This window comes from Alosa pseudoharengus, unplaced genomic scaffold (assembly GCF_046254945.1).
Source record: "Alosa pseudoharengus isolate Yale_2024_CS ecotype anadromous, Long Island Sound unplaced genomic scaffold, YU_APseudo_1.1 YU_APseudo_1.1_scf_17, whole genome shotgun sequence".
In the NCBI taxonomy this organism is placed as follows: Eukaryota; Metazoa; Chordata; class Actinopteri; order Clupeiformes; family Clupeidae; genus Alosa; species Alosa pseudoharengus.
In genome coordinates, this window is record NW_027468640.1 from 22,922,247 (window position 1) to 23,066,425 (window position 144,179).

General features: G+C 42.0%; 6 protein-coding genes and 1 long non-coding RNA gene across 10 annotated transcripts; 2 read left to right on the plus strand and 5 right to left on the minus strand.

Moving 5' to 3' along the window:
- Positions 1 to 12,960: 12,960 nt before the first annotated feature.
- On the plus strand, positions 12,961 to 22,702 carry ntn5 (netrin 5). The gene is made up of 7 exons (XM_076288362.1): positions 12,961 to 13,070; positions 15,460 to 16,964; positions 17,486 to 17,674; positions 18,895 to 19,044; positions 21,407 to 21,460; positions 21,724 to 21,804; positions 21,921 to 22,702. Exons 1-7 carry the CDS (start codon positions 12,961 to 12,963, stop codon positions 22,700 to 22,702), a joined length of 2,871 nt encoding a protein of 956 aa, XP_076144477.1.
- A 4,910-nt stretch (positions 22,703 to 27,612) lies between these two features.
- On the minus strand, positions 27,613 to 51,006 carry LOC143127460 (breakpoint cluster region protein). Of its 2 annotated transcripts, none has more exons than XM_076288984.1 (22): positions 50,899 to 51,006; positions 49,052 to 49,149; positions 48,704 to 48,808; positions 46,788 to 47,015; positions 46,459 to 46,566; positions 46,279 to 46,333; positions 45,925 to 45,977; positions 45,585 to 45,722; positions 43,776 to 43,897; positions 41,363 to 41,519; positions 40,416 to 40,535; positions 38,048 to 38,123; positions 37,768 to 37,863; positions 37,230 to 37,304; positions 36,643 to 36,740; positions 36,020 to 36,124; positions 35,683 to 35,846; positions 33,219 to 33,358; positions 29,972 to 30,106; positions 29,561 to 29,666; positions 28,594 to 28,714; positions 27,613 to 27,888 (listed from the first exon to the last, which is right to left on the minus strand). In XM_076288984.1, coding segments are annotated over exons 1-22 (2,400 nt in total). In that variant the 5' UTR covers positions 50,900 to 51,006; the 3' UTR covers positions 27,613 to 27,789. The 2 variants fall into 2 exon arrangements, with proteins under 2 accessions (XP_076145099.1, XP_076145098.1); XM_076288983.1 differs by lacking the exon at positions 50,899 to 51,006 and adding an exon at positions 49,323 to 49,477.
- LOC143127461 (uncharacterized) lies at positions 50,390 to 88,191 on the plus strand. 2 transcript variants are annotated; one of them, XM_076288985.1, is made up of 9 exons: positions 50,390 to 50,653; positions 50,926 to 51,071; positions 61,320 to 61,639; positions 62,120 to 62,185; positions 62,969 to 63,052; positions 63,416 to 63,795; positions 66,048 to 66,245; positions 75,237 to 75,332; positions 88,063 to 88,191. In XM_076288985.1, exons 1-8 carry the CDS (start codon positions 50,520 to 50,522, stop codon positions 75,328 to 75,330), a joined length of 1,422 nt encoding a protein of 473 aa, XP_076145100.1. In that variant the 5' UTR covers positions 50,390 to 50,519; the 3' UTR covers positions 75,331 to 75,332; positions 88,063 to 88,191. The 2 variants fall into 2 exon arrangements, with proteins under 2 accessions (XP_076145100.1, XP_076145101.1); XM_076288986.1 differs by lacking the exons at positions 62,969 to 63,052; positions 88,063 to 88,191 and having other exon boundaries at positions 75,237 to 75,918.
- Positions 83,880 to 91,795, minus strand: LOC143127463 (cornifelin homolog B-like). The gene is made up of 4 exons (XM_076288987.1): positions 91,586 to 91,795; positions 90,457 to 90,557; positions 88,091 to 88,242; positions 83,880 to 85,193 (listed from the first exon to the last, which is right to left on the minus strand). The coding sequence occupies exons 2-4, from the start codon at positions 90,551 to 90,553 to the stop codon at positions 85,104 to 85,106; spliced, it is 339 nt and encodes a 112-aa protein (XP_076145102.1). The 5' UTR covers positions 90,554 to 90,557; positions 91,586 to 91,795; the 3' UTR covers positions 83,880 to 85,103.
- A 2,467-nt stretch (positions 91,796 to 94,262) lies between these two features.
- On the minus strand, positions 94,263 to 99,061 carry LOC143127464 (uncharacterized). Of its 2 annotated transcripts, XR_012987637.1 has the most exons (6): positions 98,732 to 99,061; positions 95,922 to 96,018; positions 95,653 to 95,811; positions 95,133 to 95,347; positions 94,646 to 94,739; positions 94,263 to 94,532 (listed from the first exon to the last, which is right to left on the minus strand). It is a non-coding gene; the product is annotated as an uncharacterized LOC143127464 (long non-coding RNA). The 2 variants fall into 2 exon arrangements; XR_012987638.1 differs by lacking the exons at positions 94,263 to 94,532; positions 94,646 to 94,739 and adding an exon at positions 94,886 to 94,957.
- Positions 99,062 to 109,970: 10,909 nt separating this feature from the next.
- On the minus strand, positions 109,971 to 125,132 carry ponzr1 (plac8 onzin related protein 1). Its single transcript, XM_076289714.1, has 5 exons — positions 124,994 to 125,132; positions 123,972 to 124,076; positions 123,566 to 123,663; positions 112,708 to 112,859; positions 109,971 to 110,484 (listed from the first exon to the last, which is right to left on the minus strand). Exons 3-5 carry the CDS (start codon positions 123,657 to 123,659, stop codon positions 110,347 to 110,349), a joined length of 384 nt encoding a protein of 127 aa, XP_076145829.1. The 5' UTR covers positions 123,660 to 123,663; positions 123,972 to 124,076; positions 124,994 to 125,132; the 3' UTR covers positions 109,971 to 110,346.
- On the minus strand, positions 114,026 to 116,210 carry LOC143128033 (uncharacterized). Its single transcript, XM_076289713.1, has 3 exons — positions 115,195 to 116,210; positions 114,974 to 115,066; positions 114,026 to 114,566 (listed from the first exon to the last, which is right to left on the minus strand). Exons 1-3 carry the CDS (start codon positions 115,429 to 115,431, stop codon positions 114,243 to 114,245), a joined length of 654 nt encoding a protein of 217 aa, XP_076145828.1. The 5' UTR covers positions 115,432 to 116,210; the 3' UTR covers positions 114,026 to 114,242.
- Positions 125,133 to 144,179: the final 19,047 nt, after the last annotated feature.

A 144,179-nucleotide genomic window follows, 5' to 3' on the forward strand; every position in this document is an offset into this window, starting at 1 on the left:
ATCGCACCTGTTAAACTCTTGCGGGGATGAAAAAGTCTGAAATGCAGACGTTTTCCTGAACACACTTTTGTCCTCTGCCTTTGAGTGGATACTGTGATCTCCGGTACGTGAAGGCGGCACACTTAGATTTTTGCTACTCCAGAGCTAACTTGCAATGCAACTTGCAATAGGTAGTTAGCTTCAATTAACAACCGGATCTCCTTATATGGGCAAAGATGGCCGTTTTGGTTCTTTTTTGTAGGCGAACTTCAGAGGTCTATTAGGGTAGATTGAGTTCAGATGAGACACTTTTTGATTTTTCACACAAAAATATACGGAAAAGAAGTGCTTTTCCACACGACTTTTCCTTAGCTTATAAGACATTTAAAGTGTTTCAATTCTAGGCCTACACATATCCCAACTGTAGGCCTACTCAGTCCACCCTAATAATCAAATAATTACTTTAATCATACATTCTGAACGCCTGTAGGCCTACCACCTTGATTTTTGTTAGCATAGTTGTAATGACGGTTCAATTAGCACTGACGACAATGAGGTAATCAGCCAATTATTGGAGACCAATCAGGGACATGCTATTGGTCGTCCGCTGGTGCCATCTCTTTAGCAGGCCAATGACAAGTTGTTGGTAACTCAGCAGCCTTGTCGTCAAACATGTATCTTTTGATAATGAAAAAAAATAACTTCACTCTGAAAATGATCATTAGCCTTACATTAGTTGTTATAGCTGATTGTCATTCGTCTAAAGCCAATGTATTATTTGTCCCACTGTCTGAGCTTGTGAAGAGAGGTGAAAGATACCTTGAACCAATTGACAAGGTGAACATTGATGGGAATGAGGAGGCCAAGCCCATATCAGTTCGCTGTACAGAATCGGCCATGGACATAAACATAAAAGCAGACTTCTTTGCCACTGGTGTGCCCGTTGACGTGGAACACCTTGCTCTTTTGGGGAAGATGCCTGTTGACAAAACATGCAGGGCCTTTGCGTTTGACGGATATTACAAGATCGTCGCCCCGCTGACTGAATGTGGCACTAGATTATTGGTAGGCTAGTTTAATTCATTGGTCAGTTTGACTTCTAGCTATCACATAATCACAAATTCTTTACATGTAACCTGGCAAGCGTGCTACACATGTCTGGGCAGAGCTACAGAGAAATATCTATGTATCTCTGGGCTTACAAGGTGAATGCTGCCATCTTGTGGTCCAATGTCTTTGTACGTTTTGTCAGTGCTTTTTCCATATCGCAGGCCACAGAAGATGCTTTGGTCTACAGTAACGTTCTCGTGCATTTCCCATTACCTTCTCCTGAGGACCCGTGGAGGATCGCGCCTACAACTGTTTCTGTCACGTGCTATTACCGCAGGTCCTTCGTTGAGTGCCGCATTAAACTTAGGCCCTAAAGCTTAAAGCCTAAAATACTAGTTATATTTAAAACCAAAATTAACCTTAATTATGTTTGTTTGCCATTGGTAGGAGATACAGTGCTAGCAGTAAGATCTTGAAACCCACATGGGCACCTTTCTCGTACACACAGGCCATGGAGGATTCCTTGGAATTTTCTCTGAAAATCTTGACTGGTAGGTATGTCTACTAGACACATCACAGATTGAAATAATACAGCATTAAATTGTATCTGTTTTTCTGTTTTTTTATCCTTGCAGTTATTAGGCCCACTGGTTTGTGCTTAGTGGCTGTAGCATCAAGTGTGTATGCCACCTCAAACTTTCATTCCACACCTCATATTTTCCAGTAGGCCTATTCATGACTGCAAAATTTGTATCATAAACTAAAAAGATGGCTGTGCCCAAATGGCTGATGTCAATACTGTGTATTGGCAAGTATTGTGTTGTGTTAGTGTTGGTATTACTATTGGTCTATACAGTTTGACATATAAAAAAATGTTGTTTGATGTTGATAATGCTATAATAGTATATAATTCAGTTTATTGGTCTTTTAGACTAAACGTACAGTATGTGTGCACTGACAGAATGGTCTGCATACAGGTAGCAAGTTATTTTTTTGTTGATCCCATTCTGTAGATGACTGGCTCCATGAGAGGACCTCAGGAATCTTTTATTTGGGTGATGCCATAAACGTAGAGGCAGCCGTTGATGTGACCAATCATCCGCCACTCCGGCTTTATGTAAACGCCTGTGTGGCCACCCTCAAGCCTGATGTGAACTCTGTTCCCAAATACACCTTCATAGACAACCAGGGGTAAGAATTACTGACATATTCACGTGAATGTTTTCAACTCTTTGCATTCCCTTGTTTTACAAAAAGGATGGAGATCAAATCAGTGTATGTTTATCAATATGCATTCAAACCAAAATTCACTCAAAAAATTAAAGATGTTGCACATGTACACTGTATACATTTCATCACAATTTCTCATTTACTGTCTTATAGCATAACATATAGATAGCCTGTTAGTCTGGTCTGGTTGGCCATGGGGACATTTTATTAGGTGATAGGAAAGGCCTGTAGCGCCCTCTAGTGGCGGGTTTGTTAGTCTCTCTCACGTGGCTCACCTCCTGCTCAGGTGTCTGACTGACGCCCTGCAGACTGGCTCGAGCTCCCGATTCCTACCACGCAAGCATGCCAACCGACTGCACTTCCAGCTGGACTCTTTCGTGTTCTTTCAAAGGGATCCCCATCCGGTCAGTGGCCTTATAGCTTGAGCCCTTGACATTAGAGATGTTTTTTGACATGTCGTATTCGTTGCTGCAAAATAACAGCACATTTAGTTTCTGTGGGTGGGAGATGAGGTGTTATTTTGCTTCTGTTTAGGTAACTGTTATTTAGGGAATGGATGATTCATAATTTCAGTAGTATACATTTTGCTACATTTTCATTTTTCTTATATTCATGTCTTTGTTTTGATACTTTTAGGAGATATGATCTTTATTATAAACCACCTGTGTGTGGACTGTACTGTGTCACAGCTTGGACTATGTGTTTCTTCAGCTGTATATCACCTGTTACCTGGAGGCTGTTCCCACTGAGCAATGGGCCCCCGTGGACCTCAAGAAGAAGGCTTGTTCCTTTATTGATGGCCAGTAAATGCTTTTCACAATATTCTCATCACATTTTGGCCCTTCGTCATCTGATACAGCAATCCAGTCTTGTGGGTTCTAACTCATAAGCACTCTCTCAGCTCGGCTCTGTCTTGTTTCCACATCGTCCTCTAGATGGCGCTCTGCTGAGGGCTTTGATGATGTGTGTGGCAGCTGTGGCCATGCCAAGATGTCTGGTGAAGGACAGGGCAAGATGAAACAGGGCAAGGAAAACCAACACCCCGGGAGGTATTATTAACGTTATTTTTCTTCTTCAGTAATATGTATCTATCCAGGCAGTCAACTCTGATGTTTGTTAGCCTTCAGTTGAGCTGTAGAAAAAGTAAAGTAAAAGTAGGCCTAATGGTTTAGCTCTTGTAATTTTGGATAACTGTGTTTAATTAGAGGATGATCATAGACAGGTTGTGTTTGTTTTTTTTAGACTGGAAGAAAAGGCTGCTCTAGGACCATTTCTTGTGCTCTCCAAAAGTGACGTCAAATAGTATCCAATAAAATCAGTCTAAATAATGTTGTTTTACTTTCTGGTTCACACAGGCCATTTTCTGCCTGCCTACTGCTTCCAGAACAGTTTTCACCAGTGTTACACAAAGTCTCTGTCTGTTTTTATACCAGGCGAGTATTGTACAATGTTGTGCAAAGCCCGTTCAGTGTCAGGTTTAAGTTGTGCTGCCGTGCAACTGCATCAGTGTTGTGGAAAGGGCTTTTATGACTTCTTTTTAGGCACCAGGGTAAGCATTTATTCATTCAGTAAAACAAAGGATCAATTTTGGACGCTGAACTAAGGTTTTCTGATTCACTGCATTGTGTCCAAACATGTGCCTTGACTTAGTCCAATGATCAAACAAATCAACTCAAATCAAAACCACCTGTATTTTAAGCCATGCTGTTTTGAAAGTTTCTTGGAATTACCCCAAAGAGGCTTCATGGAGACATGATCATAATAAAAACATTGTGGGTAAAAGTTCCTCAATATTTCTAAACGTGAGATGGAGATACTCTTTAATTGTCTTGGCAACACGCCAATTAATATCACTTCAATCATAATCATAAACATATCTTTCACTCAAACTATTCACTTGCTCTTTGATTCAATAAACAATTTTGCCGTCCAAACCACTGATTATGTTGCATAATACATCTTTATATCTAACTGGAATCTGAGGTTGAAATATTTAATTATAGTTTTTCTCAGCTACAATGGAATTTATTTTTTGAAAAAAGGGACGGGGGGGTGGCTCCAAATGTGTGCGTAGACAATATGCTCTAAGCAAAAATAACTGGTTCTCTGAGGACCAGCGGCCTTTGCATGCTCTCATTTTGGACCATCCCTAGCTATGCAATCCGGTGAACAGACCAGTGTGTGCATGGTCCCCTGAATTATGGCATACAAATGTGAAGTAAGGTGAAACAGCAGACCCACTTGTGTTCTAAAGGAATGAAGCCTAAAGGGACTGTACTAAACTAAACTGAACTAAAGGAAATGTATCACCATCATAAGATTTTGGTTTTTTTTTATCTGTTTTTCTTATGTACTGTAGTCTGTCTATGACATGGATGCTTTCGCTTTTCAAGATACCTTAGATGTATCTTTCTGTTTGTAACGTCGTCATGGAATGTTTTTTTTTGTCAGTAACGGTTGGAATTTATATCATAAAATAATAATAAATTATAGCTGTTGTCAGTTTTAGTGAAGTGTTGTAATGTTAATTGAGATGTCTACAGCTGCCGATGGAATAAACGCCCTATTGTATTTGTTTATTTTCACTCCACGCCTCGGGATATTTCGCAGGGCGCATTCTTCATACCAAATGTTTCGATGGAAACTATTATTTACTGAAGCAGTGTAATTTGATACAGTTCAGTCACATTTTATTTGCACTCGAAGGGCCGATACTTTTATAAACATACCCGAACAAAATACTGGCATGTTGAAAATAAAGCGTTTGTTGTAAATGAAGACACTGAAGCTTACCCCGCAGAGCAGAAAGAAGAATGGTAACCGCATCTTTCCAACACAAACATAGGTTGAGCTTTTCTGGACCAGATGCTGCTCTGGATAGTTTGAGATGCCGCGCAGGGGCCGTGGGGGTGGCGGCGGTGGAGAAGGTTACATTCTGTGAGGAGCCACAGTAGTCTTCTCCTTCGCACCTCTGTAGTTTATAAAACCGCGGTGCGTTTTCACTTTTTCTTGGACCGATTTCAGACATCCCCAAACGTCTGTGAATTCTCCTCTCCGCCTATCGACCCATCTGTTTGCCTCGAGGTAACTGATCCAGCATTTGCAAAAACTTAGGTTTTCCACCTACCGTGGCCCCAAGCTGTGGTGTGTGTGAAAACTGCGCTACACAAAGGTGACGTGTCAGAATTTGATATGATGCACAATAAGGCCGAAGGAGTTTGTTTTATGGCACTTGTCAACTTTCCAACAAAATCAATTCTAAACGTTTCTTTGGCACGTCCACACACACATATACTGACAGTCTCACTCAGACACACACACACCTGGGACGCATTCCTCGAGGGAAGTCATCAATCAGCTTTACGGGGTTCTCTGGGAAAGTGACTTCGTCTCTCCACCCTCAAATTCACTTGTTCTTTTCCTCTTTACGTGACATTTACTTTTCCCTCTCTTTCCACCCCCCTTTCCTTTCGCATCGTTCCTCCATCTGACTCCGCTTTAGCTCATCTGCAGAGCCGCTGCATGTGAGAACACATCTGTGGGGGTTTCCTGGGATGTTTGCGCAAGTGTTATTTCAAGTGTGTGTTTTTATAAATCCAAACAAGCGTAACGTCGGTGATTAAATGCGGTCTAATGACCCGCGTCCTTTCAACATTAAGCCCCCCTCGCATCTTTAAAATACCCGCCAGCGCTGAGTTCGCCCTCTGCTCCAGCCCATGTGCAGATGTTAGTCGAGTGTGCCAATGCCTGTGCGTTGACGTCAGGGCAAGACGCCCCCTGCCGTGGCGGGCGAGCACGACCCCCGCGCTCCGGAGCGCTCGGCTCAGCTCAGCTGGATAGCTGTCCATTTGCCGTCGGCGCGAATTGATCAAGTCCGCATGAGAAGGTGATCACGCATTGAGACGCACATGGTGAGTGCACCAGGCATTTGCTCTTTAGTGTTTAATCGCCCTTTTTAGACAGCGGTTTCCCCCATGTCGCGTTAAGTCTCTCTGCTCTGTAGGTTAGAGTTTTAAATTTAGAATCTAAGGCACCCAGGCATTGACAAGTTGATTAGTTAGACCCGGTGATGGTGGTGCTAAAGTTCGCGCATTACGCTCCAGCACTGGACAAATAGCCGAGAATAGGTAGGCTACACAGGGGTGTATTCTAACAAAATCGGATGACTTTGAAACCCTTCACTGAAGTTTTGAGGATGTTTAGGCTAAAGCAAATTTGTGACGTAAGATTAATGATGCACTCTCCTTCTCAGAAATGTTACTAATATTACAGGCATCCTCTTCGTTCGGCATTTCTCAAGAAAGGCTTAGGCTACTGCGATTTCCGACTGGACAGTAGGCTATAGCCTAAAGAAGATTACTGAAAACATTCAGCACTGTAATTTGTTAGGCCTATTTGTCAGATAAAAAGGGAGTTATTTGTCACTCGAGGGGAGGCATTGCTATCAAACATAATTTATTTAGTAAGACCACCAGGGTTCTCTCCATACCACAACAAGAAAAAAGCAAAATAATCCAGTACATTATGTTATTCGCACTGACGCAATATTGTAATAGTATTGATTATTTAAACTATGTTATGTCTTGTGCCAGATTAGTACCTCTTATTCTGTTTCGTCAGGGTGTAATTATGCGAATATTTTAAGTGATTTCTTGACAAACGCCACGTTTTATTGACCAGCAGTTAGACATTTTATGAAAAATTAACACTTCACGTCGGCCCATTTTCCCTCTCCAGGTCAGTGTAAGAGAAGTTCTAAATATTTGTCAGTCTTTTAGGCTATAGGACATGGACGCAATAAATAATCTGTGCAGACACAGAAATTACAGTGAGCAATTACCTGAAATTACGATAAATGGGCTGGACAAGGAAATGATAACAGTTTGAATGCTGGGAAATCTCTTTTGAATTGGCCATAATTATTTTAAGGTATGTGCCTTCACCGAAGCAGTCCCACTGCCTTGCGAACGTTGCCAGATCTGTCAAGACAAATATGATTTCGGTTAAATGAAGCGTATGTGCCATAATTTCTCCTGTAGCCTATACGCTATGATACTGTGCATTTGTCATTTGGGCAATCTGCAAATGAAATCCAGGCGTATACTCCACAAGGCCCTAGTTGACCAGCTCCAAAATAAGTTTTAAGATTTAAAACTAAGCGAAATTATAAGCTCTCTGATTATTATTATTATTATTATTATTATTATTATTATTATTATTATTAGGCCTATAAAAAGGCTGAAAACAGACAGATGGCCTAGCCTATATCAGCGGGCCAACGAGGTTGCATTGTGGCGTATTTTCAAAGGTATTATGTAGCCTATTAAATCTAGTAGGTACATTTATTTTAGGTCATATTTTTTTTTTATCATAGGTCATATTTAATTTGTATTGTTTGTAAATGAAAACACATTTTGCACAGGTGCAGTGTGAGCAAATATTTTCATTGTTTCCTCGGCGGTGTGTCCCTATGAGCTGCATGTTGTTTTATTGGAGAAATTTCATTTCCGTTGTTTCCAACTAAAGCCAGCTGTTTTTTCCCTCGCACTTAGGTCAGTTATTACCTGTCAAGTTTCCTCAGATGTGATGTTTTGTTATTTACTGTGTTTTATGACCGTGTTCCCAAACACCTTACCCCTTGCCGGTTTCATTGGCCGATCATTTTCTAAACCGATCATGTGAAAATAAAAATATCACTGTTTTTACATTCAGCTAATATAATAGATTAAAATGTATAGTGGAAGTACAAGAAACTACAATTCACAACATTGGTTTATAGGCCTTCTCTTTGCTAATAATCACATTATGAAAATTGTCCAAAAGTCAAAGCCATTGCATGTTGATGGTTATTCTGGAGGGCAAACATTGTAACAATTTCTCAATTATAGTCTACATAGGTCAACTCCAACTAAGAGTCACACAATCTGTGTGCTTAATCACTGGAGTTCACCCTGGGGAAAAAAAGTGTCCACCTTTCCTTCCTGTTCATTTGGTTGTGTTGTACTTGGCATGGGTGGGACATGGGAAATCTCGGACCTCCATTTCATCTGCATCTGTTTTTCAATATTGCAGCCCAGAGCAGCAAGCTCTCTCAGGGAACCCCACTGCCAACTAGCATTAAAGTAGCGTGGGAGAGTGTATGGATGTGTGTCCACTTTCCCCTTGCAACTGCACTCAATGGTGCTCCTTTTCCCTCCCTTATGCACCATGCATGCTTTTTATTTATCTCACCTAATTAATGCTTAATGACATTTTGCTCCAATAAATGTAGAAGTGTATGATACAGTATGGTTAGTCCTAATAAATGTAAAGAGAGGCGAAGACACATATTTCATAAATCAGGTCGTCCTTGGACCTTTAGTACTCTTTTAAAATCTATGGTTATTTATGATTCACAGTTCGCTGAAATTTCTTTTAGTGCAGTTTTATTTTTTTTATCTAAACTAAATATTTTATTCATTCAAACAGAACCACAAACAATGACCACAAACATTTTCTAAGCCGTGATTGAGCGCAAACCGCATACAACAAGCCACTCAAGGTTAAAGGGTCTCTTTAACAATAAGTATGTACAATCAAGTTCAAATGACTGGGGCTAGGGGACAAATTTGATCCATATCTATCTGTATTCCTATGCATGTAATCAAACCACAGGCTGTGTACATCAGTCGTGTGAACAAAAAAGGTGTGCAGTAGAAGCCAAGCGGTCTTCCTGGTTAAAGATATGAACGTGGTGATAATCCACTTTCTGCGCCTCCCGCACCAGCCCCACTAAAATTAGATTATTACACCTAAAACCGGGTGGCAGGAATCTCTTCAGAGTGGAATAACATCCTGGGAGCAGAATAGGAATGCTGTATGGGAATCAGGGGAACATACATGGGGTTTCCTCTCTCTCACTCTCTCTCTCTCTCTCTCTCTCCCCTTGTCCTTTGTTTGCATGACCTCAGTGGTCAGTGTTGTGTTTCGGACAGGCTAAGGACAATTGGAAATTAAAATTAAGGTGTTGCTTTGAGTTGCTGACAAGAGTTAACAGGTGCTCAGTCTCTCTTTCTGTCCGTGTGTGTGTGGTAGAGAAAGTGTGTGTGTGTGTGTGTGTGTATGTGAGAGAGAGAGCGCTTATGTTTTTGTTTTGGTAAAACACCATCTGTGTCAGTGACAGATGAGATTTAATTTATTTTAAAGCCAACATGAGCTCGTAAAACAAGATGGATTGTGCCAATTTAGTGGCATGCATGTATGCTTTGGGAAAACCCAAATATTCATGCTGACATAAGGATGCTGTGTAATTGCATTTTTAATGCAACACCATTATCCCATGGCAAGATGAATGTGGATATCATATATGGGAGTGTGCGCGCTAGAGGAAAATAGAGAAAATTGCACTGAGAAATATGTACATGTGTGTGTGTGTGTGTGTGTGTGCATGTGTGTGTGTACAAATGAACCGTGCCTGGGCTGTGTTTCGTGGTCTCTGGCTGGGTGTGTTCTCCATGACGAGGAATGTTAACGCATTAAAACGTGTGAGACAGCCCAAATCCTGCTCATCTGCTCGACAATGCTGAACAACCCCGAACAAGCCCCTGTCACAGTGCGGGGATTTGGACCACTGAGAGGGGCAACAGCAGAGATGCAGTGTGTGTGTGTGTGTGTGTGTGTGTGAGAGAGAGAGAGAGAGAAAGAGAGTAAAAAGGTGTGCTTTTGATACAGTGGAAAAGACATGTATCACCCCCCCCCACACACACACACACACACACACACACACCCTGACTTTTTAAACGCTCCCCAACTGAGCTGTTTGCTGTTGGTGCCGTGTTTGCAGCCATGTACAAGTTTTACTGCTCATGTTTATTGTGGGATTAAATGGGACCGATGGCTGCCCAGTGGCGGTTTGACTGTGACCGCAGTCTCCGGTGCTGTAGGATGATCTTTATGCTAAGATGCTCCAGCTCCTGTGTAGCTTTTAAAAGATGTATAATTATACCACTGCTAATAAATCTTCTCCCCCCACCTCTCTAGTCTGCTTGCTCAAAGAGTATTCACTACTTTAAAATATGTGCATGTATCATATATGTAATTGTACAGTATATGATGCATATTTGCTTACGATATACTTTAATAAAGAGTAGTTTGCTAAAACAGATTAGTCCATGTGGACTGCACAGAATGTATAGTAGAATAATACATTGCTCATACCATGGCACTCTATTTAGTCTTCTTGTTATTTGATGGCATTAATAAGAATGTGGAAAATATATATAATGTCCGCTACACTGCTTTAGACTCCCATATATTTAATGTACAAAGGCAACGTTTCGACCCTGCTGGGTCTTCTTCAGGCAAAATGGATAGTAAGAATGTAAGAATAGTAAGACTGTGCCCTAGTCTCTTTGTACTCTAGATTGTGTGCGGTTTGTCTTCCCGGCAGATCTGAATTAGTCTTCATCTTCTGTGTCTTGATGGCTTGGCATTTATTTATTGTTTATGAACATCTTTTAGATTAGTAATTTACAGTTTATTTTACGATTCCTTTCAGTTCAGTTTTTTTGAGTAACAAAATTATGAGGGGAAAAAAGAAGATTTATAGAAGAAGACCTCGGTCACTGTATGAGCAAAACTTTTCTTGTCTTCTTAATTACAGTTAGGAAAGTGTTTCGAAGAATTCTGTAGTGTATTAAATAGTTTGATCCCTTACATATTCTGGTGTATGGTGGATGTCATAGTGTAATGTTTGTGCTTGCAGAGCTGTTGGCACGCTCAGCTGCCCCCAACTGCCCAGGCTTGCCCGGGCTAATACTCCACCACAGGCTCTTAGGCCCTGGGCAGCATCACTCCCAAGGGCCCCTGAGAGGAGAGCGAGACGTCCAGTGAAAGGTCTTGCTAACAAGAGCTGCTGGTTCCTTGTGTGAAACACACACACACACACACACACACACACACACACACACACACACACACACCATCCCCAGCCAGGGCCATGTCTCAGCAGGCTGTAAACATGCCGACGGCTGTCATCAGGTGTTTTTCTAGAGCTCAGACGCCCCAGCCCACCCTCTCAGGCCTCTGCCATGGAGAGCCCTGGACCTTAAAGGTTCTCGGACGGAGATAGTGTTGAGCTCACCTTTTGACATCATGATTTTAAAAATAAACCTGCTGCTGTTTGGGGGGCCTACTGCATCTCTTGGAATGTGTTGTTTTTTTTAATTTGCTTTACATTTTTATTTATTTGCTGTTCTGACATGTCTTGCCAGTAATATTTGTTTCATATTTTGTTATACAGCAGATGCAATTTTTTGGAATACAAGTATTGCAAGAAATATTTGAAGTAGTTATCACTATATTTACTGGCCCTCTTGAGACAGCAGTTGTGAAACTTGAAGACCGGTCACAGTCGACTAGGCCATATATGTGTGTTGCGGCTCGCGCGCACTGCTCTATATGTTTTGTGGCCATCCCGTGCGTGCGCATGCATGCACACAAAAAAGCCGCCCTAATTACTCCTCACACCTTCGCATGCAAACAAAGTAATTTTGCTCATTTCTCCCTGACTCGCCGATGACTTATCGTGGGAACGCACGGATGCGTCCGTATCGTCTTTAAAGACCTCGAGGGCCCGACCTCCAGCCGTCGCCTTCCGACCTGCTCTGAGTGTGAATTTATGGAAAGCATAGGACAAATCACAGACACCCTATCCAGCCAGGCCTCCTGCCCCTTTCCCGTCCCCCCCATACCCCCTCCCCCCACCTCAGACTAGGAGACGATCTGCCCGGAGTCTAAACGAGGCTCAATTTAGCCCTACTAGTGCGCCCTCTAGGGACCATCAATCCTTCGTGCACTTGTAATGAGCTATGTTTAATTAGCAATGTCATGTACCCTAGAACAAGTGCAGATCATGCTTCAGGAATGCCCCCCACCCCCCTCCACCCGGCCACTATATAGACCTACAGCCCCTCTGAATAACATCCAACGTCCCCTTACTGTCACCCGGCTGGACCATAGACCATGTCACACTGCCCCCATAGCCACCCCTCTTACGCATGCCCTGGACACCTGCACCTCTCTCTCACTCTCTTTCTCTGTGTCCTTCTCCAGGGGGGCCTCAGTGACAAGCTTGGCTCAGTCTTTAAAGCTGCAGTGTCACATCACTCATCCATACCCCCCCCCCCCCCAGTCTAACATTGGTAATAATATATCCTTCAATTATTTATATTGAATAACTTGGACGCCCTTGCTTCAGAGACTCGCAGCACCTGTGGTACTGTAAATAACGTAGCTTGATTGCTACTGATTGGTGCTGTAAATAACATGGCTTGATTGCTACTGATTGATACTCTAAATAATAAAGCTTGATTACTACTTCTGTATCAGTGTAGCCTTTCCCTGGCTGGTGACCTTTGACCTCTCTTGCTGCAAATGGATTTTAACAATCCCACTCTTACCTCAGTCCTGCTGTGGAAATATAGCCTTCGGATCAGATGTTATGTCTCATTATTGGCTGACTCCAACACTCCTACCGGCTCATGACTGTCCCGATATGTTTTCACCGTCCTGGCCGGTCCCGACTTCACCGCTGCCTTGAGCTTACACCACGAGTCATGAGCCGATGCACTGACGCCTTCTCGTCCGCCTGAGACTCGATCTATCAGTCGATTAATTAATCCGGATAGCGTTTTCGCAGGTTGATCCGGTTTCCCCAGGGGCATGTCGCAACACGTGTGGAATGCCCAGGGGGGCTGCACACCGGACCCCCGGAATGTGCCGGGGCGAGACGGGAGTCACAGTTGTGCCGCTCAACACCTGCCCCACCCTCTGTACCCCCCCCCCCCCCCCACTCCACTCACACAGACACCAGCGCTGTTGCTACAGTCGTGTCAGGATGCGTGATGTTTCCAAGGGCAACACTCAAAATAGATGTTCAGTTGTTTTTCTTTTAATTGAGATTAGAAACAAAGGGGTATTTAGACAGGCTACTGTTTTTTACACACCTTCTTCTTTCTTTCTCTCTCTCCCTCTCTCTCCCTCCATATATCAGTATCTCTATCTCTCTATTTATCTTTCTCTTGTCCAGGCTCAAAGGGTTGCCTCATGTTTCAGCCACTGATCTAATTGAGAGTGGTGACTCGTCCTCTACTTCCACCCTCTTGCCAACTCTCTCACTCTCTCTCTTCCCTCTCTCTCTCTCTCTTTCTCTCTCCTACGGGGTTGGTTTATGCATCCCTGCTGACTCTGCTGTCAGTGTCAAACGCTTGTTAGGGCACCATCAATCTTCAGCACTTAGGAATATTCCCAGAACGAAAGGAGGCAGGTGATATAGGGAATGTGTGTGTGCGTGCGTGTGTGTGTGTGGGTGTGTGAGTGGGTGGGGTGGAGATGGAGGGTGTGTATGTATGTGTGAGATGGAGTGAGAGAAAAAGACAGAGAGCTTGGGAGAAGGGAGAAAGAGTGAGGGAGGACGTGAGGGAGACAGAAGGTGAGGAAGCAAGACAGCTCGAGGGGAATCTGTGAGAAACGAGGAGCAAGTGTAAGACTGTCTGCATGAGGGTGGGAAGCAACAGTGAGGGAGATGGTATGGAGAAAAGCAGAGGGAAAAGAGATCACTATAGGAGCAGATTTGTGAGAAACAGGGAGCCACTGAAAGGCTGTGAGAAAGGAGCCAGCACATAGAGATATGGCGCTACGAAGAAAACGGCAGGAGGGAAAAATACCATGATTGGGACAGAATGTAATGAAGTGTCCCTGAAATATATTTAGTGAGAATCGCGGGTGCAGCTTGGTCCCTCTGGCCCTCTCAGGCCTTAAAACCCAACAGGTTGTCACAGCTGTAGATCACCCTGGCTGGAAAAGTAGTCCCATTGTTCGGTAGGTCCCTAACCCGAGATCGCCCGCTAACTTTGCCGGTATCGGATCGCACGTCGACAGATAAATAAATTCCTTGTGTCAGCGTCTCGTAAAGGGAGAGAAAAAGTGATTCTTTCGAGTGGTGGGACTTACACACACACTCGCACTTACACACACAGTCACACACTCTCTCATACCAATACACACAGACAAACACACACACACACACACACACACACACACACACACACACACACACACACACACACACACACACACACACACGTCTGTGCTGTTGGAGGAAGCGGCCGGATGAGGGCTCAAGCCCAACGTGCATGGCTCGCATTTGCGCTATAAATCTTCTCGCTCGATCTTTCCCTCTAATCTCTGTCCATCCGCCTGTCTTCCTCCGCTCTCGCTCTCTTTCTCTCTCTATCCATCTATCGGTCTTCCTCCTGCCGTCCCCCTGGCTCTCGCTCTCTTTCTCTCTGTCCATCTATTGGTTCGTCTTCATTCGCTCCACTCGTGTGGACGTCTTACTCAATGCCTTCTTTGTCATTTGTGTGTCCACTGAGAGCTCCTCTGACCCACTGACTTGCTTTCTTTTCCCACTGACTTTGACTTGCTCTCCTAAATTTTTCCTCACTCGCATGATAAACACACATTACCACTGGTAGATTGTTTTTGACATAAGGGTAAATAAAAGAAAAAGTTGAATCTGCTTCTTCCTTCCTGCTTCCTCCTTTCCTCTCTCTCTCTCTATCCCTCTCTCTATCTCTCTCTTTCTCTCTCTCTGTCTCTGTCTTTCTTTACTTCTTTCTTTCTCTCTGTCTATTCAGACACTTCCTAACGTAGTACAAGTGGAGGGTCGTAAATATGATTCATGTGACTGCTGCTGTGTCAGGGCCAGCTGTTCCTCCAGCTTTTTGTCATCCACCCGGATCCTTCTGTGATCCTTCACTCCCTTCACTCATCCAAAACTCATCCTGTTTTTTTTTCTTTCTTTTTTCCCCCTTGCCCCTTCCAAAATGTTAAGATGAATACTTTTGAAAAGGCCTTGTTCCTGATCCGTTGCCTCAGAGATCCTGTTGATAGCTGTTTGGGATTATGGCAGTAAAACGGTGGTGCTTTGACTTTTGGACCTGGTTGCATCTGAGCTGAGATGTTTTCAATAGACCCCCAGGTGGTCAGTCAAAAGGGAAATGGATACATTGTCCACTCGTGACACTGGATGCATATTGTATAAATCCTTAAAAAGGTTTCCTTTCCTTTTATTTCTTTATTGTTTTACCTTGAATTCCCTTGAACCTTTTAAAAGTATTTTTGAAAAGCAAATTTTTTTCCATTCTTTTTTTTTTCCAGGCTGGATGACATCATGCTCTCTGCTCACTCCCCTCCCTCCCTTCTCCTCCTTTTCCTCCTCCTCCTCTTTTCTGTCTTGCTCCCCCCGTCCCTCCTCTCCCCCACCCCTCTCTCTCACTCCCCGCTCCGCTGGACCTCCCCCCATGACCCCTGCTACCACCTGGACGGGCGTCCGCGCCACTGCCTGTCCGAGTTCATCAACGCGGCCTACGGGGTCCCGGTGGTGGCCAGCCACCCGAGCCGGGCAGGGTCCTCCCCGGAGAGGAACGTGAGCTCCCTCACCGACCTCCACAACCCGCATAACCTCACCTGCCTGAGCGGGGAGCCCTGGGAGGGCGACTGGGCCGTAACGGTGCCCCTGGGCCGCCGCTTCGAGATCACCTACATCAGCCTGCAGTTCTGCCAGCAGGGGGAGCTCTCCGAGGGCCTCTCCATCTCCATCCTCAAGTCCATGGACCACGGCCAGAGCTGGCGCCCGCTGCAGTACTACTCCAGCGACTGCCCGGCCGCCTTCGGTCAGCCGGCGCAGTCAGTGGCGCTCACGCGGCACCAGGAGACCGAGCCCCTCTGCTCGGACCCGAGGCCGCTGCAGAAGCACCGCGGCGGCACCGTGCTGGCCTTCTCCACTTTGGACGGACGGCCGTCGGCCGCCGACCTGGACTTCAGCCCCGTGCTCCAGGACTGGGTGACGGCCACAGACATCAGGGTGGTGTTCCACAAGCCGCAGGCGCGGGCCGGCCAACAGGGTGTGGCCGGCGGGAAGTCCAGCGAGGGCGGGAGCACGGGAGGGGTCCTGAGGTGGCGGGCAGGGACAAAGGGTGACAGCGTCGCTCAGGGCGAACGGGACAGAGGAGGAGGAGGAGGAGGAGGAGACAGACTGTTGTGGGGCACGGAGGGGAAAACACTGATGAAAATCGAGGTGGAGAACCCCAAGGAGAACCGGAGAGGGGAGAGGGAAGAGAAAGCTGCTCGGAGGAACGGGAGCAACAAGTCCGTCTCCCAGGAGGAGACGCAAAACACAACCAGGAAGGAGCACGACGGGGACGCCACGGCGACCGGCAGCCTTTCTTCGCCCAGGAAGGGGAAGGGGCGCCGGCGGAAGAAGGAGAGCCAGCACTGGAAGCCCTGCCAGGGCGGAGCCTGCGATTGGTCAGTGGAGACGCAGGACAAGAGCTCGAGGAGCCAGGAGCTGCGGAGGAGGCGAAACCACGGAGACGGGAGAGGCTCGCGACCGAGGAGCGGAGGAGGAGCCGTCGCCCTTCCACTCGGCCCGTCCGCTCTCCAGGCGCCCCCGATCCGTCCCCCCGTCTCGCTGTCCGACCTGCAGGTCGGGGGCAGGTGCAAGTGCAACGGGCACGCCTCGCGCTGTCGCCGCGACAACCAGGGCCAAGCCGTGTGCCAGTGCGAGCATCACACGGCGGGGCCCGACTGTGACGTGTGCAAGCCCTTTTACTACGACCGCCCCTGGCATCGGGCCACGCCGACGCAACCCCACCCGTGCGTCCGTGAGTCATGGCCCTATGTCTGTCCGTCAGTCTTGCGGTTTTCCCTTTTGACCTAAAACCAAAACTAAGACAGTTATTTCATTGTTAGTAAATGTTATTCCAGTGGATTAGTTCACCATATGACATAAAAGCTTGTAACTGATTTTGCCAGTGGTCTTTCCAGTGGTTTTTTCTCTGTAATATGGACATCCTCTATCTTATTTTTTGTCTTAATGTTGAAGTTTATGTTCCAGGAATTAAGAATATGTATTTCAACATGCAGGCCAACATTACTTTTGTGCATTTGTGTGTGTGTGTGTGTGTGTGTGTGTGCGTGTGCGTTTGCGTTTGCGTTTGCGTTTGCGTGTGCGTGTGCGTGTGCGTGTGCGTGTGTGTGTGTGTGTGTGTCTGTGTGTGTGTGAGTGTGTGAGTAAGTGTGTGAGAGAGTGACACCCACATACAGTAAATAGAATACAATATATAAGTTCATTACCACACCAACTAAATGCACTAACCCAAAGCTCTCCGTCCCTCTCTCTCAGCCTGTGAGTGCAATGGTCACTCCACCAAGTGCCGGTTCAGTATGGAGATCTACCAGCAGTCCGGCCGGCAGAGTGGCGGTGTGTGCCTCAAGTGCCGACACCACACGGCCGGCCGCCACTGCCAGTTCTGCCAGAACGGCTACACCAGAGACCAGAGCAAGCCCCTGACCCACCGCAAGGCCTGCCAACGTCAGTCACTGTGTGTGTGTGTTTGTGTGTATGTGTGTGTGTGTGTGTATCATCTTGAATTTTATTGCTTTAATTATATCTTATCATACAGGTTAGATTGTTGTGCATTTGCTTATAAGTGTAGATGTCTAGCATTCATTATGAGTTTGTTTGTTTACATTTATTTTATACCCAGAGGTCTATTTTGATAGTTTATTGTATGTACAGTATGTGTGTGTGTGTGTGTGTGTGTGTGTGTGTGTGTGTGTATGTGCGTATGTGCATGTGTGCGCACGCGCGTATGTGTGCGTGCTTGTGTGTGCGTGCGCGCGCGTGTGTGTGTGTGTGTGCACAATGTACATGCAAACCCGTGTACAGGAGAGAGTGTGTGTCTATGTTATGGCTATGGTGGGAGAACTGGAATCCACACTGACATTTGGCCTTTGACTGGTCACATGTCTTAGGCGTGCTTCTGTGGAGGCCCAACTAAAGCCCAAATATAACTCTCCTTTCTGCTGTTTGGGGATGATGTGCATGTGTCCAAGGAATCCGCCTATGTGTGTATGTATGTGTGTGTGTATGTATGTATGTGTGTGTGTGTGTGTGTGTGTGTGTGTGTGTGTGTATATGTGTCATGTTTTGTGTCTCACACTTATAATTTAATACCTGAGTTTCAAGTACTTTCCTCGCCTGCTCTGACATTCCAAACTGTTAGACAGCAAGTTATGTTTAAATATTTGCGTTCACATTTGGCATGGCATACCAGCTACTTAGGACCGGCGGAGATTTATCCTAGTGAGAGATGACTGCCTGTTTGTCATACTTGGGGGGGTTGTGTTAGGTTTGTTTAAATGAGCGCAGCTGATCTTAAACAGAGATTGGTCACTGTCTCTCTGGCTGCCACAAGCTGTACATTCCGCGTCTTTTGTAATGCTCCCTCCCTCTCCTGTCTTTAGCACGCCACCTTAACTGTAACCTCCTACACCAATGCCAATAGTCAATGATACACTCTTTATAAACTACCTTGGTGTATATATATATGGTTTATATATGTTCTATTTTTATAGGTCTACCCTGAAATCTTATTCTGTACTACAGTATGTCTCAGTTTAATTTATGTGCCCCAATTTACATCTCAGTATCTCTCCTCACTAATATGTCATCCTGTTTGCCCCCTCTTCTCTCTCTTTCTCTCTCTTTCTTTCTCTTCCCCCCCCCCTCTCTTTTTCTCTGGTATGCAGCATGTCAATGCCATCCTCTTGGTGCCGTGGGTCGCTGGTGTAACCAGTCTACCGGGCAGTGCTTGTGTCGGGAAGGGGTGATGGGACAGAGGTGCAACCGTTGCGCCCCCGGGTACAAACAGGGCAGATCGCCTCTGCGCCCCTGCCTAAGTAAGTGCCCCAGTTCAGTCTCAACTGACATGTACTTTCTGTGTCATGTCATTCAAGGTCAAGCAAGCAGTATAATAAGTATCTGAATAAGAACCACATTTCAGTGCCTGAGCTGTTTGCCCAAAGAGCTTGTGTGGTTTATTTGTGGTGAGGGTTAACTATCAGTCAACATGTCTACATAGAGAAATATTTAAATTTACTTAGCAGATTTTGTATGTGAATGTGTTTCATTTATCTTAAACTTTTAGGAAATACAGATGACTGACTGCACTTAGACATGTCAAGTCGAACTGTCTGTATGTAATCCTGCCCTTGTCATATCTCTCCAATGACCTCAATTGCTCTTGTCCTAATTCAGTCCAATTAATTAATCTAATTCATAAGATGAGTCCAGGCTTTTTAACTACGCTCCTCTACGAGGTTCAGCGGGGTGAGGTGGATTTGCTGGATGTCTGGATTAATTCACTCAGCGCCTCATCTCTCATTCCTGCGAATGGCTGCAATGGCAAAACAGCGTTCCACACTGCGCCAGGCCTTTAACGGCTTTCCTGGACAGGCTGGTTGGCTTCCTTCGGCTTTGAATGCGGCTCCGGTGGATTTTCAGGCACTTTATTCCCTCAGAGCAGGCTCAGCGACACCGAGTTGAGCGATAATCCACGTGTGTCACTGTTATGTCAGGGTTCCGAGGGAGTCGCGCGAGGCGGCTGCGTGTCTTAAGCCTGCGTCAGGTGATTTTCCGCGGGGCGACCGCCCGCACCTGTTGCGCTTCTCAAACGGGCTCGTCAGTGGCGGGCAGATGCATAATTCTTCGGGCGAAAGGACTCACTGAAAGAAAAGCTTGTTTGTTTTTTTTACAGGGCCACCCGCGGTTATTTATAGAGCCCCTCTGTGCCACCAAAGGAGAGTCGCGGTTAAAAACAAAACCCACGCACCTCGCACGACTCGGGAAAAGGAAACACACTGGCTATTCATCACTGGAAAATGAGACGAGAGCTTATTATTAGCACCAGCGAGGTGTTTGAGTTTGTCTCCCTCCTGGTGTGTGTGTGTGTGTGTGTGTGTGTGTGTGTCTGAGAGAGAGAGAGAGAGAGAGAGAGAGAGAGAGAGAGATGAGACCAAAACCTTGGGCCTCTGTAAGAGACGAGTTTGAACGCTTGTCTAAAATTTGAATTATTTTCGGGCAAAAACGAATGCTATACACAACTGATACAATTTTAACGGTGAAGTTATTTTCACTCACCACCTTTCTACTATTTTTCTCCAGCACTCCCACTCTTCCACTGAAGAGCTGTGGAGCCCTGTTTGAGCGTTCAGGGGTGGGGGGGTGGGGGGGTGTAGGGTGTCAGGTCTGTCCCAGTTGTGTCAGAGTGCAAGGCAGAAGCACAGCATTAGGTTAGATGTCTGGGTAATATATGGTTAGTCCAACGCCGCAGTCCATTCTTGGCCAGAGCCGTGAGTTTGGGGCGGCATGATTGAGTGTATTTGTACGTGTGTGTGTTAACTTTAACAGACAGTTGTTACCATGGTGTCTTGCTCAGTGTAACATAAGACAGACATTTAAAAGCACACTTTCACAGCTGTGTGTGTGTGTGTGTGTGTGAGAGAGGAAGAGAGCAGGGAGTCTGGGTTTGTGCAGGTCTACTAATCAGAGGACAGGCTGGCTGGGGAAGTGGAGGGTGGTCACTTTGACCCCCCAGAGGACCACACACATGCACACACTCGCACGGATGGACACCACACACACACACACACACACACATATACACGCCCTGCACACAGGCATTCCACGCGCACCTAAAGCCATAAAGGCAGACACTGCAAGCATAGCACACATATTCACATTTTCTCCCATTACAAGAGCACACACACATACCCATGCAAAGACACACACACCTACAGGAACACACAGAGGGGCTTACACACACAGTATGCACTAATGAGCTGCTACCGGGATTACTGCTCCAAAGCAGCGGAGGTGTAGGCATGAGGAAGGGCAAAGTCAAAGGCACACCAATTACACACTCATCTCTCATTGCAGTAATCTTACACCATCTCTTTCCCTCTCTCTATCTCCATCTCTCTATATCTCTCCTTCTCTCTCTCTCTCTCCATCTCTCCCTATCTCTATTTCTCTCACTCTCTATCTCTTGATTCTGTCTTTGTTTTTGAATATTTCTTTCTGTTTCCTCTATCTTGGTTTTTACTATCTATCTGTCTATCTATCTATCTATCTATCTATCTATCTATCTATCTATCTATCTGTGTCTATCTATCTATCTATCTGTCCGTCTGTCTGTCCATCTGTCTATCTATCTATCTATCAATCTATCTATCTATCTATCTATCTTACCTGACTATCTAGAGATCCAGGAAGTTGTTGCCCCAACTCCAGTCTACCAGCCTCAGTACAGCAGGGGTAAGTGCAGCCTACGTTGACCTTACATCTGAACTATCCTATTTGACCTGATAATTTGTTTCTTAGAGTTTGGATCCTTCAAAACATTGTCAATGAATTGCTGTATGTTGCCCCCTAGTGGCAAACTTTTGAAATACATGTGATGTATTGTTTACTTGGGCAGAACTATAGGTGAGTTTAGAGTGACAGACCTTCACTCACTCATAAATATTCTTTGTATTTCCTTTGCCCTCTCTCTCACACTTTTTATATCACTCTATTAGCTGAGGAGTGTCAGTCTTACTGTCACCCCTCATCAGTGAAAGTGAGAATGAACCTGGAGACATTTTGTCTGAAGGACTATGGTACGTTCAACACCATGAAACTAACAATAACAATTTTGCGTCTCCGTAATGTGAATTCTCAAATGCCAACGTGCCACAGCTCTGATGATTAAACTGGCTCTGGTCTCTTCTCGCAGTTCTAAAGGTGCAGGTGAAAGGAATGGAACGTTCCGGGCCCTGGTGGCAGTTCTCGATATGGGTGCAGTCCGTGTTCCGTGTGGGCTCATCCCGCGTGCGTCGGGGCCAGCAGGCTCTCTGGGTGCCGGACCGCGACCTCGGCTGCGGCTGCCCCACCCTCCAGGTGGGCCGGACCTTCCTCCTGATTGGCGCGGAGGAAGGGGGGCGTAACTGGGCGCCCGGGGAGCACCGGCTAGTGGCGGACCGCTCCACCATTGCCCTCCATTGGAGGGAGCACTGGAGCCCCAAGCTGCGGGGGTTCCGGGGGCAGGACAAGAAGGGCAAGTGCCTGGAGGTGGCCCAGGAGAACTCCACCTCCCGCAGCAGACACACACACACCTCCACGGAGGAATACACGCCTCCCCACCTGGAGGAAGGACCACGGGAGGACACACACACCCCACGCACCAGCCGGCAGAGGGCCGACGCGCACACCGTGAGACAGGACACACCTCACGATGCACACACACGCACGCACACGCACAAGCACAAGTCCCAGCACTCACACCACAATGGTGGACGCCAGAAGCACACGCACCACACGCATCGAGACGGACATGATGATGAGGGACATCCAACAGCAGACGGTCCTCATGAGACCACCTCGCCTCAGTTTATCCAGAATGCTTTGCAGCTTGCCCCCAACCCCTCATTCACACCCACTGCAGTGTCATTAGACACTAAGAAACACCTTTTCTCCACAGTCTGCCCCACACTTCCACCTCATGACAGCCCAGTTTGACAAACAGGGCACGCAGGAGGCGTCGCCGACCAGAACAAAATGGACAATAAGAGATATCTTTAGGTGATGCACTGAAGTCATTCAACCTCATTTAACCTTTTGAGGGGAGATCTTCTGACGTCTAAACCTCTAGTGCTCAGGCTTTGGCACTGAAAGCTACCGTTGCTCACTCAAAGACTGAGGATGACTAGCCAATGTTTCTTTTACTCGCCTAGAAGCTGGTAAGGACACTGCGGTTCCTCTACATTCAGGTCTCTGTGGAGAGAGAGAGAGAGAGAGAGAGAGAGAGAGAGAGAGAGCTCATGTATGAGGTGTGTCCACATTGATGGCTAAAGCCTCTGGTCAGGCTGCATACGAACGGTCAGCTCAGTAGAACAGGACATCACATGACCAGATCAGGAGCTTAGAAGCTGCGGTGTTCATTATGTCAGAATTGAGATTGAGAGAGAACATCCAGAGTTTGCTTTTGTTTGGGGGGTATGTTCAGATTTCAGAGGTAGAGGCCAGGATCAATCAGTTCATGATTCTTTTTCCAAGCAATGGATAGGTGTCGGCAGAGGCTTCGAGTGACTATTATTGTTCTCTCTAGTCGTGTGGATCCAGACATGAATTGCATCAGGTGACAACCAACAAAGATGATTGGTGCTTTTAGGAAGTTGTGGGCTGTTCTTTGGCTCTTGACACTATTCAGTACCACTGTTTCAATAAGTTGCCTTTAGACATTATGATCTCATCACAAAATGCTCAAAGAAGTTCAGCCCTTTGTTAAAAATCTGTTTAGTGTGTGTGAGTGATGAGAACAGCCGATTCTGGCCAAAATAAATTATTTTATGGCGCTATTTTATTACGGGGAAACTTGTGGCTGCAGATCCATTTCTACTGAAACCCCATCCACTGGTCTCTTAAATCATTAGCAGCCAGCTGAAATGCAACACTGGTCACAGTATACTTTTGCAAGTCTTATAAATTATATGGTGTTCTTTGAAAATGTGTATTTATATTTACCTGAAATTATATTCTTGTAACTTGCTTGGCAAAGAAATGTAAGGGGCTCTCATTAGCACATTAAGGGTGCTTCTTCTATATAGAAACACTACCTCACCTATTTCTGAAGATGCAAGATGGTGCTTCTGCTATATTTCAGGGTCATGGGAGTGCCTGCAAATGTTTGACATACGGATTCCCAATTCCCATATCTCACGTACTGTAAAACACACAATGTTCGGTATTTCGTGCGTGAATGATGTTCTGTGTTCTGTTGTTGATTCTGTCAAGTTTAAATGGATTATAACAATGCAGTGTCGAGAATAAACAGACATCACGCCCCGAGCTTTGCACATGCTCACAGCGGTTTATGAACGCAGAGGGGAAAGGTCACGGAGAGGCATCTGTCAGTCACTGGGTTGTTTTTGCTGGCCGTTCGCACCTGCTGCAACCAGTGAATAGAAATAACAAGAAGCACACCTGTGTGTGTGTGTGTGTGTGTGTGTGTGTGTGTGTGTGTGTGTTATTATAAATAGTTGAGAGAAGATAAAGGAAATAAGATTAGTCATGAGTGGAAGAGTATTTTGAGTGAATCTACTGTACAAAGGGCATAAAAATAGAAAAAATGACCGTGTGAATGAAAGAGAAACAAGGGGAAGAAAAGCCATGTGTGTGAGAGTGAGTGAGTGTGTATGTGTGTCTGTGAGTGTGAGAGAGATAGTGAGTGTGTGTGTATGTGAGAGTGAGTGTGAGAGAGAGAGAGAGAGAGAGTGTGTGTGTGTGTGTGTGTGTGTGTGTGTGTGTGTGTCTGCGTGTGTGTGTGTGTGAGAGAGAGAGATAGAGAGTGAGTGTGTGTGTGTGTGTGTGAAAAAGAGAGAGAAACAAGGGAAACAAGGATGTGTGTGTGTGTATATGTGTGTATGTGCGTATGTGTGTGTGTGTGTGTTTGTATGTCGAGTAGAGAGGGTGTGTGGGGGGTAGTGGTAGGACAGAGATGCACCTGCTCTGTGTTTGTCCAGGAAGCACCTGTTGTCAGGCCTCCAGTGAGTGTGGCGTGTGACGACAGTGAGCCCCCGAGCGGCCCAGACAGACAGGCCAGCCAAACGAGCAGCTCAACAGGAGCACACAGCCACACACACCACTGTTACAGACACCTCAACAGGGTTTCCTGTTAACATGGTCTAAGACACAGCACAGCACAACACACACACACACCCACACACACGCACGCACACACACACAGACATACACACACAGATAGACATGCATACAAACAAATAGGTAGTATGCATATAGCTGACATTGACACATATAATGAAGAACAATAAATTACCGGTACATGAGGTGCAGTTTGTAGAAGGGGACACATGCAACCGCCCCTACCCCCCACTCCACACAAACACACACACTCACAGGGACAACCCCAAAAGAAATGTACACAATGTCAAAAATGTGAAATCAGTGTGAAAAAAATTTACACCACGGAATAGTTGTGAAGTACTGGTGGTAGATTCCATGGCTTGCACACACACTTCTGGGTATGTGGATGAGGGGGATTAGTTGTTGTGTGTAAACGCCTGGTTCTGGCTAACGCCATGTTTACAGCCTGACAGGAAGAATTTTTACGAGACGAAAGCCCTGCACAGCCTCCAGAGCCAAAGTTCAACAAGCAGAGCACCAACTAACTCTCTTACTCTTTCTCACACACACACACTTATTTTCACAGACCTTTCTCACAATATTCCATCTTACTGTGACACAGGTTCACACTCTGTCACGCTCCGAGTGTCTGAGAAGTGCGTTTTCAGACACACACACACACTTCTTCATGCAAGCTGCACCCGGCTTCTGTTAACCTGAGAGAGACGAGGTCAGTCCTGCTTATCCTCTTGCGTGCAACTCAATGCGTCCATGGCAACATGACCCCATGCACCCTGCACCCACACCTACATGCTTCTCAACACAAACACACACACACAAACACACACACACACACACACATCAGATTATCTCCAGTCAACTGTGTCTGTCCACACTGGACACTGGAGCTATGGTGTTGAACCCACACGCTGCTACTTTGCACTCAGACTCCCAGCTCCACTCTGGGAGCACACGAGCCAGGATGGGCCACAGTGCCAGTCAATACCAGCCTACTGCCAATGTGCACTCACTTCAGGAAGTCCTCAGAGAATCTCAGGCCCCCGTCCACACGGAGACGCTTTTTGGGTTAAACGCACAGGTTTTGCATCGTCTTGGCCGATCGTCCAAACGAATCCTGTAAACGCACTGCCGGAAAGCACACTTTTTTGAAACCTGGTCCCAGGGTGGAAAAATCTGAGCGAAGTATGAATCACAGTACAGCATTTCATCAACATAGGGTCGTATGCGTCCAATGAGACAAATGGAAGGATCAGTATAGATCCTAGTCTTGAATTTCCCCTGGGGATCAATAAAGTATATCTATCTATCTATCTATCTATCTATCTATCTATCTAGATGGTTGTGTCAGTAGGGTCATCTAAGAGTTCCTACATTTTAGGAAACTTTCTAGAATTCCTCACCTATACCAGTTGGTCGACTTTTTCCATTCAAGTCCTGTTTTGGAAAAGTTTCAGAGATTTGAACAGATGGTATTGAATCCCAATCTGCTTTTGGGGGAAACAGATGAAAGGCCTGTACAGCTCACACAAAGATTAAGGGACAATTGACTTTCCTCCCTCCATATAGACCAAGGTCTGTCTCCAGCTTAAATCCCCTTTTTAAAATTCCATTGTCTGGAGAAAAGCCAGTGCTGTGATGAAGTCTTTGGTCATGGCTATCACTGATGTGTGCTTTTTCCATTCTCTCTTACTCCCTCTCTCTTTCTCTCCTTTCTTTACATCCCTCTTACTCCCTCTCTCTCTCTCTCTTGCGGGGACTTGTAGGGTCCCTCAGCCCTTGTTTCCTCTCCCTCCTCCTTTCGCTCCCTTAACTGTTTTTACATTTGTAGTCTGCAACAGGAACCTTCATTTTGCCAGCCCGGCGTGGAGTGTAGGACAGGTGATTTACGACACTCCCTCCCCCAGAGTTGAGTCGCAGGGGAGGCCCCTGATTCGGGTCGCCGACATCCCTTTCTTTGTGGCCTTCGGTAAAGTCTGGATGTTGTTACAGCACACACCTGACACCGCCGGACCATAACCCCCTGCCCCCCCCCACCCCTCTCTTTTCTTTCTTTCTTTCATTCATTCATTCCTCCCTTTCTCTCCATCCATCCCTCATCTGGATTGTCTGAGCCCGGTGATTTCAGTGGGAGCGGTGGTGCGGGGAGGAACGGGGTCTCGGATAAGGGATCAAAGAGGAGTCGGCGCTGGGTAACTGGAGAAAGAGCCCAGGCCTGATGTGGCGTGGCCCAGGTGGCTAGCAGAGCAGACAGGGGAGGAAGGCTACGGCTATACGGCTACACCCAGCTGTGGCCCAGGGACTGGACTGGACCTGCCTGAAGCTTTGATGTCGGCGGTGGAGGTTTGGGGGGGGCGGCATGTCACGGTGAACTCCCGTCTTGTTGGGTTTGACCCAGAACCGATCGATTTTAAGGGGGCAAGATCCACCCTCCTCTGCTGACAACAAAACCCTCTTTACCACACACACACAAAAACAATTAGACATGTGTTTACGAAATATTAGAGAATAGTACAGTCATCTCTCCTCTCACCCCTGCCCCTGTCAGTCTCACTCTAAGAGGTTCACATGACCTGAATCTTAACCTTTGACCTCCACAAACGCCATCAAATGACCCTTACACACTTTGTCTATGACCTGTTTTCAAATAGCCAATAATCTGCAAATGTAAGTAATGTTATTATGTTGTGTATTCTACACAGAGACTCTATAATCATCTGAAATCTCAGTTGAATTATAATGAATAATTAACACACAATATGAAACTGTTTAATTTATAAACATGTTTAATAACTAATTTACAATAGACATTCTAGGTTTACAGATATACATGAATGTAGTCTTGACCAATTTTGGTGCATTATTGGGCGGTTATCAATAAATACAGGTACTGTACATGCCATAACGTTAAACATTCAACCTCAAAGAATTCTGGGAAATGTAGTTCACATAATGGTTTCCTCTTCATTCTCTGTATCCACTGGTAGAGAGGTAAGAGGAGTGGGCAGGTCATTACACTGCAGGTAAAAAAACACCACTTGCACCTATGACAGAAACATATCTTTATCAGAGTGTATGTATGTCAGTACAGATTATCACAACACACTCATTTGCAATACATTAAAACTGAATATAGAAATACAGTTGTATAAATACATCCAATTATCTCATTATAATAATAATAATAATAATAATAATAATAATAATAATAATAATAATAATAATAATCTTTACTTATATAGCACTTTTCAAAAACCAAGTTGCATCTATACTTGCATCGGATATTGCAAACAACATCAAGGTCATGATTTACTTAATGCACTATAATGTGCATGTGATTACTGGAACGTTACTGCAGAGAAGTGTTATTAATGGTTTACTTAAAGCAGATTTAGTCAATTCAGGCAACCAACGTTTCTCTGCCATCCAAATCAGAAGTGTGTTCAAATTTGCAAACATATGTGAACTTTTGAGAACCTCTGCAAACATAATACTCAATAATATACCTTTTTTAATTATACTATTTATTTTATTCTTTAAAGTTGAGCTGATTACTGATAAATGTCTATCGTTGAGCTGAAATGTTTACAAAAAATCGTCCAAACTTATCTGATCAGAGAAAACATGTTCGCTTCTGTTCAAGGAATTTGAATGTATCTCAGGTTTAGGAGTGGTCTAACGAAGGACTGAAGGACATGTGCAAGTGACGTGTGAGACACACACAGTGCACAGACAGACATCTGACTGACCTGCACCACCACCTCCTCTGAGATGTCCACTCGTGACACAGGGGGGCGCAAGAGACTTGGCCCAAACACCGTGGCCAAATTCATTATGGACATCTTATTCACATCCACCCGTTCAGCCACCCTGTGGGAGAGACAAACCGCCAAAGAGGAAGGGAAAGAGAGTGGGGAAAATGTTTGATTACAAACAGAGATTTCTTTTTCATATACTGGGGGGGGGGGTTTGCCTGTTAGCAACTTAGTTGGTTGGCAATGGGACATTTCGAAAAAGTGTACTCACATCTATTTGATTTCCAATACAAATCTTATTTGAAAGAATGTTCATATGATGGGATAAGATCAATGACTGGTTTGGAGGGAGAGAGCTAGAAGGATGGAAATGGAAAAATACCGAATACCGACACACAGGCCACATCCACACTATTCCGTTTTCATTGTAAAACGTTGTTTCAAATACGTTGTCAATCCACACATCACATTTGCAAATTCCGCATCGTAACCTAACAAAGATCTTTCAGATTCCCTTGCCTAGGGACTGCAGATGTAAATTAGCCTAAGGCTAACTCTGATGCAATGCATCAAATGGCAACATTTATGTTAAAAATTGTACATGGTCCCTAACGAAATAAAATAATAAAAATTCAAATGAAAATTGAATGGTGAAAACTGTATTGTCTGTATTGACAGATGCAGCGGTAATGCCTAGCTAAGGTCTCCTCTGCACTGTTGGCTTAAATGTTATTCTATTGCTATAAGTCGCTTTGGATAAAATTAATAAATGTAAATGTCTAGACCCAAACAAAGAAATACCACATTGAGAGGCATAGAGAGAAGTAACTGAGTGACAGGAAGTGACAGTATAAATACATATTACAGGCAGCAGTGAGAAGAGGAAGAGAAAGAGAAAGAAAGAGAAGAGAAAGACAGGGAAGCAGAAAGAGGCAGAGAAACGAAACAGAGACAGACAGACCTCCTAAGGTGGTGGAAGAGGTAGAGGAGGGTGTTACGGTTGGCATCCGGGCACGACTCCAGGATGTTCTGCAGAGTGCTTTGCTTGGAGCTCAAGTCAGGAAGATCTGGCAGAGGATATTATACACAAAAGCCAAGAGTTGAGCGGCTTGAACGCACACACACAAACATGGCACATAAGCTTCCTCTTGAAAACTTACATGGATACTAAGAAGTTGATGTCAACTGATGTATTACACGAAGTATTAGGGGAAATGGGTGTCTGGTGGTATGCACTGTGTCTGTGTGTCTGTGTTTCTGTGTGTCTGTGTGTGTGCGTGCGTGCGTATCTGTCTGTGTGTGTGTGTGTGCGCGTGTGTGCGCGCATGTGTGTGTGAGTGTAACAAAGAGAGAGAGAGCCTGTTTGCTGTACCTAGAGCTTTCTTTAGACTATGGTAATGGTCAACAGGGAACAGTGGTTCAGGCAGATCTCTGAAGTAAAGCTTCAGCGTCCCGGACACCACATTGACCTCAGCTGACCTCACACATTTCAGAGCCTCACGCAGGTCTACAGAGGGAGTGAGAGACGGAGAGGAGTGATAAAGATTGAGAAGATGACAAGATGTTGTTGAGAGATAACAAATTAGTTCAACTAATAACATGCATGACGAGCTTCAATAAACTACATATATTTGAATGCATAACACAGTTACAGTACAGAATTAATGCAGATTAGAGGAGCAACAGCTTGTTGTGGTCAAAACAGTGCATGTCAAAAGGAAGGAGTCTCTATCTGTAGTTGATAACAAACTGTGAATTGCCAGACAGGAATTTCATCACACCTAAACCCATCACTACATTAATGCAAGTGGTGATAACTTTCCAAAATGCTCCTCACGAGGATGTGCGTGATGTTATCCATGATAAAGCACACGCACACAGTGTTGCACGGTGTACTGATACTGATACACGCAAAAAAATGACAGTCCTCAGCTTGTGGATGAAACAAAAGGTCAAACTGAAATCTTAAACTATTTCGCAGATAGTGAAGACAAGCCAAAAGGTAGACGAAGCCCGTCTGTAAAACATGTTTCAAAGCCATTCAAAGGGAAGTAGACTACACATAGAACTTGGCTAAGCACCTCACAGACATATCCCAACATCTTTAAAGAGTTCAAAGAACGTCAGGTTAACAAATAGGCTATGGAAAACTCCACTTCATGATCAGTGCCAAGTTCATCTCCTCAGTCAGGGCCGGTTCTACCTATACGCACACTACGTAAATTGCGTAGGGCCCCACAAGTTAATAAAGGCCCCCTCTCCTGTCTCCTCTTAAGTCAAGCTAGCGACAGGTATACAGTTATAGCGACAGTGTCTCATACATTAAGAAGATGATCAAGAAACCAAATTACCCTTCAGGGCATGAGAAACGGAAGAAATTTCATGAGAATGAACAGCGGGAACAGCAGTCGAGTAAACTTCCTGTTTGATGTCAACAAATAATCTTCTTTTTAGATAATTATAATTATTTTTCTAATAATTTACATTAAATTGATCTGTTTATTTGCATCTCTCCAGCATGAGTTGCTGGCCTAGCCTACCTAACAAGGCAGTGAATCTCCTGATCTGTCTGCAGCTTGCTTTCCAGCCTTTCTCAGTTGTGAAATATAACCGCATATTCTGTTTATTGAATGCCGGCGACTGGCTACATTTTTGAAAAAAATAACCGCATCTTTAAATGCGTTCATAATAACGTGCAGCTTGAGATGAAACTAGTAGTTTTTTTTTCCCAGCAGAAACATGCGAGGACTCGTTTAAACTAATCGGTGATTTCAGTCTTCTCATACATTTCTAAAACAAGTAAATGGTTTTAAAATAGATTACTCAAATATTGAAGGGAATCAGTGGAGCCAGTCCAGTAGCTTATGTCTTTGGCAAGTAGCCTACTACAGACACAGGTAAAGAACAGTCAGCCTCAGCCAGTAGGCTACTAGCACAACCAGACCCTTACAAAAAAAAAACTGCATTACTTCAAGTGTCAAACTGTAGTTTTCTGAGGAAATATGGTAGTTTTTTGGAGGAAATATTTGCAGTTCTTTTGCAGGAAATGCAGTATTGTGGACACAAAAAACTGCATTGTACTGCATAGTACTGTACTTCACTGCAGAAATGCAGTATTTTGGACATGAAAATACTACTGTAGGCTACTGCACTGTAGCCTACTGTAGTATAACGGCACTGAACTTCGAAAAAACTGAAGGATATATGTACAGCAAGCATCAAAAGCAAGCAGCCCAGACCCTAGGGCATTTATAGCTTGAAGGTGATTCACACACGATTATTTTTCTTTCTCCTAGCCCTTTATGGGCCAAAACACTATTGGTGACTTCTGTAAACATCCAAAATGGGGTGGGATGATTCTTTTGGGAGCACTGAGGTGTCAGATGCGACTGTAAAAAAGATGGTTACATTTTGGCCCTCAGAGTTCAGGTACGAGGCCAAGGGCCCCTTAGCAGGATTTTGCTTAGGGCGACAAGTTAAGTCTGATCTGGCACTGTCCTCAGTTAGACTAGGCCTATAGCCTAAGAGAAACAAATGTGGTTTATTCTGGGATAAAGCCAACCTTCCTTCATCAGTGAATTTTGACGAGACATAATGACTGTAAGCATAGTGTGCTAACGTGATGAAAGCACATTGTTCACACTTGTATAACTTAAACCATAAATTGCAAACGATCTATTTAATATTCGGTCAGTACTGGTAATGTTTATCATGGCATGTAGACTGCAATTTGTTCAATAATTATTGCCTAGATGTAGGATAGGTGATCCGAAATGCGCTCATTAAAGCCCACAGCCACCAAAGTGTGTTGAGTCCTAATAATAATAGCAGCTTATGTGGTAGTAAATGTTAACTATCAAAGAAATAGACGTAATGTACGAATGCACGCACAGATATATTGCAACAGGTAATGGTGTATCTGACGAAGACCTGAGTGGTTGAAAAGTTGAACTTATTAAATCACACTAGGAGCAAAGAAGACAGTGTGTGGATATCTTCACTTTTTTTCCCTCTCCAACTAGGCTAGAAATCCCATAAACATTTGTATGTAGTAATTTGAACACTGATCTGGATCTAGCCTAATTTGGCTATTTAAATAGCCTGGGTTTTCCCATGCTGCGTTGCACACGATTTTATTCGCACTGCTAGGCAGCCTGGATTCCATGGACCCGATTTTCACCAAAACAAAGGAACCAATCACAGAACGGAGGGGGGACAGCAAGACGATGACGACCCACCCAACTACTATTTTACTGACTATAAAAATTATAAACATGTAGGACGTTTTTCAAGTTTGGAACCCAGAATTTACCGGCACACTACAAAATTGCACCAAATTCAACACAAATTACTTAATACACTTGGAGGAGGTCTGCATCCTTTCTTTTCCAGATATTTTAGGATTTCACCGTGATATAGTTTCAGTATCGAGATATTTATGGCAGGTATTGTATCAAAGTCATAATTTTGGTATTGTGACTACACTAACACACATACATATACAGTACGCACACAAACACACACACACACATCCATGCAGTACATATACAGGCCGATACAGTCATATACACACATAAACACACACAAACACAGACACAGACTCACACACAGCCCCTTACTTGTGTCAAATGTGTGTTTGAGGAGCTGGATGTCCTTGGCGGAGCCGGAGGTTCTGTAGATGCCCTCCTCCCGCAGGCCCCTCCTCTCCACCTCCTCCGCACAGGAGCGCACCACCTGGGGCACCAGCACACCCTCCTGCCTGCACACACATACACACACACACACACATATATGATACATGCAAATAAACTGTCTCAAATGTTTGGTAGCATAGCATAAAGGACTATTTCTTAAATTGTGTAACTCCATAAATACTGTTCAATTCAATGGGCCCTATGGGCAAAAAACCTGGCACTAAGCGGATTATTATCCCGACCCGATGCAAAGTTTATTCCTATTGTAGTCTCGGCTTTTTCACCATCTGCTTTACTTTTATTAAGCTTTGCGCCCAGGGGTGTGGCAGAAGGTGTGTTCTGGTGCACAATCCAAAATTACTTACACCCTCTAAAAATCATCACGCCACTGACCAAGAGAAACCTGGTCAGAAATCTTTGGCGATGTTTATATGTTATTTTAAGAGCACAATCAACAGTGATATGGACGGATGCACAATGTACCCTGCTTCTCTCATCCACAGGAATGTGCACCAGCGCACATCCATGCAAAACATTACAAATTACACAATTACAATGGGAAACATAATTATAATAAAGATATTCCGAAATACATCTCCCAATAAGTAGTTAATCATCATTTGCAAATTGGTAATGACGATTAGGCGACAGGCAAGAGGCACATATGAAATACAGCTGAAGAGGCACTGTCATGAGATGTAAGCAGCAACTCCAGCAAGCAGCAAGATAAATGTCCTTAGGTTTTTTATTCAGTCATTCGAACATTATTGGGGTAAGCATTGCTTTTTCCAGGCTATGTTTTCAATGGTAACCCATTGTCAGTCAATAGTGAAAGTAATTATCTGTGTATAACTGGTTTGTCGTTGACTGACACCATGGTCAAGTTAGTTTCACTTTGCCAATGAGTTCAAATAATAGACAATGCAGATGCGTGTAGGCTATACTCTGCTAGGTTTTAGTAAAGAATGGTTTAGTGGAATACCTGTTCCACACGGTCTTGCAAGCAGATTCCTTCAAATGCCCCGCTGACTATCAAAATACAGATGCGCTGTTTGAAGTTGCGCTGCTTGCTGTTAAAGGGAATGACATATGTCATTCTCATTGGTTTAAATGAACAAAACACACCCATGACATGACTGATTAAGAAACATAGGAACGCCTTGTTGTGCCATCCGCAACGTTTGATAACGTTTGATTACAAAACCACTCCCAATGTGGACTGGACAACGCACTAAATTTAATTACAGTAAGCTATTCGCCAGTGACCAGGTGTTTTAGATTGCCAAAATGTAGCCCAATATGTTTTTTGTCAAGAGTATTACAATCACCACACAGAAAGTTTTAATTCACTCATGCACACACTCACACATACGCCATACAAATTGCACACGCATGCACTCACAGAACCCCACACTCACATGGGCAGATGAACACGTGTTGGATTAAATTTAAAATGAGAATTCTCTTTCCCCTCCTCTCAACTGCCCACTGTTGCCTCACTTCTGCATTTGTCAACCGTTTCCTCCTGCTACGTAACCCTCACGCTCCGCTCTGATGAAACCACTCTCTGCTGTGTGCTCCTCTTCCCATTCACTGCCCAGCTGCCCAACATGGCCAAACAGCAAAGACTGACTCACCCCGATACTCACCAAACGAGTAGTGAGAAACTGTCTGGAGTGTGTTTGAGTATGTGTGTGTGTGTTTGAGTGTGTGTGTTTGAGTGTATGTGTGTGTGTGTGTGTGCGCGCGTGTGTGTGTGTGTGTCTTTGAGTGCATCTATCTGCTTGTCTGTCTGACTTGTGTGTGAAGTGGGTCTGTAGTCGAAGGCGTCCACTGATTTGACGCTACCGGAACACAAAGTAAGCTAAGGCAATGCGCTGCCTTCAGAAACAACCTCTGTGCACTTTCAAAGTTCACCACATTGCGGTTTGTCTGTCTGCAACATGTACACTACCACCGAAGTGCTATTTTGAGGCTGGTCAGGGGTTTAAAAATAGTTTTGTACAATAGTTTTGTTTTTGACATGTCTACATGCCCGTTGCTACAGGCTATGAACCATTTTGTTGCTAATACAAACAACGGTCTCGCTCAAAACTCCTCCGATTAACATCATTTTGCTCCCAAGTGAAAGTTTGTACTCCCAGCATGTTTTAACTCCGGATCTTTCCTTTGAAGTCTTGCACATGGTGTTAAATCCGCTAATTGATTAATTTTCAGACTTAAGACTTTGCACTTTGACATTTAAATTAGGGCCCCTTGTGTTTTGTGTTCCTACTGACTTAACATCATCATGAAAATCCCCCTCAACTTGGATATTTACTCTCAAATGAATTAATTTATTAAGTTGTCTCTTCCATGTGATTGGCCAGTGACTTGATGATTGACTTACTGAGCCACCACTTCAATCGGAACGGAGAACACTGGCAGCTGCTGGGAGAGGGTGGAGCTTGGTGGGTCCAGGGGGTGGGGCAAGTACATGATTGACAGGCTGAGTTCCAGCTGGCCCATGGGCAGGTTCAGTTTCTTCCACTTTTTGGTGATGGCAGGGTCAAGCTGTGTCACACACAAATGGACATTGTGCGAGAGTGCACGCACTCAAACACACACACACACACACATACACACAAAGAGAGAAAGGAAGTAGATAAGAATGGTGCAATTGCACAACCTTTGTTATTAGGTTGTGTGTGTGTGTGTGCAAGTGTGTGTGTGTTCATTGTCCACACCTTCAGTGAGCCACGACCCGTCACCCTGTCCTCTTTACCATTTTCCGATGGGGTCACACACACTACCCTTAGATTCTTTGCTCCATCTACCTGAAAGGAGATCTCCTGCAAGCACACACACACACACACACACACACACACACACACACACACACCTTAATCACACACATTAATCTTTTTTCTAGTTTTTAAAGTGTGACATGATAATCCCTTCACATCTCAGGATGTTTTAAACCCTGGGCAATGAAACCACTTTTGTCAGTCCTCCTTTCTGCCACACACACACACACACACACACATCCACAAACACAGACACACACACACACACACATCCACAAACACAGACAGACACACACACACACACACATCCACAAACACAGACAGACACACACACACACACACACACACACACACATCCACAAACACACACACACACAGCCACAAACACAGACACACAGCCACAAACACAGACAGACACACACACAGACACACAAACAAACACAAACACACACACACACAGCCACATACACACACACACAAACACAGATACAATCACAGACACACACAGCCACAAACACACACACACAAACACAGACACACACAAACAGGTCACAGCCCCTCACCTGGTTCCACTGGGGGTTGAGGCTGTTGAGTGAGGAGTGAGTCTGAGCTCTGTTGCTATAGAACTCAAAGCCGTCTACCTCCACACACACCCACACACCTACAGACAGACACACACACACAAAACGGTTTAAAACGTATTTGTGTGTGTGTGTGCTTCTATATACAGATTTGCTTTTGTGAGTATTTGAGTGTCTGACTGCAATTGTGGATTTCTGCAGATGCATGTGTGTGATGTGTACATTATTCTGTGCATTGTTTGGCATGTGTGTGCTTGTAGTCTATATCAGTGCTTGTCAGACCGTGCGCATCAATGGTATGGCATGGTTGTTCTAGCATAAGTTTCCATGTAGATAGATAGATAGATAGATAGATAGATAGATAGATAGATAAATAGATACTTTATTGATCCCCAAGGGGAAATTCAAGATATATGTTTGTGTGTTTGTGGTTGCAAACTTGTCTGGGCCATAGACTATATATACAGTCTATGGTCTGGGCAGTGTGGAACTGTATGTTTGTTTGTTTGTTTGGGCAGTGTGCAAGCACCTTTACAGTCGGTGGCGTGCGAAAATAGACAAAAACTCACAAGCTGGCTGCTGCAGACAACTGCATGAGTGGATGACCACACTGAGAGTGCCACACAGAGACCGGACTGCATTACCTGGGTATGAAAATAACACACAGGACATTAACCACACTCAACATGCGCGCGCGCGCACACACACACACACACACACACACACACACACACACACACACACACACACACACACACACACACACACACACACACACACACACACACACACACACACACACACACACACACACACACACACACACACACACAGAGTTCGAACTGGTGGTGACTAAATAGTTCATGGGCTAAATGTCAACCCGCCTCCCAGACAGACTAAAGAAGACTCGTCGTCATCGTACCAATAAATGTGTGAGTGTTAGTGGGTGAAAAAGCAGACGGGGCAGAAATAAGTGTGAGGAAAAACATAAATAGTGTGTGTGTGTGTGTGTGTGATTGTGTGTGTGTGTGTGTATGTGTGATTGTGTGTGTGTGTGTGTGTGTGTGTGTGTGGGTGTGTGTGCAGTGGAGTGTGGGGGCAACTCACCAGAATGCAGGCTTTCTAGGTGCGGCTGTTGGGTCATTCTGAGCTTGACACAGGAGTTGGTGAGAGTGAGCAAATCTGGGGGAACTGTGTCTGTGTCTGACACACACACACACACACACACACACAAATATGAATATGTGAATGTTTATGTATATATTACACGTATAAGCTGTGACACAGCAGTATTATGCACTAAAATGTAGACGAACACAAGGGCTTAAACATATGTGCAGATCCTATGTGTGTAATAGTGTGGATTCCTGTATAGACGAGCCCTCACTCTCTCCTATGAGTTTGTTAATGGCTTCCCTCCACTCCTCCAGCTGATGAAGAGACGACATCAGCAGAGTGTGACTCTGAGGAAAGAAGAAGAAGTAGTTAGAAGATGAGTGTAGTGTGTATATGTGTGTGTGTGTGTGTGTGTGTGTGTGTGTGTGTGTGTGTGTGTGTGTGTGTGTGTGCGCGCGCATGCGCCTGTGTTTTGCAGGTGTGTGTGTGTGTGAAGAGTGTGACTCTGAGGATAGAAGTTAAATGAGTGTAGTGTTTGTGTTTGTGTGTGTGTGTGCGTGTATGTGTTGCATGTGGGTATGTGTGCATGTGTGTATCTGTGTGTTTGTGACTTTCACCCAAAGCGACTTACACATGTCAATGAAATTAAAGGGCAAGGCCACATTGGTGAACGCCGGGGTTTGAACCCCCAACTTTATGGGTTACTGCATGTTAACCCGGCTCCCTATCCACTACACTACCTCTGTCCAGTGGTATTACAACCGTCAATTCAAAAATATAATATAGATATGCGTGTTTACTATGAACAAACCATTTTTAACTGTGTGTAAACATGATTTACAGATGAGAATTAATGTAGGAATAATGCTTTACAAATGAAGAATACAGAATTTAATAATAGTTTACTGATGTTTAATAACAGTGTGTAGTAGAAGAAAACAGAAACTCTTGCATAGTTGTAGAGTTTTCTATCTGGGCCAAGGTAGTGTAGTGGATAAGGAGCTGGACTAGCATGCAGTAGCCTGAAAAGTTGGGGGTTCGATTCCCGGCTTTCACTGTTATGTCAATGGCCTTCAATTTAATTGACATGTGTACGTCACTTGTCTGCTAAATCAGTGAATGTGAATGTAATCTTTACAACTCATTTGAAAATGTTTCAAGGCATAGAAAGTCCTCACTTTAGATAAGCTCACAAAATATCATTAACTAACCACTTGTAACCCCTGAGTTAATCATGAATTATAGTATTAGGAAGTGGTTTATAAAATATGTATCCTCACCCTAACTAATCATTAGTGCATGTGTATATTGCATAATTTATTAAGTATTAACAATAATTCATGAACATAATTTAGATATAGGCTTATTTACTATGAACAATCCATTTATAACTGTGTGTACAAATACTTTATTTATGAGAATTAACATAGGAACAATGCTTTACAAATGATGAACAAAGCATTTTGTAATAGTTTGCAACTGGTTTATAATAAGAACATGATTTCATTATAAGTGGTTGTTTCATTACTTATTAAGTATAAATCATGTACTTACAAACATATTTTTTGGATAGGCTTATTTACTATGAACAAACCATTTATAATTGTGTGAACAAATGCTTTACTAATGATAAATTATGTATGAACAAGAAATTACTAATGATGAACAAACCATTAACTAATAAGTAACAAAGGCTTAATAAATGATGAATTGTGTGTAGTTATTATAAAGTGTTACTGATAAGTTAAATGAGTGTGTGTGTGTGTGCGCACGTGTGTGTGTGTGCACGTGTGTGTGTGGGTGGGTGTTTTGGGTGTGTATATGTGTGTGTATATATAGATGTCTGTGTGTGCGTGTTTTGTGTGTATGTGTGTGTGTGTGAAGAGTGTGACTCTGAGGAGAGAAGTTAAATGAGTGTAGTGTTCGTGTGTGTGTGTGTGTGTGTGTTTTTTTGTGTGTGTGTGGGTGGGTGTTTTGGGTGTGTATATGTGTGTGTATATATATGTGTGTGTGTGCGTGTTTTGTGTGTATGTGTGTGTGTGGAGTGTGACTCTGAGGACAGAAGTCAAATGAGTGTAGTGTTTGTGTGTGTGTGTGTGTTTTGTGTGTGTGAGTGTGAAGAATGTGACTCTGAGGAGATAAGTTAAATGAGTGTGTGTGTGTGTGTACACGTGTGTGTGTGTGCATGTGTGCGCACATGTGTTTTGTGTGTGTGTGTTTTTGTGTGTGTGTGGGTGGGTGTTTTGGGTGTGTATATATATATATATATGTGTGTGTGTGTGTGTGTGTGTGTGTGCACGTGTGTGTGTGTGTGCACGTGTGTGTGTGTGTGTGTGTGTGTGTGTGTGCATGTGTGCGCACATGTGTTTTGTGTGTGTGTGTGTGTGTTTTTGTGTGTGTATAGGTGGGTGTTTTGGGTGTGTATATGTGTGTGTATATATATGTGTGTGTGTGTGTGTGTGTGTGTGTGTGTGTGTGTGTGTGTATGTTTGTGTGTGGGTGTGTGTGGTTGGGTGTTTTGGTGTTTTGGGTTTGTATATATGTGTGTGTGTGTGTGTGTGTGTGTGTGTGAGAGAGAGAGAGAGTCTGTGTGTGTGTATTTTGTGTGTGAGAGAGTGTGTATTGAGATGCACTCTCACCTTGCCGCTGGTGCTGTGCAACTCCAAGGTCAGGCTTGGTGAGTGTGTGAGCAACCAAAGCTCACACTCCTGGAGCTTCCTCTGAATACGATCCATGAAACGTGAATGCAATCCCTTTTTCTGATAACCGTTTTACACAGATAGACACACATGAAACGTGAATGCAAAACCTTTTTCTGATAACATTTTTACACAGATAGACACATGGATTAAGGCTTCATCAGACGGTCACCCTGTGTGTCGATTGAACTGTGAATTGAAATTGCTAATGTGACTGTAATTGATCATTTATTTAATAATATATTCATCTTAACATCAATAGCTGTAGCATCTGTTCTTGTGAAGCAAAAGCATCTGGTGCACTTCAACTCGCCATACTGATTGATGGGTGTCAATCATCTCGATCAAGCCTTAATTCATGACGTGTTTCAGGTTGGAAAAATTACACCGAGAGCGTAGAAGTTTTAAAAGCGAGAGCGAGCAGAAGACAGAGCCGCTGAGCGTCCCGATGCTAACGGCATTTCTGTGCTCTCAATCATAATTGTTACAGTCGTGATAACAGTTTTATTCACCACGAGATTATGTTTCACCCCTCAGTTTCTGTATTTACGCTCTCGATTCCTGAATCTGCGCTCGATTTCATTCTTTATGTGCTCGCATAATAAAGGCAGCTATCTGACTCCATAGTTTTCTGATAACCCTTTTACACAGATAGAGAGACACATGGATTAAGGCTTCAGTTGCTCACCTGTTCCTGACATGAGGAACAAGGACCAAAGAACAGTGCAATTACACAGTGAGTGCTAAGACGCACACACACACATACACACCCACACCCACATACACGGGCACACACAGACACAGGCATACACACAAGCACATACACACATGTACAGACACACACACAGGCACACACACACACAAACACACACACACAGATGGTTCACCGTTTGCTGTGTGAGAGCCTCTCTGAGCTGGTACATCTTGGCCTTCATGCAGCTGATGCGCTGCTTGAGCTCTGGCGGGTGGTCCCCTTCTCCTGCCCAGTGCACGCGCAGCCCAAACAAGGGCATGTGCCAGCTGTACCTGTACTGAGTCTGCCTCCTGAAATACACACAGACACACACATCTATATGCAGTACACAACACATACCAGGCCGATACAGTCCTACACACACACACACATCTATATGCAGTACACAACACAGAGAGGCCGATACAGTCCTACACACACACACATATCTATATGCAGTACACAACACAGAGAGGCCGATACAGTCCTACACACACACACACACACACACCTTTATGCAATACACAACACATACAGGCCGATACAGGTCCTACACACACACACACACACACACACACACACACACACCTATATACAGTACACAACACATACAGGCCGATACAGTCCTACACACACACACACACACACCTTTATGCAATACACAACACATACAGGCCGATACAGGTCCTACACACACACACACACACACACACACACACACACCTATATACAGTACACAACACATACAGGCCGATACAGTCCTACACACACATACACACATCTATATGCAGTACACAACACAGAGAGGCCGATACAGTCCTACACACACACCTACACACACACACACACACACACACACACACACACACACACACACACACACACACACTTTTATGCAATACACAACACATACAGGCCGATACAGTCCTACACACACACACACACACACATCTATATGCAGTACACAACACATACAGGCCGATACAGTCTTACACACACGTACACACACACACACACACACACACATCTTTATGCAGTACACAACACATACAGGCCGATACAGTCCTACACACACACACACACACACACACACACACACATCTATATACAGTACACAACACATACAGGCCGATACAGTCCTACACACACGTACACACACACACACACACACACACACACACATCTTTATGCAGTACACAACACATACAGGCCGATACAGTCCTACACACACGTACACACACACACACACACACACACACACACACATCTTTATGCAGTACACAACACATACAGGCCGATATAGTCCTACACACACACACACACCCATATGCAGCACACACACAGGCTGATGCAGTCCTACACACACACACGCGCACACGCGCGCACACACACACACACACGCCAAGTGTTTCTGAAAACACACGCTGTGCCTTGCCATATTGTGTAGACTTTACTAAGCTTCCACTTCATCAGGTAAACAGTGCCCATCATTGTCCATCACTGTCCTTCCACTGTAATTTGCAGTGCCCTCAACTGATTGGTATAATTCAATCACAAATGCAGTTGAAAGGAGTCAACCGATGAGAACATTACATTAAAAGGAATCAAAAGTTTAGCTATCATGAAATAATACATAAATGATAAGACGTCAACAGGCAGAGAGATAATGCAGAGCAGGAGTTCTAATCCTCTTTAAAAAAAATACTCAAACTATTTCTGCAAGTAGGCAATGACAGATTTGATAGCCCATAGTAGGTAGGGAAGTGGATGTTGTGAAAGTGAAAGCAAGCCAAGGCAAAAAAAAGTCAAGGTTGCTTTTGACATAGAACAAAAAAAGCAAAACTCAGAAGCCTGATTCTGTTGTCTCTGAAACTTTCTCTTATTGCCACATTTAGCCGCAATTTACATTAGACCTGCTGCGGAAATGACGTGCACTGTTTTCATACATAATGCCAGAATACCTAAACAACTGCTAGTAACTTCTCCCATGTTTTTGCACAACACTCTAACTTCCTTCGACCCGCACCTAAATGCTTATGCAGGAATGATAAAAACACGGTTCATCATTCTGTGTTCCTGTGACATGCAAAACACTCAAACAAAGAAACACACACAGACACATAAACACAACTAGACCATACAAAGACCACATGTATGTATAGGTCAGTTCCGGAAGCAGAGACACACACACTCATGCAAATGAAACCAGATCAATAGTGCAATGTGCGATTATGGCAAAAATCATTATCACAATTATTTTGTTCAATATTGAAATCACGATTATTAAACACAATTACTCAGTGATTTTGGAACTATCATCCATTTTCAAAACTTAAATTTTTTTAAATTTAATTGTAAATATAATCCAACAGGAAAAAATGCATGTAAAAAGGAAATGCATGTGACAACCCAAGACAAAAGGAGAGCATTGTTATGAAACTAAATGTAGCAAAAATAATCATTACATTTCGATTATGCTGTTTTCATAATCGTTGGAAGTCATAATCACAATTGATCGATTAATTGCACAGCCCTGGGCTGTGTTAAACTACAGAGACGTCACCTACCCTAATGTATAGCCTCTGAGTTTGACGCATAACAGCAGGTCTGTGTAGAGAAAGAGATGACGCAGGCTGGGCCCATGCTCAGACGCACACACCACGAATCCATCGTGCATCAGCTGCCGCCTCTGCAATACATGCACACACACGCGTGCAAGCATGCACACACACACACGCACAAACACACACATACACCATTGGTCTGTGTTTTATTCAATTACAGTTTTTCTCGATCGCTTTGATGCTTGTGTCAACTCTGACATTCACGTTTTCAAAACAGTTAACGTAACACTTTACTTGACAGTATCGACATAAGAGTGGCATGACACTGTAATGAACACATGACACTGTCATGACACATGAACCCTAATCCTAACCTCTAACCCTAATCCTAACCCTAACTTGTTATAACAAAAACCGAATGTCACTTAATAAAAGAAGCGTTATGTCATAAACGTTTATGACTTGTTTATGACACGTTCATGACAGTGTCATGTCACTTTTATGTCGATACTGTCAAGTAAAGTGTAACCCAGTTAACACCCATGTCTGAACAAAAGCACTCTGGCAAAAATGACACATTTTGCTTGCAAAAGGCACTTAACACTTAAAACATGCAACAAAAGCAAATTTTGTCTTCAAACAACACATCCAGTCATCAAATCACTGTGTGATTTCAATCAATCATTACAAACTGGACAACAAAATGCAAAATCTAGTTTTCAACATGAGCATTTTTGCTATGTCTTCATTCCTCCCTTGCTTGTATTCATTCCTCCCAAGATGTAACTGTCATTGACATGTAAGACCTACAGTAAGCACCTACAGTAAGACAAGACAAATTTCATTGAACTACAACTTGTCATTTTTCATCGAAATAGACGTACAGTAAAGACCTTTTGTACCGTTTTCTTAACCAAATAGGCAATACAGTACTTTCTGTAAATGTGCCTTAGACCTGTACTTGCGAATACCAACACAAAACAGACATGGCATCTCTTATGGACAATGAATGACTGCTGATTGAAGAATTGTGCAAAGGAGTTTCACACATGTATATCAGAATTTCAGACTTATGCAAGGATCACTACCACCTGTGAAAATATGTTTTCCTTTCGTTTAGTACGGGGAAACCAATAGAGTTTGAGGTCTTTAAATAACATCTGTGTTAACTGTTTTGCAAAAAGGTGTAAGAAATGGTTGGGTTGGGATTGAGAAATGTGTGAACCCATCTAATGAAAATGTGTGAACACATTAGCAAGAGATGACTTCTGCTGTGCAAAGAAGGTGTTTATGAAGACCAAGTGGATCCCAGTTACTTTAAGCAGGTCAAAGCAATCAAGAAAAACTGTAATATCTTACTGCATAAACACCTACTACTGTTATTTAGGCCTACAAGCCCTAATTTCCATTCAGAATGGATCCAGTTCTAGAGAAATATGTAATGTAAGATAAATTACTGTTGTCATGATATGTTGTTTCTTTCTTAGCTGAGACATTATAGGGTTCTTAAAGGTTGTATCAGCGATAGCGAGGATACGTCACTTCTGTTGATGTTCAAACAAAACAGAGAGCTAGCTCGCCACTTCCTTCCCCTCCCTCCCGTGCAATTAAAACTCTCCTAAACGCGCATCTCGTCGACAGCTAGAGGATCGTTAGGAAAGATGAGATGAATGATCATTTATGTTTGGGCCATTTTTGGGCCTGAAATCGCTGATACAACTTTTAACTGAATGTTTCTTAACTGAGTGTGATGTTCAACAAAACACAGGCTGCAGTGAGATCCTAAGACTCACAGCATGTCCTCTCTCTCACCATGCCCTTGGACAGAGTGACGGCTTTCTTGCACTGAGACGTCTCATTGAGCCCCGACAGGAAGCTACTGGAGATCCGAAGAGCCTCTTGGAGGAGGGCGTTGTCATGGTGATCAGGAGGAGTGTGACTCAGCAGGTCCTGAAGAGCGGGTTGAGAGAGGATGAGGAGGAAAAAGGAGAGGAGAGGAGGAGAGAGGAGGTGAGAGAAGGAGAGGAGGAGAAAGGAGCGGAATAGAGAGGAGCCGATTCAGAGAGACGACAGGGCACAGATCAGTAGACTCAAGGGCCATAGCAGTGATAATAATGAAACTGGCATAAACAAGTGTGCAGGGTGCCCTCACGTGTAATACAAGAGTGGTCTTGGTCACACGGTCCAGAGGTTTATACAGGAGTGCTGAGAGAGAGAGAGAGAGAGAGAGAGAGAGAGAGAGAGAGAGAGAGAGAGAGAGAGAGAGAGAGAGAGAGAGAGAGAGAGAGAGAGAGAGAGAGACAGAGATAGATAGAGGCACAGTGCAATTTGTTATTGACCTGTTCCTAACGGCCATTATGAACAAGCTTTATTGGGTTTTGTAACAAATTTCAAAATACCCAAGAGAAAGTTAAGAAGCGACACATCAATAATATCTCTGACAAAATGGATTGTGAAAGAGATTTCGGCACAATGCAATAACTATTTCAACAAGTTCATTGTGTACCTTCAAACGTGTATTCTGTCTGAGAGTTGTCCGATCCTTTCCCTGATTTCATGCTCTAAAAGAGGGAACAGGAGGATACCCTCAGATATTAGCTTCTGGGAGAATGGGAGGCAGACGAAGCAGATAATGACATTAAGGGAATGACAGACATACAGGTGTAGTACCAAAAGCGGACTGTACCTCAGCAAGTGTTCTAAACCTCTGGTCAGTCTGCGTACAGCACCGCACTATCTCCACAGCACTCTCATAATTATCGATGAAGCCGCGGTAGGTCGCTAGCTGGCTAACCTGCATGAAAGATTTAAATACAAAAGTTAAAATTCAAAAGTTTTCACTGAAATATGGTTAATAACAACTGACTCACTTGTGTTAAAGTATCCTTGTCGCTTACAACAGTATTATTAAGCATACACAAACGAAAAGCTCTCTATAAGGCTTGTCAGAAAACCATCACTGGTGGTTTCTGATTTTGATGGCGAGATATTATTGCGAGGTCAACATAAACTTACCAACTTCTGGAAGAGGTCTCCCACAAACAACTGGTAGGCCCCCTGGTGCAGCTCGCTCCCCAGGTCCTCGTCCTGCTCCACGGCCCCTTCCAGCCGGGCCTTGAGGCCCTGGTAGAAGTCCTTGTGGAGGACCAGCAGCTCTGGCACCTGGAAGAACACCGTCTGGATGTCCTGGCAGGACAGGACTGGCTGGGAGGTCCCTGCTGTGGCTTTGAGGGCCTTCATGGGCTAAGCGGAAGAATAGAAGAAAAGGGAAGGGCTTTTAAACCTGTTTAGAAGACCAATTGAAACACACTGATAAACCATTAATGGCAACCCAACCGTCTCTTACAAATAATTTCCCCCCTGAACTTCTCCATATGAAGGTAGAAAGCAACAATGAGGTACATACAGTAGGTGTCATTTGACTTAAGATATTAATCCTTGAATTAACAAAGGATGTGGCTGCAATCAAAACTAGGTTCCTAAGAAGGAGTGTTCAGATTCAAGATGAATGGCGTGCTCAATTCCTTTTGAGTTTGATTTGGGTGCTCTTTGGTCCAAGGTAGAATTTACTTGACTCTCTCTCTCTCTCTCTAGTGATATCACACCACAGCATCTAATGTGGTCAGAATTCAGCATTACATTCTGCTCATCCCCAAGCTTATTGATTTATGCATTTCCTTTGGGAGTTGTTGAGTAATAATTAGAGATATGTATGGAAACTGCATGCTCATCTGCACGTCTTGTCACTGACTGAGAATGATTGGGCGTGAATGCCTGCTGTCCATGGGATTGGACACTCTGAGCGTGGCCTGGTTGTCATTAGAACAGCCCAGAGCAGAAAGGGAAGAGATCATGGTAAATACAGAAGTTGGCCCATGGGCAGGTTGCCATCAGGAACTAGCTGCAAGTTCTTTTTTTTTTTTTTTGTTAAACTCTTTGTCTTTGTCAACTGCAGAAAAAATTGAAACAAATATACAGTTGTCATTCTCACTTTAGTGCTCCCTTTCCTGTGACGAGTGTGTCACTCATCTACGCTTCAGCTGCTTTATTAGACACACATACTCTTTCACTCACTCTCATTCACCAAGGCCTCTCAATCTCTGTCTATCTATCCAGCCATGTGTTACAATTTTATAATGTTATAAATAATAAGTTATTTTCAAGTCCAGTGCCATAAGCATATGCATTGCACTCTCCAAATTCTTTACTTCATTTTTCTTGTGTCAACAATGACAATTCATGCAGATCAGATTCGTTAGATTAACTATGGTTTGCCCGCAACCCCTTCTTTTTACAGGTTTTTTTTTTTTGTCACACAAAACTGTAAATGACACTGGAAACTATTAGTGGTAATTATAGTCAACGGAACAGAAAACACCATGGCCAACAAGTTGCATATACCAGAAATGAGGAAGATCAAGGCACTTGTTTGTATAGCACTCACAATATGAGATTTCACCAAAAATGTGCAACACAAGCAGTCTAACCCATTGCTACAATCTGAGGTAAGAATGTGAGCAGGCATGTCAAACAAGCGAATAATATATAAAGGAAGCACAGTGATGATTGGGTTGTGAAGTCCGTTGCCATGGCGTTGCTGCGTTCGGACGCCTTTCTTCTGGCTCTTGATAGACTGTCCTTTTATTAAAATTTTTGCTACATTAATATTAATATTTCACAGTCAGAGGACCAATCATTTCACTGCATATTGTACTTTGTATAAATGTATGCAACAAATAAATATCTTGAATGTTGAATCTTGGTGCTAGAGGCATATCGATGTTGCATTCAGCTGTTCATATTGAGAAGTAAAGTGAGAGTGTATATGTGTGTCATTATGTGTGTCCATAATTGATTTAATCATGATTGCATGTGTGTGTGTGTGTGTGAGAGAGAGAGAGTGAGAGAGAGCAAGAGAGAGAGAGTCTCACCATCAACAGTGTCTCCAGTTCATTCAGGTAAAGCTGTTCACTATTCAGTATACCTCTTAGGACCACAAGTCTTTTCTCCAGCATATCTTCTGAGGCATTTCTGGCCTGAAAACGCAAGGCAAATCACAAATTCATCCATTAAAGTCATCAAGTAATTTACCAATGACTTAACCAGCCAATTCGCCATTTGCTTTTCAAAGATAATGAGTCCGGTAAACCACACACCATTCAAGTTCTTAACCGAGAACCAATCAAGCTCTTCATGGTTAAAATCAATTACTCCATCATATGTGTGTGTGTGTGTGTGTGTGTATCAAAGATAATCAAAGTAAAGGTACTCATCCCTACATTTGGAAGTGAGAAGCTATCTGTCCGCAGGGGGCTCTGAAGAAAATTGTCATCCGTAAACACTTCTTCCAAGAGGTCCGACGGTGATGATGGTTGCACTGTTGAATGAACAAACAATTCCATGAATATGCACTCATCATTGATGTATGTTTTGTTATTTTCAAGTTCAAGTTAAAGTTAAAGTTCAGTGAATATGTGTGCGTGTGTGTTTCTTTGCATGTGTATGTGCGCGCCCACGTCTTAGAATTTTAAAATATACTGAATTACGCACCGGCAACATTCTCAATTTGTAGATACTCTAAAGCTTCCTCAAACAGGTCCATCGTGATGGATAAAGTAATTTAGTAGTGTATTAGTAGTCTCTCTCTCTGTCCTCGCGTTACTCGTTCATTCTCGCCACTGTTCTGTGGGAGCTCTTTTAATCGTTCGTGAAAAAACACTTCCTGTCTCTGACAATGCACCAAAAAGAAAAGGGGAAAGCCTCAGAGGTTTGATGTCTCATTTGTATTTGTTTGCTCAAGCATGATTTCCGAAGGCATAAGGGCTACGTTTTTGATGTTTTTGTAATCAGTTGAGTTTGGTCTATATAGCCTATGTAATTAAAATTGTATTGCAATTACTTGCGGAAACTCTCATGTGAGTGTGCCTATATGTTTGCAGTTGTCAACCCGGCACGTGCTTCACGTAAGTGTATCATAGGAGGCTATATTGTGGTTCTTGTTTAAAGCATGCACATTGAACATAACAGGATACCGCCTCGGCACGTAGACTTGTGCATCTGCAGTGCTCCTCCATGAAAGCAAACAGACTTTTTTCTTGTAAATGCGCCTCTAATTAAAGGCATACATAGGCTAGGTTTTATGCCCGAGATATGCAAACTATGCGTTATAGCACGTTTGCCTTTTTTACATGCAATGCAGTGTTTTTGGATCATTAGCTTAAATACGGTGAACAGTAGTACAAGTTATTTGCACCTTACACCTGCTGTAAAATACTAAATAATATCAAGGTTAGAACCAGGATAGAGAAGTAGCCGATACCTCTGCCCGCACTATGATTGCACACGTGACGTGTATGCCCCCAAGCGGTTATGGTGTTTCAGGCCAACCTCACTAAATGGCCCAAACTGTGGATACGCTGAATGGAGGGCACGTTACGTACATCTATTTATTTAATAGGCTAATTTAGATGTTTAACATAAATTATGGGATCTAAGGTTACATTTATAGTAACACGATTAGCCTAAACTTATACTAAGCAACACTTTTTTAAAAGCACTTTCTGAACTGCGTTCAAATTCTCTTCAAGATTATTGCGTCATGGAAGACGCGCTTGACGCAGGACAATCGTTTTGTTGTCATGGTGGGTTTGATTGTCTGGCGGCTGTGGTGGTTTTAGCAAAAGCCTATGCGGCCACACACACTTCAAACACGCTTGCTTGCAGTGCACACTCTCCGTGCTGGAGAAAATGACAGAGATGGCAGAGCGCAACGGGTGCAAAACCATCTACATGTCCGCAGAACTGAAGCAGGCAAATGACAGTGAGTGGAGAGGAAGCCGAGACATCCCCATTCCAGAAGTGAAACCACACTCATCTCATCGGTAACAAACATCAGAAACTTTACCCTGTTTTGAGGCCATAACTATTTGGTTTCTAACTTTATCTTGGCCCATACCATTTAATAAGACCGAAACATGTTAACAGCACACACACAGTTATTTAAAGAGGGTCATTTAGTGTCTGCATTATTACCTACTGCTATTATTACGAATGTTAACTTCAAACATCGCATAGTCTATGCTATTTGCAGAAAAGATCAGGCAGACAGCATTGTTAAGCTTAATACTTGCAAAACGTCTTCTCTCTCTTTCAGACTCAATTATGTGCAGTCTCACGACAGAGGTCTTCGTCGCTCCTTCGGTTCAACGGACCTTCTCCACAATGCCCATCCCCACTCTCACATTGCACTCGCCAGCGACTCCGCCGATATCCTGGAGGGGGCAGTGCCGTTACACGCAGGTAAAACCTCATCAACATAGCACATTATCTATATCAGTGTTTTTCAACCTTTTTTGAGCCACGGTACATTTTTTATATTAAAAAAATCCTGCGGCACACCACCAACCAAAAATGCAACAGAATTACACACTGTGGCCTAATATATTGCCTAATATAGTAAAAATAATGACAATTTAGTCTAATTTGTTTACAGTTCAGTTCAGAGTCTGCATTTTTTCTTTTCAAGGAGGCCTATTTATTTATGTTTAGCCTATTGATTTGCTGTTTTAGGCCCTACGTCTTTTCACCCATATTAGAAAGCTAGATACCGGACTGTCCGTCGAGTTCTAGGCTATTAAGTGGCATAGGCTACGTGAACGCGGCCGTCATATTGCTGGAAGCAAGCACCTACACGCTCTGGGCAACACTAGCTGACAATCAGAGACACCTGCCTGATTTCCAATCAGAGACACCTGTTTCTCCATTGGCCTCCACTAATTGTTGCCCCCATGATGGCATCGCTATTTATGTATGTTCTAGAGCCCAATGCATTATCTAGCTTTCCAATATCTATTTTTCACCACCAGTTCTCGTGCACATCACTTGATTAACAAGGTCATTATAGCGCTATTACTGTCACCCACGGACATGAAAGAGTATTTATTTAGCAAGTCACTACATTGCAGGCACAAATGCTCAACAATGGCATATCCTTGCCTACTTTTTGAAACAACTAAAGTTTTTGGACCAATTAAGTGAAATTGGGCAATTTCCCATGGCACACCTGATGATCTCTCACAACGGAACAGTGGTTGAAAATCACTGATCTATGTGATGTGATCAACCTGTCTTTGTAACTCTTCTGGTAGCCTAGCTGCGCTGAGAGAAATCTGAATCAAGCGTAGAGTGAAATATGGGGCAGGTCCAGTTAAGTGGAATTTTCTGTTCCCTCTTCCAACGCTCAATGGACACCCAGGTCGTTCCGCTGCTTTGGAAAAAAGCAGTTGTGACCCCCCTTCCCAAAGTCTCCCATCCATCCTCATCCAAGGATTATAGGCCCATCGCCCTCACCTCTCTTTTAGTTAAATCACTTGAGCGGATCATTAAAACACACATCATTAACTCCTGTAGACATGCCTTTGACCCTCTACAATTTGCCTACAGATTTGGGAGGGGGACGGACGATACCATTGTAGTGCTTTTAAATTATCTGTATACACACCTGGAGGGTTGTAAAACACATGCTCGCGTTTTATTTGCAGACTTTTCATCAGCATTCAATACAATTCACCCACACATTTTAGCAAACAGACTTTTAGAGAGAACTTCCAGCTAAACTCAACACCAATTAAATGGATCTTGGACTTCTTGAGTGGGCGGCCACAAAGAGTAAGGGTGGGGAACACATTATCTGGGGTCCGCTTCACTTCAATTGGGACACCACAAGGTAGTGTCTTGTCACCACTGCTATATATATTGTACACTAACTGTTGTCGCAGTAGTTACCCTGGACATCATATAATCAAATTTGCAGATGATACTGCTGTGATTAGTTTACTGGAGCGAGATGAAACTGAACATGGTCCAGTGTTGCAGATGATACTGCTGTGATTAGTTTACTGGAGCAAGATGAAACTGAACATGGTCCAGTGTTGCAGGAATTTGCTGACTGGTGTGAAGCCTCCCAGTTGCATTTGAACACGTCCAAGACCAAAGAGCTGGTCTTTGATTTTAGACAAGGGGCTCCCTCACCTAACCTGGCCCTAGCCAGATGAATGTCGTTCCGCTAGCTCCGCCTAGCTTCACTCACATCCATCTGGAACCTCTTCCATTGAGAGTGATTTCTCCAACCAACTTTATGGTTTAGCCAATCAGGACGCAGGGCGGGAGTTTCATAGATGTGACATAGCGTAGAAGCGACTGTGAGACTGTTATCAGCGTCACGGGTTGGCTTCGATGAGAGTGGTTGAAGTAGCACGTCAATATGACGGACAAGTGGCTTATTCAATCATATGCAAGCATTTTTTGATTAGGTCCAGCCTTCTGAAACGACATTTCAATGGATCGGTTCCAGATGGATGAGTGGAGCTAGCGGAACGACATTCATCTGGCTAGGGCCAGGTTATCCCTCACCCACTCCGACTCTGATAAGAGGAGAGGAGATAGAGATGGTTACGGAATACAAATACCTTGGTCTTATCATTGACCATAAATTATCCTGGGATCAGTGTGCTGATCCTGTTTTTAAAAAGGGCCAACAACGTCTATGTTCTTAGGAAACTTAATTATTTTAATGTTGATAACACCATTTTGACTCTTTTTTTTTACAAGTCCATTATTGAGAGTATTCTCTCCTATAGTATTGTATGCTGGTATGGACATTCAAAAATTACACATAGGAACAAATTGGGGAAGATTGTTAAAACCTGTGGAAAAATCATTGGTAATCAACAGGTAGAGCTGTACCACCTATATCTGACCAGATTGGCACGGAAGGCACAACCCATCCACTCTCAGTGGAGTTCAAGCCGCTCTCTTCTGGTCGTAGATATAGATACCCTAACATCAGAACCAACCGAGCAAAAAACTCATTCATTCCCATGGCAATAACTCAATTAAATAAGATGTGGGGAGGGGTATGACAGGAGGAATATATGTGAAGTACTGTGCAGTAGTTTTAGTTTTATTTATTTATGACATTAGGCCTTTTAGGGAAGTGCAATATACTTCTTTTTAATGTATTCTATTTATTGATGTGTGTATGTTATGTGTTAGATAAATAGTGCTAGATGTCTGGTTCAATGTTTGTGTTGTGGATTATGTGTCAACATGCCTGTACTGTAAAACAAATTGCCTCTCGGGGACATTAAAGTCTAAGTCTAGTCTATGTAGATAAGAAATAGGCTAATGTTAACCGCGATTAAAATTTAGATGTTTTTTTCCTCCATTTCCTGTATAATTAGTTTTTTTTCCGTGAATATAGTTACACCTCGTTATCCCTACTTCATTATTTACATATCCCTAACCGCCCACTGCGGTCTTCTGATCTTTTGAGCGTCTGTTGTAATGATCAGCCATAAACGCTAGGTCAAATTCAAGACTCTTTTCCTCAGTGGTCCTTGTTGGTTCTTTCAAGAGGAGTCTTAAGGCATATCTGTTCAACATGCACTTAGTTTATTAAGCGTTTCTTATGCGTTATGGTTGGTATATTAGTATACTATTTATTTATTTTCATTAGGCTATTGATTGAATTGACATTGTTGTTTATTATTGTTATTCTTCTCAATGTAGTCTTACCAACTTTTTTAAAACTTTGTAGCCTACTGTTGTTATTTGTATGTCTCTTTGGACAAAAGTGTCTGCTAAATACTAGAACCATAACCATAACTACATGTGCTTTTCTTAAAATATCCTAGTTGTTCATGGATAAACATTACTAATATAAATTCACCTATCACATTCCGAAGTAGCCGAGGCTGCAGTGCCAATCCATCTATTGCTGAAATATTGTGTTCCAATGCTTTTATGGCCTCTTTGTGGGCTTCTCCTTTGACTGTATGCCTCTGCGTCCCCCACATACTTCCCCCCGATTGCCTGCGAGTTTCTCTTTCTTTTATTGTCTATGTCTTCTCTTGACTAAACAGTAATTTCTTTAATGTGCGACAGAAAAAAGGGCTGCTAGGATACTGGGCCATAATAGATAAAAGGTAATGGAGCCATTCATACATTGTTGTGTTTTTTTTTAAATAAACAGTGGACAAATAGAGTCTTTAAACGCTTCAGATGTAAAGTTATTCGTAAAGTTATTCAAAGTGACGCCAAAATTAATGGGGGTCAATTAAATGCTAGCTTTAGGTGAAGCCTTATTATCCTCAGAGACTCCCATAGAGAATAGCGGTTTCCTAAAGTCAAGCATGCTTCCTTGATAGAATGCTTCCTTGCAAGTTGGGTTTCACGAAGATGAGGCTAGAGGCCTCTCTAGTGTTCAACTTCAACGCAGAGGATTATGGGTATTTTTGTTCACCTGATGAGGATCCACAGAAGCATCCTTGACAGTTCTCAGAATGAAGGGTGCGAATTTCAGAGTATACTTGACATTGGAACAGTGCTCGGAGGAGTTCAATGATGTGGCGTCCTTAGGCTCATTTCCATTGTGTGCGTTCGGGGTAAAACCTAGGAGGCGGGAACTTGTCCAGGAACATGCCCTCACTCGGTCCTCTCAGTCCTTTGCGTTTCCATTAGAATTGAAGGACCCTGGTCAAACTCGCCAGCCTCTTGAAGTTTGTTACAGGACATGCCAATATGCAGCTTTTGCTTCACGATTGCCACACTAATTAGATTAACTAAAATTGCATAGCAGATACATTAAATACTCTCCCTAACACGCCTTTGCTAAAGCCTTTATTATAATTTACTTACGTGTAGAGACAGTAACCTAAACATTCTTTTACTACCTAAATTAGTCTATCATCCTCGGAGGCGAAAAATAAACATTTTGTCCCCGGAACGTCGCGTTACGGGGCCGTTCGTCTATAGGAAGCGTGCGCAAACGACCCCGGCCCCAAATTCCAGGTCCAGTAGTGGAAACTCCCCTCTTGAAAAGGCGGCCATTGAGTATGCTTCCTTGACTTTGGGAAACGGCTAAAGTCTAACTTTCACTCTAGGGAAACATCCGGTTTCTGAACTGGTTGCAGTTCCTTCTCTGGTTCCACGTGAGGGTGCTCGCCACCGAGTGCAGAATGAATGGAGGTCTATAAAGCTGTACCCCTCAAAATCCACTTTTCTAGAGATATTATTTTTGTCTAGTAATGTTGCATTCGAAAGGGGAGGCAAAGAGAATACACACTCCTGAGTATTATATTTTTTAAGTATATTTTTCTCTTATTTGTTCCAAAAAGCCTTTCAAATATATCAATGACGTGTGAATGATTAGCAGAATGCTAGTGTTTTATGGGCAACAACGACCCAACTTGTAAGAAATCGAATGGACATAAGTACTCGTTCATTCAACTTTGACCTATAATCCATAAAATCTGTGATTTGATAGATAGATAGATAGATAGATAGATAGATAGATAGATAGATAGATACTTTATTGATCCCCAAGGGGAAATTCAAGGTCTAAGTAGCATACAGACATCACACACAACATGCACTTACAGCAGAAAAAGTAATAAGAAAACTCCATACAATAGAAACAGTAGAAGATAAACATGATACTAAAATACTAAATACACTATAAAAACTAAATAAAATATCGAATTTGTCAACATTTCTCAACGACAATTAGGTGAAAGAGACAAATTTTGCCGTCTAGCTCCTTTTCTAAAATTCAGTATCTATCCATCTAGACTCCCATTCATTTTGCACTCGCCCGCAATCACCCCCAGTGGACCTCTGCTGGAACTGCAACCAAATTTGGTATAATGAGACTTAATAGGAAGTGAACAGGCTCTCCGTAGACGGGCTCTGGGGTAGCCAAAGCTTTCCCCTTGGACCCAACCCCGATTGCTATTTTCTTTTACTGTCTATGCTGTTTTCCCGGTAGAGGCTTCCCTCACATTCCAGGAAGTGGGCCTATGTGCTATGTACAGTCCAAGTGTTTTCAAAAAGTGACGATAACCAGGATTTCCTGTACAGTATAGGTCGAGTTCAAGGGTGCCTTTCACTCTGAGTAGCCTGCATGGAGAGAGCGAGCGAGAGAGTGTGAGAGACTGGTCCGTCTTTCACAGCAGTTGTGAAATAGAGGGAGATGCTTAGGCTAGCCTACTAGTGCTGTCAAAACTACCATGATGGAACACTCTCTTTATGTCCAGTATACAGAGAGTCAGTGAGTGTGTCAAGCTTACGTAAGGGATAATGTATAGAACGCCGGTCATTATGGGGAAAATAAGTCCCGACAGGGCGAACCGGACCCCGACGCGCCAGCGGAGGGGTCTTGTTTCGCCCTGAAGGGGCTTATTTTTTTCACATAATGACCGGCGTTCTATACATTATCCCGCTTATTATACGGCTACTTGCCAAAACGAAAAAAGAAACTCCATGATATGTCTCTTTACACTTATTTGTTACCGTTTCGTCGTGGCTTTTGCTGAGAAACAAATAGTTCGCAACACACGCTGAACTTGAATCAAACATTCTTTAGAACACAGCTGATCAACCGTCTGCTTTCACTTTTGAATGAAGTTCCAAGCGCAAACTCCGTTGCCATTGACAGCGGTCATTCTTGTTTTCAGAGGTCCTTTCCCAAGAAATAATGACCGCTAGAACTTTCGGAAATCCCATTCAAGTCAATGGAGCATTCTTGCATTGTGAAGAGCCGTATAATAAAGATACTTAATAGATAGAGTCTTTATTGTCCCATAGGGATAATCATTTTCACACATCTTCTTTTCATGTTCCATAGCACAGCAACATAAACACATAAAATATGTAACACATATATCCCATCCACCCATGTGACATACTGTATATCTCATCCACACAGCAGATATACAGTAGCATATGACGTATAACAGTAACATACATCCCATCCTCATTCAACACAAAGAAACACATCACATTAAGACACCCACACAGACACATCAAATGTGAAAACTACAAAGCAATTGAGTTGGTGGTGGCAGTATAACAGTTTGTTAAGCACTGTGATGACGGTGGGGACAAAACTTTTTTTAAAAATAGGCTTTAGTCCAGCTCAGTGCTCTGTATCTGCGGCGGATGGAAGTAGTGTGAAGAATTGATTTAGGGGATGGTCTTTGTATGTGCTAGGCATGTGATTGTAAAGCACATTGAATGATCTCTGTGTATGAAATGCGCTATATAAATAAACTTGACTTAACTTGACTTGATGGCTGTGTCATTCATCATTCATGTCTAGATTGGGTTGGGTGTGAGGAGACTGATGATAGGAGGCAATATGTGTGATTTTAGTGAGTTTGTTTTTGCAGGTAGGGGTTAGCATTGTGTAAAACAGGGTGAGCAGTACAGCAGGGTTGGTTGAATGATTAATAATATAAAAAAGAGGGTGTAGCTCTTTCTACAACAACACAACGGGGATACTGTAGGTTGTTTGATACGGGCGTTTATTTGGACATTGGATACACCGAAGACTCCACACTCCACGCCATGAGAACTGTTAGTAATCACCAATAAATGGATACATCAGTGTACAGTACAGTGCACAAACGTAACAAAATGATACAAAGAAACAAATAAAAACAATGTAAAACAAAGTAAATACCTCATTGGCAACTGGTTATAGAAAGAGGGGTTGAGCTTAACTTAATTCTTGTCTTGTAGGTACAAGTATACCAGGCCTAAAACGATGTACTGTATAAAGTGGTTGGCTATACAGTAACATACAGATTGAACAAAACAAGTATTGCAAATAAAATTAAATAAAACAAAAGGAAATAAATACCTTGTTGCTGGTAATTCTTGCACAGGGTTAGATTAAGCACTATAACTTCAGATGCTTAATGCTGAATAAAGGCAGAGCCTAACTTAAATGGCCTGCCTCCACTGTGACAATGGCAATAATGAACTATGCGTTCTATCGGTAGCCAACATAAAGATTGTTTAATAATAAATAAACAATTCTGAAACCATAGCAGGTTTGAATGCAAATAAACATGTATATTCCTTGTTGATAAGGAAGTGGGAACTGATTACAAATGCTATACTGAGGCCAGATTCTGTACTGTACAATTCTATACTGAGAATAATTCTTCACATAACAAACAGAATATTAAATATCAACTTAACATTTACAGATGGTGAGGAGGAAGGGAGAGAGGGAGGAGGAGAGAGTTGGCAGATATCGGAATGTCACCTTTTACCGACCGTCCCGTATTTCTGACCTCTTACGTGTATGTGTCACTTAATATTAATTTCTATACAAACCAAGACAGCGGATTCCTAAAGAACAACATAAGTGTATCTAAATTAGCTATGTACCAAAAATTACATTTTACCACGACTCGAAGAGCGTTGTAAGGCTGCGTGTACAAATCCGTTTGGAGCTCCAGTGAAATTTTGATTTGCGACGAGAATTCTCGGTCTAGCCGTTGATGTGCCGTGAGAAAGGTCGGAAATGGTCACCCACCAGCCCAGCACTAAACTCTGAGCATAGTAAACAAAATTGGATATTTCAGGCAGTGAAAGCCCCGGTAAGAACCAAACTAGATTTTGTTCAAATCTACACACCTATGGCTACTGAAAAATGTAAGGTTCATTTATCAAATGTTATTTTTAAGTATTAAAATACATAATTGTTTTAGAATTTTTTAACGAAAGGGGCGGTAATTGGTGCTTTTACGATATTCCACCTCATGAGCAGGGCTATAGTGGTAAAATAAGAGGTGGGCAAACTATGAATTTGCTGATCAAGGTGGACTGAGCCAAGCCTTATTACATTTTTTAAAAAGGCATTCAGAACATGTTTTATGGTGGTGGAGGTTATTGTCCAATGTTTACAACAACACCAGTGGTATTAAATGGTTCCTAGAGTGTTGATGAGTGTACATAATTGTGAATGTGGATAATACAGTGTGTTTTTTTAAAAGTTGCAATTGGTGAATAATCTCTTTCGAGAGGTGGATAAACTCTATTAAGAGCTGGATAAACTCTATTTCTGAAATTTCAGAAGTGGATAAACTGCGTTTACTTGCGTTTAGCCTCCACTACACCCCTGCTCATGAGAGGAGTCAACCGTAGGGCAATTCCTGAGTGGAACTCGAGAGTGAACAAGACAACTCATTCAGGTTTCTGCAGTAGTAGCCTATGGGCTACTGTACATCCTCAATAGTAAAGATTCAACCATTGTAGGCTACAATGAACTTGCTTTCACTTTCCCTGATATGTTTTAAACGTGACTAATTGTGAGGCTTTCATATAGTTTATAGCAAAATAGCCTCGGTGATTGCACATTTGAACTAAAGTCAGTGGATCTTACAAGCATAGGCCTACAGAAATGTTCATCTATCTGTAGTAAGAATTTACATCTCACTGTGGTAACACATTCCTGTTGGATGAGATAGTAGCCTAGCCTATGAGATTAAGATAATATACACACATCCTGTGATAGTGATGAGGCTTATTTGGTGTATCTTGAACAATGCTTATTCAGAGGATTTTCAAAGAAGGTAAAAATAAAGAAAAAAATCACTATGAACCCATACTTATTCAGAAGAATTCCAAGGAAGTTGTTGTCAACAAATGATTATAAATAAATCTAGGCCTACTGTAGGTTATAAGATTATGCAAATACATAATTAAGTCAGCTAGAAATTGAGTTTCTTGAGTGTGTGCTCTGTTGGTTTCCATGTACATTCACTCTTCACTTATCCATCTGTATTTTGTCATTTTGTTAGTCTGTCTGTTTGTAACTCGTCCGTCTTGTATCTGGCTGTTGTGATGCAATAATATGCCGATAATTCCTTTTCTGGGTCCAAGGAGGCCCAGAGTGGTTCACCTTTTTCCAGAGTGTAAAAAGAAAAAAAAGTTCCGCTATTCAGAGTGAAAGAAAATGATCATTCTACTATTCACTACTGTCATTCTACAACTCACTCGCAGCCAAAATAGTATTTACATGACATCACATGTCGTACAGAAAACATCATGTGGCGTGAACTTAACAACCAAATTATATGACACACATTTACAGGGTTCATACGGGTCAGTGAATTTCTGGAATATCATGGAAATTGTATAGAGTCTATTCCGGACATGGAAAATCATGGAACATATTATCATTTGTGGAGCAAAGTCAAAGGCATTTTGTTGTAGCAGTTTAAAATTTACTTGCCAAAATACATTAATGCAAATATGTCCATATGTATTACTGCTTGCTTGAGTGGTTGTGGTTAGCCCAACTTTACTTTTTCAATGCCCATTTATTCAATTCCCACTCTAAAAAAAGTAAAAGATTCTTGAATGCTACGCGGCTACTCTGAAATCTTTTGTCGGTATATTGTACGATTCATTCTATAGTAGGTCATGGAAATTCAGGTTTTTTGTCAGGGAAAAGTCATGGAATTTTACATCTGAGTGGGAACCCCGTAGTCAGTGCCAGAGCGGTAGATAGATCTTTTTCTATGGCTCTGGTCAGTGCGCATTCAGTCTTTTCCCTCTTCTTGCTCATTCTCTCGCTCCATGCCTTCCCATTGTCTTTATTTCATTAATCTGAACGTTTTACTGTCACACGTCATTGCAAGCTATGCTAGCGTCTTTGTTTGTCTTGATCTGTGCCATTTACTCATCGTCCAGATTCGAGTGGGGAGCGCCGCAGGGTGGACAAGCCTCAGAGTGCCACAGACATCACCCCAGTGTCCCTGGATGACCTGGAACTGCCTGTTGCAGGGGAGGGCAAAAGCAGCTACAAGAAGGTCAAAACAGGGGCAAAGTCGTTAAAGGATGAGGAAGAGGAGGAGGAAGACAAGTGGGTAGATGCCTCTGAGATTAGGTTGAGTCCAGCGGAAGGCCGAGAGGAAGAGGAGGACGAAGAAGCTTCTCCCCTGCCCGTCGTTGGTCAGGCTGGAAAGAAACACCAAGGAGTGACCACCACTGAGGACTCCACGTACCTGCAGGTTGGTCTTGTGCTTCATTAGAGGTGTGTGTGTGTGACAGAGGCTGTGATACCAAAAATGATGGCTAGAGGCCGCCACATACTCTTCAGCAAAAAAGGATTACTGTAAAATGATAATCCTGAAATCATGAGGAAAATGTTTATTGCTATTTTTCTGTTCAGTGTGTGATGCAACTTTGGTGTTTGGAAGTGGCTGTTTGAGTCCAATCTCTCTAAGTTTTATGCCACTATTTATGGCATTTTTCAAATGTATAAGTGTATGCGAGTACTAAAATTCAAAACACCAAATGTGTGAAATCCACGCCCCTCTGCCTGTCATGTGAACTGCTGCACTGTTGCACTGTTGCACCATATCCATGGTTTTTGATGTCAATCAGCAATAACACCCATATTTCCCATTTTATTTTGTAGGGTGCTGACAGAAATACAGAATTTGAGCTTTGCTTCTTTGTTTTCTTCTTCTCTTGTTTTGTCCCCTCAGGATTTCCATAGTCTGCCAAAGAGCCTGGTGCCCTCTGAAATCACTCACTGCCTACACATGCTGGAGGTCAGTAGAAAGCCAGACTGCATCTTATTTATTTATACATTTATTTCATGGGGACAATGCACAGTATTTGACCGAACCATATGGCCCAGGGTTCAGCATTGCAACCAGACAAACAGACAGCAAGTAATATGGCAGAATGTGTATTATCATCACATAGAAAGTTGCAGACAGGCAATCACAACATTAAGACATACGGAGACATTAACAGCACTAAGCAGCACAATTAAACAATGTCATACCATAATACAGCATATACTTATATATAAAATATGCATTTGAAATGCATTTAATGTGCAAAAATTGGAGCCACCTGTACAGACAGCATAGGCAAGGATGCTGAAGTGTGACATAAAACTTTCCATTTGCTTGTGCAGAAATACAGGAACATTCACAGTCCAAAATGGGGCCCTTACTGAAACGGAAACAGAAGAAGGGCCGTGGGAAACATTAGTCAGAGAGATGTGAGCTGTGCATGGCTCACCGCCAACACATTGAACCACTCATCTAACTCCCCTCTCCCCCTTGAAGACCTCATCCGAACAAATTACATTTGCCTGTTTTTTTCTTTTTTCTTTTTTTTCCCTCGTTTCCTCCACCATCCCGAATTAACCCCGTCCTCAGCAGGCGAGAGTCGACTAGTTTAGCTTCTCGTCCCTCCTTCAGTGTGAGAGGAAAAGACGAGGGTGGTGTGTGTGTGTGTGGGGGGGGGGGGGGCTTTGGGTGCAGAAATGGGAGTGGGCGATACGGAGGATAAGAGTGCTGTTTGTTTATGCTGGCCTGCAGGAGGAGTGCAGGGGAGTGGAGAAGGAGAGCGAGAGTGTGAAATGGAAGATGGAATTCATTCACAGCAGCATGCAGTGTGTGCAGGTGTGTGCATGAGTGTGCAGGTGTGCGCAGGTGTGTGCAGGAGAGATAGGGAGTTTGGAGTATCTGACCATCTTTGCTTCAAGAGTCACTAATTGAGTCTAGGATGGATTAATTAAGACTGATTATTAGACGCAATGTGAGGCAGAATTACTAAAATGACTTGAAGTTGAAGTTATTTACATGATGTGATTATGAATATTATGAATGAACATTCCTTCCTTGTATCTGTTATGATATACATGTGAAATATGTGGTTTTGTGTTATATGTATACATACAGTATCAGTATTTGTTTTAAAAACAGCACTGAAGTTTATGACAAATGGGTCTTAAACTATGTCTATCCTACATGTGACACCCTCAGGAGACCTTGCGGACTCTCCTCATAAGATTGGTCGAAGCTCAGAGCAATGACCACCTGTCACGAGACGCTACGTCCAACCTGTTCCCACCTCCACCACCACCACCCATCTACCCACTCCAACCGTCTAACACGAGCGAGGTGGGCGCTGACCCCAGCCACGCCGGGCCCCACCACGCCGCCCACGCTCACCACCACCACAACCACCTCCACCACAACCTCCCCCAGTGCAAGGCTCCACACCCGGTGCCCAGCAAGACCTGCCTGATGGACGCCCTCAACCCGGGCCACTGCTGCCAGGGAGCCTTGTCCGCAGACATGCCAAGCTGTGCACAGAGAGCCAAGGAGCGGTCAGCAACCTTCAGTGCCATCACTGAGCTCAGGTGGGAGTTTGCTTGTGTGGGAGGAGAGCCTGGGAGTGGAACATGGGGCAGTGCTTTGTGCTCCTTCTGCAGCTGACAGGGGAACTTCTAGAGCAGTGGTCTCGATCTCCCGGCCTACGGGCCGGATTTGGCAGTTTCTTGCAATCCCTTGGTTGATTTGATGTTAAATGACAATGCAACTGACTATTTATCAGGGGTTTTGATGACCGTTTTGAGTCCGTCACTGATGACTAACTCAGAAAAGAATGTGTGTCTATGGCAAGTCAGCTATCTAACTAACTAACATTAGTTAAACAGTTAAAGTAATTTTGCCGACAGAAGATCTGAGGCCGAAGAAGAGGCCGAAGAAGAATCCCGAATGACATATTTTTCTCTTAAAACTGCTAGAAAAGATTCTAAAAATTATACCCTTCCAACCTTTAATAAGGTGAACGATTCATCAAACATGAACATACAGTAAGTTAACTCCTGTCTCAGCTAAAGAAAAAATTATTAACTAATTCGATGACTGTATCCATGCCAACCAGGCCTGGATGACTGTATGGAGGCGAACTGAGCTAGCATGCTAGTTGCGTGTGTAAATCCTCACACCCCTAACCTTAGGAATGCTTCTAACCGCTGAGTTGGAAGCCTAGGCTTTTAGCTTAGTGGTTAGAGCATTCGACTCCCATGATGCCGGTGTGTGTTGGTGGCGGGTTCGAGGACCGTAAGTGGCGGACGAACCGACCTCTGTTACACTACCATTTTGACAAAAACATCTGCACCCTTTCAATGGACATGTTTGCAACAAGGTCTACAACGCCTCAGGAAACTCAAATTTAGTCTCTTACGTGATTTCTAGGCAGCGGTGTAAAAGTCCGGTTCCAGAAAGTAAAAGTCCTACCATGTATTGGTTCCACCTGTGCACTTAACACAAGTGATTTCCCTAATTATCTGATCTATCTGGTTGAGGAGTTGTACTAATTAGATTCAGCTTATTTAGTGAATAGTTGGAGCAAATATGTGACAGGACTTGAAGGAAGCTGGACTTCACTGCAAAAACTGCTTATCTAACAAAATCTCACCAAGTGTTATTAATCTTATATCAAGATAAAAAAAAACTAGTTGGTATTGTTTTCAGTATTAAGAGACTTACCTAGCGCTTTCTTGTGAAAACATTTGACTTAATATTAAAAAAAATTGACTTATTTTAAGACATCTCATCCTGAAAACAAGCAAATTTGTCTGCCAGTGCGTTAAGCAAATGTGTCCTAAAAACAAGCAAATTTGTCTGCCAGTGCGTTGAGCAAATTTGTCTTGATAAGACTCCTTAAAATAAGTCAAAGTCTTCTTAAATTAAGTCAAAATGTTCTTTTGAGAGGGCGCTAGGTAAGTCTTTTCATACTAAAAACAATACCAAATAGATTTTTTAATCTTAATATAAGATTAATAACACTTGGTTAGATTTCATTTTTTGCAGTGTTGACATCTATGTTTCTAGGTGAGTGTCACTTGCCCCCTGGACTGTAAAATGGAGTTCATGAGGCCTACACTCAGCTCTGAGAAGATTATGTGTTCCCACAAACAGATATTTCCTCTTTTTCTCTATCACTTTCTCTTGCTTCCTTCCATTCTGTTCCAGTAACACAGGCCTACAGTAATCAGACTAACTTACGCAAGCACATAGTGAAAATGGTTCTCTGTTCCCACCACAACCACATACATAATTTCCACTGTTCTCCGGGTGACTTCCCCTACGCGAGTCTGACAGTGTGGCCATTGAGTCCCCAAGCAGTAGAGCCCAGATGGTACAACATCACTGTCCCTTATGTAATTCACCAATAGGAAATGTGATCCTCTGTACCTGTGCTTTAGAGTGAATGAGCGACAACAGTGTGAGCAGGAACAACATAACAAAAACAAATTTAAAACAGATAGCTCTGCGCTTTTTTTTAACTCCCCTCAATACTTTTTCCGTCTACACCTGATGCTGCAACCCTCTGACTCAGGGAAGGAGGGCAACAACAAAAGTTCAGCAGGGCTATAAATTCTTCAGCTGTGTGGCTGCTTTATGGGGAACCGTGGTGGCTGGAAAGATGATCTAGCACTGTGTCTTAGGAAACAGAGGGGCAACTACAGCAGTAACAACAACAACAACAACAACAACAGCACTAGTTCCAATGGGCTATAAAACAGACAAAAGGGTATGTAAAATACATAGACCCCCCCCCCCCCCACCTCTCATCCTTCTCCTCCCCTTCCTCCACATGCAGGGCAGATGTGGAGCGCCTCCGTGTGGTGCACCTGGAGGAGCGCAGAGAGCAGAAAGAGGCAATTCGCGTGCTCAAGGACTTCCAGCGGCAGGTGGAGGACCTGATCTCAGCCCAGCGTGCCCACCAGGAGGGCAGCAGCGAGCCCTTCAGTGACCAGCTGCAGCAGCTCAAGCAGGAAGTCCAAGACGTGGCCAATATGTGAGTATTTGTGTGTGTGTGTGTGTGTGTGTGTTGTCAGGGGTATGATGTGTATGTACTGTATGCCTGTCCATGTGTGAATTTGCATATATACCTTTGTCTTTTAGCATGTCTGTGTGTTTTTAGTGAGGGTTTCTATTATCGACATACAGTGGAACAGCACATAGGTACCTGTAGCCTATGTGTGTTTTCTAAAGAAAAGTGAAAGTGTGTGTGTGTGTGTGTGTGTGTGTGTGTGTGTGTGTCAGGGTTTCCGTTGTCCGGTAATTGCTGGACATTGACCGGAAAAAAAATGAAATGTCCGACAAAATTAAATCTCTCTGGTCAAATTGTGCGTGTGTGTGTGTGAGAGAGAGAGAGAGAGAGAGAGAGAGAGAGAGAAAGTGTATGTGTCTAAATATGTCTGATTGAAATTGGCTAATAATCCCGTTCCCCTAACACAATCTGAATTTAACATTAAGCATATAATGTAGGCCTATACTAAAGCAAGAATATGTCAGGAACAGGCTCTACCATTCGAAAGTTATTAAACAACAAGCATATGCTGCATTTCAAATAGTTAGCGCACGCTTAAAATGTCTGTTAAACAACGAACAAATGAGTGAGACGGTTCAAACATGGCCAGGCCCAGGCAGACTAGCCTTAAAAGTTTTTTTGCAGAGGCCAGACGCGATGGATGATGATAAATTGGTAGCCTAACGCCTGAAGCCTCAGATTTCCGGTCAGCTTGACCACCACCAGAGAAAAAGCAGAAGTGTCAGACGTATCTGTCTGAATCAGTGAAGTTGGAAGTGGAGTTGCGGGGGGTGCGGCCGCACCAAGACACTTGTCATTCTCTGCTACACTGGACATGCAACTGTGTTCTGTTCCCAGAGCATGCTTTCTCTGTCTATGATCAGCAGGGTTAGGGCCTTCTCAACGAGGAGATTGCTAGTCCCCGGATAATTTGCGACACAATCAAATGGTATCATTGAACCGCGGACCGAAAGACAGAGGGGGCATAGCATTAGGGGCAGTGGCGCAAAAAGCGGCGCATAGGGGCGCACCTCCATGGGGGCGCCAAAGCGATGGTAAAAAAATAATAATATATTTGGTATTTTCTATATGTAGCTACTGCTGTCCGTTTCATTTCAACATTTTCTCAATGTTCTATAACATTTTAGAGGAGTAACAGGCGCCCCATCTCATAAGATTCCATCATAGAATTTTGACATAGAAGAGGGAGTGGGGGCGCCGTGAGCGCTGGACGAGCAGATAGGCCTACGAGTAGTGAGTTGCCGTCTATGGAAAAAGATGGATACAGCAAAAAAAAGCTGTTGACGACTAAAAATAGAAAAAGAAAGAGGAAAAAGGAGATGGCATGTCAAGGGATGCAACAGCAGTTAAATAAGTGGACGGTGAAAGGCAACAGGTAAGATTTAAAGTGATGACGTCTGTACTTGGAGGCTTGCAAATATGAATGTTAACAGACAAAACTAGCGTTTGTTAAGCATAATGCTGATTGAAACAGCCTATTCCATTCAGATAGCTAGGTGGCTACCATGCTCATACTACACTTTTAATGGCCAACTGCAAAAAGAAATGTCATGCTAGTGTCACCAGCCAAGGGCCAGTAGCCTTAAGTACCAACAGATCCCAGTTACACACACCACAACATGGGATTACGTTATTTGGTAAAAATAGAGATTTTATTAACATGTAATAACACATGGGTCGCCACTCTAGACAGGAGGGTAAAACTTATAGGGGCGGACGTGTTCAGGGTTGGCCACTCTAAACCACACGTGTAGTCAGTCCCATCTCGGAACCATAAGGCACTTCAAAAGTCATCAGCACGAATCACCACCTATTATAATTTCACAATCCATGGACACAGCACACAGTAATGCACACAGTAATGATTTGTGACGTCACGCCCACACACTAAAAAAAAGGCCCTTAACCGCTGCCCACTACAACTCCACCCACTGCCCAGTTACTGCCGCCCACCAGCACATAAGACACAACATTCACAAACACAAAAAAGAATAGAAGAAAATTATTGTCCGTTGGCCGGGATCCTCCCGGCCAAAAGGAAAATATAAAACAATAAATCACTGTTCCAAGGGGATTGGTATCAGTCTCACCGGGCCCTCTGGGAAATGTAGTCCACTACCGGTTCGGCAGTGAGCCTAGTTCTTGACGATGACGTCACGGCGGCGCGATGTTCACGTCAGCACGCCAGTGGAGTCCTCCACCACGGAAGCGGAAGCAGTACTGAGTCCCGGCTGAAACTGTCAACAAAACACAGGCAGTTAGACCACTCCAGCCAGCAGTGTCAGCGACGCTCACTCGCACAACGATGCAGAGTTTGGAATATCACCGTCCCTTTTGATCTACTCCAAGTTAGCGTTGTCACTCGACTGCGGCTCTCCTCCGGATCAGGCTCCGTCTCGTCGTCTGGCAGCACCCGCCTGGAATTCCAACACCATCGTGAGCTACATGGACATGTGAATTAACCAAAGAATACAAATAGCTCTTCCCTTTACTGTGGCGATCGTCCAGCGTAGATAGCCCACAGCAGCTCAGCGTCCTCGTCGGCAGTCGCGGTCAGCAGGCAGCGGTCGCCACAGGCAGCGGCCAGCCAGCCAACAGCGGTCAGCAGGCAGCAGGAAGCAGGACTTCGCCTTCTCCCCTACTCCAAGATCTCCCACAGTCGTGCCGCTCACTGCCTCTTATCCGAGCTACAATCACCACACCAGCCAACCAGCACGGTAGCCAGATGATTGCCTATCAAGGCTGACGGGTGTGGGAAATTGTCTAGAGCACAATGCAGGCTTCAGGGCAGGGAAAAGAATCAGTGCACAAGCATCCTACCACACAAACAACACTGTCATTGCTCGTCTAAGAGTCCATAATGTCCATAACTGCAACAGTCCATATAGCAATAATGTCCATAACTGCAACAGTTCATATAGCAATAATGTCCATAACTGCAACAGTTCATATAACATTGGTCTCCATATCATAATCAGTCCCCACACAACACATACACATCCTCCCCGCCCCTGACATAATCCCCCCGGCTAAATGGACGGTCGTCCCGACCCGTCATACCTGGTAGCGGGTTGGGGGTACCCCCAAATTAGGTCTTTGGGATCGTCTAACCATGGGTACTACACCCCCGTCATCCACCACCCCTTGCCCCACCCCTCCTACCTGCTCTAGCTCAGGGTCCACCTGTCCTGCTAACAAGGGGGTAGCAGGCTCCAAATCCTCCTGAGGCATAGGGGGTGGGACCTGCTGCAGTTGCCACCGAAGTGGTAACCCAGGACCAGGGCCATTTGTGTCTGTCCGAGGCCCCCTGGCCATTGGAGGAAGGGCCTCCTGTAGACCTGGAGGGCAGGGCCGCAGGTTGTTCCTGTGTAAGGTACGGATGGGACCCTCTCTGCCTTCTGGCCGGACACTGTAGACAGGTTGATCCGGCCGCACCTGTGCCACCACCACGAATAGAGAGGGGACCCAACTCGGCTCTAGCTTTCCCCGAGCCCGCCGGCGGAAGTTGCGGACCAAGACCCGCTCCCCCATGAGTAAGGTGGTGGCTGTTGCCCTTCGATTGTATCGGTTTTGGTCCCATGTCTGCCTCTGCTGCACACGAGTCTGAACATGCCGGTAGGCCTCGATAAGGGTCCGATGGTGTCTTTGGACCCAGTCTTCCAGGGGGACGCGTTGTTGTGGGGGCTGGACGCCAAGACACAAGTCTATGGGAAGTCGAGCATGCCTGCCGAACACAACAAAATGAGGGGTTAGTCCAGTAGCACTATGCACAGTGTTGTTATAGGCCTGCACTAGGGCTGGCAACCTTGCTGGCCACTGGCCCTGTTCCTCCACTGGCAGAGAACTCAATAGGCCCAGCAAGGTCTGATTGAACCGTTCCACCGCACCATTTCCTTGGGGGTGGTAGGGGGTGGTGCGACTCTTGACGCACCCATACAATGTACACAGCTGGCGCATCAATTCTGACTCAAAGGCGCCTCCTTGATCGGTCAGGAACCGCTCGGGACAGCCGAAGGTCTGGATGAAGGCTCCCCATAGGGCTCTGGCTGTGGTTACCGCCGATTGGTCTCGGGTGGGCACCGCCACAGCATACCGGGAGAATAAGTCAGTAATGACCAGGATGTAAGGGTAGGGATCCGCTGAACGCCCCAGTGCCAGGTAATCTAAGCCCACTACCTCGAAAGGGTATGCACACTGAATGGACCGGAGGGGAGCCCTCACCTCAGGGCCGGTCTTGCATATGGCACACTGGGCACACCCTCTGGCCCACTCACCACAGTCTCGGGCCATCCAGGGCCAGAAAAATCTCCTCCGCAGCAGGCTGAGAGTCCGGTCATGACTTGCGTGCCCAGCCGCCTGGTGGTAATCCTTCCACACAGCATGAGCCTCTGCTTCTGGGACCAGGATCTGCCATCCCTCAATCCCGGTGTCCGCCTCCTCAATTCTCCGGAGCAGAACCCCTTCCCGGACTTCCAGTCGTGCCCACTCCGCCATCCATCTCCGTAACTTAGGGCTCTGCATTGCATCGGTGGGTTGGGCATTCCGCTGCTTCCAGGCTCCCAGCTGCTGAAGATCCGGGTCAGCTTGCTGGACCTGCAGCCAATAATTCAGTGGGGCCTCTTCCACCCGAGTGGCTCCTGATTCAGGCCCGGCATCATGTTGGCCTGGCCCTGAGGGTAGGACAGTTTGGACAGCACCGACATCCAACCCACTGGGGAGCCGCGACAGGGCATCCGCATTCCCATTTCGGCTACCTGGGCGGTACTTGATCTTGTACTTAAAATTTGCCAATTGGGCGGCCCATCGTTGTTCAGTGGCCCCCAAATTTGCTGTGTCCAGGTGGACCAGAGGGTTGTTGTCGGTGAAAATATCCACCTCGACCCCCCAGAGGTAGTCCTTGAACTTTTCAGTGATCGCCCACTTGAGCCCCAGCAACTCTTCCTCCGCCCCCCGCAAAACACTATCCCCAAAATGCTTACGAAAAAAGGAGTGACTGAAAAGACTAACCTGAGACCCAGTATCTAAAATACATGGGATCTTCCTACCATGCACACCAACCTCCACCTGTGGACAATCACCCACCATAAAGGGCTCTTTAGCCTGGGACTCCTGTGTCCCCTCCCCGGTAGCTCGCCCCAAGGCAACCGAGGGTTCTAAAAATTCTGACAACGACGGGGGCAAAAGCGCTGAACGTGTCCAGACTCTCCGCAGTCTCGACATATGGGTCAGCCTTGAGCATCCCACTGGAAGGACCGAGGCTCACCAGCAGGGCGGGTATGCCGAGGTCTGGAGGACGAGGCAGTGGCTGGGGCATCACGGGTCCGCTGGATAACTTCATCCTGGGAGCCTTGGAGGTGGAGGTTCTTGAACTCCTCCAGTAGATTTTTGCTCAGTGCTGAGACTTGCTCCTTGAGCTCCTGTTGCAACTCGGACTTTAAAGAGTCTTTCCATTGTTGCCAGGTCGGATCTGTTGCTGTGGCTGTTGGTGCCGGCTGGGCCATTTGGGTCCTGCATACGTGCGCCTCCTCTTGATGTAACTCCTTTTCTAATGCCTTCGCCTCAGTACAGGTCCCTGCGAAGGTCAGGCCGGGCAGACGGCGGAGCTGACGTTGTAACTCCTGCTGCACAAGACCTGGCTTTAATCCCATCGAAAACTGGGCCCGGAGCATTTCATCGTCCCCCCCACGGGCGCAGGGTGCAAGCAGTACTTCCTGTTTGGCCTCACCTTCAAGGGCACTAAGGATGAAGTAGAGCCCGACCGATAAAGGATTTTGAAGGCCGATACCGATACAAATATTTGTTAATTTAAAAATCCGATATTCCGATATATCGGCCGATATATATATATTTTTTCAGAAACGCGGAACAAAACATTAACAGATTTCATTAGTTATTTGTAGTTATTTATGAGTATTGACTAAAATAATATGATAATGCATTTCAAAAACAAACTTGTTTATTTTTAAATAATATTGTCACAGTGGAACAGAGGAACATCGAAATATATTAAAGTTCTGATAAATAAAATGTATAAAAATAGAAACTTAAGATATGAAACTTAGTTTTTTGAACAAAAACACAATAACAACAACAAGTTTCATAAATATAACTTTGAACTAAGACTTAACAATTACAAAAAATAATGATGACATTATTACTATCATCATCATTTGTATTATCATTAAACAAGATAAAGGTCACTCTTAAATGTTTGAGTGTGCGTGTGTAATAATTAGTCCCTATTGCCTTATAAGCTACCTTATAATTACAATGTCAGCTTGCTTATCCCTTTACCTGCACTTTTAAAATTATTTCCATCAAGCTACATCAAACCATTTTCAATCATCAGTTGCTGCCTGCCTTCTAAAACATACTATTTAGTGATCTAAATCCATTATGTAACTCTGCTGCGGCTGAACGACAGTCTGAAGCGCACACTTGGCGTCATTCACACACGTGTAAAAGAAAAGATAACTTTTATGCACAAGCTACGTTTTGCTATGTCTAAATGTTCACTCCTCTCACGTCTAATTTACATTTTACAATGCAGGGACTGTAACTACAGATATACTAGTAATAAATCATTACTTTATTTAGGCAGAATAAGTTCGTTGTGGTTTCCAAGCTCATTAATGTTAACGTTAGCGGTCTTCCACTGATATTCATAGCATTAGCTAGCTTTGTGGTTAGCTAGTCTATGATAAGCCCTAATTTAGCAATGGATAACGTCATACTGCAAATTGTAAAACATACGCATACACATACAAAATAACAGGCCGGGGAGAGATGATACGTCTCACTGCTATAACTGTCACGCTATTAAAGAAATACATCTTCAGTCACATTGTCAAAAGTTAAAAGGACAGACAGTCAACTACACTGTAACAACGTAACGTAATTACTAGCTAATTCCGCTTCACTCTCGGCTTATTTAACAGCAGCAAAACTGAACATTGTTTTCACGAATTTTGTCATGCTTATTTGAGTTAAGAGAACTGATGGGGATGTTCTTTTAATTGTTATTTCAAGCAATGTATGTCTCGTGACCAAATCACCATGAACACACTTCACTGATGATCTCACTCGCGGATTACTGGTTCTCTCTGCCCGACTCTGGCTGGATCAGCAGGTTGCAGGATGTGTGGCGCGTTATACACAAGTGTTGCCAGCAGGGACGGTGTAGAGTGCCCTCTGGAGGACAAACTATACAACGCCAACACTCATGACATGGTTGAAGGGTGTTTCGTCCGTTTTTATTTTATTTTTTAAATATTCATTTATCGGCCATTATAAATGCCGATACCGATAGTTTGGAAAATGCCTTATATCGGCCGATAATATCGGCCCGCCGATAGATCGGTCGGGCTCTAGGATGAAGTCCAGTTTTTGTTGCCCGCTTAATCCTTGAGCACGCAGGAAAGCCTCGATTTGGGCCTGCCACTCCCCATATGTAGCAACCCCCCCTTTCCCACTAAATTTAGGTATCCACGGGCCACCCATAAACCAAGGCATTAAAACCGCATTAACCGTACTGGCCCCCTCCCTAGCCGGGGCTTCATCCATATTGTAGGTGTGTACTGGGATCCTGCCGACTACGCCAAGAAAGATGTCACCAGCCAAGGGCCAGTAGCCTTAAGTACCAACAGATCCCAGTTACACACACCACAACACGGGATTACGTTATTTGGTAAAAATACAGATTTTATTAACATGTAATAACACATGGGTCGCCACTCTAGACAGGAGGGTAAAACTTATAGGGGCGGACGTGTTCAGGGTTGGCCACTCTAAACCACACTACGACACTAGCAGCAACATGTTTCCATATCCTAACAATGAAGGCTCCTTGTAATAACGTAATATTGTGTTGTCAATGTGGTGCAAACAAACAAGGCTAGAGTGCCTATCAGCCTTATCCATTGTGAGCAATAGCTGGAAAAAGGACGTTATGAGAACCGTTTAGACTCTCTTAAAGTGGCAATGCAGCATTAATTAATACTTATCAAGTATAACATCAAGTTAAACATTAAATTGGCAGCATTTCTTTAAAAACATATTCAATAGACACTAATGCAAAGTAATAGTGTAAATTATTGGCCTTTTGTTTTGCTTTAGTTGTTGTTTTTTTGTTTTGTTTTTTGGGGGGGGGGGCAATATTGTTGTTGCATACCCCTCAAAAATGGGTAGCTGCGCCCCTGATTAGGGGGTACTGGTGTGAGCGCTCATTCAATGTACGCATCTGCACAAGTGAAACTGTTGAACCACTGGAGATAACGAGGGTAGCAGCAACAAACAATGTAGCCTATTTAAAGCAACGAACGAAGCGGATTCAGACAGGTAAAGGAGTTAAAGTACTGAAAGCTACTGCATGTGTGCAAAGACTGCAGCAGTTATAGTTTCTTGCAATGTTTCCTCTTTCTCAGGGTTACATGCAATAAGCCGTTATTATTGCAATAATGTAGCCTTTGCAAGGAGTCTGATGCACTTAGCAGACATTAGCAGTCTGTTGTCTGCCCTTCCTGGCATAACAAATCAAAAACAAACCAATGGTGGACATCTTGATGCACTTTAGTTGACCCGAGAGAAAAGGCTTGTGATTGTGTGGGTGTGTTATTGTGGAGCAAATGGCTTGACTCCAAATACACAAACAATTATTTCCGGCACTTCAGTTTCACTGGCTAATTTCAGCTATTTTTCTCTTTTCATGCCACCACAGAGAGATAGAGTTGTAACTGAATTATAACCAATGGGTTTTATGGGTTTTACATAGGTTAACAGCAACAACAGGATTTTTTAGCTCTTAAAATTAAGTACTCAAGCTGGCTGATAGGATGACCTCCAGTTATTTAGCTTTCATCATTTGCTTTATTCATTCACTGTACTGTACATTCTCTTGTGTGTGTGTGTGTGTGTGTGTGTGTGTGTGTGTGTGTGTGTGTGTGTGTTCGCTCTTAGGACACGCCAAGCAATGGCAGTGCTAAATAAACTGGGTGTACAGCTAGACAACATGGACACCAAGTCAGAGCACTCTACTAAGTGTGACAGTTAAAGGTGAGAGGTATGTGTGTGATGACCATAAGACAACACATTTATGACCACACTACACCTAAAAATTGTCAACCTAGAAAATGAAAGATAAGTAGTGAAATGATTGTTCATCTTAATCGCTGAAGTGTTTTGTCTTTTTCTCCCAGTGACAATCCTGTGTGTCAGTGATGACATCAGAGTTCAAAATCCAATCACTGAGGATGCACTTTTAATAAACTTCTTTGTCTGCAAACAACACAAGCCTATACTTTCCACCCAAACACTTATGGTGACCACCATGCACAATGCAAACAGAACAGCTCAATTATCCCGCCCCCAAACATGTCTCCGCTGGAGTGGAATAAAAAAGAAAGCAGAGAAAAAGAAAAAGAAAAGCTGGTCCATCATCTATATTTTCTAGTATTGTCTTTCCAGCTTAAATGTTGTATCAGCGATAGTGGGGACACGTCACTTCTGTTGATGTTGAAACAAAACAGAGAGCTAGCTCGCTACTCCCTCCCTCCCATGCAAATAAAACTCCTAAACGCGCATCTCGACGGTTATTGGTTGAAACACTTTATTTTGCCTTTGAGTGGGTTGCCAACTAGCCTGGCCTTCCACGACTCCGTCTGGGATTCCAGCCATTGGCCTCGATCGCAACGGAGAATTCGTCTCCAAACCAATCAGCGAGCAGGAGGCGGGAGTTGTGAGAGACGACATTGAAATTCTGCGCTGTGTTTGAATTGTAGTCCTCGAGGAGTTGGCAATGGCATAAGTTAATGAAGCAATTCAGTCCGTGCTGGCTACGCTTCCAAATATTCAGGAATTTAAGTCCGAACAAAAGGTGTGTTTAACACATTTTATTTCGGGCAAAGATGTCGTGGCCCTACTCCCTACGGTATTTGGGAGTTTGATTTGTATCTCGCAGTAGCCTCGATATTAAATTACAGCATGTAAGGCAGACCCGCTATTTGCCCCTGTGTTGGGCTTTCCCCTGTGTTCTCCTGTGTCTTCTGTTTTCCCGGCGTGTGCGTGTGTGTGTGTGTGTGTGCAAGTGTTTGTGTCTCCCTCCTGTGTCATAGAATGTGTCAATGAGTTCTGATGTGTTTTGTTGGGGTCCGGGAGGGAATATTTAGGGGTTCAGACAGGTTAGCGATTGATAAGGGGAGGGAATAGAATAGGGGGTTCTAAGACGTCTAGTAAGTTTAGTCAGAGTAGAAGTGGATTACGTGCGAGTGAGTTGTGTTGCGTTGTGTTGTTGGCCGATGAGTGTGAATGACGAGTGATTGAGACCGTGATTTATCAGCGATCAGTTTGTTGTTTTGTAGTGGACACCTCCTGTTGCCCGTGCACTAGCCTGTATACCTATAGGAAATAAACTACCAGAGTTTTGGAACGATATATCAGCCTCCCCATCTCCTAACTTCTCATCGGCGTTACAATATGTTATCTTCAACCTTACTGTTGAATAGTAATCTGCTATTTGCTATTCTTCCACTAACTCTTACATTTGTATCGCAAAGCTGGCATCGGTCATTTACTGTACATCCATCTTGTTCGCTCTGGTGGGGAATGGTTGTTGTAGGCTATACAGCGCACACAATTTCTGAGCGTTGTAGTGTAGCTTACTTCACGATCGAGCTGGCGCATAACATACGTCACGGCCAAACGTTAGCGATTGGGTGAAATCAGATCCAATCGTTTCAAACTTCTACAGAGTCCACGCATCCAGCTTGCAAAGGTTCGTCAATAGCAGAGATCCCAGACCCTTGTAGAAGCGAAGAGTACCAAGGGGATGACAAATGGCCAGGCTAGTTGCCAACCCTTGTTGGTAGCAATTGTTTTTGTGTACAGATCTCGGAGCCTAGGCTGCCTACAGAGACGCGTTTTTTGACAGCCTGCTTATGGGACACAAGTTATCCACAGCAAATGAGGCGTATAAGGAGCGATGATTAAAAAAAACAAAACATGTTCTCTGCGGATGTAGGTAAGGGTCAGATAGGAAATGACATGCGCTGCACTAGCTGCTAGTGTGTGGTGGGTTGAAGGAATGGCCTAAAGATTTGCTGGACTCATTCATGGGAGAAGGAGTTAAGTCTTGAGAGACGAATGATCGTTGCAGAAAGTGCATCGCAACAAAGGGTTACCAGACCCTCTTGTAACAAGTGCTACTGTGGCTATACTGCAGGCTCGGTTAGAAAATAAGGCAGAAAAACGACAGAAGGCAGAAGTTTCCCATGCTGCTTCCTTATGTTGGAATGTGCAATAATATACAAAAAATCAAAAGGATACCTTCTTGTATGTGATTTCTGCAACAATGGTACTGAAACCTTGTTGATAGCCTACTTGTTGATTTTTTTTGCTGTAGTGTAAACCAATGTCACACGTCACATGTCAATGTCACACAGCAGATCATTTGTCTTTTTGTCCATCCTCCCTTCCTTCCTTCCTTCCTCTTTTCCTAGCCCCTCCTTCTAATTATTTTTGTGAAGGAAACGAGAAAGGAACGATAGAAGGATGAAGGAATGAAGGAGAGACCGATATGAGAAATGAGATGTCCTGCTCACTCAAGCATCACTGTTAAGAGACATCAATTACTGATGATGCGGCGCATCACCTCTTACGGCTCCTACACACAGCTGCGTGCGTTACGTACAAGGATGCGAGACGCATCCCATTCACTTTATATGGGCTCACACCATCCGTTGCCGAACTAAATTGTGGGTCCGTTGCGTCGCCAATCACATTACGGTTTTACTTCAAGTCATTTGCATAGCTACCGTCGGGAACACCCACTGGAATGCGTTGACGGAACGCAACTGTGTGTAGGCTAGAATAAACAGACACACAAATTGCAGAGAATATGAACTTATACCAAAGCCTAAAAATATCATATGAAAATGGACTCCTCCCACCCATTAACCCTGATAATGAGGCAATGTTTGATAGTTCTCAAGATATGAATGAATACTTATACAATGCGTGAACAAAACAGGCATGAACTTTTATTTTTAAAGTTTACCATAGTTCATGGTAATTACAGCATATAAAGATATTTTCTTGGTCTATCTACTATTTTGTTGCCACTAATAAATCCCTACGAACTTGTTGGTAACTAAAAGTTGATAGACGTGGGAGAGAACTTTTCACCTTGACAGCTTGGACCAATGATCGCACAATTCCAACTGAAAACGCTTCCGCATAGGAACGGCTCGTGTTTCCTTACGTATCAGCCCTTTCGCCTCTCTCCTCTCTCCTTGTTCTCCCCTCCTCTGGTTGCAATTAGATAAATGAGGCATTCTTGATGACGTAGAGCTTTACATTTACGGGGCACGGGATGGAGGACCGTGGAGAGAGGCCGTATGCAAATAGAGCTTTGGGATGCAGCCCTGGTGTGTCCTGGGTCGTCTTTTCGAGCTCCTCCTAGCTAACTCTGGCAGATCACGTGAACAGTAAGCCGCAATCGATTATTTATAAAAATAAATGTGGATTACGGATAATAATAAAAAGGTTCTCCCTAATGAGACTAATTTTTTCAATAGACTAAAAGAAAACAGTTTTTTCCCGCTGTATTCTCCATAAACGTAAAATGATGTGCCTACTTCCGGAATCTCACTTCTGGTATGACGCAATGTGGCGCTTTTGACGTCACTTCCTAGACTCGTCTGTCTGACGGTCTCTGAAAGACCTAACCCCTACTGATTCAGGGCTGCCAACCCTAACACAATGGCCATGAAACTCACTCATTTGATTGGGTTCTCACGCCACACATTGCCAGGCCACACACCCCCCCCCCCGTCCTCTTTCCCCCGGCATGTTCTCTATTTAAGACCTGAACATTTTCAAAATCGTCTAAAGGATTTTGTTCTACCTTAGCAGGGGCGACAATACTAAACCCTTTTTACTGGTACCCCTGTACTGAACTGCTGTGTCCAAGTAAAAGATCAGGGCCCTGGTCAACCTGGCCACTTAGTTCCATTTTGTTGATTAGTCATCATCATATGATGTTTTCATGTTTTGTGCACAGGAGATGTTGTAATGGTCCTGTCCCCTACATGCAGTGTTCCTAACTGCAGACATATCACATGAGTTTTTAGGGGACAGTGCAACAAGTTTTCCACTGCAGAGTGATGCATAGGCCTTTTTCAATGGAAATTTACCACACTTCCTAATGACATTAATGCAAAAATTTGCATTAATGTCATTTAATTTTTTTTTCGGATTACTGCTCTATATAGTACACAAAGCTTCTTTTCCCCAAAAACCCATTCTTTGATTTTTATAAATATTTTTAATGTAAAAAAAATGCTTTAAATGCTTTAAATCTATTATGCGGCTTGACCTTTTCACCTACCCATGTGAAAACACATCTGTTGCACTCAGCTACAGTAACTGCCCTTCATAGTGCACAAAGCTTATTTTTTCTAAAAACTCACTCTTTGATTTTATATTAATATTTTACTATTCAAAAATCCTATAAATCTATTATGCGGCTTGACCTTTTGACCTACCCATGTCAAAACACATCTGTTACACTCAGCTAACTGCCCTTCATAATACACAAAGCTTCTTTTTTCCAAAAACTCCCTCTTTGATTTTATATATTTTTTTACCTTAAAAAAATGTATATAAAATCAAAGAGGGAGTTTTTGGAAAAAATAAGCTTTGTGTAGCCTACTATGAAGGGCAGTTAGCTGAGTGTAACAGATGTGTTTTAACATGGGTAGATCGAAAGTGGAAGTCGCATAATAGATTTATAGCATTTTTGAAGTGAAATATTAATATAAAATCAAAGAATGAGTTTTTGAAAAACAGAATGGGTTTTTCATTCATTTCAGACATGGGTAGGTCAAAAGGTCAAGCCGCATTATAGATTTAAAGCATTTAAAGCATTTTTTTACATTCAAAAATATTTATAAAATCAAAGAATGGGTTTTGGGGAAGAATAAGCTTTGTGTACTATATAGAGCAGTAATCCAAGTTCACCACATGTGTTTTGACATGGGTAGGTCAAAAAGGCAAGCCGCAAAATAGATTTGAAACATTTAACATTAAAAATTGTATAAAATCAAAGAACAGGTTTTAGGGAAAAAGAAGCTTTGTGTCCTAGAAAGGGCAGTAAGCCGAGTTCAGGAGATGTGTTTTAGTATGGGTAAGTCAAAAGGTGAAGCCGCATAATAGATTGAAATCTTTTATCAGCATAAAACATTCATAAAATCAAAACATGGGTTTTTGGACAAAAGAAGCTTTGTGTAATATAGGCAGACCTTGTTTAAACACATTAAAGTTGGTTTGACACAAACTCGACCATCGTAGTCAGTGCTAAATAGATTTTTCGAATGTCTCGAATATCCAACGTCCAATATAAAACCAACTTTACCACGGTTACATTCACTTCCTCTTTACATATCCACTAACAGTATCACAAGACTGTGTGAGGAAGCAACACTTTTCTTTTAGGGGAACAATTTGTGGCCAATTCGTTTTAATCATGTGTTCACTGCCTTTGTAACATAGTGATATTAGCCAACCTTAAAACAACATTGAGTAGCAAGATCGCTATGGTTTAACCGTAGCCTAGGTCTCCCTTCCACTCAGCGGCCACGACCATCGCTGCTTCCTAGCTTAAAAATCAGGCCTACAATCACACGCCATAGGAGGAGTTCCATAGATATACTGACACGGGGAGAGGTTTAATGAGGCGATTTATCATTTTGTGCAATTTCATTCTTAATATCTTAATAAGAGGGAATTTGCATTCATATTCAGGGAATTTCGCATGTACTGTAGATTACCTTTTTTACGCAAATGCCCATACATCTATAATTGCAACGTTACCTACAGTTTGTTTGAAACGCTACGTGAACATATAATAATCAATTGGACGTGAAATGTCTTTCCTCGTTGCCATTATTAGAGATCAGCCTTTCTTAAGTATTGCTGCACAAACGTTTTGTGATATAACACACATCCCAACCTGCAAAAAGTAATTTTAGGGAGGTATCCCTAAACTTTAACCTACTTAGATACTGAAATACAGATTATTGTGTTTCTTCAATAATGTCTAGTCAGTAGCCTAAACCAAATAAGGGAGGCCTAGTTAGGAATTGTGATAATAAAATATGTAGATTTTGAAAGTTTGGTCTTTTCATGTAGCCTTGGCAACTAGCCATCTAATATAGGCCTAAATAAATATACATGAAATGACACTTGTTAAACTCACCTTAACATGTCTTTTGCAATCATTTAACCCGCCATGGGCAATGCACTGTTACGAACAGTGCAGCGTGCAAGAGTATTTTTTTACTATTATGAGACAAGGGTACACTTTCGTGCAATCTGATGTGAAATGGGTCTTACATGTTCCTTTTTGGGGGAGCACTGGCGCTAGATACACTGAAATTAGGAATTTAGTTCGGGATAAAAGAGATAATATCCCGCCTGCACTGAAAACTGATTGGTCAAGATGCGTTGCAAGCACATACGCAGATTAGGCACCACCCCTCTCTCTATCCCTCTCCATCATCTGTGCGCTACACTCAGATGTACACGCCATTTGAAGTTCCGGTCTCGCGTGCGTGTTCTTGCTTGCTTGTTCTATATTCCGGGAGATTGTATCTCATTTGCGGGCGCCATGGAGGCGCTATCAATATGCGGGAGACAGAATGTCTGATATAACACCAGGCGCAAAATGATATGAAATGCCTAGGCTAAACAACGTGAAGATATTTGTTTTCCAACCGTGAACAAGTCATTTTTTATTTGCATGTTTTGCAGGCTTAGGCTATCCAAGCTTTCCATGAACTAGTAAACACTGACACATAGTATGCAGCTTTTTAGCCACCAAAGCAAGCTAATCCATTCAGTGGTTTGATGTTTTAAAACTGCAATTCGTTCTTGCTCAGTCATTTATAACCAGGGTTGGGTGGTAACGGATTACATGTAATCTAGATTACGTAATCAGATTACAAAAATCAAGTAACTATAATCAGCCCAGATTACAATAAAAAAATTGTGCAATCAGATTACAGTTACATTGTTGGGGATTACCTGATTGCATTTTATCATGCAAGCAATGCAACTTTTTAATGATAGCCTAGTTATCTTTTAATTCGACAAGCTTCTGGCTTGCCGGTTCGATCCCCGATCAGTAGAAAAGATGTGGGCGGGGGAAGTGGTTGAGCACTGCTCTCCCATGCCCACATCCACGGCTGAAGTGCCCTTGAGTAAGGCACCTAACCCCTCATTGATCCCCGAGCGCCGTTGTAGCAGACAGCTCACTGCTCCGGGTTGGTGTGTGCTTCACCTCACTGTGTGCTCATTGTGTGCTTCACCTCACTGTGTGTTCACTGTGCTTCACTAATTTGCGGATTGGGAGACCAAATTTCCCTCACGGGATCAAAAGAGTATCTATACTTACTTACTAACTTATTTACTATTGGGGCAGGTCTCTCGGCACACTGCCTGATCTTTTCCTCCTAATCTTAATGTAGCCTCTTGTTTTAGTGTTACTGTTTACTTTGAGAAAGTCACCAGGTCCCCCTGGTTGAAAAACATCCCAAAGGAATAATTTTCTCACCCCCACAATTGAAATGGACATGGTGTCATTCATTCTCAGGCCATGTCCCTGGGTCAAAAAAATCCAGCGAAAGCTAAATTCATTGTCCAGGTGTGCCCTTATAAAGGTTAGCTGAGTTGTGCATGTTTGGAGAATAGTGATCCATGATCACATCCATGACTAAGTGATCAATTTTGGGATGGGGAAAATTTCAACCACCAAAATACCACCCCCAAAGTGGAGAATAGCTATAGAAATGTATTAGTTTTGGGTGTTTTTCAGACAATGGGACCTGGTGACCTCAAAGTAAATGGTAACACTAAAACAAGGGGCTACATTAAGATTTTTGGAAGAAAAGATCAGTTAATTCACACAGGAATGCTTTACTCAGAGCAAAGAGATTTCTTAGATGTAATAAAATAATAAACAGAAAAATAGAATGAGAATTCTTTCATCAATTCAGTGGTGGTGTCTTTTACTTAATTGAAGTAATCTAAAAGTAATCCTAAAGTAATCAGATTACGTTACATGTTTTTGGTAATCCTGATTACGTTACTGATTACAAAAATTGCCATGTAATTTGTAGTCAGTAATGGATTACATTTCAAAGTAATCTGACCCAACCCTGTTTATAACCATATAATTTGCCTTCATGGACAGAAACTCTAACTCTAGGAAGTTCTAAGTTGAGTTTACCATTATAGAAATAAAATGTAGACACAGATATGCAACATATGAAGTTTGGTTCCAAAACACTATGTATCCATTTTTAAAAACATTAATAAGTCATGTTATTTAATTGTGTATCTCAGGTAATATCAATAATTTTGCAGTTGTGTTGTTTTGATTGAATGAAGATAAATCAAATAGCAACATCCCAATTACAGTTCACTGAAATTACCCGAGAAACAAAAAGATATTCATGAAAATGGAGGATATAGTGTTTTGGTTACATTGTACTTTGAAAACATAGTATGAAAGAGTATGGAAGTAAGTATACATTACAAGCTGAGTTATTTAAGTGTATTTTTAATATATTTACTGTATTATCAAAGAATGTATTCGTAAAACATGAAACGCAGTAAGCATTTGCCTTGCCAGCACTGTGTGGTCTGTGTGTAAGATCTTGTGTATGGGAATGTTAAGGCCATAAGAGGTGTAGCCTACCTGTTTTATTTCTGAAATTCTAAGCATTACTGAGAAGTTGATTATGACTATATAATGTAAGATAGTTACCTAATAAGGATAGCCTGGCCAGACTCAACTCAGCCCAGCTGATGTGGATGACGACTTCACTGTTGCTCATCTGTTCCTAATCATATAAAGCTTGCCCAAACGATTTGATTGGCCCGAACACATCTTAACCTGGCATATCTCCAGACTAGGGATGTAACGGTATGAAAATTTAACCTCACGGTTATAGTGACCAAAATGATCACGGTTTTCGGTATTATCACGGTATTTCTAAAAGAGTGTAAAATATGTTCAGAAAGCACTGATAGGCCTACACAAGCTGAAATAGTTTCAAAGAGTGTCCCGTTCACTTTTTTCTTCATGTTTAATTGGCTATGTGCTTATAGCTTAACTTACCCTACCATAACTTGGAGTTTGCTATTTCTATTATTTGGATGCAATGAGTGAGACCAAAGTAAGCGTTCAAAATAAAACTTTAGGTTACTGTATTCTCCTGATAACGTGAGTGGAATGGATTTAATGTGGACGCGAACATAAAAAGACGCAGAGTGGCTACATGATACAGTGCACATTTTGCGGTGAAAAAGTTCTGCCTTTTAAAATCAGGTGTAGCCTAATCCGAATCGTAGTTAAAACCATCAATTAGACAACAGAATCAGTACCAGTTTTGTTCCATTGTACCAGGCCTACTGTATGTCAAAAGCAGGCTCGGATGAAGCTGGGAAGGATTAAACACACAGTTTCCACACCGCAGTAATCAACAGTGATAATCATGATGTTTGAAATGAAAACGGTAATTATTATCGTCAACATTTTTATCGCGGTTTACCATTATACCGGTAATCGTTACATCCCTACTCCAGACTGACTTTCCTGCCGTCAAATTTCAGACTATAATGTGTGTGTGTGTGTGTGTGTGTGAGAGAGAGAGAGAGAGAGAGAGAGAGAGAGAGAGAGAGAGAGAGAGAGAGAGATGGCTTGTGTGTCTATTCTCTCTTCTACATTTATCTCTTTGTCTTTATATAGTGGATGACTGTGATGGTTTAGGAACGGTTCTTCAGCTCCCTGGACATCTGGCACCACGTGCAAGGGTAACAGCAGCAGGATAGGAGGATATCATTACCCAACGAACCCTGCGAAAGAGACATAATAGATACAGACGGGAAATGAATGTTTTTTCCGCATACCTCAAGAGACAACAGTAATATAATACCATCACTCATCCGCTCTCTTGACTCATCCTGTTCTTGACTGTCTTTCCAGTGTTGAGCAGGCCCTCATAAAATCTTGATCCCTGTATTCTAAAAATCTCTCATCCTACCTCTCAATTTTTATCTTCTTTCTATCTTCTTTTTCTATCTATCTTTTATTTTCTGGTCCTCATGCAATTTTCAGGAGTGTTAAAGGCCAATGGCACCCTAGCGTCCATGGCATCCATTTCAGTCAGGTTTCCGTCATATGCATAACAATGAAACTGCCCTTGACAGGGTCCCAAATGATCTATTGAAGTCAGCTGATTCTGGAGAGCAGACTGTGCATGTTGTTATAATCAGCAGACAGACAGTAGGTTGGCATAACTGGAAATGGCCCTGAACTGGTTTGTATCCATCAAACCGGAAATGTTCTGTTTTAATTTTTTTTTTTTTCCACCTTTTTCCACCTTTTCTATAAGATGTATAGTGTACTCCAAGACTCAATTCTGGGACCTTTAAAGGTGCTGTAAGCGATATGACGCGGTTTCTAAGCTAAAACATTTTTTGTCACATTCAGCTAACATCACCTCACCATCCACTAGCTGCCTGTGCCCCGAATACATTGGATGCAAATGGACAGCCTAGGCTCCAAAAACGGCCACAAAACAACTTGGGCAAACCTTGCCAATAAAAACATAACAAACTGTTCCAGCAAATCATCGACGAGATGGGTGTTTGGGAGAGTTTCAATTGCACAAGAGGGAGGGGGAGGGAGTAGGGAGCTAGCTTTCTGTTTTGTTTGAACGTCAACAGAAGTGGCGTTACCCTGCATCGCCTTTAAATATAGAGGCCACACAATCAATCATCATCTAATCATCTGATTTCATTGCTATGCTGATGACACACAGTTGTCCCTCTCAAACATAACATGCTCAAGAAGATGAAAGCACTACAGGACTGCTTATGTGATGATGTCACAGATGGGATGTCACATGATCTTGCTCGGTCTCCCTCATCCCTCTCTGATGCACTCTTCTCTGTGCATCCTTGTGTAAGGTTTATATCTGAACACTCAACTCTGTTTGAGATCGGGACCTAATTACACAGGCATTGTCCGGAAGGTCGTGTATGAAATGAGCTCTCTCTCTCTCTCTCTCTCTCTCTCTCTCTCTCTCTCCCCCTCTCTTTCTCTCTCTCTCCTCTGTGTGTCTCCCTGGTGAGTACTGAAAGCACTGAGAGCTCTGGTGCCTCATCAGGGGCTCTGCTCATGTGGCTTCTTAATCTCATTATTCTGGCCTCTCCCCTGGAGCCATACACACACCGCAAAGCTCTTTCCCCTCTCACTCCTCACGTCATGGGCTGATTTATTTTCACTCTATTTCATTAAACATATCCTGTGGTAGCTGAAAAATGATAATGGATAAGTTAGATGTTATAAACATCACCACCAACTGACAAACTTTTCTTTTTGTCTTTATTCAGATAGAAGTGTAGTGAAGAGTGACAGGAAGCGAGTTGGACAAATGTGGTGCGGACACTGCAGTCATTTACACCACAGCTTCCACATACATTTTGTAAACTCTTAAAGCAACACCAAAGAGTTTTTTGTACCTTAAAATAATGTTTCCAAAATCGTTTCAGCGGTTCATCAACTCGTAATAGGGTGAACGGCACTTTCTGCATTCGCTTCGCGGCCCTCTATCGGCTATAACCGCACTATGTAAGTTTGCCGGATCGGGTAGCGGATCTGTAGTTCGATGGAATGAGACATAAGAAACTACAAATTTGACTTGCAACTGATGTCGCAATACATCGTACTTTCATAAAATCATGCAACATATTCTACCTTGTCTGTGGACATTGTTATTTGCAAAGCTGGATAAACAAATAGTGAGTGCGACAGAGGAAAAGTTATTTGGTGTTGCTTTAATGGTGAGATGAGTCACAATAAGATTTCCCTGTAATCAAACAAGAAAAATATCTGCAATTTTTACTCTATGACCTGGCATATTTTCAACAGGTCAAGCGACGGTCAGACTGACTGATGACCAAGTGCTCCATTATTGATACCCTTCACAGGAACATACCTGTTGATGGACTGTTAACTGGTTTCTGAACCCTCTTATCTAAAGCAAATTCAGTTTTGTTTCCACAGAACTGAACAAATAGGAGTGATCCCACCAGAAGGGAGGGGCTTTGGACCAAATACCGTAATTTGAAATTACATATTATGTGTAATGTTCAAAGCCTTGTTAAAAGATGCATGACATTACTCCTCTTCTCCACCTATCTCTCTCTCTCTCTCTCTCTCTCTCTCTATCTCTCTCTCGCACACTTCTTTATTCGTATCCACAATTCAGAATAAATATTACATAAGGACACAAATTTGACAGGTACAATAATTGCTCAAACAAGGTTCAGTCATGTGATTTCATTGACAAAGCATGCAGTACAGCAGATGTTAAGGATATACACAAATGTGGTGACAGAGGACAGACTCCAAATGTGGCGACTTTCAATAATGGCTGAAATTGAACAGCATTTAGCCAGTTGTTTAGCTCACACACACACACACCATACACAGTGTAACACTTGGTTTCCCAGCAGAGCGCTCTTATCAGTGACTGTTTCTTGCTTTCTCTCCTCCCATGTTTCTAATTTTCTCCACATCTGCGTTCCACACCCACTGATAGCCTTTCCAATGCAGTCCCTCCCACACACTCAGATTTTCTCTCTGCCTCCCTTCTCTCTCTCTCTCTCTCTCTCTCTCTCTCTCTCTCTCTCTCTCTCTCTGTCTCTGAGATCTCAGGCAGGGGCTGCATCCACTGTAGCCTTACCTCTATGCCATGTTTCTCACGGATGGACTTGCGCAAGCAGATGGTGACGGCCATGCAGGCTAGCGGGTCCAGCACAGGCATGCAGAAACACCAGCCGTGCTGAGAGGTCGTCTGGCACTGCATGCAGGGGAAGCACCACATTGCACAGCAGCCTGGGAAGGGGGACATAACACACGATGAGATGTGACACAGGAAAGGGTGTACGCATACTCACGCTGTTTTCCAAACCAGTATATTGTTATTGCACGTCTGCCTAGCCCACCAAACCCACTAGGGGAAACCAGCGTTCACGCTAGCTTTCCTGTTTACTTAAAGCAGCGCTTACTTTCACATGCAATTCTCTGCCAAACTGCTCGTCCCCCCTTTAGAGGCCCCTGATAGCCTTGAGTCTCCAAAGTCTAAATTTCCCAGGGCCGCTGTTCAGTGAACGCCCGCCCCTTCCAACCACACAGTTTTTCGGGGGGGGGGGGGTCGGTTCTTGACTTTACCTTATACACTGCTTTCACTCCAGTGATCAGTGAAAGGGGAAAACCAGTGTGAAGCAGTGAGTGGTGAGCGTTCTACTGCATTTGTTTGACTGATTGATGACCAAGTGCTCTATTATTGATACCCTTCACATACCTGTAGTGGGACTGTTATCTGGTTTCTGCCCCTCTTATCTAAAGCAAATTCAGTTTTGTTTCCACAAAACTGTGAACAAATAGCAGTGATCCCACTTGAAGGGAAGGGCTTTGGACAGAATACGATAATTTGACATGAAAGAATATGCTCAAAGCCTAGTCAAAAGATGCATGACATTACTCTCCTCTCCACATCCTGGGCACAGACACCATTTCCATTGAAAGGGGAAAACTATCACTTAAAGAAGTGAGAGGTGAGAGTTCCAATCCATAGCTGGAAGCTAACTATCTACAAAAACCTTCACCCTTAAAACAAATGTGTTGTCCCTATCTGGACACAGAGATGTGTTAAAAAACAACACAAGTTATGTTGTTTTCAACAGAAATTTTGTTATTTTTTAACACATATTGTGTGACAAATAAAACACAAACTGTGTTGTCCTTATCTGGACACAGAGACAACTTGCGTTGTTTTCAACACATTCGTTGCTTTCTTACATTTTTATAGAGTATTCTGTCCCGTACTACATAACTTGCGTATACAAGGAATTTGGTCTCTGAGCACATTGAATGTGTATGAAATGCGCTATATAAATAAACTTGACTTGACTTGACTCTGCATTTATGCCATCTGTGAATTACACACAGTGAGGTGAAGCACACACTAACCCGGAGCAGTGAGCTGCCAGATACAGCGGCGCTCGGGGAGCAGTGAAGGGTTAGGTGCCTTGCTCGGGATCGAACCGGCAAGGCGGCAACCCTTCGGTTCCAAGCCCGAAGCCCTAACCAGTAGGCCACGACTGCCCCATCTAATGGATCAATAGCACAGATGCTTGGAATATCTGAATGGCTATTAGTGTAGATAAGCCCATGGATAGGATATACTTGGTTGAATCAGTTGATGTGGGATAGGTACTACAGGAGATATATAGAACAGTACTGTCCATCCTCTTCATACATTCCTGCTTTCCCAGAGCTTGTTAAGGGAATAGTCTGTTTTCTGGTTGGGAAATACCCTAAATTCAATGTTGGCAACTCAAGCATTTACTAGACATGATACTGAATCATGATTGATAAATGTACTGATGTTTTGATTTCAGCAGTTTTTCCACTTTTTTCCCACAACCTCATCTTGCTTTAAAAAGGTAAAGGTGTCAGTTATTTAATCCCTCCGATATGTAGAATTATTTTGTCTAGGTTTCATTTTTTTAAAAAATAATCTTTTATCTATTTTTTTTATCTACGCCTTTTATCTAGCCTACAAAAGAAAATATTTGACATGTAGTAGCCTATATCGCTCTTTATGAGGTCAAGAACATGTACAGTATCAATCATCCGCATTGAGAGTTAACCATCATAGCCAGGATCATACTGGCTCATCACTTCCACTTCCACTGGATATTTTTTAGCCAATTAGAGACTTTATTTTGGTATATTTTGATGAAACCATGTTTCATGGTAATTTTGCACTCTAAATAAATTGATTGATTGATTGGTTTAGTTTATTGATTCATTCATTGATTGATAGCATAAATGTGAGTTCTAATGTCATCTGTATGCCACATTAATGCATGGCTAAGATAATGGCTTTTTGAAATCGCTTTAGGAAAAGTCAAGTATGCGCCCACATCCCTCCTTTTGTCAGGATGATTTTTATGGCTGTGAAAGAATCATATAAACAGTAGGTCTACACAGATAAAGGCACATGACTTAGCTCAGAGCAATGGACTGTTCTGAAACACTTACAGGTCCCCATGTCTGAACAGCAGTCACCGAGTCCAGTGCTCCAAGATCCCGAACTGTAAGTGGTTGTCACCGAGGTTACCTGATGTTGCACAGCCATGGCTCTAGAACAGAAAGAGAAAGGGGTGTTCAAAATAGCATTTGTTAAAGTTGACATCCACTAAATGCAGCTTTCCCAAATTAAATTGGCCTGCGTCAGAGATGTTTGTCTGAGGGCGCAGTTTTGGAATTAAACACAGATGTGTCTCGTTAGGATGGGTTGGACGAATGAGTTTGCACGCGATTTGGTTCTGAACAGAAGAGCTCTAGTATGTTTTACTTCGACCCTCTAAGACAAAAACAAGTAAAGAAAAAACGGATTGCACTCAGTGGGGAGATTTTTCCAAAATTACGCAGTTTATCCTTGAGTGTTCTTTTGTTTCTCCCCTCTCCCTTATCTAATGCATTCATTTCCTTCCCAAAAAATGAATGTCAAGCCATGTTCAAGACACATATGTTCCTTATTTGTTTGATATCCGGTAATTGTTCTTTTAGTCTCCAGCCTCCCATTGAACATTGCCGAGTGGCCGAGCGGAGTTGTTTGGAAGAACAGAATTACAACTGCTATTATCAACCTTAGTTAACCCCGTTACTTTAACAAAGTAAAGCAGATGAGGGATGAGGGCCAACCCCGCAGCATATAGGCTACTCGTAGTTAAAATAAGTAAAAGTATTTATTGCAACCGATAATGGAAAAAAAAAGGAAAAAATATTGAGACACAAAACATAGGCTACATTTTCCTAAAGCCCACAATCTACAAAAGTGCATATTATGATGAGAAACAGTGGAATAGACGCATAAAAACAAAGTCAAAGTCAGCTTTATTGTCCATTTCTTCACATAGGCTACTGTATACTTGACATGCAAAGACGTCTACTTTTACTTTTACCAACACTATTTTTATTAATAATCTAACGGTGCAGTATATAGCTTTTGAGACCTAAACAGGCCTAATGGAAAATAATTGAGTATGGGGTAAAAGAGCGTGCATAATAAAAGGGGAGGGTTGAACCATCAGATTGGCGTAACCACCTCAACATTAGTGCAATGCAAAAAATATAATTACATAAAAAATATCGTTTACTTTCTTACCAGTTTTATCTTTTGTGGCGTCCCTTTTGAAGTGCTGATATCTTTCAACTGTAGGCTACGTTGTGTGTCAACAGCAGTTGATGCGACAGGTATGATGCGAATATTACCACGTGTCCTTGTTTTAAATCTTTTAGGGGGCGTCGTGGAATGTTAGTCTTAAATGGCTTATAGCGTAAGAGACTCAGTTCCTGTAAAACAACTTTGAGGAATGCACAAGAATGGGATGCACAAGTGGGGTCCTCCGACTTAGTGGGCGGCGCGATCTGTGGTAGGCTAGACAACTGCAGGGATGGCCAGTATTTCTGATACATGTAGGTAGCCCTAAAAGCAAATGTAATTTGCTGCAGCTAGGGTGCGTCTAGATTTCTAGGCTAACATGTAGGCCTAAAATGCAAATACAAAATATTGTTTTGATTGAGATAAAGGAAATGCCTTCATATTTTGTATCAAAATCTTTCAGTGTTTTGTATTTTTTAAATGCTGCAAAATACTTCCTGAGTCATAGGCCTAGCGTGATGACATCATACACTATAAAAAATGAAAAGTCAGGGCTGTCCAATTTATCAAACCATATTACATTACAATTACATAAAACAGTCTAGTTGTGAATGAAATATAACCTATTTAAACTAACATCAACACATTCATGAAGTCACCGCCCCCAAAATAATGTGATCGTGATCATATTTGTTATGAAGTACATTGACATTATTGGATATCTGAGAAAATAAGGTTTGTGGCAAAGTTGTGATTAATAACCATACACACTGCAAAGCAAAATCAGTATACCCAAATTAACACTATCAGAGTTGATTTCAACACTTTTGAAGTGTCTATATGGGTCCACACCACAAAGTGTTAATTTAACACTTTTTTGAGAGTTGGCACCTTTACACTGATTCAGTGTTACCTATTGACTCTCTGTAGAGTAAAACATTTAACACTGCTTAACACCAACCAGTGTAACATTTTCTCAACTCTTAAAGTAGTGTTAAATGTTAACTCTTACTCTCTGGTGGATTATTTTCAAAATAAAGTTTGCTAAAATAATGAGGCCAAGTTCAGTTAAAACACCTTTATTTTTAATTCATGCACCACATTAACATATTTACATAGAGTATTGTTTATCAAAGGGTCTGAAATAAGTAAGCTGGTCAATGCATATCACTACATAGTCATCATTTTGTTCCTCTATACAGAATGCATGCAAGTGTTCATCAAAGTATAAAGTATCAACTGTACAACCTATTATGAATGCATGCTGTTCATGTATTATAATGCAGCATATTTTCTTGAACACAGGTAGATCATGGTAAGTGGTTTCTGTGTGATAACAGGAAGGACTGGCAACATGGATGCAGAGGTAGTTGGCTGATCACTTGAAAATTCCACCTCAGAATGTATTTGTGATGCCACTTCCTGGTTAGTATGGACCTGTTCATCATAGCAAAGCTTATGCACAGTGTTTAGGTGCTTTCTTAAGCCATTGTACGTACAAAAAGATGAAGCACACCCTCGCATTTCAAACATAAGTTCTTAGCTGGATACAAACCATGTTGAAACTTTAAATGCTTACATAGAACTGAACAGTCTTTGTGGTGCATTTTGCAAACAAAACATGTGAACATTTTCAGAGAATTGTACTCTGACCTTTGAGAGCTGATGGCCTTTTAACGCTCTTGCAGTAGTCGAGCTCTCAGTTCCTTGACTCGCGGGCTTTCCTTTGCTTTTCCGATATCAATATTGTACACCGCTGTCTGGATGAAGGTGTAGAAGCTGGTAAGCACTTCATCGTAAGAGAGGCTGAAGACGTAGTGAGCTTTGAATAGCTCATCGAAAGCAGCTACCGTTGTCTGAGCATTGCTTGGGATGGGTTTCTGGTCCACGACAATGAAGAACCTCTGGATTCTCTTCTTTTGCTCACCGATGCAGAGGAGGAAGGGCTGTCTTGCATCAACTTTCTCCAGGAATGTGGTGAGGCTTGCACCCTCCTGTAGTTTGAATGACACAGCATCAAGATTTATTCTTATAGTCCTATATTAACTTGCAACAAACTTCAACATAACTGCTAAGCAAAAAGTGGTTTTGGTCGTACAACAAAAGATGAGGGTACATACTTTAAGAAATCTTACAAGATGGTTGGCTGCCTGTGCTGAGCTGATCTTAGCTGTTTTCTTATGGCCTCTTGATGTAGGGGGCAGGAGATGCAACAGCAGGAGGAGAGCTGACATATGGCTATCCCAGCCTTGGAGAAAATAGATAATTAGTTGAATATTTGGGAAGTAATTACCTCTTGCTTGCTGTACATGTAATCTATCTAAAAAAAATCAATTATTTACCAAAGTCATTCTCGGCATCAGAGTCAAAAGCTGCAAGAAGATCCTCAACATGCATATTTGAGGGAAGACTCTGGCATTCTGTGATGACTTTCTGCATGAAAAATGAGGGCCACTTTGCCAGAAATTTCCCAGATATTTCCTCCCCAAACATCATGGAAAAATCTTGGTCAATCTGTAAACAGACACACAATGTCCATATACATGTCAAAAGTGTGCGTTTCATTTGGAGGGATTCAGTTTTAAAATACTAATCAACAATCTATACATATACTTACCAATCCAGGAACATCAAGGAAACGAGGGAAGACATCCAAGACTGTAGATGTTGAATCCTGGTCATGAACTAGCTTCTGTCTATACTCAAAGGTGGCTCTCATTCTCTCTTTTACCACGGAATGATCTGTAGAGTATCTGATGACAGAAAGCGCCTCCCGACACTCCTCACCGAAGAGCTGCTGACTGGTTAACAGGGATTCTCGATAGGTTGTTGGGCTGTCCTGCAAATCAGGCCTGGAACGCCTGTGGGAGCCATCAAAGCTGTTGCGTTGGACTGTCTTGAGTCTCCAAGCAAGGTAGCCAGTATTGGCGTCTGGATCATAGTAATGTTCCTGTTCACATAAGCACAGATATGTACACACACAAACACATCAAAAGAGCAAACAAAAACTATTCAAAAGTTAACAGTACTAATTACAAAAATCGAAGACACATTAATACTTACATATCCATTTTTTGAATATGGATCTTGCAGATATGGAAAAAGGGTCACAATTCCTAGTGCATAGGTGGTCCGCACACTTGTGGGTGGAATTCTCCTTTTAAAAGAAAATATGTGTTACATTTGTATCCAGTCTATGCATGCATGTTATCCTTGGTCGTTTCAAATCATTTCTTACCCATAGGATTCAGTCATTTCTGCAATCAAAATATTGATCATCTGTCTACGCGTTGCATCTGACAGCGTTTTCTTTTTGTAATATTCTTTGAAGATTTCTTCACCCTTTGGATTGGACCTCAGGATAGCTTCAATCTTCTGCAATTTTTTTTTTACATATCAGCTTAAGCAAATTAATTACTTCCTCCTGTTAATTTAACTTTAGATATACTTCTAAATTCACCTGCTATGAGATGCATGGTGGCAGTTCAAGTGCTAGTAATAATTTTCCATTCTAATTTACATTTAAAAATTTGACTTTCATTGTTTTCACCTGTCTTGCTTCATCACGGTCCAGGTCACCAAGGCCCCTCTTCCTGTTCTTAGTGGATGAGAGAATGACAGTAGAAGCTGTTGAAGCAGAAGAAGCTGGTGATGCTGATCGGTCTGACGTTGACACAGGGGATGCTGGCAATGACACTGGTGACACTGATGGGCCTGGCAATACTGAGGACTGTGTCTCGTCTGCCACAAGACATACTTCGAGATCTAAAAATGTTCCACAGGAAATAAAATAAATATTTCCATACAAGGATTAGGGAGAAGTGTTAAAAAATATCCTTGACAAAATAACAGTGAAATCATATTTTAAAATACTTAAAAGAATTTTAGAGTTGGCAAGAAATAAACAGATTCAATTACACACATTTTGGAAAATGTATAAACAGGTGTAAGACCTTATATAAAACTATTTCTAAACTTAACTCTCATAAGTAATCATAAACTGCTAGGATATATCAACACATAACTTACACCAAGATCACGTCTTCCAAATATTGATTTATTAAACGTACCTGATACTGGATACTGACAATATCCAATCTTGAAGTTCTGGATCCCTGACTTTATCAGCTCATCAAATATGTCTGCGTCGACCTCAGTACCTGATGTATCAGTCAAGCTGAGGAGACCTTCATTCAGAGATTCAGCCTGCAGGCTAAATATGTCTGTTACTAGGATAATACAAAGAGAAATTACATTGAGCTACCATGTCAAATATATCATTTGGATTTGACCTTTGTAAGTCATTATTGTTTTGAGTTTAAAAAAGGTGGATACAAACCTGTTTGAAGAAACTGGAGAAAATCAAAGTTTTCATAATTTTGTGGAACTTTTATGTATTTTTGGACTCCTCTATATTCTACCCTGGCCAGCATTTTCTGTAGAAATTTTAGAAAATTCATGTTCAAATTCAAGCTTTCAACATATTTTCTCTGGCAAATGTAATGCAGTTTAAATTAGTGGTCAATGAAAGCCAATGTCATGCAACTTTTACAACATTTTATCACAAGAAACGACAGGGATGACAAAAATCCCATTCATCTGGTGTGCCCTGTGTAACTAGTGTCGCCATAGACTAGTGTCGCGACCACCAGCGCGAGTATAAATAGTTACGGCGCTCCCGTGACGTCACATTGTCGCGCGACAGGTCGGGAACGTCGAGTAAATCTATGGTATACGAGAATTTACCATGACGTCACAATAACAATATACATTCTTCTGGGTGGCAAAAGCTGAAGCATTCTCCATTGGCACTACTAGTAAACAACCCCTTCCATGTCATTTGACCAGGGGAGAGCGATCAAGAAAACAGAGTAAATGGCTTAAATGAATGATTTTCGTCTTGCGGGGTGCTACGGGACTTCTCATTCATATTCATACGGTTATGGGAAGTCTCATTAATATGCAATGAGTCATATGTGTCTCTAGCCATGCTGCGTCCACTCTACCCAGTAGTTTGAACGAAGTGAAGTGTCAGTCGAAATCAAAGGCGAATTATGAAAATGCTACGTGAGGTAAATTGCTTGGGGAACCCACCGTCGGCCGTAGCCTAGGCCTAATACATTTCAACAGGTAAGTTAATTCAAAAACAGACGTGGTGGATATTCAGACATAGCTAACATGAGAGACTGGCCGGTTGCACAAAACACCTAGTTCAGGTTCCCTTAAAATCTGATTTAAGGCCCCCTTAAAATAAAATCGGCTGCACAAACACATTTAAGTATTCTACTTGGTTTCCTTATCATTTTCCCTCAAGTATTTAAGGTTTTCTCCTTTTCTTATCTTATAAGAAATTCCGTTGCACAAACGACCTTAGCAGCCTAAATAACCACATGAGGTTCGGTTCGCCAGGCAAAATGTAACAAAAAAAGTTTATTTTGGTGCCCTGATGACAGTCAGGATAATATCTAACTAGCTAGCTAGTATTGTCCAATTCATGTCTGGCTTTACTGATGAATGGATAAATGTCACCGAAAATTATTAAGGTAAGATATCATAAACTTGGGTTGCAGACTACGGCATAACTTTAGCAAGCTAGTTACAACTATGTCCGTTGAACGTAGCCTACCAGTTGAGTTATTCATTGCTAACATTAGCTATTGATAGGCCTACAGTAGGTGCATTAATAACTATAGCTAACATCGTTAAATTAATTGTCACTGCCGTGTTTCATCCGTCAAACTTGTCAAAGTTAGTTATAGGCCTACTCAGATTTGTAATGCGTCATTCACTATCTGATTTTATCAACAATATGTGCACACAGCTTGCTATTATTTTGGACAGTCCCGTATTGACCAACATCTGCATCCTCAGAAAAGCAAGCACAAATTAGCAAACAAACAATCTCCGTGGTTGATACTAAAGGGACAAAACTTAAAGTGCTTTGTGCAAACGGCCCTAAGGAGATAGCAATAAATGAAATGCATAGTAGCCTAGGCTAGCCTACTATAGCCTAATGTGTAAATGAACCTCAGCCTGCCATTGAGTGGTTATTTTAGTGACTGTTGCTGTTTGACTTACAGTCTGTTAGATGGTATTTCCCTGCTATCTAAATAAAAAGGCTATGATCGGGTTTTTGTTGATCGGATGATGTTTGTATGATCGGATACAGATGTAAGAAGTGGCTACTCCGCCACCAGGCAGTCTTGCCATCTCTGTAGCATTACTTTTGACGACGTCCACTAGCATTAAACTTCACCCACAGGTTCCGCTGGATTTTTTTTTCTTTCTGAAGGACATCGATAAAAACCCTACACTTTTTGCTGTATATCTGGCGGCACAACCCCAAACACAACACGTTTTCGTTATTGTTTCAACTTTGATCAACAACAATGTTTTAACTATGTAAGGTCAGTGGAAGCCGCTTGCGTTCTGCCACCCGGAAGGATCTTGGAGCCTATTGTTTACAAACATTCTGAAATGCCGTATAAACAGAGAATGTCAGCCCTTATCCCATTACTGAAGCTATACTGAGCCAAATGCAGTATAACGGCTAACAGGCAGTCAGGGCACACGACATGATCTGGGATTGTAGGCCTACATTTATTTCCACAATGAACCCGATCAAACACAAATGTTTCTCTGATAAAATACAAAGGTCTTTTGAATTACACCAACAAAACAAGAGCCGCACCGTGTTACATGAGCTACATATTACACAATCGTACACTATCAGCGCTTGCTAGCAAGCGAGGCATGCCAGCCAGAATGTTCACGTACATGGAACTATAGCTAATTAGCGTTCGTTAATGCTAATTAACGCATAGACTGTATCTATGAGTTAACGTTAACGCTGGCTAATGCCAAGCTAAGCCATCAAAATACTGACATGTTAGAATTAACTTACTTAGCTTAAGCTCTTCAAGGTGAAAATTCCCGCAAAGTTGCAAACTTTTTATTACCATGAAAGGCAAAGTTTTAGTTAACTAAAATGTTTACAAGTTGGCGCTACTGCAATTAGCACAAGTTGCGGTGGCGTGTAACAGTGTGGTGGTATAGCTGCTAGTTAGTTTACCATCGAATGAAAAAAAGAGCAAGAGAAAATATTGATATCAAACTATTACTTTAACATACGATATATGAATTACTTACCGAACAACACACATCTGTTGAAGACCGAGTGTGGACAGCAGGAGAACTCTTCTATCGGTGCCGGTGGTCCATGGGTGGGTGCATGTGAGGAAATGAGGGCGGGGGTGATGTGCACGTTGAGTGTCACGGCCAGGTTCAGAGTTACAGAGTTGTTAAATCAGGTATGACACTTTAAGTGTCAATTTAAAAGCACTTCGTCATGACACTTTGTTTTTACACTAACTATATGTTAACAGAGAGTTGAATATGTGGGATTCGACTCTATTCAGAGTATAATTCACTCTATCCTCCTTAAAAAATCACTGACACCAAAATAATAACTCTTTTCAATTTGCTGTGTGGTGATACAGATGCAGGGACAAGTGGTTTGCTACACATCTGATGGTTGCACAAGCATTCAGACAAGCACATTCAGGACTGGGGGTTACTGCAATAAGCAGTGGTAGCACGCTGGCTGAAAGTAAATAAGCTCAAGAAGTCACAACTGAACTTGTCAAATGGTACAAACTGGAGTGGAACCACAGAATGTGGGCTTAAAACAACCCAATGCAGTTCTATAGGCTACCTTAAAATAACTGTTTCAAACTCATGGTAGGCTACACTGACATATACTGTAATACAGAGAATGAAGTCTCTGACATCAATGAAGTCTCTGTCAATGCATGCCCAGAATGATATTGCACTGTGTAAAGCTGTTGTTCAGGTAGGATCATGACCGTTTTTTAACTGTACTGTGTAAGCGCTAAATGGGGTTAGGCTATATTGACGCCATGGGACCGGGGCAGATTACTGTAAGGGGGTCATGGGCCCCTAGGCTACATTTTCTGTGGGGCCTCCCTCCCACATAAGGCAACATACAATTGAACCACCATAGGCCTGCTCATACATCATCACTGCAATGTTGGTACAGCAACAGGTGAACACCAAACAGGCCTACCCACTCCAGGCAGCATCTTTTCAGAGCAGCAATTGAACCACCAACTTACGCATAAGATGTCCTTACTTTAACAACTGGCCTACTCACATCAGGCAGCATCTAGCAAATACAGCATGCAGCAAAATACTCACAGACAAGACATCCTTGCTGACAACTTCCTTACAGCAACAACTAGGGTTGCCAACTTTCTGATATGAAAATAAGGAAGGGGGGGGGGGGGGGCTCTGTGTCTGGGGCTGTGTGTGTGCAGGGGTGTTGGACTGGGGGGAAAAGTGGGACTGATTACTAGGGCCTATTTTCTCCACCAAATAGGCAATACAGTACTTTGTCTAAATGTGCATTAGATCCATACTTGCAAATAGCAACACAGAACAGACATGGCATCCCTTATGGATAATGAATGATTTCTGATTGAATAATTGTGCAAAGGAGTTTCACACATGTGTATCAGAGATTCAGACTTATGCAAGGAATCTATACCACCTGTGAAAAGATGTTTTCCTTTTGTTTACTTGTTTGTTTTGCAAAAGGGTGTGAGAAATGTGTGAATAAAAATGTGTGAACACATTCGCAAGAGATGACTTCTGCGGTGCAAAGAAAGTGTTCATGAAGACTAAGTGGATCCCAGTTTCCTTGAGCAGGTACAAGCAATCGAGAAAAACTGTATAGCTTTACAGAAAGTGAAGAAAAAGGAATGTTAGGCTGTTCAAAAAATAGCAGTGTTTGCATTTTTCTTTACAAACTTAAACATTTACTGTATCAACTGAAAAATGTCTCAAGATTTTGCTTTACTTTGAATCACTGAACTACGTAATATCTAGTTGCATTACCATTATTTCTGAGAATTGCTTCACATCTGTGTTGCATGGAGTCGAACAACTACTGGCACCTGTGAACAGGTATTCCAGCCCAGGACGATTCAACTACATTCCACAATTCCTCTGGGTTTTGCCTCAGAAACAGCATTTTTGATGTCACTCCACACGTTTTCTATAGGAATAGGATTGAGGTCTGGGGATCGGGCTGGCCACTCCATAACGTCAATGTGAACTCATGAGGCTGTTCATGCAAGTTTTTGAGGACTCGGACCCCACATCTTTTGCAGAGGAAATGAAGATTATCCCCATCCCTCTAGACCTCTCAGTAGAATTCGTAAAAACTCCAAAGGCTGAGCTGGTTGCCAGTCACGTCTCCCGCTTTAATCAATAGATGGTCTGAAACCTATGTAATCACCAGATGGGAACTGCTGCCGCTGCACCACACGACCCGACGACAAGGACCTAAGTAACCCCAGCACCAGCTTACAAAGCTGCGAAAGGCAAGATGCCTGAAACGCCTGAAGGGACAAGGAACAGAACTCTCTGTTCAACTGTTTTTAAATGGAGTTTGGTTCCTACACGCTAATATCCAACATTTTAATGAATTAATAAATATTTTTATTTACATTTTGTTTCGCAAGTAATTTCAGTAGAACTGTAATTGGGCATTGCCATTTTATTTATCTTTACTCGAACAAAACAGCAAGTTGATTGATATACCTGAAATACACAATTAAATAACATGACTTTAATGTTTTTAAAAATGGAGATACAGTGTTTTGAAACCAAACTCTTCAAATACTACCTCAACGTTTCATACTCTATGGAAGCTATATGCACTATTGTCAACAATGTTTACTTGCCTACAAATGACATAAGAATAATGTTTTTTTTTTGTTTAGTACGAGTTTATTACAGCCAAAGTAACTTACTCTCCCTCTGTTCTGTGCCTAACTGGTCAGTAATCATATTCGTAAATGTTGTAGATATTTTCTAGACTGTATGGGTTTAGACACACAGGCTTTAGGCCTAGATGTTCTGTCATGCACATTATGGGTACTTTTTCATCTTACCTAATAAAGAAAATAAGACATAAGAACTATTGTGTAACAAGTGGCCTTGACATTATTGTTCAGAGTGCTACATGACTGCATAGACAATATTGATTCAGGAAGCAACATACAGTGTGTTTTCCAGTCAGACTTTTATTTACAAATAAATGTTATCACTGATTAGTTTTTTACAAAACAATAATACAGTATGCAGCTGGCAGAGACAACAGTGAAGTGGTGAGATTACTCGCTTATACAAGTGAACTGCTATTGCTGTTGCTTTATGGTAGAGATGTTATAAACATGCATAGTTCACTAGAAGTGTTTTTTGTAGTAAGCTACTTATCTAAAGGGTATGCTAGGATGATCGGACATGAGCTCATTCTCAACAAATGGTGCATTAGCTTAAAGGCGCGGATCAATGCATAGGCTATATATGGCTGCAGCCTAGGGGCCCCGTGTGCCTGCCTGCCAGGGGGCCCCCTATTGGCCATATATAATAATAATAATAATAATAATAATACATTTTATTTGTTACATAGCGCCTTTCAAAGCACCCAAGGTCGCTTTACACACTAGACATTTACGCAGACAAAAGATGCCAGACGGAGCGGCGTAGTCGCCAGCGTTCCCGTGACATCAAGACAAACAAACAAATTTACAAAATAACAATTGACGCACAAGACAAAAGATGCCTGAGGCCATCCTTAAAAATATTTTCGTTTGCCGTAACCCGACCGACCCTGTCAATTTAGAACCGACCCAAATATTTATTTTTTTCCCCTTTTAGTCTGACCGACTTGCCGGTTGTAAACTTGCGTTAATACCGACCGATTGTTTTTTTTCACTCTAAACAACCAATAGAAATGCAATGAAATAATATCTCTTTTAGTAGGCCCAAGTATTGTGAATAAATTGCCTACATGCAAACGTGGCTCACTTAAATAAAACCCCGTGGCGTCATCTCTACACCATTAGTTTTACGCATGTCACACTATGGCCTACGCTTCGTTTCATTCACACAAACTGATAACGCTTTTACTTGGCACGAAGTTCTGGAAGAACTGTGGCCAGATCTTTTCTCATCCCTTCTCCCCCCTAGTCTAACGGTGACCGTGTCGGAGTATTGAAATTGGTTGTGGTCTATTCAGCATTTCTCAACATATGGGTCCGCAACATGGAGACTGCTGGTCTGCGGAGTCGTGGAGTGAAATTAGGCCCGGTGCTTCATCTGATAATTTTCTGCGCAGTTGATCAAGAAACCGCGGATCGACGAAAAAAGAAAACAAACGTTTCTGCTATCGATGTCATTAAACATGGAGCCCTACAATTAAGTGGTGAGTACTCATTCAATGCGCGTCTGCGTGAGAGAAACTGAAACTAATCGATAACGTTGGTATCAAAGCTCCGCTTCAACCTGTTGGAAGGCTATTTATTTATTTAACGAAACTTAATAGAACGACGTTGTTTTTTGGAACTTCCTTAGAAACAGAGCAGAGACTGTATAGCATTGAGTATTGTATAGTCAAATTTCAATATAACGTGGCCAAGAGCTAGTAGCCTTCTTTCTGGGTACATGTAGATGAGCCCTATGACCCCAAAGTCTGCCATGACCGGGCCTCAGGTCAAAGAAGTTTGAGAAAGGCTGGTCTATATAACCTGCATCAGAATGAGATTTGCAATGGTGCGCCTGAATGCACGGGTTGAAGACCCAGTCAGTTACGTCACGATATGCACATTTGTGTAAATTCATTCCTACGTAATCACCATGACCAAAATTGTACTTTTTTTTTTACTTTGAATCTTGAAAAAAAAAATATTGACCAACCTACCGACCCATTTTTTATTTTTTTTGGCTGTTACTGCAAACAAAAATATTTTTAAGGATGGCCTGATGTAGCAGCAAGACAGACAACAAACAAAAAATTAACAAGTAATAAAATAAATAAATAAGAAATAAAATAAAATAAAGAAAAGTCCGTGTTAACTTAGTCCAACTCAGTCCATTGGCAATGATATGGCATAGCTACAGCTGTGATATGTCAGAAAGATAATCTGAGATTCATGCCGAGACCGTGCATGGGGATGTCAGATGGGAATGATGGATAGAGTTTTGGTATCATGTACATACACTCTTAAAACGAATGTGTTGTCCCTATCTGGACACAGAGATGTGTTAAAAACAACACAAGTTGTGTTGTTTTCAACACATTTGTTTTAAGAGTGTAGCTCAATAATATGAAAAGCCAGGTGAGCAGATAATTGGGCCCAGCGAGGCGTGTACAAGACAAAGAGGCCCCAGCACCAAGCTTTGGGGCGACGTTGAGATATGAACGTTTGTCCTAGCCAAGACTCATTGAACAATGTGTGTAGGAGTGTTAGCCTGGTAAACAAAACACAAATTGAATAAAGTCTGGCACTCACGACTGTGATGCCTTTCCAACACTTGCATCACGACGGGCGCTAAAATCATTGGTCCAGTCTAACTTCCATGGCAACCATGGCAACCTTGACATGCAGGGACAACTAGTAGGCGGGCAACCAACTCAATGTTACTACATTGCGCGTATCTGTACATATCTGTCTATATGGTACATACTAAGGGATAGATTTACTAACACTTTTATGCGATTTTATGCGAGTTCGGTATTAGCGCACATTGTGCTTCCTCATTGTGCGCAGTAGCCTAGGCTGTTAATCAAACCAGCACCTCATGTGGTTAACCTACCCTTTCTCCGCCCTCATCCACAACTGAACGGCATACTTCAATCATAAGCGAAGTTGAATGAAGTTAGCTGATGACAACATTAAAACGAATCAAACGTTTAGCGATCATGAAACATTAATACAATACATGATAAAATGTCAACAAGCAGGGAGATAATGAAGAGCAGTTGTTCTACTCAAACTACTTGTGGTAGGCTTTGGAAGATTGGTCAAATCTAGCAAGTTGGCAAGATTAAGTGGATAACTTGAAAGTGAAAGTATGACATTCGAAAGCCAACTAAATAAAAGCTTAACTCGTGTCACACTGTTCGCCAACAGCAACATCCATCTTATTTGTTTTCAAGTAGCAGGGAATTCAAGCCAAACCGTTGCAACTCTGCCATCAATCATTATGTTAAGCCCACCTAACGACTCTATACACGATTTCATTGGCCTGATTAAGTTTCGATTTCAGGAGCTCACAAGCCAACGGAGAGTTGCTAGACTAGCTAGGGGCGCGTCTAGATTTCTAGGCTAAACTAGCCCTGTTCCCAAGCAGAATGTTGAGTTTTTGACCATCTAATTAGCATAAACAAAATGGCTGCCAAAATGGTGATTTTGGGCTCCTTCTTCGGCTGTAGCCTAGGCTACATCATTATATCATGTAAATAAATTCATATTGTTCACATGTATGCATCTCAGAAATCTCCCGTGGGCAGTAAATAAAAAGTAAAGGCTATGAAAAAAAAAAAAATGCAAAAAAAAGCCCTATTATTATGCTAATTAGCCTTACTGTCACTAGCCTCGTGAACCATACTCTTGATAGTATGTTTACGCTCCTCTTTGGCAAAGAGTCTGGCCTGGCTTCATTGGCTAACGTCTTCTTCCTGGTGGGTGGACACTTGTTTGGTTCAAAGAACTCCAATGATTTTAAACAAACAACCCTTAACTAACAAGCTAGCATCATATCCTTGATTCCTAATGGGAAAGATGGCCAGCAGTCACACGTTTCATTTGATTAGATTAGATTCAACTTCATTGTCATTGTGCTGAGTTCAAGCACAGAGACAACAAAATGCAGTTTGCGTCTAACCAGAAGTGCAAAAAAGCAGAAAGGTGCAATATGATATTGATGTAGGGGTGTGAGGAACCAATGATGCGTTCCTCAGCACCCTCCGCAGTGTTTTCTGGTCAGAGGCAGAACATTTGCTATACCATACTGTGACAGAATTGGTGAGGATGCTCTCAATGGTGCAGTGGTAGAAGTTCAGAGACAGATGGGCCTTCTTTAGTCTCCTCAGGAAGAAGAGACACTTGTGAGCCTTCTTGATCAGGGTAGAAGTGTTGAGGGTCCAAGAGAGGTCCACAGAGATGTGGACACCCAGAAACTTGAAGCTGGTGACATACTCCTCAGTCTCGTTGATGAGGATGGGTGTGTGTGTGCTAGCTTTTGACTTCCTGAAGTCCACAATGAGCTCTTTGGTCCTCTTCAGGGATGTAGTAGAGGCTAAACGCACGTAAACGCCGTTTACACACCTCTAAATTGTGTTTATCCACTAAATAGCTTTTATCCACCTTTAAATAGCATACAGTTCTTAAACTTCTAAATTAAGCTTATGTCATTTTACAATGGTGTATATTTTCATATTGTTAGTTTCATATTGTTGAATCCGGCCTGCGCAACACAGTTTATCCATATTGCGCCACATTATGGTATCAGTGACCAATCGTCTTGCGGCAGAAGCATCAAAGATTAGTCACACGAGGGTTATTCCACGTCAATTCAACCAGGGCCCAAGCACTTAGGTCTCCAAAAATTCTCAAAAAATTACCAGGTGTACCTATGTTACCCAGGAAACACACTGTAAAATTACTTTTATGTAAGATCAATACTTTCCAAGATACAGCCAGTTTTACGGGGAGAGGGGGTGTCGATTTTGTTCGGTCTCCTCTTTTTGTCAAAATTCAAAAGCGCATAGCGCAAGAACTAAACCATGTAGGATTTTGCATGCTGGTACATAAATAGAAATAGTATGTAGCAAAATCGTCACGTTTGGTCTGGAGAATCTTGCATGGTACCTCAATTTTTGGCTGGGCTTTGTTTAGGCCTTCAGAAGACATATTTGTACTCAGCATAGGCTCTTGATTTATGTTCCTTATTGAAATAAGTAGAAACACTCTCACAAAAAGCAATTAACAGAAAATAAATTCCTTCAGGGTCTGAACAGCAGACCTCACAAGTCTGAAAAATCATTTTGGTTCTCTTTTTCAGAGCACCCAAACTTGTGGGAATATACAAAGATTTTTTTATACATTTTTCTTTATTCTCCATGATCCCTTCTTTTTAAAAACACCAATTTGACTTGTCTTATGCAAATCTTTCTTTTTTATTTTCCACCCTGAACATGGGCAAAATGCTAGCCTAGAAATCTAGACGCACCCTAGCGGCGGCAAATTAATTTGCTCAGCCTGTACGTCTAGCATCGAACCATAGGAATGTCTATTGGCTTAACACCGTGGATGTTCTCCAATCACAGCGCTCTATTTCGTTAGAGAGCCTTAAGGCGGGCTTAACAGGATAACGACAGTCCTGTGACGGTGAACAACAAGGAAGGTGGCTATGGCGAACGAAGAGCGGTTGTTTGAATCGGCGTTGGCGTCAACTTTGGAGGAGTTGGACTTGTGCTTTTCTTTGAACGTTGAGCAACACAATGCACTTAAGTCATTCCTTTCTAAGAAGGATGTGTTTGCCGTTTTGCCTACCGGATACGGATATGGTCGTAGCGCTGGCCTATTGCATGCCTAGGCAGTTTGAAAGACAATTCTCTGCCCGCCCCTTGGATTAAGCGAGGTGAATGATTCGATGCCAGACTATACATCTCAATGATATAGGATGGCCCCGCCAGGCTAGCAAAATGCACCATTGAGATCAATATGTTTTATACATATATAGAGTTTATATAGAGTTACCACAGTGCCACCTGTGGTTGTATAGAGTAACCTGTGACCAGAGTCACACATCCATCAAACCCACAAAGAATCACACTTCACACGGTTGAGGTGATGTATGTGTGTGTGTGTGTGTCTGTTGCTTTTTTTTGATAACTAACAGGTACAAACAGGTCATTCTTACCAAGAAACAAAGGGGGCTTTTAAGTGTTTGTGGTTGAGGAGTGTGATGTGTGTCTACTTAAAGGAACATACCACCGTTTTACGAAATTAGGTTATTCACCGTCTCTCCCTAGAGTTAAAGGTCATCAAGAAGTTTCAAAGATTAGTCATCTATCTATAAAGCAAGAAGCGTCTGTGTGTGTGTCCTAATGTGTGTCCTAATGTCTGTGGCACGCATATCTCGCTGACCATTTGTCAGACTGATTTCAAACTTGGCAGGTGTCTTGCTACAGGCATGAGTAAGTGTAGTGCCAAATTTGACGTTGTTTGAATAAGAAATGCAAAAGATATCGTTAAATATATCGGTAAAAGAAGCACACATTGGCTTTCGCCGCTAGCCACTCCCCCTCCCACACAGCACTGTACTGTAAGCTAGCAGTGAGGATAGAAGCAGGGTTTTGGCAGAACTGGATCAGTGTAGGTTACACGGGTAAAAGGTTAAGCGAGTGCAAGATGTGTTATCATGTCTGACTTCAACAATAAAGACCCCCTGTATGCGGTTTGCTTGCATAAAATGACTCCACGGATTTTCCAACAACACGCCAACACACAGGTATTCAGTGGCTCTTCAAAATGACGTAAAAAATGATGTGCAATAAACGGACACGGAAACTGCTTCCCCCGAAATAGAAGCGGGAACGTAGCAAATTCAAAGATCATGCCTGTGTAAGTTAACATAATCTCTCTCTGAGCCACACCCACGTTCGCTGGTTAGTTGATGGCTCTCAGTTGATTTTCTACACGAGAAATCCAAAGAGGGCTCATCTGTGCCAGTCTCATTACTGAAGCAAGCACCATGAATTGCTGAAAAAGGTGGGCATTGGTGAACTCACAGAGGAAACAAATCTTCAGAAACATTTGTCTGTAGAATTTACAATGTGCACAGAACAGACTTGTTCCTACATTAGGTCATATAGTGGAATGATGGAACTTCTAATGAGACAAAATTTAGACCATGTAGATTGGTGTGTACAATTTAGGATTATAAATAAACAATTTTAAACTTTACATTTCATCACTACACATCTTTCTTGACCCTCAAAAAAGTCTCGTTCGTCAAATATGCCTGCTCAGTTATAAAGTTTCAGCAATTCGATTTTTCAAAGGTTTCAGGTAATTAGCATAGGCATAACAGTATTTTTTTCCCTTTCTGTACCCTTGATCTATTGGCCAAGGAAGATTTCTGAGATGCACACATGTGAACAACATGAATTAATGACAACATGGTATAATGACGTCCGCCCAAAGAAAGTTGGCCAAATCGCCATTTTGGCAACCATTTTGTTTATGCTAATTAGATGGTCAAAAACTCAAAATTCAGCTTGGGAACAGGGCTAGTTGGATTCAGCACACCTTAATTATGTTAAGTTCTGTTCCCAACTTTTACTAAAAAATGCCTCTAGGATGCACATATCTCAAAAATAGCACTTGTCTACAACGCAAAACTGGTGCTCTGAATAGCGATTCAGTTGTCTTTGAAAGTTCCTCTTGTTGAAGCATTTAACCGTAATTTGGAGTAACACCTGCTTCTACCAGGCGGAAATATTTCACTGCAAAACAGACGTGCGCTTTCACAGGCAGTTTTTGTAAATACAGGGGAATACCTAATTAGGCGCATTTTATGCTTCTCCTCCTACCTTTTAACACGAAATGCCCACTTTCCCCTGACCCTCTGAATGCATATGCATGACACGAGAAAACGCAATTTGCCATTTTAAGCTCCTACAACAGGCAATTTGCGGTTTTACCAAGTGCGTCCTGTTTGTAAATAGCTTGCATTGGTTACGTCGGCCTTTGTGAACAATTAACGCCTGGAAACAGGCACAAACGGCTTGATAAATCTAACCCTGAATATCCATATGTATTCAGTTTTTTATAATGTCACGGCTTTTTTAAAATAAAATACACTGCATATATCTATATTACTTTTACTGCTACTACACTGCACATATCTGTACATGTTGTTTTGTTCATAGGCCTACTGCATATCCATATCTATTCTTATAGGCTACTGCTAATACATTGCACATATTTATATTTAATTTATATTACTGTAAACCATACCACTTTCTTAACTGTATACTACTGTCTACACTGCACTACAGTATATGTCTTATACTGTTTATATTGCACCACCTGTCTATACTGTGCATATGACATTGCACTTTTCTGCTCTTAAACTACAAACTGATACTAGACAGCATTGGCAGTCAGGAAACAATCTATGTGAGCCTACCTTTTCTCTAAATAAATGTACACGTTCTTCTGATTGCAATTTTTGATGTTTGCAGGTGTTGCTACTGTTTACCAAAGCCATTTTCTCATTGCTGATTGGGCAGGTAATCTGCCGACCGATGTAAACGTATCTCCCTGAAAGGAGATCTACATAGGCTTGGCCAGGCTAGGAGAATGTACACAAATGTACACAAGAGAGGGGGGTAGAATTATGTCATAAAATAAGATTATAAAATGAAAAGACATCTGAATTTGTCCTAGAATTTTTTATTTTTTATTTTTGCTGTTTATTAGTACCTAGAGCTTTCATAACAATATAAATGAAAATTACATTTCAGTTGAAACCTCATCCATATATGTAAGAACAAAAAAATATCTTCAACTAAAGTGAACTAAGACAATGAACTAAGACAATGAACTTAGACAATGTAGGAATCTCCTTTTTGACCATTTTTAATGCATTGGGTTAGTTTCAATGTACTGCCACAGGGGGGTATCCAACGTGTCAAAAACTGTCAAAACTGTTCCTTGTCAGAAAAACAAAGCCAAATAGTGCAATACCAGGTTTTCCAGGCATGCATTGGTATTGAGCCACAGTACTGCCTAGTATAAGTCAGTAGATCAATGAGTTTGAAGCCATTATTTTGAGGTAAGAGAACGGCATTGTGTCGCAAGTATATCTCACACATGTTTGTCCTAGGTGCGAATCACCTGCTGGGTGACCACATTGGTGGTGGCGGGAACATGGCCACGGTTCTTCAGTTCTCTGGCCATCTGGCACCACACACAAGGGTAGCAAAACCACACTGCCATGCAGTCATCACAACATGAACCCTGAGGAAGAGAGAGAGAGAGAGAGAGAGAGGAGAAAAGGAGAAAATATAGTTTTACAGCTTTGCCCATGCAACATACGACAAACACCACATTTAAGTCTTCCAAGAAGGCCACCGCATGAATCAGGCAAACTGGTGAAGGAGACAATGCCTTACTATTGCTAACTACAACCACAGCGGCAAATCACCATGGTTTCACATCCCTCCGGTATTGTTTCAGTTATTCTTACTCTTCAAATATAAGTTATAACATGTCAGGCATAGAATAAGATACAAAGGTAATTTTCTCAAACACTCGTCTCAGTTATCACACCCATCCATTACCCACCCTTATAAGCCAGATAACAGCCAGTTCAAAGGAACACGTTCAGATATTATTAAAAAAAACAGGTTTTTTTGTTTTTTTTTACAAGCAGAAAAGTTTCATTGAGTATCATGGTTTGGAAAAACAAAATGACACTGTAGGCTGTTCCTTGGGAAATTGTGCTGACTGGCTAATTTACAGAGAATGCAGGTTTTTTTAGCTTAATTTACCTTAAAGGAGAATTCCGGTGTGATATTGACCTAAAGTGTTTTAAAACATGATACCGAGTGTGAACGTATGTCTCATAGCCCATCTCGGCTTGTCCCCTGCACTCCAAAATCTGGCGCTAGTTAGCCGATGCTACCAACAGCTTTTTCAATTGGGGTGCTTCGGCATCGGGCTAGCCATGCAAATAAATCACTGTTTTACACCATTTACGAGGCTCAATGTATCTCCACACTTCATTGGTAGACTTCCGAGGGCCCTGACATTTAAAACGAGACATTGAGAACTTTGAAAAAGCACTGGTGGTTTACTTACAAGACGATTTATACAGACAGTATCTTCACGAAGTTTAGCGTTTGCAGCCATCTTGAATTTAGTCACAATAAGTCGAGCGACGAGTAAGAATGAACAGGTATGATAAGGGATCAGATTCCAAAAATAATTCTGTGGAAATGCATGGATTCCAGTTGCTGCTACTGGAAGAAACTGGAATCCATGCATTTCCACTGAATTATTTTTGGAATCTGGAATGGTTATATTACTTTTTCTGGGTTGAATGGTGGCTGTCTCGCTTCCCACTAGCGTGTGAGCGGAAAAAAACAGCCTTGCAACTTTGGTCCGACGGGCCGCCGGCCTCAGAGTCAGAAAGTCTTGCGGTCTCGCTATGTAACGAATTGCTTTATGGCAGTACACACATACACGCCAGGCACCGGCTAGAACAAGGTAGCTATGGAGTTTCTCAGACATTCGTCACGGCAGAGCCGGCGAAAAGAAACAGAAAGCGAGTAAACCGTTGTCTGAGGAACAGGGAAAGAGGAAACGGCAGACTGACCGAGCAAGGAGTGTCGTAAAATATATACTCTGTCTCTGAAGCTGTAAGGGGAGCTCTGCAGAGAAAACTGTGAGCAAAAAAAGAGAAAACAGCGAAGAAAACAGTGTCCCATTAAACACTGTTAAATCACACTGTGACAAAAATGGAACCAGGGGCGATGCTGTTCACTACAAATTTCCCTCACGGGATCAAAAGAGTATATACCGGTATACTTATACTTATTATACATAGGGTGTACTCCTAGCGGCATCATTCGTTAACAATCAACAAAGCCAACACAGAAGTTCCAAAACCCGTCGATCAGGGTTGGTCCCAAGAGTGAGTCAATTTCCATATACAGTACCCCCATGTTACTGTTAGTGGGGTGGTGATAGCGTAGTGGCTAAGGAGCTGGGCTAGCGTGCAGTAGTCTGTATTAAATACTACAGTTATTGTAACAAACAATAATGTCTGGTGCAAGCCTGTTGGCCTGTAGCTTACGTCATCTAGCATGACAAACTGTGAGGTTCCCATAGCCTCCTTTTTCTTCTGCTTCACAGATTGTATTAATGGATATAGAAGACACAGATGTAGATCTAAGAGAGAACATGTAAAGGCCATATAACCACGCCATCCTCTGAAACACAATTCTCTGCCCCACTGCTGCCCCCACTTCCATCACTTCAGCTAATTTGATTGAGTCTGTCTCAATCAAAATGATCCACTAGGTTTTTGATGGTTGGTTTTATTATTAGAGGAAGGTGGGGCAAGCATCTAAAAGAGTATGTGTAAAAGTGAGAACATCGGCCCTGATGTCAGCAAGACAGGACAGTCAATAACACATAACAAAAGCATTGTACAGCCCTCTTCTCTCCCAGACTTACATCGATGTGATGTTTCTCACGGATGGACTTGCGCAGGCAGCAGGTGACGGCCAGGCAGGAGCATATGTCCAGCAGAGGCATGCAGAAACACCAGCCATGCTGGGCAGTCGTCTGGCACTGCTGGCAGGGAAAGCACCAGAATGCACAGCAGCCTAGGAAGGACGAGAAAAAAAAAAAAAAAAAAATATATATACTGTATATATATGGTACACTTTATGTTAAGAGTGACGTTTTTTGCCCAAAAAAATTTAGCCAAAACACGTCTGTGAATTTAAGGATTTTAACCGCATTACATTAAGTTACATGCAGGTCTAACTATAATCTCATTCCAGCGTAATAATCAAGAAACATCATGGGCACAGCAGCACAATATCATGTAGCACCTGAAAATAGTCCCTGTATGCTAACTTTCAGCAACAAGGTTGAGCTGCAGCAGACACATTGGTTAGTGACTGGATTATTACGCCTGAATGAGAGTATAGTTCCATGTCAAATCAGCCTAGAAAATCGCTACATTTGATTTTCCGTTGGTCTTATTACACTTTCTACACTGATAAAAATATTGAGCCTGATCTACTTAAAAAAGGTAAGGCAACTTTTTGCATCAGATTAATATGTAGTTAAAGCAAGGCTGGTCTTTGTATAGGCTACTTAATTTCTTGTGTGTAAGAAATTAGTTTTGTAAGTAAAGTCAATATTAATTTATCAAGTAAATTCAACTTAATCTTTCAAGTAAAGTCAACTTAGTTTTGTAAATGACTGAACCTTATTTTATGAGTAAATTCTACTTCATTAAACTAAGTTGACTTTACTTGCAAAGTTAAGTAGACTTTACTTCCAAAACTCATGTCTTACATTCAAGAAATTAAGTTGCCTATACAAAGACTAGCCTTGCATTATATACATAATAATCTGATGCAAAAAGTTGCCTTACCTTTTTTAAGTAGATCAGGCACAATATTTTGTATCATGTTTGGTCTACTTAAAAACTTAAGTATGTGTCATCTATGTGTTCGAAAAGACAATCCTCTTATCACATGTCAAGATATGCTGCCATGGAGCCAAGTGTAGACCATAAAAAGACAGGAGCTGCAACGATTAGTTGATTGATCAATTAGTTGCTAACAACTAAATAATTTGTCAGCAATTAGAATTTTCTTTAAATCATTTTTTTTAAGAATCCCAGATTCTCTGATGTGAATGTTTTAAATTGAGAACTGGTGATCAGAACAAAACAAGACATTTTAGGACATTTTTTTTTCACCATTTTCTTACACTGTATGGACGAATCCACAAATCATTTTATCAAGACTATCGACAGATTAATTCATTGGTTGCAGCCCAACACTGGAAACTGAGCAACCCACATGAGTCAAACAATCTCAGATATAATTATGCATCTTAACCCAAAACAAGACTTGGAAGTCATTTAGCTCAAATAAATACATTTATTTGACAAAAGCCAAAAAAACAAATCAAAATACATTCTATTACAAACAAATCAAAATACATTCTATACACCATCTGTATAGATTTTAAGCTTGCAAACAGACCTTGAGTTCATGGACTTTGGAGGACAGTTTTTGGTTTGCATCCTCTAGCTCTAGGAAGATCTTCTGAAAGACCTCAAACGTGTATTTCAGTTTATTAGGGTACCTCAGTTCCAAGGCATAGATAAGGCCCATCAGATAGGTGCAAGCATGTGCCACATCTGGGATACCAAAAAGGACTTCTGCTCCCTCGATGGCTATTCCAGCTTGCTTGGGGAGACCATCCCTGGCTTTGCTGACAACAAAGATGCCGAGGGCAAATGTAGTAATAGCTTCTTGGATGGTCGCAGCATCGTCATCATTAAAAACCTGTGAAATACAATAAGACTTATTTATTGTATAGTAATGTGAAGGATGCATAACTCTTTGTTCCCCTCTCCAAACAGATGATCACATTGTTATGTGGTACTTTTGAGTAGTATTGTAGCTTAACAAGGGTGTCTACAGGTATTACAGAGTTCAATCAAATGCCATTTAAGGCCATTTTAAGTCAATTTGTTGGAGTAATTAAGCAATGCAGCTTTATACAGTATAAAGAGTATCATATATTTGGTTCTGTTAACTACATAATTATACAAATGGTTACACATCAGCATTTTTAATAATTAAATACTGAAATATTATCAGTACCACAATGGAAAAAAGTCCTGAACTTTGTGTTTTTTTTATTCTTGATTATACTTTGTGTCCTTCATGCATAGTAATATCTTCTTTACCTGGTAGTCCTTCATTAACTCTCCAGTGTTTTCACCAAGGTAGAGTGTGAGTCCTCGAATCACAACTTCTCTTCGCGACTCAATTGTGTCGTCCTACAAAAATATGGAATGAGATTACTAATTAATACGAGAAATATGAGATTAATATAAAATATGACATTACAGACATCAGAAAGCTACTACATACAACTAATTACTACCACACTGTTGTAAATACATGCCTCATTTAACATGTCATGGGTCTCATCAAGTTTCTTCCCAACGGCTCCACCCTTCCTCCTGTACAGGCAACAGCTTGGGTGTGTGTTGGTCCAACTTGCCCAGGACTGCAATAGCTTCAGTGTGATCCTGCAGAATTCCTTCTCGATCTGAGAGACCAAGAGATGTAGACAAGACATGGAGATGTAGAAACATAATGAGACAGACACACATGGGCAAGAGAAACAGAACAAAGACATGGACAAATTAATCCAAAGACCACACTGAATAAATCAGTCTGCTGGTTGCAGAACTGGTTACAAAAAGACCTTGCCTCTCATAGACTTAAGTCTTACATGTACATTGTTGGCCTTTCCTTATCTTACTAAACTTCGAGAAAGTTCTATAACATTTGATCGTTTTGACATGATATACTAGTATATTAAATGTTACCTGTTCCCAGGTATGATTATGTGTACCTTGGATTTATTTTAAATGATGTAAAAACGGCAAACTTTCGTTACATTAAATATATTGATGACAAAGGCTGCACTTTTAAGATTAACCATGGTTTAGTTTTCGGGTCAAATGGCTTTTTGAATGGGTTCGCCACGGGCAGTTGGTTGTAGTGTTACGGTCCCTTATCACACAAGTTTATCACTGCTAGCAGCTAGTTGGCTGTGCCCATTCGCGAGCCCATTTAAGAATAGCCTAGAAATCCAGACGCACCCTAGCGGCAGCAAATGTAGTTCTAATTTGGCTAATTCAAGAAGTCGTTTAACCAGAAAACTAAACCATCGTCAATCTTAAGTGCAGCCTTTGTCAATATCCTTTTAACCTAACGTTTGACTCGAGTATTTACACAAATGCATTTTGGCGAGGATTTTGTTTTAACGTCACACACGACTAGTAGTGCTAGGCTAAGTCCACTAGTTGAGTAAGGCCACTTGCTAACGTTAACATTCATTTTCGAATTAAACAAAAAGACTCGACTAGTTGTACTGTTCTAGAGTCTTTTAGTTTAACTTGAAGATGGAAGCTAATCTAACCATAGACAGTAAAATAAATATAACCAGGTATCAATACTTGGCAAACTGTATTCTTACCTTAACGTTCTGTGGACTCATAAACCCAGCCTCTGGAAATGCGGTGGTCGTCTTCTGCTCTTTTCAACGGATGCGTGCCAGTTGGCGGGAGTACGGAACAGCGTAAATTAAACAAGCTTTTTGTTTGTTGAGTGTTTGTACTTGAGAATATCGACTGGGATAACTTAATAATGTATGTAAATGAAAAAACACACAATTTTATTGTAATTTGAACACATGCAGATTAATTTCAAACAATACATTTTCATGTAAAGATACAAACTGAGATTTTTATTGTTAATTTCACAGATTTAATTTATGTTATATCTACACATGCTCAGAAACACTTTTTTCAGTGTAACTTGAGAGGAGACAAGTTTTAAATAGGAAAATTACTGGAAATCTTAGTCACTTTTAAACGTGATGCTAGCAGGCAAGATGCTAATGGTCTAATTTGATTCAATGATCTATGCTAGGCTGGAGCTAAAAGTGGTATCGCCAGACTCAGAGAACGGCTGGATGAACTGGAGAAAGGTAAAAATCAATTGTTTAACTCAAGGGGAGGTGGAAAATGAGTGTAATTCCCCAAATGGTGGAATATCCCTTTAAGTGACAGAATTAGGGTTAGAGGTTAGGTTTAGGGTTAGGTTTCATGTGTCATGACAGTGTCATGTGTTCAATGTCGATACTGTCAAGTAAAGTGTTACCAAAGTAATTATGACCCCTGCGCAGCGAATAGTTGTTACCAATGAATGGAAGTCATGCAATCTGTGCTGTTTTTCCTGAATTATGAGGTAAGAGTTGACTTGCAATAAATGTCTCCGTTCATTATACACGCACACATGCACAAACACACCCACACGCGCGCACACACACACACGCACATATGCAGGCAAGCAGATACATGCACACACACACACGCGCACACACACACACACACACACACACACACACACAAACACACACACACACCATTACCCCCATACACACACTCACAAGCGAAAACACAGGCACACATTTACAAAAGCAAACGCACGCATGCACACACTCATTTACATACACAGAAGTTGCTGGAGTAGGTGATACAGTAGTAGATGGAAAAAAATTGGCAAGCATGATTTATTGGCGGTCATATTTTGTATTTTGCGGTACATCCAGTTTACCCACTTATCCCTCACCCTTCCCAAAGCAAATAGGACACAACCATTTTCTGTAAGAGCTCTTTGTAGCTTTCCGGTTTCCTTTACCCACGCCATGCACTAAAACACAATTCTTTGCCCCACTGCTGCCCCCCCTTCCATCACTTCAGCTAATTCCCGTCTGTCTCAATCAAAACGATCCATTAGCTTTTTAACCCTCCTGTGTTCGCGGTCAAAAAGGTTGTTAATTTATTCTGACTATCATGAGGCTCCATGACTTTGTTAACACAGGGCATCTGAACACACAACGTAAAATTTGATCATTTTTATAACAATTTTGGTGTTTTAGTTAACTTCAGAACACCCATTGTGAACACCCAGTCAAAAATGGCCAGCCATTAGAAATGAATGGGTGAGAAAATGGTCAGTGTATAAAATTGAGTCCAGGAACATACCTGTTGATCAGATGAACGGTATCTGTGCTTCTGTACATTCACACATTCACACAAACTCTTCCTTCACTCTCTGCTTCTATGCCAGCCCCCACTGGAACCTTTCCCCAATACAATCTTTTCCTTTCTGACTTGCATAAGATCAGGTCAGTGAGGCCTGCAGGCCATAAATAGCAAATGGAAGTTCAAAACTGGTAATATCCAATAGAATATAAGTTGATACAAATATCTATGACAACATTAGATGATAATATATGTGTTACTATGGATTTATAACAGTAATGCAGCGGCCATTTTTGACTGGGAACATAAAACTAGTGAACATAAAGCAAACACAACAGTGGTTCTATTATTAGAGGAAGGTGGAACATGTTTCAACGCATGTTAACTCACAATTAGAGGGGTAGGCTTTTAGAAAATAATATGTAATTTAGACTGTTTAATTATTTTTTTCTTAATGTTTCAGGCCAAAATATATCAGCCATATAGACTACTTTCTTCACAATATAGGACTATGTATTATGCATGGTATGGAGGAAGGCAAGACATGTTTCAACTCTTTACATGTGTATCTGTACAGTATCTGTGTGTGACTTCAGTCTTCTTGATGTTGGTGCGTTAAATTAAACTTAAGTGCAGGTGTGTTTGAATTCCCTTCTAGCATTCCCTACATTCCACGGTGGGGAGTTCACCTTGTCTAATCCATTCTATTATTAGTATACTTGAGATTGAATATATTTAGGCACATCAGGTTTCGCACATACAGGAAGTTCAGGTAGGGTTGGGTATTGCTTGGGTTTTATTTGATACCGGGGCTAAATCGATACTTTTAAAACGGTGCAAGTGCCAAAAAGGTGCCAGAACCGGTACTTTGTTTTTAAAACAAAATGCCCAAACCAATGGTCAAAACATGAAATTGCTTGTTTTGATTGATAAGACACATTTGAACATAAAATTGAACTATAAAATCACTGTATTACCAATATCTGTAGTTTCATTGCACCCTTAACATGCAATAGTTTTTAAACATGTTACATATTAGGTCAATATATGGGGGGAAAAACACCTAACCTCAAAAAAAAAAAAATTCCAACTGATGATGATACCTTTAGATGTACTTAATAACATGTTAAAAATATAGTAAAATCTGAGTTTTCAAGCTTTTGTTTTTCTGTTTGTTTTTTCACCAAGAAACTCCAGGGAAGTTACTTAGTATTATTTCAAGTAATTATTTCAATAATGCAACTGCCCTGGAAAAGTTTGAAGAGAAAATGTTAAACTTAATATGACATGGTATCACTTGACATGTAATGCCTATTAGATATTCAATTAACACACAATTGTTCTTTGTTCATTTCTTCAGGTCTCTCAATCAGAGTTCCCAGATATTGAGGACCTTACTGTTGAACTCATTCTGATCAGCACAAACAGTGAAAATGCATCCCTCTGCCCAAAGAAGACTCCTGTTGTTTTGGATTGAAATGATTGTTGAATTTCCTAGCATTGGTCAGGCATTTGTCATAAAGTATCTATCTATCTATCTATCTATCTATCTATCTATCTATCTACCTATCTATCTATCTATTTATCTAGATAGTATATATCTATCTAGATAGATCTATCTATCTATCGATCTATCTATCTATCTAGTCTTATGCCCTTGATCTAAACTGTGTTTATTTGAATTTAGCCTCCATTACAGCCCTGTTCTGAACTCCAACCTGTATTTGTTTCCATGGTTTACATGAAAATAAAAGATTAAGAAGAATTTCACTGGCCTTTGTCAACCTTTTTACATGTCCTAAGTTGAAACTAATCTAAATGGACAAGTTTGTTCAACTTTCTGGAAATTAAAACTTTTAAGTTTTAAATGTAATTTAAAGAATTGGTTGAAGCTAAATGAAATATAATATAATAAACATTAATAAATCCAATTAAGCTATCTAAGCTTAATTTTATTAATTACCGTGAACTCATGTAGTTGATATTTCTTTAACTTAAAAAAACCTTGTTGAACACACTCAAAATTTGCTAGTGAAGACTAATTAAAAAAGGTACGTTTCTTTGACTTAGCAAAACCGAGTTACTATTACTTACATTTTTTTGTGTAATCGGTTTCACCATTTTTTTTTAGTTCAATTAACTTGTCGGGTTTTACAGTGTAGGCCAATAACTCTAGCTTTTCATGTAGCGTAAGTTAGTGGAAAGGTTGGTTAATGGAGGATTTATGCACTATATTAAAGAAAGGGGGATGTTGGCTAGTTATCAAAGGGGCTTTAGAAAAGGGAGAAGTACTATTGATTCAATAGTATGTCTGGAGCATGAGATAAGAAAAGCACAGGTAAAGACAGACACGGTTGTGGCAATATTTTTAGATGTGGAAAAAGCATACGATAATGTTATGGGTGGTCTTTTAATCAAAATACACATGCTAGGAATTGGAGGAAGCATGTGTAACTGGGTGATGGACTTGTGAAAATAGGTCCAGAAATATCCAGTAGGTGTTTTGTAGAAAATGGAACACCTCAAGGAAGTGTGATGAAAATGAAGTGTGATATTTTTTCTAATGTTCAGCCAGGGATTATTACAGTATTATTTGGAGATGATGACATAGTTTATGGAAAAGGGGGAAAAATGTCAATTATATTGTGAATAAGGTACAGGAAGCTCTACACATGGTGGAAGATTGGGGAAGGAAATGGGGTTTTAGATTCTCTGTTGAGAAGGCTAAGGTTGTGTTTTTTTACTAGAAAGAAGATTGATGAAAGTTTAAAACTGAAAATATATGAGGAATATGGAGAGGGTGCATAGTATCGCTAAGTCGGTTCGTGGAAAGTGATGAATTTTTCTGCTTACTTGCCCCACTATATGTGCCTCTTCTAAAACTGATAGTTCCGGTCCTTGATTGTGATTGGCTGAATTGCGTTCAATGCCGTTGTAAAATCCAGCATAAACATACACCTTGACTACATTACTGCGCTACCATAATTTGATACAAAAGTTAAAGTAGCTGCGTCTCGACATTGCTTGGCAACCAATCAAATAGAGGAAATATATTTCTTGGCGGAAGAGTGAATGATTATCTATGAATAAATCGGTTCCATTTCTAGTTGCTGTGCCTTTATTTTATGAAACTTTGCCAGGTATTTATAGTAACAGTTTTAGGAAAGCAATAAGCCACTCAAGTCCATAGGTTACACTGATTCTACAACAGCTAAGGGGGGTTTTAGGCACTCCGCTAGAGCGTCATACCTAACAACAGCCCTTAGCTGTTGTAGAATCAGTGTAACCTACGGCCTCTTGGGGCTTATTGCTTAATTCTAATGTTAGAATTCTAATCAATAGATGGTAAGGTGTTGAGTGTGTTTGAATTCCCTTCCTTGTAGCATCCTTTTCTGCATTCCACAGTGGGGAGAAGTTCACCTTGTTTAATTAAATAACAATTCTATTTCCTTATTAGCTGCATACTTGAGGTTGGAGATATTAAGGCACGTCAAGTCTCTCACATACTGGAACTTCAAGATACATAGCCGTATGATTTTCTTATTCAGTTCTGCACTGGACTTGAATTACGAATTTTGGCACAGATACACAATTATGATTTTGGCCTATTGATTATAATGTGGTTAATTGAAAGCTCTGTCAGTCATTTGGATAAGCATCACCTAGATGACTAAATGTAATTGTAAATTCTTGAATTATTATTCTGATCACACTACATGGACTTGCATACGGTTACGGTATACTATTTGGTATGACGGACCAAATTGTATTGTTTTTTATAGTTTTAATAGGCTAAATGTTTGGGATATTAAAAACTTCTTTTGCAGTGCTTCCATACTTCCTTGAAAAAAGTATTTTGAGTATTTTCTAAATACAAAAATACTGTATTTTATTTTGATACATAATATGGTTACTGTATTTTGTAGTTTATTTTTAACATTAAAAATGAGGGTATTAGGTATTTTATTTTGAAATACATTCTGATGTATTTTTGCCCATCCCTGCCTGTTCCCAGCATTAGAACAACACTTGGCGATGGTTAGCTTGTCACCTGTGACGATATAGGCCTAAGTGACTGACCTATCTGGGTGCGTTTGAAGATGCCTGATGAAATCAGACGTTGAATAGGCATAATTTATCCTGGTGCCACACACCTTGCATGTAGCTGTTCGCTTATTTCCTCTGTGCACAAAGTTTTTGTAACCGAAAGTAATAATAAAAGGCACAACTCCGGTGGTGGCTAGAGGGGATACAGCTAAGGGTTAAGGTTAGGGTTAGGGTTAGGTTACTTCCTGTCCTGATACTGTTTATTTCTATGGAGATTTCACTGGAGATTTCACTATCTGTTACGTGACTTCCGTTCTTAGCTGTATCCCATCTAGCCACAACCCACAACTCCGGGAGGACTTCTTATCGCCATGGTCAATGCATTTATATCTGTGAGTGTGCGCACATAGCGCATGCGTTACATTGCACATTATGGCAAAGGGGCCATGCCGCTCGTTATACGTTTCACAAAGTATGTAGCAGTAAAATAAAATAGAAATACATGAATAAATTTACATTAAAAAAGCAATAATTGCATGAAATACAGCTTGTTCAGGAGTCTCGAAGCTCGAGTCTGAGTCAAGTCTGAAGTGTTTTGAGTGGAGTTGCAAGTCAAGTCTGAAGTCACTGTTTTTGCGACCTAAGTCCTAAGTCCTAAGTGATCAAAACATAACACCACTTAATTTCAGGTTAAAATGCATTGTAATGCGCGTTACTGAAGTTTGTACCGAGTAAAATATTACCCAATTGTTTTTGTAATGCCTTACATTACCGCGTTACAGCAAAAAGCAATATATTACAGTAATTACATTACTTTTGTAACTCGTTACTCCCAACACTGCATACGCAGGCACACACACAAGCACGCACACACACACACACACACACACATAACATAAACATGTACATGCACACATGCACACAATTCAAGAATTTCTCAGAATTATGAACAGGCAAGATGGAGGTGGGGTTGTATAAAAGGAATTTTACATGTGAAATCTATGAACTAATCATGTTTTGGTACTTGTTGTCTAGCAGATATCAGTGAGAATTGAGTGTGGATAATGCAATTTAGTGAGACAGCTAGAATCATACAGGCCTTTCAGTGTGATTTATTTTTGTGGAAAAAATGTGCTGGACTGGGCGGCGGTCATATTTTGTACCGCTCTGCGGTACATCTAGTTTAAGAAGACTTTGACTTATTTTAAGGAGTCTTATCAAGACAAATTTGCTTAACGCACTGGCAGACAAATTTGCTTGTTTTTAGGACAAATTTGCTTTACGCACTGGCAGACAAATTTGCTTGTTTTCAGGATGAGATGTCTTAATTTAAGAAAAGTTTGACTTATTTTAAGTCAAATGATTTCATGAGAAAGTGCTAGGTAAGTGTCTTTATACTAAAAACAATACCAACTATTTTTTTATCTTGATATAAGATTAATAACACTTGGTTAGATTTTGTTAGATAAGCAGTTTTTGCAGTATAGGCTTGGTAATATGCATGCGTGTCTATGACCAGCAGACAGAATGTTCTTGTTACTGAATCTTATAACAATTCAGTAGACCTACATTAAACATAACCAGTGCTTAGAGGTTTCTGAGAGGGTCAAGATGGTCAGTCATCTTAAATCTTTGGATGTAAACTCAAGGAGAGCAAAGTTGACTTACAAGTGTGGCAGTCTGAGCAACAGGCACAAAGCCCAGTGCTCCAAGCCGTTGAAGTAGGGGCCAGAGTTGTCACCGTTGTGGTTACCACAGCCATTGTTCTGAAAGAAAGAGACAGGCACCTATAGGTCTACTCAGAGCTGAAATGTGAAGTGCCAAGCCTGCAATGTGAGGTACATTCCTCCATATGCCATTGCAAGTTAAAGGCCAGGGATTAATAAATGGTCATGCAGTCGTCATTTGTAATGCTAATATATTCATAACAAATTCACTAATATCAGTAGGCCACAAACAATACAGTTTTGCTTTTTTTAACATTAACCTCAAGATTTTCTCAATGCAAAACCTAAGACCTCTGAGAGTCCGAGAGCATGCATAATATATTTATATACCAGACACAGCTACCTACCTAAAGTAGTGGTGTCCTCCTTGTACTGCCAGTACAGCTCTGACCTGTGAACGTGGTTGAGTCTGTTACCTGACACTAAGACGTTAGCAGCAGGTGCTTTAAATCCTGCAAGTTTTGAGAGGAGGAGACTCATTAAACTTGACCTGTTTTTCCAGCATTACCAACAGACGCTGGATCGGATTGAGATCAGGGGAATTTGGAAGCCAAGTCATCCTTGAACTCTTTGTCATGTTCCTCAAATCAGTAGTTTTGGAGTCTAGAAGGGTGCATTATCCTGCTGAAGGAGCTACCATCAGGAAATATCATTGTCATGAAGGGGTGCAAGTGGTCTGCAACAATGCCTAGGTAAGTGGTTTTATGTCTAACACATACACACGGCCATCCTCAACAAACAAAACATGACTAGATCAGACCAAACGGTATAACAGGGCCAGTTGTAGGCAGGAGCTAAGCACACCCAAGCATTGTGTCTTGCCCACCCAAACAAAGATTTTCTTTTAGTTGTGCATCTGTGCAGTGTGCAGCCTATGTATTAGGTAAACCCCCTAATAGATCTCTGTTTCTCAGAGTCACTGAGTACCGTCGAAAACAATCGGTGCTACCTAGCTCAAGTTGCTGCAGCCAACAGCTAGAGCAGCCAGGCAGCTACAGTGCTACACTCTGGGGGCATGATTTTAAATGTGTATTTTATTTTACCAAAATGTATTAAAAATATAATATCAAATACCCTAATTTTAAGTGTATCCAAAATGTATCAAAGCCACAACATGTATCAAAAGTACTATACTCTTTACTCTTTTGCATATCACTTTGTAAACCTTTCTATATAATATTTAATCTATTCCTTAATCAGTACACTGACTCTGTTGATTAAGTAGACAGTGTTTGAGAGCAACAGCTTTTCTCTGCCATAACCTGCAAACAGTCAACAGATCAACTACATGTATGCTGAACTGCCTGTTATATCACATAGCCTAAATACAGTATCAGAGATGCACTCAAAAAGTCACAACTGAACTTACCAAGTGCTACAAAGTGGCAAAAAGTCTTTGACATCATCAATGCATGCTCAGATTGAGCAATGTTGCAGGGAACACATAACTGGTTCCATGTACCCTGGAAATCCAGAGTTCTTGCGGAAGCATTTGCTCAGCGAGAGACTCTGAGAATGATGCACGTAACTTTTGCCCCTTGGATCGCAGGGAACCAATCATATCTGTGTATTATATCTGATATTGGCGGGCCAGAGGCGAGCTAAACAGATGACAGACGTAGTGTTATTCAATTGCGTCAAAGTCCAGAATCAGTCAGTTAAAGGAATACGCCACCCCTAGGTGAAATTGGGTCTCTCCCCGCAGTCTCTAGAGTTGGATGAGTGAGCCAAAGCGTTTTATAGCCGACCCAGCCATTGTCCTAATCTAGAAACGGCCCGGTTAGCTTTAGCTTATAATTATTTCTCGTAACCTGTACATTCACATCGAGTACAAATATCAATGCAAATTAACACGAAGGGATTTACTAGACCAATTTAGATTTGGAACTATTTTCGGGCATAGCACCGGCAAAGCACCGCTGCCAGGCGCAAAGACATCACACATATGTGCCTGACGACCCTTACATACTGAGTGTGGTTTGTCCTGAATCCAGTTGCATATGCTGGAGCTGTTGCAGGTGCTGAGTCCAACTTCATGTAATTTGCTACAGAGTTTGTTCGGCAAGATTGTATTTAAAGCTGAGCTAAAATCAGCAAAAAAGAAGCCTTGCATGTGTGTTCCTGTGCTCTAGATGTTCTAGCAGAGGGTGTAACACAGTCTATGCCATCCTCTGTCAACCTGTTATTTCTGTAAGCAAAACTGGTATTGGTCTAGTGAAGGTGGTATGGCAGATTTTATCTGTGTGATGACCAGACTCTTAAAGCATTTCGCTGCGATGGGGGTGAGTGCCACAGGCCTGTAATCGTTCAGGCCTGTTACACTTCATTGCTTGGGAAGAGGAACTATTGTCGCTGATTTGAGGAATGCAGGGACCCATGAAGTTGCCAGAGACAGGTTGAAGAAGAAGACTGGTACAGAGTCTGACATCATGGGTGCTCAGGACCGGGCTGGTGTCATTAGAGAGGAGAGGAGGCAACAGAGAGTCTTTGTTATCCCTGGCAAATTAGACATAAAATATGTTTAGCCAGAGACTTTCTAATGAGACACAGCACTCAAATCTCCCATAGATATGAATGGGGTTTCCACAGCTAAAAGTTGACATGTGAATACATCACGCCAATCATGTGGTGTGTTGTGAATACATTGTGCCAATCAGGTGTTGTGAGTAGTTTTTGGAGTAGTTTTTGGCTCAGAGATCAGGGGACAATGGCCTCAGTGAGATGTCTAAGAGGACATCCTTGAACTTTCAGCACAGTCCTTCAGCACCAATCCAGGAATGTTGTCTGGTGGTTTGTAGCAAAAGGTAATTTTCCCTGAATTTCCCTAATGTTTGATTGCTTTGTTTTTTATGGTACAGGATGTTGCGGCGTGAAGTTATTTGGGGTGATGGGCCTCTTTACGACTTCAGCAAAGTCCCTAAGAGGAAGAAGAGGCGAAGTGCCCAAGAGGCAGGAGAAACCAGTGGAGACAACAGGATGGCAACAGGGCCTTGCATTGCAGAAAGCAGACCTGCATTAGAGTCTTTGTATGTATTCGTTGCATTAGAGTAGAAATTGTATGTATTCGTTCAAAATCACTTGTGCATTGTGTTCTGAATCATCCAGTCTTACATATGCCTTGCATTACCATTTTAAAGGCAGTCACCCAACCAACACTGCCTATGTTGCATTGCATTACTCATTATCATATTTAATTTCTTCAGGGTTAAACCATCAATGTGTTTGTGTAGATCTCTTGTTGAATACATTCTTAACCTTGTGATCATTTTTCATACCACTTAGGTAAATGATGTGGCAGCTATCCAGGACACCTTTCCCCTGGACAGTCTGTCATCTTATATTTTTCAATTACGACAACATAATGCTGTAAGCGTGTGCAATGCCACAGCCACCGTCTTTGCATTGCCTGACTTCAATGGTGAACATATGAAGCTTGCCGTATGTCTATATATAATCTTCATTCTTAATTTTACCTTCATATCTTTCTTTTTATATATATAAATATACTGTATACTGAGACATCAACATATATTTTGCTATTTCAGGACAGCAAATATGTTATTGTCCAAAGAAGTGGCAAAATTTTGACTGACAGAGCTGCATGGCTATTTAGCTGCTCCTGCTCTGACAGAGCACAGGCGTTAATTGCTTCTTTAGCAATGAACATTTGTTCTGAAGAAGCACGTAAGATCAATTAGATGTTAAATATAATAAAGAATAAAATACAGTCATTTCTTTAACTATAGTATTTATTTTACATGTTTATGATCAGCTATATTATTAAGACCTAAACTATCTGTATCTTCCTAAACAGTGATAAGGCAAAACTATTGCCGCCACATCAAAGCTGTCGAGCAGATTGTGGAAGGGTTCGACAGTGGATGTGGAATTCATCCAGTGATCTTCTCAGATCACAATTACAACGCTGCTGACAGCAGTTGTGGAGGACTTGAGGTGTTTCATCTTGACATGTAATTATTATAAATATAAATTATAAAAAAAAAAAAACTGTAATGGTATTAAAATAGTTTAATATCTTTTCTAGGATATTTTCATGATCTGTGATAAGACAATATGTCTTAAGTCTTCGGACACCTATGGAGTTGTGAGGTGTGGCAAGAAGATCTGCTGCCTCACCTGCTGCAATTCCAAATGCTGTCATGCATCCGAAGTTAAGCGCTTTTTGGCTGAAGATATCAACAATGCCGAAAGTGATGTTGGCATTGAGATTAGAGGCCTGATAACTGAGGAAGAGACCCCCTCAGGCCCAACTCAGGCCAAAATGCCTAAATGCCACTCTACCGAGCGCATCCAATTTCGGGTGGAACCAGGCTCAGTCCGAAATTCCCCAGGCTATAATCCACAAGCCCATGTGCAGGGGGACAAGATACATCTTTATAAGATGTCCTGCAGGGCCTGTGGATTGGCACAGGGAAGCCCTGGTGAGGGAAAGGAGGTTCCTCTCATTGCTAGGAACTTTTTGTATGAATGCAAAGGTTGGTATACTAACAGTGGATGCACCCTAAGTCATATTTCTGCAGAATGTCTTAGCTCTTCCATTTGGTCTTGTATTTATATAAGAAATTGCCTGAAATGTGTGTTCATGTGTCTTGTTACAGTGTCTTCCTATGTATGTGTCGAGTGTGGCAGTGTCAGTCCTTATGATGGTATTGAGGACGCCATTCTTAACATGGGGGCATATCTTGTCTCCCATGAAGTGCTAAAGGACTACATGTACCACTTCATGCAGACTGGGTGAGCGTTTTAACTCTGCAGTACATATCTGATCTGAAAGCATATGGCTGGATTTGTTCTGTGACTATGTTTGTTGGAACATAAAAGTGAACATATCATGTAATACAAAAGTTAAACTTGAATATAGGGTCAGAAAATGATAATATTTTTTAATGGTAATGTACTGGCATGGCTTTAAATCTGAAAGCATCAGTTAAGTAACCATAACCATTTTCTATTGTATTTCAGAATGACAATGTTTGGATTTTATCAAACACTGATAAAACACATGGTGGATGCAGGGTGTGAAAATGCATGCCAGATTTTCGCATACCATAAATTTAAATTATCATGGTATGCCTTCTCTGAGCTGCTAGACATCTCTTTTGATACTGGTTTTGAGTGTCCTCAGTGCGGCCCCACACCTCAGGTAATTATTTGTGACGGCACAGCCCTGAGCTTCCGGCGTGAGCTTCTGCCATGGCGGGATTTGCTCTTCCGTCCCAACGACACGGAGCGTCCGAGGCAGAAAGGGAGATAAGTACAAAAATAATTAATTACATAAATGGTTCACTGAGTTGCCAAGTAAAAGTAACACCACAATGTAATACATTACCTCATCATTAAAAATGGTGTGAATCTGAAATATGTGTGTGCCTTTGTGATGACCACATTATGTTAAAAAGACCTTGTCTAATTTAGCTTCTTCTTTTTTTTAAATCACCAGTCACAAGGACAGGGTGTTTGTCCCTAAGGCCAGAGGGCGTCAACTGATGAAGGTCTACTCAGACACAGGGCTGACAAGAGAGGAGAGTGTTGAAATTGTGGCCTGTGTTCCACCCTCTCTGTGGCCAGTTCTCCAACTATGGCCACAGAAATGCCCTGATGCCTTGGAGAAATTAATCAGGGCACTGGCGAAGAACAGTGCAGCATGTGCACTCCTTCACCCTTCACCGGAGCTGCACCATTTTGTGCAGAGGATGGCGGATGGAGCAGATGTAAAGCAGTCTTTTAATGACATGCTGTTTCTGCAACATCAGTGCCCTCTGTTTTTTGACATAATGAAAAACAATGAAGAGAGCCATGTACCGCCATACCTGAGGTCACTCCTCCTGGACCTGCTGGACAGAGCAGAAAGACCATTTGTTGCCAGGGAAGAAATGCCTGAGGATCCATGTCCTGAGGATCCAAGCCTGCCACACCCCATGTCCTTTTTCCCTGCCCTGACAAAAGTAAGGGAGAGGGGGCACTATGTGGCAGACAAGCATGGAGTTCAACCTGCCTGCCGTAAAAGCACCAGTGGGCACCCCTCCCTACTTCCTGGAATATTCCTGGTGCATTGTTTGCATGGTTTGTAACTATTTCAGAATACAAGCACTAATTGTTGTCATCTTAAATTACAACTGAAGCATCCTCATTGCTGTCTTTGTCTCACTATCAGGAATATGCTACGGATTTGAGGTCATGTTGAAGTGTCATTCATTCATTGCACTTCCATGGCAATTGCACACGGATTATCTTCCTTTATGTATATTCCGTTATCTGTACTTACTTGAGTATTAATCTTTTTGGAAACTTGTGTCTTTTACTCCACTACATTTGAAAGGCAAATACTGTACTTTTGACTCCACTATATTTGAAATATGAGCATGAATTACTCGTTACTTTGCACATTTGAAAAAGTGAACATAGGTCAGATGTTTTCGTTGGATGTAAGGAACTAAAGGTCTATTTAAGTTTTATGACTGACCAACCGTATTAATGACCAGATAAGCATTACATTACAATACATTAAAAATGACAAATACGTGTACTTGTATTGGAGTAATATTTATTGTGTTTATGTATTTATAATTTCACTTAAGTAAAAGAATTGTGTATTTCGTCCACCTCTGCCTTTACCAGTGCCCAAGGTGGTCGTGTATGACAATAGCTGCAATCTACACCAATATGCGTTAAACCGGGACCCAGTGCTCTTTAAGGACACATGGTTCTTGGTTGATCGCCTCCACTGGAGGAACCACACAGGTCAGGAATTAGTGAAGAGCATAAACCACAAAAAGAGCACTCTGAATATGACTATGAATAAATTCTTCAAAAGTTTCACAATAATGATTCTTCATTTGGTATCTTTATTTCCCCTTTTCTATTACAGGTTGTTCTGTGGGGTATAAATTGGCTGCCTATCCTCAATTTGATGGGATAAATTCGCAATTGGTGGAGCAATGCAATGCCTCACTAAAAAAACTGAAGGGCCAGTTGTCATACATGTCCCCTGAAAATTTCACTCGCCAGCTAAAATTGTTCCTGTGGCAAAAAAACCAGGACCGGGTTTGAGGCAGGACTCTACCCCCCACCTCCCCCAGAGACAGGACTCTACCCCCACCTCCCCAGAGACAGGACTCTACCCCCCACCTCCCCCAGAGGCAGGACTCTGCCCCCACCTCCCCATGACCTCCCCAGAGGCAAGACTCTACCCCCCACCTCCCCCAGAGACAGGACTCTACCCCCACCTCCCCAGAGACAGGACTCTACCCCCCACCTCCCCATGACCTCCCCCAGAGGCAGGACTCTGCCCCCACCTCCCCATGACCTCCCCCAGAGGCAGGACTCTGCCCCCACCTCCCCAGAGGCAGGACTCTACCCCCCACCTCCCCATGACCTCCCCCAGAGGCAGGACTCTACCCCCCACCTCCCCCAGAGGCAGGACTCTGCCCCCACCTCCCCATTACCTCCCCCCCAGAGGCAGGACTACTCTGCCCCCACCTCCCCATGACCTCCCCCAGAGGCAGGACTCTACCCCCCACCTCCCCATTACCTCCCCCCCAGAGGCAGGACTCTGCCCCCACCTCCCCATGACCTCCCCCAGAGGCAGGACTCTACCCCCCACCTCCCCATTACCTCCCCCCCAGAGGCAGGACTCTGCCCCCACCTCCCCATGACCTCCCCCAGAGGCAGGACTCTACCCCCCACCTCCCCCAGAGGCAGGACTCTGCCCCCTCTCCTCACCCTCTCCCTTTTACCTTATATGTGTTTATGTGTCTTGTCCTGCGTCTTTATCTGTTCATACTAACTGTATTTGTCTAGTCTTACTAACATCCCACTCGTGGCCTGTACCTTGTCGTGGTGAGTGGGCTTTATACCAAATCAGGCTTCAAGTTGTGTGGGTGTCTTTCTTCTAGACACAATACAATCCTCTGTTCCCACCCTGCTGTCAGGTTTATCTGTTTGAGGACATATACGTCAGACTCTTTTTGTAGATGCCATCAGTGTTGGAATTTCATGATAGTGTATCTTCTAGTATTGTTCCTATATTATTTATACTTACCTACCACTTCCCCCTCAATAGTCATCTGCATGGATATGGAACATATTAGCAGTAATCAAGACCACCTAAACCGAGGCCAAATCATTACCAAGACCAGAGGGCATGCAGATCGAGACAAGACCAAGACCAAAGCATGGTGAGACCAAGTCAAGACCAACACCAGAAATACACTATTGTTTGAGTCTACATGAAAAGACGTGACTTCCTGTTTTCAATAGGGGGATTCGACTTGATGTAGTTGCCTGCAGCTGTCTTAAGCTGACTGCATAACGTGATTATTTCTGAGATTCTGATACCTTTTCAACCATAACGTGTGCACAACTCCGGGTTGAAAACGTATCAGAATGAAATGATCACGTTATGCAGTCAGCTTAAGACGGCTGCAGGCGGCTTCATCAAGTCGAATCCCCCTATTGTTCCTGTCTGTGTGTAGCCTCTGTCTCCTACAGGTGAGCTGGGTGCAGGTGTTCTGAGATGCGTTAACTACTTTTTGTCACAATCCAGGTTAATGTTTCTTGTGTATCATGTGTATATGTTCCTGTCATGTAGGGATGTCTTTGTATGTCTCCTGTTCTTCTTGAATTAAGACATGTATAACATGTACAATTATTTGTCCATGGGGAAAGTAAATGTATCTGAAATTAAGTGAAATTTACTTACCCCATGGACAAATAATTCTACTTATTTTATGTCTTAATTCCAGAAGATTTTGACTTATTTTAAGTCAAATAATTGTATGAGAAAGCTCAAAGTAAGTATCTTTATAAAGTACAAAGTAAGTATCTTTTTTCCTAACAATACAAACTAGATCTTTTTATCTTAATATAAGATTATTACACTTGGTTAGATATCAGTTTTTGCAGCACATGGTACAGAACACAGGGCACTGTGCCCTGTGTTCTGTACCATGTGCTGCTTTGTTTTCCCTTGTCATGTGCTTTTGTTACTTCCTGTGTTCTGTAATCTAGTTTGAGTCCACTTCCGTTCCACTGATTTGGTGTTTCGGTCCAATCAAAAATGCCTTTTGTTTTGCCTATTTGTCACAGTCGGGCATGATTTATTGTATAAGCTTTGAATGTTATGTGATGCTTGGTTATGTCGCTTGTTTGGAGTGGGTGTGTAAGTTTCAATTTACTGTCACGTCTGCCCTGATTGGACTGGGGGATTCACGGGTTGATTGCTTATTGAAGCAATTAGGAGGGAAATGCATCCATTGAACTGCCCGTGGCTTCCTCCACTCTTGCACAACGGTGAAATTGTTAATGGGGGGAATTATTTGACTGTCATGCTGATTGCGGAACTGACTCCTCGACATGCGATGTGATGTGTTATCTAATGTGTGGCGTGTTGTGATCTCTATTGCTTGCAGTGATCTCTATTGGGTGTTGTGACCTTTATTTACTGTGGGGAAACTGATCTCATGTGTGAATACATTGAAAGTGAAGTGGGGGCATTTTTTTGCATCAGTCATGTACTATCAGTATTTGTAAATGCTGTTTATTATTTTATTTTTTTTTGTCTCATCTGGGGGTTGTGCTATCAGTGGTATTCTGTTCAGCCTGGGCCTTGGGAGGAGGGGTAGTTGCCTAGAATGTCGGTTCTGGTTTAGCTACTCTACCAGCCTGCCTGTCCTGTTATTGTGTGTTGTGGACCATGCTGTCTGTACAATAAAATAACATTGCCAATATTTGTGTGGTATTGTGTCTCCGAACCTGTCATTGGTGGAGTTAAGGCTACGACATATTAAATTGCCTATTCATTGTAAAGTTGTCTGTCTTTAATAAATGTAATATATGTTATTGCTACTCCACGTGTGACTTTTTCTTTCCTGTGATCTTGCCCTGAGCCAGGCTATGTAATGCTTTTTGTAAAATGTCCTATGGAAACTCCCCATAGGACTTCTGGTAACCCAAAATGCCTTATTGTGTGGCAACCTCTTGGTGTAGAAGCATAATTCTGGTCTCAAATGAAAGGTAACACACTGAGGTTTCTTGTAGACTATTTGGATTGTATGTCCAGTTCTGATGTAGAATGACTACACAAATAATATATAATGGAATATGGAATAATAACACAAAACACTATTTTTGCATTTTCTTTGTTGGTTCAGATAGATAGATAGATACTTTATTGATCCCCAGGGGAAATTCAATTCAATGGGTGGGTATTAGATGGACTATACATCTGCACAACTAATATTGAATGAATATTCAATTTCTATGGGTTCCTGTGAATATTTCAGTACCCAATATGCTGCATCTACCTATTCCTAAGGATACACACTGCAGCTAAGGTGAAATTAATGGAGGGAAAAATCTTCATATATTTTGGCATGTTTTCAAATTTGATTTTAACATATTGCGTTTTATCTTTCCAGATTTGTTTGTTGAGACTGGGAGACAGCGCAAGTTGTCACACCAAGAACTTTTAATAATTATGCGTGCATATCAACAGCATCTCAGCAGTGAACAATAAAAGCCTGTTTGTTCAGTCTATCCTGCTAGCTTCCTGTTTAATAAACATTCCTACAGCAGTACTGAATGTAAGTCAGGTAGTCAATAAGGCAAGATAATGTGGATCTTCTGGAGTTTCTTTTGCAGGGGCTGTGGCAACACTCTCATTAAGGTGACCGTGGGTCTGCTTCAGTGATGACAAAAGTTGACAACCTGGAAAGTCAGAATCAGAAAGAATCAGAAATAATCAGCTGTACAATGCGTTTCTCGAATTACATTATGGGCCTATGTACGCCTTATGATGCACCAAAGTCAGTAGGAAGGTGGGGCATGTCTTAATGTATATTAATTGACATCTATAGGCTATAGGCTTTAAGAAAATATATGGTTTAGGTGGTCAATTCAGCTGTCCCTTAATAGTATAGCCCGACATGTGTCAGCTGTACAATGCGTTTCTCGATCTACGTTATGGGCCTATGTACGCCTTATGATGCACCAAAGTCAGTAGCAAGGTGGGGCATGTCTTAATGTATATTAATTGACATCTAGAGGCTATAGGCTTTAAGAAAATGTATGGTTTAGGTGGTCAATTCAGCTGTCCCTTAATAGTATAGCCCAAGATGTGTCAGCTGTACAATGCGTTTCTCGAATTACATTATGGGCCTATGTACGCCTTATGATGCACCAAAGTCAGTATGAAGGTGGGGCATGTCTTAATGTATATTAATTGACATCTAGAGGCTATAGGCTTTAAGAAAATATATGGTTTAGGTGGTCAATTCAGCTGTCCCTTAATAGTATAGCCCAAGATGTGTCAGCTGTACAATGCGTTTCTCGGTCTACGTTATGGGCCTATGTACGCCTTATGATGCACCAAAGTCAGTAGCAAGGTGGGGCATGTCTTAATGTATATTAATTGACATCTAGAGGCTATAGGCTTTAAGAAAATGTATGGTTTAGGTGGTCAATTCAGCTGTCCCTTAATAGTATAGCCCAATATGTGTCAGCTGTACAATGCGTTTCTAGATCTACATTATGGGCCTATGTACGCCTTATGATGCACCAAAGTCAGTAGGAAGGTGGGGCATGTCTTAATGTATATTAATTGACATCTATAGGCTATAGGCTTTAAGAAAATATATGGTTTAGGTGGTCAATTCAGCTGTCCCTTAATAGTATAGCCCAACATGTGTCAGCTGTACAATGCGTTTCTCGATCTACGTTATGGGCCTATGTACGCCTTATGATGCACCAAAGTCAGTAGCAAGGTGGGGCATGTCTTAATGTATATTAATTGACATCTAGAGGCTATAGGCTTTAAGAAAATGTATGGTTTAGGTGGTCAATTCAGCTGTCCCTTAATAGTATAGCCCAAGATGTGTCAGCTGTACAATGCGTTTCTCGATCTACGTTATGGGCCTATGTAGGCCTTATGATGCACCAAAGTCAGTAGCAAGGTGGGGCATGTCTTAATGTATATTAATTGACTTCTAGAGGCTATAGGCTTTAAGAAAATATATGGTTTAGGTGGTCAATTCAGCTATCCCTTAATAGTATAGCCCAAGATGTGTCAGCTGTACAATGCGTTTCTCGAATTACATTATGGGCCTATGTACGCCTTATGATGCACCAAAGTCAGTAGGAAGGTGGGGCATGTCTTAATGTATATTAATTGACATCTATAGGCTATAGGCTTTAAGAAAATATATGGTTTAGGTGGTCAATTCAGCTGTCCCTTAATAGTATAGCCCAACATGTGTCAGCTGTACAATGCGTTTCTCGATCTACGTTATGGGCCTATGTACGCCTTATGATGCACCAAAGTCAGTAGGAAGGTGGGGCATGTCTTAATGTATATTAATTGACATCTATAGGCTATAGGCTTTAAGAAAATGTATGGTTTAGGTGGTCAATTCAGCTGTCCCTTAATAGTATAGCCCAACATGTGTCAGCTGTACAATGCGTTTCTCGATCTACGTTATGGGCCTATGTACGCCTTATGATGCACCAAAGTCAGTAGCAAGGTGGGGCATGTCTTAATGTATATTAATTGACATCTAGAGGCTATAGGCTTTAAGAAAATGTATGGTTTAGGTGGTCAATTCAGCTATCCCTTAATAGTATAGCCCAAGATGTGTCAGCTGTACAATGCGTTTCTCGAATTACATTATGGGCCTATGTACGCCTTATGATGCACCAAAGTCAGTAGGAAGGTGGGGCATGTCTTAATGTATATTAATTGACACCTATAGGCTATAGGCTTTAAGAAAATATATGGTTTAGGTGGTCAATTCAGCTGTCCCTTAATAGTATAGCCCAACATGTGTCAGCTGTACAATGCGTTTCTCGATCTACGTTATGGGCCTATGTACGCCTTATGATGCACCAAAGTCAGTAGCAAGGTGGGGCATGTCTTAATGTATATTAATTGACATCTAGAGGCTATAGGCTTTAAGAAAATATATGGTTTAGGTGGTCAATTCAGCTGTCCCTTAATAGTATAGCCCAACATTTGTCAGCTGTACAATGCGTTTCTCGATCTACGTTATGGGCCTATGTACGCCTTATGATGCACCAAAGTCAGTAGCAAGGTGGGGCATGTCTTAATGTATATTAATTGACATCTAGAGGCTATAGGCTTTAAGAAAATGTATGGTTTAGGTGGTCAATTCAGCTGTCCCTTAATAGTATAGCCCAAGATGTGTCAGCTGTACAATGCGTTTCTCGATCTACGTTATGGGCCTATGTACGCCTTATGATGCACCAAAGTCAGTAGCAAGGTGGGGCATGTCTTAATGTATATTAATTGACATCTATAGGCTATAGGCTTTAAGAAAATATATGGTTTAGGTGGTCAATTCAGCTGTCCCTTAATAGTATAGCCCAAGATGTGTCAGCTGTACAATGCGTTTCTCAAATTACATTATGGGCCTATGTACGCCTTATGATGCACCAAAGTCAGTAGGAAGGTGGGGCATGTCTTAATGTATATTAATTGAAATCTAGAGGCTATAGGCTTTAAGAAAATATATGGTTTAGGTGGTCAATTCAGCTGTCCCTTAATAGTATAGCCCAAGATGTGTCAGCTGTACAATGCGTTTCTCGATCTACGTTATGGGCCTATGTACGCCTTATGATGCACCAAAGTCAGTAGCAAGGTGGGGCATGTCTTAATGTATATTAATTGACTTCTAGAGGCTATAGGCTTTAAGAAAATATATGGTTTAGGTGGTCAATTCAGCTGTCCCTTAATAGTATAGCCCAAGATGTGTCAGCTGTACAATGCGTTTCTCGGTCTACGTTATGGGCCTATGTACGCCTTATGATGCACCAAAGTCAGTAGCAAGGTGGGGCATGTCTTAATGTATATTAATTGACATCTAGAGGCTATAGGCTTTAAGAAAATTAAAGGGCCTATATTTAGCACAGCGACAACCATATCTAGCAAAATCACAGTAAAAGTAATGTAAAAGTGACGTAAAATACCAGTCAACTGTCCTCTGTATCCACCGCTGCAATAGACCATGATGTGAGGATGCACTCCATAACACAGCTGTTAATGGAAGCAAGGACTGAGGTGTCAAGGCCAGCATGCTTCAGCCTCTTCAGGAAGTAGACAAATGAGTAGCCAAACAAGGACAATCAAGGCCTTGCTTGCATGCTGGCTGTCTTGTAGTTTGACACCACTCTCCTTTCTGTGAGTTTTCTGCTGGAGTCATATAATGAAATACAACCCATACATGAGGATATCAGGAGCAAGGATCTGTGAAAACATAAGTAGAGGGGGGGGGGGGGGGACATAAAGATATGTCGAGAAAACATTGCAGGACCATCCCTAAACAACACATCAGGACACCTTTCTTTCCTTTTTCATTTGATCACTACTGCAATTCATAGACATATGTTGTATACAGGTGAGACAAGGGTAAAACTGATGTGGGTATTTATTCTATTATAGAATAGGCTACTAAAATATAACTCCACAACTTCAAGTGTCAACACTGTAGTTTTGGAGGAGTATTTGTAGTTCTTATGCAGGAAAATCAGTATCTACTTTGGACATTAAAAGCTGCATGCACTACGTAGTACACACATGCGTACAATGCATTATTTTGGAGATAGAAATGTTGTTGTACTTCTTTGTTTTGCCTATAACAGAATTTTTTGTCACATGAATTACCCAGACCAAAGAAACCAAGCTTATTACGTGAAACTGACCTGCTTATAATTTAATGTCAAACACCATCTCAACTAATTGAAAAGCAGGATTGTATCACCATGGCACTCATTTCGATAATTTAACCATAACGTGTCGTGAACAATGATTTATTTGGCTAATTATTACGTATTTGTCCACGTCTTTTACCATTATAAGACATTGAATTGTACTAAGAAATTGCTAATTTCAATTACCCAGAGCCAAAAAACAAATAGCTTATTACGTGAAACTGACCTCATTGATTGTATCACCATTGCATTCATTTTGATACTTTAACCATAACGTGTCGTGAACAATGATTTATTTAGCTAATTATCACGTATTTGTCCGTCTTTTACCCTTATAAGACATTGACTAAGAAATTGCACTAATTTCGCGTGATTCTAGTTGTTTTACAGCATGAAGGAGTTTTAGTCAGGATAAGTATCCCTATATTTAGTTCGAAACAACAAAAAAACAACATTATTATTTACTAAATGTACGTAGTTTAACTTACCTTACCCCACACCATAGATATATACACTAGATGTCGCCTTCTGCTTCTCAGCATGCGTCAACACCGCCGCCATCTTTGTACAGGGATCTGAATCGCTAAACTAGTTCTCCTGTATTGTCAGCGTTACCTATTTAGCGACGTTTGGCCATCCCCAGCGATAGAAAACCTTTTTAGCGATTAGCGACAAATTTGGGAAGTTCTCACAATGATGGCAGATCGGCTTCTTTGTTGTTGAAACGTAAGAAAATCACCTTTCTCATGGCTTTGTCATTTATGAATTCAGCTACATCTCGTTTGCCCATGGCACTGACCCATCATTATAAAAGTAACGACTGGCGTAGCCTATGTAGTAGCAGAGGTAAATGTTCTACAGATCTACAGCAACTTCTGGTGAGATTACAACTTACATGAGTAAACGAGACGAGGGGTATGTGGCCTCAACCAGAGCCTGTCTACGAAGAGCCTGTTTACTTTCATTGTATCGAACCTGGTTGCAGTTTACTCATTGTTCCTCTAGGGGCCGCCGCTAGCTAGTGCAGAATGAATGGGAGTCTATGGGGCTAGACGGGTAAAATGTATCTTTATTATCGTCTTAAGCTTAGTTTTCTGTAGACTCAACCATAAATACATGCCTGTCAGTTGGAACAATCCAAAAAATTAGATAATTGCTTGAGATTTTGACGATTTATGGTGATTTTATTTTCGCTAGATCTTTGCCCAGATTGACGCTAATGCATTATAGAGGAGTGGATCACTGAAGCAAGATGGCGTCTCGATTGACGCATTCGTTCCAATGAACAGCAGTAGTCAAGGCGACATCTAGTGTATATATCTATGACCCCACACAGCCAGCTCTCGCTCTACGATGCGTTTCCGCTTTCTTGTGGTGGCGTGTGTCACATGACAGCAACCAGCCTATCACACTGGGGCTCTTATACGGGGCTCTTCGGCGTTTTTCGAGCGTTTACATACCTCGCCAGTCAAACTAATTTCTACCGTTAGCCGGCTAGCTTACATAACCTAGTTTAGTTTAACGTTCCGGATTTTACTAACGTCATACCATAGTGTTAACCAAAGATTCTATAGTGCTACGCTTATTTTTAAAAGATCCATTCAATCCAAAGTCATGTCTAGTGAGAAATTCATTCATTCATTCAACCTTTATTTCATGCTCGGAAATACAGTTAAGGGCAGTCCTCTTCTCCAATGTAGCCGAGATACATAGTAATCAAAATATAAGGCCAGTGTAAAACACACAATAAAATAATTAGTAAATAGATAAATAAAATACAATAAAAATATAACAATTTGTCCAATAAATGGCAATGAGGTAAAAGCGTAGTTAAGAGGTCAAGTAAAACAATTACAGACTGGGCTGGGGAGATTTGAAATTAAAGCTTTAAACTGGCCATAAGAGATGAGCGAGCTCAGACCAAGGGACTGTTAGGCTGAGTTCCAGGTTCTAGGTACCCTGGAAATCCAGAGTTCTCGCGAGAGCACAATGGAATTGTCTCTGCGAGACACTCTGGCAAAGAGCAATGATGCACGTTACTTTTACCCCAACATTCCGGGAAACCAGCTAAACTGATGAAGACAGTACTGCAACGTTGGAGGACAGTACACATTGGTCATAGTGTTATCTGATTGCGTCGAAGTTCGAAATAATTCAGAGTAAACATGGTCTAGTGTTATCCAATTGCGTGCAGTGAGATTTTTAAATGCATGCTTGTTGCCGCACCTCGAGTTGGGCCATTACATTGTTCTTTGCCAGACCCTTAATCTTTCTAGATTATCAGGGTCTGAATTTTCCAGGCTAGGTTCTAGGGCAGGGGTGGGCAACTAATTTCCCCAAGGGGCCACATGACAAACTGGGACTGTTGAGGAGGGCCGGACCCAAAATACCGAACTCAAGTCTGAACTCAATTCTGTTCAATTCTATTCTGTTCTTGTATAACATTAAGTAAATCATATGGTTTTGTTTGTTTACTAGTCGTAAGAACAGATGAAAATGTGAGGGAGACAAAGGAAAAACAGCAATATTTAATCTATGTCCAGTATTTAATCCTCATTCTCAAAAATTATTTTTTGACATTGACATTTTTTTCAGTTTTCAAAGACTGATATAAAAAAAGTACTACAATATCTATATAATTAGGCTAGGTCATGAAAATGTGAAGAAGTCAGTACAACCGATAGGCCTGTGCCACAATTTCATCAACACTCAGCAATATTTCATCATTAAATCATTACCATCATTAAATTAACTCTATGCAGAATTAGACTACGAACATAGTAGGCTGTCATTAGTTAATCAACATGCACAAAGAAAACTATTTTAAAAATGTAGGCTATGTTTTTGCTTTAACTTTATGCACATAACTGTGATTGGTCAACTCGCTCTGTGTGTTGAGCCGGCTGCTTCAAGCAACCTGTGGGTAGTAGCATCATACTAGTTCGCTAACATAAGCTTTGCAAATAAACTCAGACATATTTTGGTTACAATTACGGGGTTATCCGATTGTAAAGTCTCTATCTGCCAGTAACGTTTTGAAATGAACACTTCGTATCGCCAACGAGCAGCAGTAGGAGTTCGTTCTAACAACCTTTGCGGTGGTGAGTGACATAAGAGACACACAACTTTGAAAGGTTTACGCCGACGTAAAGGCAACTGCATTGTGTCGACGCAGAAGCATACATTCTATTCACCAGCACATCAGTGAGGGTGTTTACGTCGTAGCCTATGCATCCACGCACAAATGTATGGGCGTACAAATAGCAGTCGCTTTCAAAATAAAAACAACGATATTGATTTGCATGCATTATCTCTATGCTAGGCTCTTGACTGTTGTTCTTTCACGGACCTTACGCGGGCCGGTCAGGGAAAGCCCACGGGCCGTATGTTGCCCATGTATGTTCTAGGGGCATCAAAGCTAAAGGCTGTCTTACCAAGTTCAGAGTGAACATTGGGAACTCTGAGCTGGAGATGGTTGACATGGTGATGGTGGACATCCCAGTGGGCATTTGATGTCAATTCAACATCAATATGACATCAAACATCGACGTCAAAATTACGTCTAGAAACAGGTCTAGAATGAAAGTTGTATCGACGTCAATGTACTGATGTCAATCTGACGTCAAGATTTTGACCTCCGCGATGTCGTTTTGATGTTATTTTGATGTCATACTTTGTTGGCATTTGATGTCAATTCAACATTTATTTGACGTCAAGATGTTGATGTCGTTTTGATGCTATTCTGATATCATTCAATGTCAAGCTTTGATGTCAATTCGACATTTATTTGACATCAAGATGTCATGATGTTGATGTCGTTTTGATGCTATTCTGATATCATTCAATGTCAAGCTTTGATGTCAATTCAACATTTATTCTACATCAACATGTCATTTCCATGTCAAGCTTTGTTGGCATTTGATGTCAATTCTACATCTATTTGATGTCAAGATGTTGATGTTGTTTTGATATCATTCAATATCAAGCTTCAATGTCAAATAAACATAAATGCGACAAACATTGATGTCAAAATTACATCAGCATTTATTGACATATTTTGATTATATGTGCAGAATACAAGTACAAAGACAACAAAATGCAGTTTGTGTCTAACTAGAAGTGCAAAAAAGCAGAAAAGTGATATACAAAGTATAGACAGGTGGTGCATATACAGTGCCGTGTAGACAGTAGTATACAGTTGGTTTATAGAAGGTGGTTTAGAGTAATATAAATTAAATATGTGCAGTGTATTAGTAGTTATCTTATAAGGGCAGAATAAATATGGCTAAATATGAACAATGTATGACAACATGTACAATGTAGTAACAAGTAATGGAATGTTGGAGAACATTGAGAGATCCAGTTGAATAGAGAGAGACAGAGAAAAGGTTTCTTTTAACAGGGTTCCTACACATTTTCTATTTTAAAATCCCATACTTTTTCCATCCTTTAATTTACAAACTTTTTGGTAGATTTTTCTGACCATTCTCGACAATGCTACTCCAAAACCAAACGTTTGTCTCAGCATCCAGGAATCGTTGAGCACCTACATTTGTGCTTTAACATTGATGGTGTGCCACTTTTTAAATCCTCCAACTTCCAAATGTGGCCCATACTCTGCAACTTTCACAACTTTGCTCCTTTCATTGTGGCCATCTACTGTGGAGTTGCTAAACCAAATTCAGAGGAAGAGTACTTAAGTGACTTTCTCCAGGAGTTGCAGCAGTTACAGCAAGATGGCATTGTTCATGGAGGCAAAGCACTTCAACTGTCTGTGAAAGTATTCATATGTGATGCTCCTGCCAGGGCATTCTTTAAGTGCATTCTTGTTACCATTCTTGTGAGTGATGCACTATCAGAGGCACCTATGACGGGAAGGTTTGTTCTTGGGGCCAAAGAGCCAGGTGCGGTTCCAAGGGCTGAAGACTGTTTTGTTTAGGCCAGCTCTGCTGCCACTCTGCCTCCACCGTACTGCTGCCACTCTGCCTCCACCGCACTGCTGCCACCTGTGGACAAGGAGGAGTGCGAGTTATACAACAAAATTAGTTATTAGTTGTTAGTGGCAGCACTAGTATAAAACCTCTAGAATCTCTAAAAACAATCACAAATAGGGCAGTTCATCACAGTTCAACAATTGTGGTTTGGAACTAGACCTGCTGCAACTGGATTGATAAAAAGTAATGTAGTTGCAAACATCTCACCTGGCTACTTGTATTTGGGAAGAGCAAAAGCTATCAGCCATAAGCATGATCATGTTATTAGGTTGTTGTTGTAGAACAAGGAAAGGAATATCCAGTGTTTCCTCTACATTTATTTAGGGAAAGCGGTCCGCCACGGTTTAAATCCTATCCCTCTCAAGCCCTCTGAAGTCACATTAAATGGGATAGGATTCAGGAACTAATTAATTTAAACCTCACTGACCAGAAGATGTAATGTCTCTGTTTCATAGCAGAGTTATTGCTAATCAGACATGATGTTGAGCAACTAGAATTGTTTTTAAAACATTTTTAAAAGTTTTTTTTTTTTTCCGGGGGCCGGATGGGTAGGTGGACTAGGGGGTGGCTCAAGGACTAGAGTGCCTTAGCCTGGGTTTTCCCATGCTGCCTTACGCACGCGATTTTATTCACGCTGCTAGGCAGCCTGGATTCTATGGACTTTGTTTTCACCTCAACGAAGGAACCAATCACAGAACGGAGGGAGGGCAGCAAGACGATGACGACACGCCGAAGCCGTTATGAGCTATGTACAGACGCATTTGATAGACATTCGTAGCGCCCAATAAACGGCTCTGGGCATTCGTAAACCATGTTTCA

Bases quoted from the DNA above. Each gene is read 5' to 3' on its own strand.
- LOC143128033 (XM_076289713.1), bottom strand. From the start codon at position 115,431: ATGTCTTTGTTCTGTTTCTCTTGCCCATGTGTGTCTGTCTCATTATGT. The intron at 115,067-115,194 runs GCATGTATTTAC...ATATTTTTGTAG, and splicing joins CCCATGACATGTTAAATGAG to GACGACACAATTGAGTCGCG. The intron at 114,567-114,973 runs GTAAAGAAGATA...TGTATTTCACAG, and splicing joins AGTTAATGAAGGACTACCAG to GTTTTTAATGATGACGATGC.
- LOC143127460 (XM_076288983.1), bottom strand. From the start codon at position 49,374: ATGGACCTGTTTGAGGAAGCTTTAGAGTATCTACAAATTGAGAATGTT. The intron at 49,150-49,322 runs GTGCGTAATTCA...TTCATTCAACAG, and splicing joins ACAAATTGAGAATGTTGCCG to TGCAACCATCATCACCGTCG. The intron at 36,125-36,642 runs GTGAGGGGCTGT...GTGTGCTTGCAG, and splicing joins TCAACCCCCAGTGGAACCAG to GAGATCTCCTTTCAGGTAGA.
- LOC143127463 (XM_076288987.1), bottom strand. From the start codon at position 90,553: ATGGCTGTGCAACATCAGGTAACCTCGGTGACAACCACTTACAGTTCG. The intron at 88,243-90,456 runs GTAAGTGTTTCA...CCCCCTTCCCAG, and splicing joins CTGTTCAGACATGGGGACCT to GCTGCTGTGCAATGTGGTGC. The intron at 85,194-88,090 runs GTAAGGCTACAG...TCTCTTTCGCAG, and splicing joins GTGAGAAACATGGCATAGAG to GGTTCGTTGGGTAATGATAT.
- ponzr1 (XM_076289714.1), bottom strand. From the start codon at position 123,659: ATGGCTGTGGTAACCACAACGGTGACAACTCTGGCCCCTACTTCAACG. The intron at 112,860-123,565 runs GTAAGTCAACTT...CGTCCTTCCTAG, and splicing joins TTGCTCAGACTGCCACACTT to GCTGCTGTGCATTCTGGTGC. The intron at 110,485-112,707 runs GTAAGTCTGGGA...TCTCTTCCTCAG, and splicing joins GTGAGAAACATCACATCGAT to GGTTCATGTTGTGATGACTG.
- ntn5 (XM_076288362.1), top strand. From the start codon at position 12,961: ATGTCGCAACACGTGTGGAATGCCCAGGGGGGCTGCACACCGGACCCC. The intron at 17,675-18,894 runs GTCAGTCACTGT...TCTGGTATGCAG, and splicing joins CCACCGCAAGGCCTGCCAAC to CATGTCAATGCCATCCTCTT. The intron at 21,461-21,723 runs GTAAGTGCAGCC...TCACTCTATTAG, and splicing joins CCAGCCTCAGTACAGCAGGG to CTGAGGAGTGTCAGTCTTAC.
- LOC143127461 (XM_076288985.1), top strand. From the start codon at position 50,520: ATGACAGAGATGGCAGAGCGCAACGGGTGCAAAACCATCTACATGTCC. The intron at 50,654-50,925 runs GTAACAAACATC...TCTCTCTTTCAG, and splicing joins AAACCACACTCATCTCATCG to ACTCAATTATGTGCAGTCTC. The intron at 51,072-61,319 runs GTAAAACCTCAT...CTCATCGTCCAG, and splicing joins GGCAGTGCCGTTACACGCAG to ATTCGAGTGGGGAGCGCCGC.